A 127,899-nucleotide genomic window follows, 5' to 3' on the forward strand; every position below is an offset into this window, starting at 1 on the left:
AGTCAAGCCAAAATTAGATAAGACTGCTGGGTGGTTTAAGAATCGGTGGCTGAATTTAAGGAATGGAGAAGAAACAAACTATGACCCCAGATCTGGAACTAAATATGTCACATCTGAAACTGAAGTCGACGGCACTGCTAAGTCATGTTACAATGGAGAATGGAGAACTGAAACTGTGCAATAGGAATTTCCTTTAGGACAATAAAGACATATCTTATCTTACCTTATCTTAATCCAGTATTGGATCAGAAACAGGACATTGCTCGTGAACAAGCTATCTGCAAGTTGAGTACCTGGTGAGGTGAGGTGAAATTGGGTTTTACGTCGTGCTTGAGAATATTTCGCTCATATGACGACATGCATGCGTGTGTATGTGTAGGTGCGGCTGCTTGTACTAGCCCAGACTGAAGCTGGTTTTATAGTGCTAGCCCACTGAGATACCATGCCGCAGTGAAGCATGAATACCCCACTCAGACACAGTATACTGACTCCGAGCCGACCAGTCCTTGTTGTACCCATTAATGCCGAGCGCCAGGCAGAGACCAACAAGTACCATATGTTAACGTCTTTTGGTATGACGCGGCCGGGGATCGAACCCGCGACCTTCCGCTCTCCGGGCGAACGCTCTAACCACTACACCACGGAGGCACCACGGAGGCGGTCTTGAGTACCTGGAACCTTGACACGAACTCAGAAGATTTCCCGACACTCAAGGGATGTAACCAGGAGAATCGGATTCCCAATACTTGTTTCATGTGAAGTGTAACTTACAGAGCCAAAGGAGTGGAAACATTTGGTCTTAGATCTACCACAGAAGTACAAACCAGAGTGGTTAGTTGGCAAAGTTGGCAAAAACATGGCCAGGTTTTATTCGTCCCAGAAATACAATTCTCTGAAAATATATAGCTACAAATACTCTTACAAAATATATAATACATCTACAAAACAAGTGATTATGGAGCTCAGAACAAGGCTTGATTTCAGATAAACTTCAGGCCATGATCTGAGGCAAACTATAGCTGAGTTGGACTCAGTTTCTAATATATATTGTCTGTGGTCTTGGAGACTAGATAACCGTGTCTGAATGTCTGCCACGAGGTCAGACTATCAGTAGGCGATACTGTGCCGCACATCTTCAGGTGAAACATGTTATGGAGGAAAGTATCGAGGAATGCTACATCCCGGCGTGCTGCTTGTTTCAGGACACTGCTCCTAGATGTACACGTGCCAAGCGGCTGCAGCTGCAGCTCCAAATTGGGGATCTGAGTTTCCTCCCCCTGTCCCTAACTGGCCTCACACAGCGCTCTCTGACATATACTGAACTCAGATCATACTTACATGATAAGAGTTGTTTTTTCCAAAAGAACGACGGGGTGAATGCTATTGTCGAGACAGTTTGGGGGGATGAAGATGAAGACCTAACCCTGATTTACCCTTGCAATCACGTATATTACATATACATGTATCCCGATTTGTCTCCTCAGCTGCTATTTAAAAACAAAACAATCACTGGTCTGTCTGGCACAGATTGGATTATATATAGACTGGCCTAAAATCACATGCAGTCACATGTAGGTGAATGTTAACCATGCCTTGTATCTTGGTTAACACATTCTCCACGTTATTTTAAATTTCTTCTTGTTAGTTTTAATAAAGCATTGCTTACTTGGGTTTAATGCTACTTCCCCTAAATGATATAACCAGTTAAACGACATATGTTATCTAACGTTTACATGACCATTGAAATATTTTTCACAAAACACTATGCATAAATACATTTGTCCAGTGACATTGTAACATGTCAAACACGCTTGGTGTCATTGTCATGAGGAGAATCATGGCCAACCACTGCAATATATGAGATCTGTACCCCTTGATGGTCAGCAATGATATATGTGAGGGGTTAAACTGGGTTTCCCGCCACTTGAACACTATCGAGTTTCAGTGCCAACAGGAATGATATGGGAGACGCTATTACTTGTGCCCCTGGTGATGATGGAATGTTGCAAGAAGCCGTGTAAAACATACACTCTCACTGAGTTACTCATGAATGGAGTTTTGCTGACCCAAGAATCGTAATCAGGGATTATCTGGGATTCGAGCTGATAACCGGTAGATCCTTGTACTGCTGAATGCTCAACAGTATTGTACTCACAGGAAAAAGTAACAAAGCACTCGGCCACGAGAAACATTGAATGTTTTTTCTAAAAGAACTCAAGACAATGTTCGAGGACCTCTAGTTCTATGTTGACCGCAGTCACTAAGAGAAATATGTAAGAACGCTCTCCTGGTTTCCGCGAAGTAGTAGTGTGGGAGGCAGGTTGCTGGTCAGGATCTCCAGCCAAGCCATGTACAACCCCGCTGGGCACGACGTCTTCCGTAGCACTGGCAGCGTCCTGGAAACAGTCAAACATCAATCTTTAACAGAATCACAATTCACGGAATGTGGTAACATTGTATGTTATGTTATTTTTTAATCTGCTTTCATTGATAACCTCCGAGAAAGGCTGATCATAAGAGGTGAAAGGGTGAGTGTATATTACACCACCAGTCGTTATAAGCATATGCAATGGTTAGTCAATTGTTCACCTAAAGAAATTCGACAATGTATTGGATAAGATAAAACAGGGAATTGCATCAGACATTAGTTTGGTTACTGATGCGTCTATTTCAAAATTCCTTCCAAAAGTCTGCTATAACATTTTCTGGCAGCTTTGCTGGGGCATGGAATGTTGTAACTTTGATCAAACGAAGAGTCGAAGAGTCGTAAGAAATCTGGGTAAAAAACAAATGACTCGGTGCTACAGAGAAAGTAGACAAGTACTTCTAAAGGAGAACAATACTTACATGACGATGAGCGCTGCCTCAGAGGAGTTTTCCAACAACAGCTCTCGGAGACGGAGTTTCATGTAGGTCTGGAATAAAGACAAGTGGCCAGTCTCTGAACAAGTTTCATTGTCCGGTGATATGAAGGAAAAATAACGCAAAAGATTGTGTCACACAGTCAAGTTTTCGTGATATAGATGTAACCAATTGCCTATATGCACAGACCAGATTTAATCTGTAAACATCCACCTGAATACTATCCTTGTCATGAGTGAGTGAGTTTAGGTTTACGCCGCTTTTAGCAATATTCCAGCAATATCACGACTGGGAACACCAGGAATGGGCTTCACACATTGTACCAATGAGGATAAGCGAACCCGGGTCTTCCATGTGACGAGCGAACGCTTTAACCACTCGGCTACCCCACCGCTACAACTTGTCGTGGATTCAACATTTAAGTGATTAAGTTGAAAGTCATACTATGACTAAACATAAATACCTACTCTGTGCAGCTGATGCTTATAATAATTTATGCATTATAAACACGATCAGTCGCTTGTGCTGAAAAGAAACATTACGTACATGAGAGTGGACGTGGTTTGCCGATGCGACCTAGTGTTGAATTGCACCGTCAATTCCTGTGACTACGATGAAGAAGTCTATTTATTTTTGAAGTCCCCTGAATTAGGAGGGGCGTTATTCTTGTCAAATTAAATGTTTTGGGGCGGTGGGGTAGCCTAGTGGTTAAAGCGTTCGCTCGTCTAGCTGAAGACCCGGGTTCGATTCCCTACATGGGTACAATGTGTGAAGCCCATTTCTGGTGTCCCCCGCCATGATATTGCTGGAATATTGCTAAAAGCGGCGTAAAACTAAACTCACTCACTCATTAAATGTTTAATTAAACTTGTTTCAAATGCATCTCCTCGATGTATCAAGAGTTGTCAAGAAGCAGGCATAGTATCATGACGTAGGTGAAGGCGGGTGAGTATTCAAGGATGTTACCTTATGTTTTTGTGCTCTGAGATCTGAGTCAGTTATTTTCCAGGGCAGGTCTGTTTGAGATTCTCCCGGGCGCAGCCGCCACCTGTAGATCATGGACTCGAATTCTTTGTAGCTGAAACAAAGCATGTGCACCCTTTTCACACATTATCTTTTCAAATAATACTGAGATGTGTTCAAGTCTTTGTAGCTGAAAGCATTGGTTCACAGGAAGTCAGGTGTACGAAGTTTTAAGCCACAGTAACCAATATTCAAGCTAAAATGACGTCAACCTGTAAATAAATAATCAAGTGCGGTCCAGACTTTATTGTTAACACAAACTCTTCTTACCTGGACTTTTACCCAGTGCAGCGTTAAAACAAACAAACACACGATGTTCCTACTTTCAATATTAGACTCAAGATCCTGATGGTCTTTTGTCAGATCTTACAGCAAAGTGGAGTCCATGTTTTCCAGTCAACAATGAAGGTACCATCTGTGCTTACCTCGCCCTCTTTGGTTTTTTCTTTATGTCTGGTATCACAGTGATCTGGGAGTAGTCGATGCGGAATTTACTGAGTAAAGTCGCCATCCTGCAAAACAGTGATAGATGGGATCAAACAACCATAAATGTAAATCAGTTTGGTTACGCCACGACATCGTGTCAGTGTTGTTGGTCGATGACGTTAACCTATGGAGTTAATACTGATGGACTAAGGATAATCAGCTGGAGTTCAACCGCACCGAAAGTATCCTGGTCTAAATCTGCCTAAAACCACTGGACCACTCGTGCCTTTCTAAATCACCCTCAGTACACTCAATTCACGTGTGTGCCTTTTCATATTGCAACTATTTCAAAATTGTATTCATATTTCCCACCATAACAGTCAGCAAGTCTTTAAAACCCTATTCAGGCGCGGAGCAAGCCAATATTTTTCGTGTAAGCCCCATAGGTTGCAAAACTTCATATTTAGATAGTATTGAGGGCTTGCCCAACATATTAGCAACAATCATGTGTAAGCCCGGGCTTTTTTTTATAATGGTAGCTACGGCCCTGCTATTTTTCTTCATTGTCTTGTTCATTTCAAACATGCCGTGTTCACGTGATTACGTTTACGAAAATCAATGTTTGTTTTGTCCGTTTACAAATCTGTTTTTCAGATATCATTTCTCTGAATGACTACATTTGGATGGTTTTCACGCAAGCGTTTAATTCGTTCCGTCCATTTTTTCTAACGTAAACTGCCCGGTAGAAGAAAGTATACTTCCGTGTTTGATGGTGGCCAAAGATGAAAGGAACAAGAAATGCTTAACCGATGTTAATGTACTTGATCGTATAGCAAAGCTTTATTGGATTAGTTTTAGTCTTAAAACAACTATTTTCAGCCAATCAACGTTTTGGCAACTCTGTAAATGTTCTGGTCTAAATTTCAACTTTATAATTTCTTTGACAGAAACATTTTTCAGTCTGCTGATAAGAAGGGAAGAAATAATCTGCAGATGATAAACATTTCCAAATCTGAGGCTAGAAAACTGGATCGAATACCTGCGATGGTCTTCTTCCATGTTGTCTCGCTTGGTTCCGGCACAGAACACCCGGAGTTTGCATCCCCGCCACTGTTTCCGGGTAGACAGGATCTGGGGCAGGAGCAGCGTGAGGCCTGGGGACAGAGGAAAACATACTTACGTACATTACACCTTCTTTAAAGTTATATTTTCAACGCTATTTTACACATACTGGAAGCTGTTTCGACATGTAAACCAGAGTGGTATCCTCTGGTATGGACGTTTATATCTAGTAACTATTCAGAGACTGATTTTTCCTGATAACTTCTTTGAGTGGTATTTGGGAAGTACACAACAGACAAACGTTCTGCTTGCCAACGGTACAAGAATCTGTACGAAACCAAGAAAGCTTTATTCATATTGATTATACGATGAAATAGCATGTATGACGTCACATGAATTCGCGAATAGCATCGAGTCTGTGAAGGATGCTACTTGCATGATTTCGATAGAGAAAAAGTATTAGACCAAGAAGGAAACTATATACAAGCATAACGCCTACTAAATACATACTAAATGTATCGCAAAAGCAGGAATCATCAAAATTACCTCCGTCATCAAAGAGCCACCAGACATCAATTGTCCCGACCTGACGCCGACGGAATCTGTTCCCAAGACGTTCGTCGTCGACAGATATACCTTTAATGAGCATGGCACGTTTCCGGTCGTATACGCTCTGTTCTACCCTTCCATCGGAAATGGACTCCTCGTCCTCGTGTTTAAATCCTACGTTTATTTCTCCGTCTAATTTCTTGGCGAGTTTGTCCAGTGGGATGCCGTTAGATAATTCGTCAACGACGACGGTTGGTACTGGTGTGACGTTGGACCTAGTTGTGAGTTTCTCATCCTCATCACTTTCTTCATCATCTGATTTATCGACATGAATTTCTGAAATTAGAACAAGTCCTTGAACGTGTTTCCAACGTTTACGTCAGCTATCAAATGCAAATGTATCGCATTTTGTCACCGTCAAAACCTGGAAATGTCGCATATTACTAACCAGATAAAGTTTAACATGAAGCAAGAAAACACCTGAACGTAGACCCCACGATAACTCACAACACGTTAACGTTATTTCCACAGCAAATGTAAAGAAATGAGTTTCATCCAACCCACCGTCATCAGAAAAGTCTGCAGTCGTCCATTCGCTGATATCCTCGTCCGTGGCGGAGAGAAGTTCGTCGGGAACTTTGTGGATGTCAAATCCTTCCACTGACCGCAGTATCCCCACCCCGTATCGCAGGTCACAGGCGTCGCTGTGAAAATAGTACACCTATGTTCACACAATATCAGGTGGAAAGAAATCACAAAATTCATGTAGACTGATCTGGGAACATTGATAGCCTTGTGGTCCAAGACTACGTTATTGTCGTGGTGAGTTGCTTCTCTATGGTGAGCTAACTTTTTGGACCTGAATCACATCGGCCTTTCTTCCCACTCTAAGTTAACACACGTGACAGAACTGAAATAATGTTAAAAGGGTTAACTTCACAGTACATTTAATGCTGGTTAGACAGAAACAATATTGTAGTTACTTAAAGCATGATACATCAACTTTGACATCAACTTTGGTATAAAAGTGCTACAGAGGGGATACTATCTTGTGAGACGTAACAGCATCCGGACAATGGCTCCGCATTTAGCAGTATTTCAGAAATATCAAAACAGAGTTCATCTGACATGGGCTTCACACATTGTACACGGGAATCCACCCCGAGCTTTCTGAACCAACATAACATACTTACATCTACCACAATCTATAACAAAAGAGACACATAAGATGGAGCATAAAGCAGCTTTTCAGTGAGCTGTCATATTATATTCACAGTTGTTCCTCGTGGTCAGTTTTCGGGTGGATTGTCATGCTTTTGTTGTCTGAAATTATAACGACTCTAACGTTCTTCGCGGACCTTCTATTGTATTGCAAGGTGTTGGTTACAGTGAGTGTTCCACTAAATGGATTCATGCCTGGTCTCATGATCTTTGGGCATGTAATGAACATCTTCTGGTTTGCTGTTTGCATCTGGTCAGCAGGGCATTGCAGTCTTCATTTCATCATTGTAGTTGTTTTTGTACATAAAAAGAGTTTTCTACCACTGACCCATACGAAAAGTGTGTGGTCAGTTCCTTGAGTGTAATGTGCATGTTGTTTAGTATCAGGTTATGTCATTGTTTGTACTGATGATGGGCCGTTCACAGCAGGTGCCCTTCATCCAATGTTTCACTGTGGCATGTGACGGGACAGCCTCCCCTTAAATAGCATGCAACCGTTCTTTTAGTTCTATTAATCCTCTGGGATAAATTTGATGCCGGCATAAACTCAGTTTTGTCTGCTACCTGGCAACTGAGTCGAAGTCAACTAACAGCTAGCCAGTGGATTGCCAAACTGGGATAAGTATAGCAATAATATGAATATATCGGGATCAAAACGTTCAGATACTAAGCTGGAAGAGAATAATAGACATACAGATCAGCATGTTGTCAACCTACTGTAGAACACAGAAGTAGTTGAAGACTACCCGAGGATCGTCCACCTGCCAGTCCCCCTTGTACCCGAGGACGATGGTGTTCGGTCGCAGCTTGCCTACACCCGATGTCTGGAAATGCAGTTTTTGAAATCACTTAATACATGATATGATCTTTGTTGGTTAGAGCCGCATTCGACAACCTTCAAGCTATGTGGCGGCGGGTTTAAACACTCGAGTCGACAACCTTCAAGCTATGTGGCGGCGGGTTTAAACACTCGAGTCGACAACCTTCAAGCTATGTGGCGGCGGGTTTAAACACTCGAGTCGACAACCTTCAAGCTATGTGGCGGCGGGTTTAAACACTCGAGTCGACAACCTTCAAGCTATGTGGCGGCGGGTTTAAACACTCGAGTCTAGACTAACGATGAAGTAATTGACATTATGACATTATCTACGCAGTTTGGGTTCGATGACATGCATCAACCACATTAGTGAACCCAGGAACCATATAATAGATATGTTACATGGTCTCTGGTAAACCTTATTACCCGATGCCGTTATTTCCCTTTCATCAATTGTAACGCCTTAATATGTCAACTATAATAGCTTCATAGACTGATAATTTCATCATCACCACACAGACGATAATGCGAAAACGTTAATCACAAAAAAGCACACGAAACGTTTGCCCGCCCATTCAATTATCAGCCTATCAGTAAAATCGTAACACATGTTATATTTGGGATTACTTTTCATTCTAAGATGCTTCGGTGAAAGATCAAAGGTGCCGACAGTACTTTTTCAGACGATAATGTGCAATTTTTGCATTACGTCAAGATGGCGTCACTGCGCCATTCTAGTTTGCCCCCTCGTAATTGAACACTTTTGCATTACGTCACAACGTAACCGACGTCGCGATGCATATCAGTTGTCATCGCCTCGTACAGCCTCCTACACTAAACTACTCCGTAGCCCCCGTTTCTTTGTTTGCATATGCTTCACTCGGCGAGCATCCCTGGTGGTAACGTTACGTTTATGTTTTTCGACGGATAAAATGTCTCAGTTCGACTCAAAATTAAACAGCGACACGGCAACGTTCGCAATATTTACATGCCCACAATGCATCCGTGGAATGTCGCGTGACTAGTCAGCTTCATCTGGATGTACTGATCTAAACTTACGTTGGTAGTAGAAATGCGACGTTCATATTGCCCCATATGGTTTACGTTAATCACAGATATAATTAAACTAATTTAGAGAAGATATTTAACCCGAACGTAAACCGTCATCAAACTGTTTATCACTTGTTTTTCTGGTAACGTGCGCCTTTACGTAGGGGGACATACACATCAATAGAACAGCGCGTCAGTTTGCCCTGAAAGAGGATTGTTAATTTAGGTCACCGACTCTTTACTGTTTGTTTTCTGCCTTAGATTTATCGTCGGTAAGTATTAAATTTGGCATCTTAGAAAAGAAATACAATTCGCTCTACCACCGTGTATAGTGTAATAACGTGCTTAGTTAAGTAATGTACAAATTCTGCTACTTTTTATTGGGTTGAGTCCCATCCGGATTCGAACCCACATTCTCAGAGTTAGGCACCTAATCGCCAGCACATAAAGTCAGCCGTCTAACCCACTGAGCTACCGCGGCTTCCACCAAAATCAGTAAAACCGTAGTCCGTTAGTGGGCGTGGCCCATAGTAAAAGTCCGTAGTCCGTTAGTGGGCGTGGCCCATAGTAAAACCGTAGTCCGTTAGTGGGCGTGGCCCATAGTTACGTCCATGATCCTGTACACAGGACCGTTGAACCGGACTGATTAACCAAACTCCACAAGGTATAAATAAACATGAATGAGAGCGAGGAGACTGCATTTTCAGTTACTTCCTTTGAATGTGATTGAATGAATATAAATGACGGAAAAAGTACCTGTAATATCGCCTGGACGCCGATCCTGAGATTGGGGGCAGCGATGTTTGTGTAGAAGGCACGAAGGTTTCTGTTATTGAACCACTTGTAGGCAGCCGTGGATCGTATGTGGGTCACATGATCACACAAATCACCCTGAGAAAGAAATAGTGATCTCCGTAATAACTGAATCCAATATCTTCGTCTCGTAAGAGTTTATTAACTATGCTTATCTCACAGATTACAGATACTTTATCATTAAATAATTGTATTGTCAAAGATAGGCATTGTAACAGAATGTAACGGCCCGGTATGCATGTCTATTTTCTATAAGAGTAAGTAAGGGATCAAAGAAATGCCGGTCTTACAAAACAAAGACGTTACTACTCCAGTGAAACTCGCGGATGTGGGCGTGGTGAAAAGGTCTTAATCTGGATGATTATTTTCAACCCAAATGAGATGGATGCTAGCGTGGCAGAGTCACGACTCACGGTGTTCCAGCCAACTGAATTACCCTAGCCATATTTGACAGATGAAATGAAATTACGTCTTCTTTCTGAACAGAACACCTTTAAAATCGAACTTGAGTTTCCTTCATATCAGCCTGTCATATCTATAGTCGATGCCTATATGGGTATATGTAATCGTTGTCAGGGGTCAGCACTGACCAGTAGCACGTGCGCACAGACCAGGAGGGACTGTTTCTGTGTGATGGTGGACACAAAGTCGACCAGGGCTGGTCTGTTCCTGGGATAACCGCTGAGTACCAGGATCTGAGGGCTGAAGTACAGGTGAGCATCAACCATTATATGTTAATTATACATACAGGTTATAGCATGTTAGTTTGTTTTCATATGTGCATATTATACCTCTTTTAAACCCTTTGGGTTGTTTTGATGTGTAATATGAAAAATGCCATGTAACCTTATATACAATAAATTCAAGTTTATGTTATCCGATGTTTAATGTGTTAATGTGAACTTGTCACTATGACATATAAGCAAGCATCTTAACTGTTGTAAATTCATTTAACGATTTAACTTACCGGTAGTTTTTAACATGTTCGTCAGTATCAGCTAGTTTCAGTGTGCCCTGCAAAGCATCCTTGTACGCATGCGCTTGTGTTGAAGAGCCCCAGTTCACATCTGTAGCAAGAAAGAATAGTACACCGTAAGGGGTATGAAACTAGACCTTAGCCGCTATCATCACGGGTTGTCGTGGGTGGGCCAGTCGTCTACAGTGCCGCAATTTGCTGTGCAGAGTTGTGTCCCTTGCACGCGTCAGAAACCTGTTAGATTAGTTCGAATCCTTATTCGCCCCGGTTATGTTTCCAGGATTGCCAACACCATACCTGTTGTGAAAGTGTGAGACGTGTTTTACTTCGGACTTTCCTCCCACATTTAAACTTACACTCCACTACTGGCATACTGGACTACCACACGTGTATCAACTATTGGTTTGCACTGTTTGGTATTTAAAGGTCTATAGGATACAATTTGACGTTTGCTGACAACAGAACAATCAGCATTCACTCATTCACTAATTAGGGTAATAATACGTCACCTGGTTTTCTGTGCTTGAGAAACAGGTACAGCGCTGTGATGACGACGAATGTAACGAGAGCTGCCCACCAGTTGATGAGGAACATGACAGCTAGACAGAGCAGGGCTCCCACAAGGCTCACCCACTTGTTGTACAGCTTGTAGCCAGGTCGGAACCCTGCAGGAGAAACAGGGGCATGAACAGGCATGAACATGATGAACTAACACTGTAACTAGGGTCTTCTTTTTAATTGTATATTAATCCATCTCAAGTAACACCACGGTAGATTTGTGTTTCATTAAACCGAAACAAAAACAATATTTGGTCGTAACGTCTGGCTGGCTGAGAAGTCTGTATAACCTATCAGGGGAGTAGACGAAAAGACTTCAAAACAAGAGACGTTGCTAGAACTTATCAGGGACGTTGACGAATAAGGCTTCAAAACGAGAGAAGTTGCTCCAACGTACACGGGGTGATGGTTAATAAAGCTTCGAATCAAGAGAAGTTGATATAACTTACCAGGAGAGTAGACGTTTTGACTTCGAAACAAGACCAGTTGTTGTAAACTTACTCGGGGGAGTAGACGAATAAGGTTTCAAAACAAGAAACGTTGCTATAACTTACCTGGGGAGTTGATTAAAAAGGCTTCGAAACGAGAGAAGTTGCTATAACCTACCAGGGGAGTTGGCAAAGGAGGCATCAAAACAGGAGAAGTTGATGAGAGCATACGCCATGAGGAAGAAGTTGGATATGATTGGAGCAATGATGTCCAGGGCGCCTGAAACATATATGCAGCATTCCAATCAGGGATGGAAAACCAGCTTCAGTGCATCGCGACATCCTCATTGGATCTCGCTCCCACATTGATGTCAGGCAACTGATGGTTGTCGTAAGAGTCCACTACAATCGATGTGCCCGCTGACTGCGTCAGTACAACGAAGATACGTTAGAGAACTCTGACAATATCTATCTATCTTCTCAACCCTGACACTACGTTCCCTCCAGTTTCGAGTATCAGCATATTGTATTGCAACAAAATTACCGTTACCCTCTCTTCGGTTTGGATAATATTCAAAATAATAGTTTTAATCAAGTTTGAATCATGAGACTATGCGTCAGTGTTACTATTAATCTAACACTCCGTTTACAACATTCAATGTCAAATGTTACATACCCACGCATGTCATAGCTACACAGATGCCAAAGGTCAAGAAGTAGCCTCGCTTTGGTTCTCCTGATTTGCCGAAGCCTTTGGCAAAATAACCAATGAACGGAAACAGACCATCTTTGCCCAGCGCCTGCAAGATCGGTACAGAGACATAAGACAATGGGGTCTGATACAGCAAAATACTATTGAAAGGACCAAGATCAGACATCAAAGTCTTTAGAATCTTTTATTTGAGTTTTAGTTGATGTATGGTTATACCTCCTCATACACTGACATACTTTAAAGAATATAAAAATATATATTAAATAACTTGAAAGGTAATTACATGTATACATGTATATTGTATCACAAAAATGAACACTGAAATATCCTTTTTGTAATACTGTAAGAGCCGGTCTGTTATAACGACAAGGCCCTCGAAAAGGGTTATGACACTAAGAAGGGTCCAGGGGGTAACAGATCATACTACAGATCCCAAATGAAATTAATGGTGGACAGGGTGACGTTCCACAAAGCGATCGTAACGGCTACAATATCTGTGTGGGACAGGCCTCTGGTCTTTACTATTGGCCTGATCTCAAAGTAACTGACGTTAATAAGGACCCCTGTTAGTACAAGAAGAAACAGCGAATATCTAGATTAAATGTAGCATTGACGTGGGCGACACGCACCTGGAAAACCTTGGGGGCACTGACGATGCTTGCTAGCGCTGATGACAGGGTGGCAGAGAAGATACCGGCCAGGATCAACGGTTTGAAGGCAGATGCGATACCCACTGCCTGAAAGAAATGGTAACACTTAGCAAACGTAACGCTTTTAACTGCATACACTACATGTAACACTCGGCCTGGAGATGATATCTTCAGCTATCGGTGAATGACTTTCTCCAGAGAGTTGGGATTGCAACGGACACTGATAAACTGACCGTTTGGAACGTTTCTTCTGCAAACCATGCTTGTCGAAAGAGGCGACTAACGGGATCGGTGGTCATCCTCGATGACTTGTCATGTCATCGCATTCCAAATGCGCAGATCGATGACCATGGTGTTAATCACTGGATCGTCTGGTCCAGCCACGACATTTTACAGAACGCCGCCATATAGCTGGAATACTACTGCATGTGGAGATAAGACAGGCGTAGCAAGCCAATGTTAGGTAGGTTGCAAAGCGATAGATGTAGATAGTATTGAGGCCTTGCCCAACCTTTATAGCAACAATCATGTGTAAGCCCGGGCTTTTTTGTATAATGGTAGCTACGAACCTGTAAAGAACAAATGAACCAAAACGGGTTCTATAAGCTGTTCGTGGGGTTTTATCACCAGCAACAGCGCTATCATAACACACGGCACTCGTGTGGCCACATCGTCCATATTTCAATCTGTGTTCTTTAAAACTGTTTTCTAACAATGAGCGTTCCTGAAACCTTGTCATACCCCGTTGTCGTTTTGGAGTCCATATTTGCACGTGGTGTTTCCACACTGAGTGAAGTTGGCGATGGTGAGAGCCACTTCGCTGAAGTTGCCGGATGCAGCTTCCAGCACGGAGAAGCCAACCGCATCCCTCAGAAGACAGCTGCCACACGCCCACACGATACCCAGGTAGATGACAGTTGTCAGGAATATAGCCAGAAAGGTTCCGCGAGGGATCGCAGCGGAGGGGTTCTGTATGGGTGATACATGTGGTTTTAACAACCTTGAAATGAACAGTACACCCTCATTGTTTTCTGGACGACGATACCTTTACCATAGAAAGTACTCTTAGAGGATCCTTCATCCCAACCAACACTCGTCTTCAAAAGATTGTTAAAACGTGTCTTCCTTTTCAACCTTTACTTTTCTTGATATTGTGTATGTCAAATCCAGTATGTTTAATGGGCTTCACATTGTGCCCATGATAACACTCTACTCATGTGCAGGAAAATTTACCTTTATATAATACAGTATTGCAATGCCTGTTATTCTAAAAGCAAGCAAGCATGTTTTAAAGGCAGTGTTCAACCAACCTTCAGGTCGCCGGATATGTTGGCCCCAGCCAGTATCCCAGTAGCAGCTGGGAAGAAGATGGAAAATACTTGAAAGAAACTCGTCTCCCGGAAGTCAGGTCCAAAGTTCTCCATCAATAACTCGCCTACAAATGTACAAAATGTCCACATTTAACCCAGCAGTTAAAGGGTGTTATGATGAAAGGAATCACAATTGAATAGATTAACGTGTAACATTGTAATTAGATAACTATAAGATGAATGATGTTAACGTATCATCATGTTCCACAGACATTACAGACACTTCAACATGGAGCGACGACGATACTATCACCATGATGTTTAGACCTGGGTCAAGTTTTGTTTTGGGTTTTTGGTTTTGTTTTTTGTTTGTTGGTTTTTTTTGTTTTGGGGGCAAGTTACCTGAGTAGCCGACGAAACCCTTGGCCTGTCTCTCTGGTGTGGCGGGGAGGAAGGTGCCCACGAAGAAGTTGACAATGGCTGCCATCAGCACCACCAGGAGCACCATCTGAGCCTGTAAGGAAAGCAGTCATTCAGATCCACTCGGTATATTCCGTTCTGTCATACCGAGAGCAAATATAGATAGTGTGATGGATAAATTAATACTGTACTAACGGCGACGATGTTTTAGTGTTTCACAAAATATGCCCTCCTTCAGCTTTGAGATGGTGACAGTTTGACAATGATGCGGGTTGTACATTATAACAGTACCTTCGATTCGAAGTCCAGCCCAATCAGCACGATACCTAGGATAAGGAACGACGTAGCCACGCCGATGATGCGGACCTCGTTGATGGAGTCACCAGTTATGAACGTTCCGTACTCCTGCAAAAAGTCATTGAGTGAAGCGTGCCTCTATACACCGTGTCCATTAAAAATACATGCATACATATGGACAGGTCCCTGCTACGTGATCCCCGATTTAAGACACAATTTAGTCTTAAGTCCAAGTTTTAAGAGTTAAGACAAAATATGGACACTTTAACAGGACATCGGTATACAGAAACAGTCAGTGTTATAAGTCATTTAGAGACACGGTGGGGTTATGCAAGAATAGGGACCCCTAGTTATGCAAGAATACGGTGATAGTTGGATCGAATCAAAGATTTGCCATGATCGAACATCTATGCTCGTACGTTTCAAAGTGTTAAAAGTTTAAGATCTTCAACACGTTTGGTTTGTTTCCCACAATGTCCTCATATGTCGTGCTATAACAGAGATAATGACGTTCATAACGTGACGGTAAACTAACCACACTCGCCCATCGCAGCATATACTGTCAGAATGACCCAACTCACCCACATCAGGTCACGGACAGTTTCAGCGAATCCCACCACGTACATTGCGGCAGCCACGGCGTTGGCCAGAGAGAAGACTATCCCTATAGCTCCCCCGAACTCCGGCCCCAGACTGCGGGAGATCATGTAGTAGGCGCCCCCTGGGACACGGCAAACAAAACAAAAATATACCCAACTCTGATATGTCTCATCTAAATCTCTGGTAGATGAAAGACACGGGATACGAGACATATTATAACAAGTCCTACATAGAAACGTTTGTCTGAACTGACAGTTTTGCAAACTCTATCTGAATCACAGAAGGGACGTTCAACATATTCTAAACTAATCTTATAACGAACACGGTTATAACGAACAAATCCTTTTTTCGTCCCGGTTACTTGCTGTATTTTTAGGCGAAATGCATATGACGAACAACGGTTGTAACGATCTAAAACTAATGGGGCTGTCGAGTTATTACCATAGTTTACTCTATTATATCGAGGATAATTGAGGAATACAAACAATACAATTTAATTATTTCAATAGCTTAAAATCAAACAAAGAGTTGCGTATTACCTGAAACACAACTCGCACAAACATAGATGTTACCTATGGCCGCGTCTGTCAGCTATTACCTTGAATAAGGTCTGATATAATATCAAATAGTACTTGCAAGAACGTTTGACAAATTGTCAGGACGTGAAACAGTTGGTGAACATTTGTCCATTGCGCGTGTATGATTATAACAACCCTGACCAAGCCTTCTAATCTGTGTGCCAAGGATTATGTTGCATAAGGCAAGGGCAACTAACGAGTGTTAACATTGGCATATTTGTGAGTTACCTCCCCTGACCTCTCCATTGGTGCAGATGGCGGCCATGGACATGGTGGTGATGGAAGTGACGAACGCCGACAGAAGGATGATGACGGATGCGAACCCGATCCCAGACCTCCCTGTGATCCACGTCAGGCGGAGGAACAACATCACCCCGAAGATGTTCAGCAGGCACCTCACCTACATCAACACGGCAATACGTATTCAAACTGGCTTTGCATCTGAATGTGTTCGCGAACAATTATAGTATTATCAGAATTGGTAGTGGTTCCTAAACACATACATATGACCAAGTCTGAAGCGTGAGATAAATTCCTAAAATCGGATGATTTTTGTCGCATTTTTTGTAAACGTAAATGGTGAGCGAGTGAATTTGGTTTTACGCTGCTTTCGGCAATATTTCAGCATTATCACGGCGGGGTTACACCAGAAATGTTCTTTAAACATTGTACCCATGTTGGGAATCGAACCCGGGTAGGCGTGACGAGCGAACGCTTTAACCACTAGGCTACCCCCGTAAAAGGTCAGTGGGTATACGTATAAGTTGGTTACAGGGAGTTTTACTACTATGTGAGCAGTACGCCCACCGCTCCAGGTCGATTGGAGAAGATATTTCCCCTGAAAGTTGCTTTCAAAAGTTAATTATTCTTCAGGTGAAATTGATTTGGATATTGTTGACTTTAATGGTCGTTTTGAGTTGACTGTACACAAAGAATGGACTGTACAACGCAGCATTGTGTTTCCCTTTACAATTTATATGTTGTCAATGTAATGTCATGTTAAATGTTAAGCAAAATACCATAATACATTGACCGCCTCAGATATTGTTTGAAATTGATCACATCATTCAGTGCTTTCCATCGTCAACATACCAAGACCCCCTGGATCCATCCTAACTTGGCGGCTGGGCGTGACTTGACTTCCGCCTTCTTCCTGGTACCCCCCGAGTCATCATCATCACTGTCAGGGAGGTCCTCGCCCAAGGGGATGGGTGACTGGAAGTAGAATATATTTGAATATCTGAACTCACTTTGTGAGCGTTTTAGGAATACACTGGTTGTACAGTAGATGTTGAATCAATTTCCACGTCCAAACCAGCGGTTGATTGCATGAACAGAATTCCACGCCGTCGGGCGCCGATGAGTGAACTCGGTCTGTGGTATATCTTCAGTGACGTGTGTAACAGGCAACAGAAAGCAGTCAGATTGGTGATGGCTAATACAAACAAGCAAAAGTTATTGGAATGTGATACATTTGATACTGGTATCATCATTTGCAGTGTTGGCCTCGTTTGCAGTGTTTAGGAAATGTTTAATAACGTTTTGAGAAAGTTTGATGCGTATAAGTCAAATCCAACTTATAGTGTATAGTTAATGTATCAAACAGGGCGCCATTAATAAAATCGTATATTTGCTTTTTGAGAGAACCCGGTCCGCCAGCTCAGATTTTAGCCGGACCGATGATACCCCCAAAGCACACATACCGTCTTGGACTTCACATGCAAGCAGCCTGGCTAAGCAGTTAATCTGGACAAACGACATTTCATTTCAAATGACGCAATCATCTGGTGACAAGTCTATGGCAGACAGTTGGCCTGTATCCAGTCTTTCAGACAGTCCGATTACTCGCCTTGTATATATATATATACTGTTGGTTTGGTTGTTACAACAACTGTTCTAACAAACCCAGGAACAGTATCCATATTTCCAAGAAAGGGTTTTGCCACATTTTCTACGTTAATTCTTTATAAACAAACTGTCATGATTCGATATCAGGATTTTACGTCACATTAATTGTATCAGGATGTCACATTAATTGTATGGGTTTCCATGATTGTTCAAACTGCCAATGACTTTTATTAACTGCATGGCTGCTCATCTCCTTCATACCACAAGACACTGTAGCTCACCTTTTTCAAATAATGAAACAGATAGCAAAGAAATAATTTGCAGTCATGTATATAATATAAATTTACTAACAACAGATATGTTTAGGTCATAACACATAGTGTGTTGGTATCATGTGCAGTAACTGTAATTTTTTTATAATTAATCTGTTACATTAGTAGCCTATAGAATCTTGTTACTGTTTATGCATGGAACCTTGCAGAGTAATTACCTTACATCTGCTATTTTGTATCTAAGGTTCGGAATTAATTACCAGTGTGGTAAATGTAAACAATCGGAACTGCATAGTATTCGCCCGGGATAACAGTCTACAGGTAAATATACATGTACTTTAGCATTGAGTGGGCTTTGTGTAAACTCGTCTAAATGGGTTCAGTTTGGTGCAAGTGTACTTACGGTATACAGAAATGGTTGTTGATTAGCGGGGACAGACAATAGCTGTAAACATCCAGCATGGCGGAAGGTATTAATTCACCAACCGTGTCCCAAAGAACATGTTAGGGGTCAAGGCAACACACAATGGGAGAACTGTTTCCGTCGATTGTCCCTTGTCTTGACAACTATATAGATGTGATCTACAATATATTACTCCCGGGAAATATACAAGTTATTGCATCCCTAATCAATAAAGAGACTATGTAAGCTTATGCAGTAGGCATATTCACTTGCTGATGTGCAACAGGTAGAAAAACTTATTTGTTTGAACGTATAATCAACTGATCGCATCATACAATTGTTTGCGTTACCTGTTTCTTGGAGATAAAATATGATATACGGATGAGTTTGACGATGCATGTAATTGTTAGATAAAAAGTATTATGAGTTTATCCACCTGATGATAAGATGGGATAAAAGAGTTTCTGGAATTCAATATAACATCCCAACGAGTAGAAAAAGACCGCCCAAATCAAGCTACCTAACAGAACGTAACACGTGCATACGACCCCAAAATGCTAGATTTTACAAAGCTTGTTATGCAATTGCATTAATTAAATATCTTGAATCCAAAGATCTTGTGTACAGCAACAACACGGCTTTCACATCTTGTTCATCTGTCTATCTGTTAGTGTTTTTGTCTGTTATGAGAAGACTTGAACTTGAATGATCCCAGCGACACGCTACATGTGTGAGGAAGAGTTATGATGGCGAGCCTGGGCTTAACAGTAGAACCGGTTTGTCGTTTTCATGACTTTATTATTTCACTCCCTGAAAATTCCAGGTCTTCTGGTTACACGCACATGTCAACCACTGTCATCACACAGCTCGGCAGGTTTGTACCTGTACAGGGGTTGAATATTCATATACAATGTATGTGACTCGCCCACCAACCTCATACATACCTAATGACCTATCTGTAGTAGTAGTAGTAGTAGTAGTAGTAGTAGTAGTAGTAGTAGTAGTAGTAGTAGTAGTAGTAGTAGTAGTTGTTGTAGTAGTAGTAGCAGTATTTAGTTTTGGTTTGGTTGTTGTTTAACGCCGCACTCAGCGATATTCCAGCTATATGGCGGCGGTCTGTAACTATTCGAGTCTGGACCAGACAATCCAGTGATCAACAGCATGGACATCGATCTACGCAGTTGGGATACGATGACATGTGTCAACCAAGTCAGCGAGTCTGACCACCCGATCCCGTTAGTCGGCTCTTACGACAAGCGTGGGTTACTGAAGACCAGTTCTAACCCGGATCTTCACCGGATTCTGGCATATGTGAATGACGAATATCATCATAGTGACTCGTGCCGCACTTATATCTATATTATAATTAGTAGGTAAATTAGAATACGGGATATTCGACAAAGTATCAGCTGGAATCGTCAAAAACAAAATTTCTCAAAGCAAAACTATTCCCCATACAGTGAGGGAGTATGTTTAACGTTGCTTTGGCAATTATTCAAGGAATGTCATGGCGGGATACACCAGAAACAAGCTTCTCACATTAAAACGTGTATGGAAAAGAACCAGGAATCCGGAGACCACTTTAACCTTTAAGCTACACCTCATTTCTTAATATATTCTTTTAACCTTAACACATACCTGTTCTTCGCGAAGCTGTTGGAGTGTTGGTCGTTGTCGGAAGTTGTCGAACGCGCTCGTGACATTCTTGTAATGGTCCGCATGGGGGAGAACCTCGTATGGGTCCCGGAAGGTCCTGTCTGACTGGAAACTGCCCCTGCTGGCTTGGCTGTACATGGAAAACACAGACATTCTCGGGGACATCAGGTAGTTGTTGTCGGGGCCGTTGGGGAACGCTCTGTCATCGGGGGCAGACAGGTAATTTGAAGGCATACTGATTATTTCCGGCTGTTCGTCGATAAGAACCGTTGAACCTTTCCGACTCGGAACAATGGAAGGTGCATGTCCGCTGTGGTCCGACCCTTGAGAATACACCGAAATCTTTCTGGGATTTGTACGCCCTGTTCGTAGGTTTTTCTCATAGATTAGATGAACCGGGTTACGTTCATGGTTTGTATGTTGGTCCATGGTGGCGTTGTCTTTGACGACATCCCGCTCCTCGTCTTTGTTATCCTCATCCTCAATTACTTCCCCAGCTTCTGAATCCGGTCCTATGATGTTGATGGTAACTGAGTTTTCTTCCCGTCCTGCTTTAACGGATGGTTTCGGGACATTAACATAGTCATGATCTTCACTATTCTCATACTCGTCATTCTTCAAATTCATGAGGACAGTTGCATCCATCTCCACCTGCCCCTTCCTCCGTGTTGGACTTGAAGGTGAAGAGGGTGCTGGCATATCTGTCACAGGGTTGGCCTTGTCTGTCTCGCATTCCTTTTCTTGACTTGCATCATGGCTTAAGTTTAAAACCGTTCTACACAGTCCGCCTTTTTCCAGCTCCATGTCAAGTGGTTGTTACCCAAGGATGAAATACTATTTCAACGGGATAAAGCCAAGGCGAATACCTTGCACATCCACAGAATGTACGACGTCCTATTGTCTCGTATTCTTGTAATTATGCCCCTAGCATCTAGAGTGACAGCCAGGCTCTCTTATATAGCCGTCTTGACGTCACGCCTACATGCATTGGAATCCCTATCTCCAGGAGGTGATAAAAATCGCCATTAAGACTCGGTGAATAATTATCTTCATATGCAAAACAGAGGACTTTTCTAACGTAAGCAATGTTCCTTGCGCATTTAGATACGAGTGTTATTTGTATGGCAGGGGTCCGGGAGGCGGCGCTAATTCATTCCTTCAGTATGGGCATCATTAATTTCTTATGTGTCACTTAGCTTTTTCACCGTGACAGATCTAGAACACTAGAGAAGCCGGTGGTCCTGTATGAATCACCTACAGGGATCTATGCATACATGTCTGATGTTATTCAACAAGTGGACGGGAGATAACACCCATGTATGATGGTGGCATAATAGGAAACAAACAATAAATGGTAATTCGATAGTCTTTACTTGATACGGATATTAGATTTGTGTTTTAGTTGATGTATTCAGCCTAGTAACGTTTCGACAACGTTTGTGAAGAAGTTGTGGTCAATCCAATCTTAACGTGTTTTCTTCCTTTCACAAAGCAGGTTTTGTCGAGGCTCCTTAGCATTTGTTATTGCATTTTTTGTACTTGTAGTACCAACTTGGGATATTAATGCTATTGATATAGTGTAATCTGAAGAAAGAGATGTGTTGCTACTGGGATTCGAACCTGCGAATCTGTACCACAGACTTCTGAATGTAGTCTTCTGCCACGGCGTCATGGACGAGACTCTGTGAAATCAACAACAATATTTACTGAAACCGTTATAAATGTGGTGCTTTCGTTGAGTTATTCTGTATATTAATGATATTGTATTCATTTATCGTGCGTGTAATGTGGTAGACTTTCGTTATCAGATCAGGACCGTGAGATAGAAGAAAAAAACACTCCATTTTTATAAGCACTATGTTTGCTCATTATAGATGGGCAAGTAATCTAAAATGATTAATAGATGGTACAAAAGCAGGTCCTGTATGGATGGCGTACTTGCACCAGGCGTGCACTTCAAAGTCGAATCGCCAAAATGGAGAAGAACGCGTGTTAAAGACACCGGAAACTCCATGTGCTTTATGTGAAGACAACCATCTCAGTGTTCTCACGGTCCGTCCACAATGCTTGAATATATACTACCGACAAGAAGACAAGGCAACTGATGAAATGATAAGTGAAGGGGAAATGACTATAAATGTCTGTAAAATTAATTTCGGTCGTGTAGATCAATATCGGATTTGTCAACCGTTTTGGGGCGATACATTTAAACGACACTTTGTGGTATACAGTTGATAAACATGGGAATTGGTGCCTGGGGTATTGCCCATCATTTCGCCGGAAGAGTAACCCTAAGTTGGGCCACGTTGGTGGGTGCTTCCACTCTTGCATACACTCTCCATCCAGCAGGGGACATAGAGAGAATCCAATGTCCATATACCTTTTCGACGAAAATAATCGGTTATTATCTGGAGACGATGTGGTCTGACGTTTTCATCTCGCAGGTCAACATTTCTGGCGATATTTCCAGCGAATGATAGAACATTAAGCAAAGTTTCGTCATTATATCTCGGGCCAGATAAATGTTCATTCACAATAACCAACATTAGTTAGCCTGTTATGTGCGATATCGCCAAAATATATATTCATGGTCAGGAATTGTTGCCCTGGCACACGTTCAGGTTTTGCTAACAGTGAATCGGAGGCAAAACCTTACAAGGTAAAGTTCCTTGTTAGAATTGATCTTCAGTAACCCATGCTTGTCGTAAGAGGCGACTAACGGGATGGGGTGGTCAGGCTCGCTGGCTTGGTTGACACATGACATCGTTTACAAATGCGTAGATCGATGCTCATGTTGTTGATCACTGGATTGTCTGGTCCAGACTCGATTATTTACAGACAGCCGCCATATATCTGGAATATTGCTGAGTGCGGCGTAAAACTAAACTCACTCACGCAATGTATACATGGTGTAACGCCACTGGTGCACAGCCTATCCATGGTGGTGCACAGCCCATCCCTGGTGGTGTACAGCCCATCCCTGGTGGTGCCTCGCCCATCTCTGGTGGTGCCTCGCCCATCCCTGGTGGTGCACAGCTGGTGGTGTACAGCCCATCCCTGGTGGTGCACATCCCTGATGGTGCACGGCCCATCCCTTGCCCATCCCTGGTGGTGCATCTGGTGGTGCTGGTGCACAGCCCGCCCATCCCCTGGTGGTGCACAGCCCATCCCTGGTGGTGCCTAGCCCATCCCTGGTGGTGCCTCGCCCATCTCTGGTGGTGCCTCGCCCATCCCTGATGGTGCACAGCCCATCCCTGGTGGTGTACAGCCCATCCCTGGTGGTGCCTCGCCCATCTCTGGTGGTGCCTCGCCCATCCCTGGTGGTGCCTAGCCCATCCCTGGTGGTGCCTGGTGGTGCCAGCCCATCCCTGGTGCTGCCTCGTCTCTGGTGTTGCCTCGCCCATCCCTGGTGGTGCCTCGCTCACCCGAGTCTTTCCTTCCGCTGATAAATCTGTTAGGGGTGACACTGTTCTCCCTGGGGCCCCCCATTGCTTTGGCGGGTGTTTTCGCGTGGAACGGACGGCCCATTTGGTAACCATAGATGTTGAAATTCGCCTTCCCATCCCTGTCATTGCACAGTTCAAATCTCTATAGAAAACAGGACCAGATTTGAATGTGTTGCTTAGTGCAGACAATGATAAGATATTGTCCAGATGTCGTATTTAAGCCCGCCACTCCCACGTCACAACACAAACCCCAGTGGTATTAAACCCATAGTCGAGAAATATACACTTTTTCACGGTACAAGTCCCACAGTCTAGAAATGTACACTTTTGATTGGCCTAATATACGTACGCAGCTTGGGACATCGTACCCACAAATTTACATATTGTAAATATTGTCTCGGAGATGTTTTCAAACGTGCGCTCAGCTCGACTGTACAGTGCGTTCATGTTACCCCCGTGCATGACGTGCATGATGTGAAATTTCATCGGGATTGTATGTTGTGTTTAAATGCAACGACATTTTTCACACAACAAAGACATCAGTATATTTGTTTAACCAATTGTGTTTGAACATTATGATTTCATCTATTAGATTCTGACTTTAGTCATGTTTTCAACAGGTTTCACGATACTGACCCCGGTGTCTGTCGCCTCAGGATCTAATTGTACTAACCAACATAAAAATAGCAATTCCAATAATCACAATGATTAATTTCTGAAACCGGGCTAGGTTCGCGCTCACAACGTGATACGACAACGCGCCTCTGGGCCCAACTGACCATTTAGAAGACAACACGCCTGTGGGGGTAACTCATTATTTCCACGATAAGCCACCTTAGACGATCCTATACATACGGCATTATGTAACTTTATAATATTCAACATGGAGGGACACATGATCAGTTATTTGTTATATTTTATTTTTCAATAGTTAGTTACACTGCTGGGACAGCATGGTAGTTACATCACGGCGTGTCCGCTATATGTGGGAGGAAAGCCCGGAGTAATGCAGGCCTTAGACGTAACCACTTTGGTGGAATCAAGGAATATGAGTGAGTGAGTGAGTTTAGTTTTACGCCGCACTCCGCAATATCCCAGCTATATGGCGGCGGTCTGTAAATAATCGAGTCTGGACCCAGACAATCCAGTGATCAACAGCATGAGCATCGATCTGCGCAATTGGGAACCGATGACATGTGTCAACCAAGTCAGCGAAACTGACCACCCGATCCCGTTAGTCGCCTCTTACGACAAGCATAGTCGCCTTTTATGGCAAGCACATGGGTTCCTGAAGACCTATTATCCCGGATCTTCACGGGTCATCAAGGAATATGGGTATGGTGCGCACTAACCATGGCACAGGGAATCTGAGATTCGCTTCCACGATCAAAGGTTTCTTGCAAACTTTAGGGATACAATTCAGTTAGAAGAATTTCTGCACCTAAGACAAGTCGTCCCTCAATGGACATACCGCATTTGTTCTGGCATCATGATAGTTGTGTATTTTTATAGACACTATTTGTATACATTTCCATTCTGTTCGAACATGTTTTTAATTCACATTATATTACGACACAACCCCCGTTTATATTGAGTCCATGTGATCGCGTAGTAGTTAAGGCGTTACCTCGTCAAAGTAAGACCCGGGTTCCTTTTCCCTTCACAAAGCCCTTTTCAATTATTACATAGCTTTAACATTGGTGCATCATTCTCCCTGTCTCCATTTCTCTTGTCTTTGCCTCGACGTGAGACTAAACGGTATAATGTCATTGAAACTTAAGGGCGGGTAGTTTGAGTTGGCAAGAACCAGGGAATGGATCCGGGGTGAGTGTATGTGTACCGAACTACGAGCCCTGGAGATATGGAGGACAGTCATTCATTAATGGGCGGCACTTTATCTCATGGTACATTACACAGTGCGTTTGATTCACGTTACGACCCGGGCAGACTATATGGTTCTGCCGTGTGAAGGAGACACATGCTTACAAAGGCATCGCGACATAATCTCTATATCCAGGGCGCCCTGTGAAATTGAGAAGCGTTCACCTCGCTTGTAGAATACCATTTTGTCCCGGAAATAACTTTAGCTATCATATCCATATACATTTATAAAGCCCTTTTCAATGCTTCTTTGAGCCGGGTAATCTGGACTTGGTAGATAATTCTCAGTCTTGAGATGGATGTATCTTTTCTCTTATTCTCTGGGAGACCGACTACCGTCGACACTGCGTAAGTACGTTCGTATTGGAACGCGGTAATGTCGTATTAAAACAATTAAATGAAGTGTGAGGTTTCTTTCCATAGATTGTCGCAAGAGGCGACTTACGTAAGCAGGTGGTCAGGCTCGCTGACTTGGTTGACACATGTCTTCGTGCCTCAATGTGCGTAGAACGATGCTCATGATATTGATCACTGATTTGTCTAGCCCAGGGAGGATTATTTACAGACCGCCGCCATATAGCTGGAATATTGCTTAGTGCGGCTTAAACAACAAACCAACCATATCTTTCCTTAGATTATGGCGTGTTCGCACACTAAGGTCTGTCTTTCTTGGTTTTCAAGCCGGTTTAGATGTAATGTTTTGCCGGGTTTTGTACCACAGGGTGTCACTCTTCTCGCTAACCTTTATATATATAAATCTTATGAACTATAATTTCTGGATTAGCGTAGACTTTCCCAAGCTGTTATCTGTGTTAACCAGGATACGATTGTGTCATTGTCCAATACAACCATCTATTAGTAACACCGTGTCATGTATAGCCCTAATCATGTCTCCCGTGGGCAGTGTTCATAATCACCTCGTTATCTCTCCGGCTGTCCTTTGAAGTTCACTCCTAAAATTTTGTTAACGTGTAAACTGTTACAATCAGACAGTCTGGTATTCCGACAACACCTGTAGATACAGCCCCAGGTTTATGTACGTCTGTTTGCCGTAGTTCTGTACTAGAGCCCTAATCATCATATTTCTCTTTGCTCACTTGTCTCATTGAATGTTACGAACGATTAAAATTTGGAAGTTCGAACTGCTTATTAGATACTGATTTCATTTGAAATACGAATGTTTCTCTGTGGCGAATAAAACCAAGGACATTTAATTTGAAATTAACTTTTCCTGAGATAAAACTAAATTCTATAAGACTGTTACTGTACAAGGCCAGTTTGTATTTCATTCACATTTTCTCATTCTATCAAGTGCAATCTCTGGACAGCTGGTGGACCAAGTCTGGCAAGAGCGTAGGTTTAGGTGGTAAGGTGCAGTAAATGACAATGGTTTGAATCTCTGTAAACCAACACCAAGCGAACTATTTAACTCGATGGAGACCGACAACTAAAATGTCAGTAAAGCAAGAATGTTTGACTACTCAAATGTGAAAAAACAAGAACGTTGGACTACTCAAATGTAAAAACCAAGAATTATTGACAACTCAAATGTAATTTATTTTTGTCCAAATATACCACTCAAATGTTGTACGGTTATATTGTTGGACTATTCAAATGTCATTAAAGCCAAAACGTCAGACACCTAAATGTGGATTAAAACTAAAATGTCTTTAAGCTCAAATGTAAATTAAGAAAGAATGTCCAACCACTCAAATGTCAATAAAATGTCGACATGTCAGAATGCCAGAACATAGGACTGCTCAGATGTCAGAATGCCAGAATATAGGACTGCTCAAATGCCAAAAATATGGACGACCAAAATGTAAGTGGGCACATTAGAAGTTTTATTGTCATTATCACATTCTTATCATCATCGGGGCGGTGGGATAGCTTAGTGGTTGAAGCGTTCGCTCGTCACGCCGAAGGCCCGGGTTCGATTCCCCACATGGGTACAATGTGTGAAGTCCATTTCTGGTGTCCCCGCCATGATATTGCTGAAATATTGCTAAAAGCGGCGTAAAACTAAACTCGTTCACTCCCTCTTATCATCGTCATCATCATCATGCTTATCAGAAGTGTCATGCACATCCTCACCACCGCCATCGCAGTGCTTGTCACATTAAAGATTATCCCTGTGCTATCGGGAGACATCTTCTGTGTGTAATTCACGTCATGAAATGGGCATCGGACTTTGATTTATCATCATCTTGTTATGAAAAAACAACACGTTTTCTGCTCAACAGCTGCAGGGCAAGTCGAACAGGACGGGTAACAATGCCCATCTGGTAAAGGACGTCAGAGGCACAAGGGGCCGCGTCTTCGCACTGTTAATTTATTTTGTGTATTTTCTTTCTTTTTTTACGTTACATCAGGCGTTTCTCGTGACGTCAGTCCACCCTACCCCTAGTTCTTACGTCATTGTGCCTACTAATAAGGTCACGGTGACCTAGTGTTAAGAAGGTCGTGTACACCACGTACAAGGACGTATGAGATACATGTATACCGTTCAAGCGTGTTGCAAAACATATCTCCAGAAGTCTGAAGTACAGAATTCCGTGTCACTCACGAACATTTGAAAAAAGAAACGATACACGAATTCCCCATAATCAAGTAACACATTGACCACAGGCTGGTTGGCTGGTTGGTTTGTCGTTTAACGCCTCACGTAGCAATATTCCGGCTATTTGGCGGCGATGTGTAAATAATCGAGTCTGGACCAGACAAATCAGTGATCAACAGCATGAACATCAATCTACGCAAACTGGCAGCTGGGAACTGAGAAATCAAATTGATTTTGGTGAAGTTGTAACTGACTTTTTTGACTGCCGTGGTGGCTTACGTCAGGGATGTCCAACACATTTATCCCTTGTTATAAACAAGTTATACCTTGATGTTAGGAATTATAGAAAACATAGAATTCAGCTTTGTCTAATATAACTTTTCATGCTACCTTTTGCTGATGATGTGATTCTGGTGTCCAGTACTGTAATTGGTCTTCGAAACCAACTTGATATACGCTCAGATTATTCAGACGAATACTGTTATATATAGTTCGCAAGTGGTCGTCCTATGGCTATTAGAGAGAAATGGTGTTTCAAAGGTTAACGTATGAATGTTGTACATCAATATAAATACCTCAGTATATTGTTCACACATACGGTGAATTTATCATTCAATTGTTTTTATTCCAGCATAGTAGACAGTAGGTACAGTCACATGGGCATGTACAGTTGTACAGGCTTCAAGAGATGGACAATGAAAGCAAAGGGAAGTAGCTCATTTGGCTGTACCAAGGCTCACCAGCATACAAAATATCTCTCTCTCTCTCTCTCTCTAGTCTAGGGAGGGAGAGATAAACTGTATTTCCGACATTCAAGTAGGCTATTCCATATAACAACAGTATTAAAAATCGCTATAAGCACATGCGCAAATGCATGGGCGGATCAAGGAATTTTCAAAGGAGGGGTTTCAGGGGTTGGAACATTTTTACCTCTCTCTCTCTCTCTCTCTCTCTCTCTCTCTCTCTCTCTCTCTCTCTCTCTCTCTCTCTCTCTCTCTCTCTCTCTCTCTCTCTCTCTCTCTCTCTCTCTCTCTCTCTCTCTCTCTCTCTCTCTCTCTCTCTCTCTCTCTCTCCCCGTGAAAGAACAAGCCCCGTGAGGTAATCCTGCGTTGTCTGTGATGTGGATTCGGATGTAATGTATCTGATTAAAGTTGTGCAGGTTTGTTTGAAATATAAAGTTCCAGGCACAATGACTGCAAAGGGAAGTAGCTGTGGCAGTAGGCCAATACTATATAAAGTCAGATGTAATTTATCTGACTAGAGTTGTATAAGCATATTTGGGCTACAAAGGTTCAAGAGTGGCACAATGTTTGCAAAGGGTGGTAAGTCTATGGCTGTTTGCCAATAGTATACACCATCAGATAGACAATAGAGAAAAAACATTCTTAATGATGGGATCTAAACACCAAGTTCTATGGTTTTATCTTACTCTCGTTGTTTGAAATAGTGGCGTGAAATAATTAATATGTCTGCACATCGTTTGCCTAAAAATGGCCTAAACCATGCTTGTACGTCTTGATATTCTTGGTCAGAACACTTGGGCATCATATACTAGTATCCGCTCATTACTGTTTAGATATGGCTTTGGCTTTATTGGTTATTATCGCAGACAAACATAATGGCACGGTATATATTTTCAGACAGTTTCCTATGCATGCCATCGACATGTTCAACCAGGAATGACATTCATCTATTTATGAAAATTCAAGACATGATTCCTATCGTCAGTTTATATCGCTGCTTGAACCTAGATCTTACTCAGCTAACTTACGCTACTGGAATGTTCGTAATGATTGTGTACGTTTTAAACAAGGCCTTACGGATTAAGTAAATTAATCGAGGAAAACATTAGCTCTTGAAAAATGTGTTACGTTATGGAGTATATGGTTATTTTGCCCAACATATGGCAACCTACAAAACTGGTATCTGTGACAATAGCAGCCAATGGTAAAATACTCTCTTCCTTAATGTCCGGTAAAGAACCTTCAACACCGAGTAGCACTATTTATCCAACATACATTATTGTTAAGAAATGATTTGAGGCCCTATATTGGATAATGGTATATATACTATTCCAAAAAAGAAACGCATAACCCAGAAATCTGTTGTATTTTCAACACAAATAGACTTTAAAAATGATTTTTTACATCAGTTTAGAAGAAGGTAATGTCTACACAACCAAGTGGATAATTTTAGATAACGGAGACGTTGAGCGCGATGGTGACCACGTAGCATGGTCCTGACGTCGGGTCTCCTGTCTCTCAGTCCAATCTCTCTCAACCTGTTCCCTACAGTTTCACCGGATATCCTCCGCAGTCCAGGCCGCACTCTGGCTGCTGTGCTCTCACGATCACGGAAATGTAGTACCCGGATGTACGGATCTTGGGCTGCAGTGGTGACTCGAGGTCTGCCTGTACGGGGACGGTCATTTGTTATACCTGTTTGGTTGTAACGAGCTGCACGCAGTGATATCCTGCTCAGACTAACATTCAGACGCCTGGCAACAGAAAGTTGGTAATCTCCAGCGTGCATTCGTTCAATGGTGATGTTCCGTGTCGCAGCGTCAAGACTTAGCGTAGTGATTTGACCTTGAAGCTCCTTCAAAACGGATGCCGATTTCCGAAAGTAATCTGGATTTTTATAGCCAGACAGTGCATGCTCTTCGCTGCACAATTTCAACTGGAAGGTGATTTCTGTTGCGTTGTGGTGATGCTTTTTTAATTCTTGTAAGAAATTTCATCAAAATCAACATTTTCAGGCAAAGTCGGCTTTTCACTTGTGTAATTGTGTAAATTCATGTTATCAACACTTTTGTTACATATTTTGACGATTGTTTGAACACAATAGGTAATTAGTAGATTTTAAAATTCAAAACGCCCATGCGTTTCTTTTTTGGGATAGTATGTATGTTAATGGTACGATGTAACTCCTCTGTATATGGGCCTATGGCATTTCATGCAAATAAGGAATTGAACTGACAACACATTTTCACATTGACTCATGCCGGTATTTCAGTGCTACACCCCGACGTTCCATGCCGCATGGGTGCGTGAATGAATTTACGTCGTTTTTAGCAATATCACTGCGTAGGATCCAGAAATGGGCTTCACACATTGTACCTATGTGAGGAATCGAACCGGGTCTTCGGCTGGACGAGCGAACGCTTTAACCACTAGGCTACCGCACCAGACTATGCCGCATGGAAACCCTACTCAGAAATACTATACGACTCCGACCCAGCCAGTCTTTGTTTTATCCACTCAATACCAAGCGTGGTAACAAGCTTCATCTTTTGACGTCTCTTGTTAAGACTGGGGTAGCCTAGTGGTTAAAGCATTGGCTCGTCACGCCATAGACCCGGGTTCGAATCCCTTCATGGGTACAATGTGTGAAGCCCATTTCTGGTGTCCCCTGCCGTGATGTTGCTGGAATATTACTAAAAGCGGCGTAAAACCAAACTCAGTCAGTCTTGTTAAGACATTCGGCTCTACGCTTTATCGACTCAAAAACGGAGGCGTAACCATGTATAAGGTCGTTGACCTCGCACCACTTCGTTTTTGTAATATACCTCTGATTTGACAGACTGTGCCTTCCTGACCTGAATATAAAGTCCTAAATACCACAATATTTACATGACCAGTCGTTGTAATCATGAATGAGGTTAAGACATATACTTACACGCATTCCGTCATCTAGTTGTGAACGTTATTTCATCGCTGGTGTGAGTGATTTGGGTTTCACAACGTTTACGTGCCAGTATTTCAGTTATATCCCCATTTGGTATTGGATAAGGAAACTCACGGGGATGTAGGTCGTAGACGTGTACCTTTGTGATGCCATTGACGGTGGAAACTAAATGACTAATTATGGGACTAAAGATCGTGATCGGGACGAAGGTAGGATTCGAACCAGTGATTCTGACACGGCCATAAGGCACATTACCTCTAGACTACTTTGTTTGTAACTAGAACAGACAAACAGGGGATTTCATATCCCGATTGTGTTGGTAAAGATCGTGATCGGGACGAAGGTAGGATTCGAACCAGTGATCCTGACACGGCCATAAGGCACATTACCTCTAGACTACTTTGTTTGTAACTAGAACAGACAAACAGGGGATTTCATATCCCGATTGTGTTGGTGGCCGGTTTGACAGGCCAAGACTCTATGTATTCAGGCCGTCCTGGTACAGCTTGAAGGTGTGAGTTTGTTTTAACTTCGTTTTGCGAATATGGGATTCAAACCCAGTATCATAGGTTTCTGGTAATGTCTAAGACAGTTGGGCCACCCGACTCTTTCAATCTCTTCGTTTTACATCAAGTATAGGTTGCAGGGAATCAATTGTGCCACTGTGTAAAATCTCACTGATAACCTTGTCGGTAACAATTGAACATGTGCGTCTAGCTCAAGAAAGTACTACAACGGCACATAACTTAAAGCCTGGTTTGTTTATACTGGTCTGACATTTCTGCACTGTAATGTAATCTGTGACGTGTGCAATACTTTTTGTTGATCTGTTTTCATTTACAAAATATTCACGCGCACGTACTCACATTTCCATATGCGTGTGGAATGAATATTACGTATTACGACGTTTTCCCATCAGAATGCAATGTGCTTATAATATTTCAACACGTGCACTTACGTCAACTGAGATTAGTTGCATGATTCTTTGCATGTACTAACCTCTGTAGCATGTTGACGTGAATTCCTCAGTATCACTGCTCTGACATAAATGCAAATTAAAAATACGATCACACCAAATTTGCATGACATGAACATTTTTTAAAAGAAGGGAATACAGAAAAGCTTTACTTTGACTGACACAACATAACATCGCATAAAAATTACCCAAAACCTGATTAATAAAACCAGCAACTTCTTTCAGCTTGTATTTTTTTTGGGACAAAACAACTTTTTAAAGAATATTTTGTTGTGAAATTGTTGTGTGTGGTCTGTTGTACAAATTTATTCTGTCGGTATTTACGACCGTTGGGCGACATGGCCAGCATATTAAGTGTTAGAGAAACACGTCGGTCTCTCTGCTTGGCTGGTTTCTTAATACATGACTTTTTATGGCGAATATGTGTGACATTTGTTTCAGCTGAAAATTTCCGAGAAATGAGGTCAGAAGAAGAAACTGGACATTTGCCCCTTAAACCTAAGGTTGTACTTATGGGCGAACTTCGAGATCTACTCGGAATGCTTTAAGCCTACTTACCAGTTATTACATTCATATACTGGACAAAAATAGTTAGGGATATATGCAAATTTTGAAATTATGAATAATGATCTATTTATTAATTGACACACTGATAAAATATCAATCATAAAAATACCAATATCCCTAACTTATTTTGTCCAGTATATGATCAGGTTTTACATGAAATTCGCTGGAAAATAATTAGATCGAAATAATATAAAAAACAACGCTGAGAGGACAAACATCAAAACATTGTTTGTTTTATTTTACAACTGAACTTGGAAGATCTCTGTAAATTTAATATGCTGCAGTACCACTACTATTTTAATACTAAAACGCCAATAAGTGTGTTTGGACATATTACACGTGATTTGATATATTTGCCATGTTTATTATTGCTATTCGATTAATAAAAATGTGATAATACGAATTGTATTAGAATTCCCTTGTAGTAATGAACACAAAACAATACTTAGTTATATTTTCAAAAGTCCTACTTGTTTCCATCGCTGTAACAGATGGTGCTATACTGGAGGATTAAGGTTTGGAATACATTAAGTAAACGTCTTCGGGCGTTAAACTGTCTCCTTTTACAAGAAACGATACGAAGTGAAACGGCGTCATCTGGTGCGTGAGTGAGTGAGCAAGGCTAAACACCGCTTTGAACTCTCTGACAACTACTGCATTACTTACGATGTTCGTTTAGCATAAATGAATCAACAATTGGTTTCTTGTTGCCAACATTTAGCCATACCGCAAAGACAGAAGGATTCGCTCACACAAACTGAATGAATATGCATAAATATTGCGTAAATGTGCCAGGAATCAATAGAAGCACATAACGTATTTGTCAAAAGCAAAGCCGAGTGTGCGATTTCAACTGCATCATATATTCCACCAGCGCGACCCGTCAAAAACACATGCAAAGGCAAGTAAATTGTGCACCCGAAAAAACATGGGAAGATAAGGTACAAGTTCAAAACGGGAATTGAATCTGATATTACATAGTAACTGATGCGTCAGTTATTTGAATGTCCTCCATATGCCAACCATAACTAGCGTAGAAACGTCAACTTCAATTTCGTAAGCTTGATAAGCAGCCTCGGACCAAAAGCCGTATCGCCCATGCAGATGTATATGTCTTACCTAAATTTTTCACTCCAAACATTCAATCGATGCTATCAATTAGGACTTTCATCATTTCACATGCCGTCGTTGCAGTATATTTTAGATGGCATGTGCATCCATCTTTTACAAATTTACCTGAATCCCTGAAGACATCTAGACATTTAATAGTACACCAACTTGACCAAGCCATTCAAACAACGCAATGATTGTCTGTTAGCTCAGATTTGATAGCTATTCGTCTACCTATGATTACACTTTTCATGAAAAAACAATGTGTCAGTTTCACACTCATTATATCCGTGAATGTGGAGCCTGCATGGCTGTGTATTTTAAAACAAGAGTTCTGGGAATAAGTCTTTAATTACAGAGTTACCTCCCCTCGCCTTGGGGACACGATGGCGGTCTCCATACGACAAGCCAAAGTTTTACTGAGAAAAGACATGAAGACAAAATTGTCAGCTATACCAGATCGCATCAAGGCTATCCAGTCGCAGATTGTCACAAGGAAGGTAAATCATGTACCGCATTCTTGTTTCTGATTAACGTGCTGAGCAACACGACATCCTTTTGTCAGGTCGAATTGTGTTTGTGTTCACGTGGGATATACGAATTAACTCCCCTTGACCACAGAAAGCCAACAAGAGATTATTTTACGAGTGCTTCAACTATATTCAGTTTCGGAGTGAGTGAATGAGCATGGTTTTACGCCGCTTTTAGCCATATTCCAGCAATATCGCGGCAGGGGACACCAGACATTGGCTTCACACATAGTGACCATGTAGGGAATCGAACCCGGGTCTATGGCGTGACGAGCGAACGCTTCAACCACAAGGCTATCCCGACGCCCCCCAGTTTCGGAAATGCTAGGTTGAGCTTGTTATGTAATATTATAATATATATACTGTAAAATGATTGTATACAGAATAGACTTTTGTTTGTTAGTCTTCAAATTGGTTGTGTTACTGTTCATTCCCAAGTTGAAACTAAAAACGTAACCGAGAATCTGTCCATGAATGAACAAACGATGCTAAAATATGTAACTTGTTGTTACCCTGCCCTGCACTTGGCGTTAAGGGATTTCAATGTACTGATCATCTGTGAGCCAATATTCACGTTATGGTATCTCATTTTGATAGAACTGTAAGGTGGGCATTTGTCTTGAATAGTGCGATTTGCTTCACACACACAAACCTAAACAACCACACGCCTGAGAGAGATAAGATAACACAAAATTGATTGTCTAGCATTCAAACAGCCAATGCAATGCATATAACAACAAATTATTTAAGGTACATGTACATGTACACGTACACACACGCACGCACGCACGCACACACACACGTCAAGCTGATCACAATATAAGGATCAATTATAATCAAAGTACATAATATAATAATCACTCGTGCCACATCATTGATTTCAGTATTTCAATTTGGAGGAAGATTTAGAAGTTTTATGCTGTATGGGACAAATGGTTTTGAAGTTCTACTAGTTTTGTAGTACATGAATTTGAAAGGACGGCCAGTATGCAGAAATTCATAACATTCATTTTAAAAATGTGATGGATCCGATTGAATGGCCAGAGCTTTCTTTTAACTCTTGACTCTTGAAAAGGAAGACTGACTGACTGAGTGTAGTTTTACGCCGCTTTTAGCAATATTCCAGCAATATCACGGCGGGGGACACCAGAAATGGGCTTAACACATTGTGCCCATGTGGGGAATCGAACCCGGGCCTTCGGCGTGACGAGCCAACGCTTTAACCACTAGGCTACCCCACCGCCCCTTGAAAAGGAAGAGGTTCAAAAGAGAATTTTGCTGGATATAAGAGGAAGATTGCCATACCATGCGTGAAAGCAGAAAGTTGAAATACTATTGATGAATGTTTGGTAGAATAATTTCAAGAGCAGAAAACACTTCTTAAGAAAACACATCTCCTACACAGAGTATTTCGCAATCAAAACAACTCACCACTTCCTAATTAACATTCACAACAAATCACCGTCTACGAACCAGTCTAACTAATATATACTATTATTCAATTATTAATACACGTCTACGAAATCACCGTCTACGAACCAGTCTGGGTTACGAATCCACCGCGTCTACGAACTGGTTCAGTCTACGAAATCACCGTATCCCGTCTCTGTGACGTCATATGAGGAATAGATATGAGGGCTGATGCAGAATTCATCTACATTTCAGGGGGTAAATTATCTTGTTTACAGGTTTGTATAAACCTGAAATCGTGACAACTGTTGTGGAAAATGAAAGCTATATTTTCTCACAATCTACTGTCATATAATTTTGTCTCCTGCTTTGCCAAGTTTCCGAGTTACAACTTGTTTTCATAGACGATTCTGTCAAAATCGCTTGGTGTCGTTAGGCCTTATTTGTATAATGACTGATCCAAATTGATCCCATTTCTGTGCTTTTTTACCTCGATATTTAATCATGTCATGTAAAACTATGACGTCTATTACGTATGATATTAAAAATTGACATTTGATTTATTTGAATCGGTAAACTAAACAACCCTATTTTGCCATTGCTAGAAGAATCTGAAATTTTACTTAGGTACATTGTAACTAGGTACATAGAGTTTTAGCACACAGCAAATGCTTATATGTATTTCTTATGCAACAATGAAGTTCTGTTTGTATTCTCAAAACAGTTTCGGCCCATAAGTTCCCACAATACAGTAATTGTACTTCCTCGTTGTAACGAATGAATGGTTTATTCTCATGAAGATCACGCGATAGTGACAGAGAAAAATACAAATGTACAGATTTGTTTCATGGGAGCATACGTCGTCCGGTTTTCACATAGTTGCTTATTTTTAACAATAGTGCTTTATGCGTACAAGACATGAGGGATATAAATTTATCTAATGATGGATAATTACAATAATAGTTAGGCAGGAATGAATTTCTTACATTACTTAAACATGGACAATATAACATGAAGTGAAGTTCATCTCCTATTGTGTTCTTACACAATGTACATAATCTTTCTTCTTTAATAATATTATACCATCTACCTGTTTCTACTGAAAGTTTATGGTTACAAGTTATAATATAGGTAAGCCAAATGCGTACATTTAATGGGAGGTGTAATAGATAACTTTCAAGGTAACCCGTGTTAGGAGGTATAAACGTACACATGTTATTTGTCATCATTCACTTGATGGCCAGTTAATGAATTTATAACAGGTATAATTAGTGGTAACACCACTTAGATTACCCGACAAAGGTTCCCATTTGGCATTTCTTTTGTCTGGAGTAAATATTCAACATTATAAACATCGATCAAAGGATTAACCGATAACACGCTGATTGATTAATTACTATTGTCTTACACAGCGGATTTGTCAAAATGTAGTGTTTATGTATGTAGATTTACTAATCTATACTGAATACACTCTTTCGTGTCTGTGTCTGCGTAAAAACAACGTCCTTCTTTCAAAGGATTAACCGCCAATACAGTGATTGATTGCTCATTATTGACAAACTAAATTACCATTTTTAAAGAATGGCGGACATTATGCAGTCAGTTGCCAGGTGTGCTATCCTGGGTGACCAATGTGACATACCTGAAACGATATATCACTTTTTCGTATACTAGACTGTTAAAAGACACATTACTTGGAACAGCTGCAGATGAATGGCATATCACTCGTTTTTTGTGGATATTGATGGATACATTCCTCGAACAAGGTAATGGCCTGACATTGTTCCTATAAATTTAATCTGTTTTAATTTTAATATTTGCATTTTGTTTTTTTATTCATTTGTCGTAGCATTCAACAGAATCGTTGTTTTCGCCGTGAAGTGTAATGAGACATACACTAGGGCGTGTGTGCGAATTATGATTCACATTGGCAAACTATAAACTGTCTAGATATTACAGTCCTGTTATAAATGCACTATAAGTATCAGCAGATCGTCTGCTTTTTATTTAGTTTCAAAATGCATACAAGTATGATAATAAACTAATTACGATTATAAGACCAAATATAAAGACGTACATGGACTAGTATCTACATACTGGTGAGTGGACGTTAACCACGTGAATGTAGCAAGAAATTTATCGCGCAGTATTGTCACTTCGACCCCCCACCTCGCTTCCGTGGAAGAAATCGTTATGTTATAAGTTGTGTCATGCAAAATGCTTTTGGTTATGATTCAAATACATATTTAACTACGAGTAGAAAGTAGTTTTGATTTTCGAACTTGATGAAAACAAACCATAATCTCATGAATTCTAACAGACTTTAGCCCGTGACTTCACGATTTTCAAAAATGGCGGCGCCCTGTCGAGAACATCCGCCAGTCTGAGTATAAATGCTATTTAGGTTTGTTTTCACCGAGTTACAAAATCAAAACTACTTTCTACTGGTAGTAAAATATGTATTTGATTGATGGCCAATAGGACTTTGCATGACATAGCGTATAACATAACAACTTCTCTCGTGGAAGCGAGGTGGGTGTCAATATAATACTACTTACAGTATTACTGTTACTTCGACCACAACCTCGCTTCTGAGGCAGAAATCGTTATGTTACAAGTTGTGTCATGGAAAATCTTTATGGTCATCAATCATATATATATTTTACTACGACTAGTAAGTAGTTTTGATTCTTTAACTTCCGTGAAGCGATCTGAACACAAGTAAGATATCGTTTCAGGCTTCCACAACGCTCGCTTCGCACTCACAAACATAACCCATTTTGCACGAACTGCGGGGTCCTGTGGAAATCTGTGCATGGCGACACCATCGCCCGACATCTAGGAGCAATTGACGACAACGCAACGATTTGGCATGTCTTCGTTGATGTCGAGAAATCATCAAAATGACGAGCTTGCTACACACTTTCTATACAACTATAGTTTGGCATGAAATGCATGTGGACCCGGTTTTTTGTAAATATCTCTTCATCCAATGACCCAATCGATCTCAAACTGTGCAAGTGGAGGTTTTGTCAGACAACCTAATCACATTGTAAATCACCGATTTTATGCATTTGTATTAAAGAATCTGTCTATGTCACTGTCAACAAAATAAACAACAGAACGCAGAATGCTTGCAGAGGGAGGGAGCCAATAACCTGTAACAGGTTCATGTAATCCGACACCTTATAAATCGGTTTGCTACGTTTGCTCTCTTTTTTTGCTCTCTTTTATTAAAAAATTCAACACATTTCTAATTAAACGTTTATCATCATCTGAATAGGCTTTCATGATGACAGCTAGAAGTAGTAAATGTGAATGATCCAAACGGTCTGTCACTGTGCAGTGCACAGGTAACTATCATGAACTGCACGTGCATTGACCTTTATGACCCAACACTGCCGCTGTTACAGGTCATTGGCTCCCTCCCTCTGCAAGCATTCTGCGTTCTGCTGTTTATTTTGTTGACAGTTACATAGACAGATTCTTTAATACAAATGCATAAAATCGGTGATTTACAATGTGATTAGGTTGTCTGACAAAACCTCCACTTGCACAGTTTGAGATCGATTGGGTCATTGGATGAAGAGATATTTACAAAAAACCGAGTCCACATGCATTTCATGCCAAACCATAACTGAAAATCCTTCCTCATATGACGTCACTGCAGTGCTCTAGACACAGAGTTACGTAACCTGTCTGTGGTTTCGTTGGCGGGCGAGAGTGAAGCTGGCGACTTTTTGGCAACTTTTAATCGCTCGGTACTAATTAACCACAAGTTTTTAAAGAATGAAATTGGTGTTCCGCATAAGACTGACCACAAATCTTTCATATGTAATGGTTAAAAGAGTAAAAAAAACAAAGTTTATTTGTTCTTGAAGGACTTGAACCTCTGTTTACCTCCTCACCTTTTCGGCAGGTGCTTGCATTGCCAGTCTTCCAGACCAGCAGGCGAGTGTCAGTGTACCTGAGCATGAAGAGTGAGGTTAGTACAGATGCACTTGTACAGCACATCCTCAACGCCAACAAGGCGTGCTTCATCCCACGTTACGATGGCGTGGGGATGTCCATGGTGCGACTGGCGTCATGGCAGGACTATCAAGACCTTCCGGAGACAAAATGGAAGATTAAACAGCCCCCAGTTGATGAACAGCGAGAAGACGCTCTGGACACAGGTATGGTGCAGATCTGTATTAAAAATGGTGGGGTGAGTGAGGTGATGATCGATGCCAATAAACAATATTCCTCCTGTGTCAAGGCAACCTGGAAAATATTGCTCCTTAGAAGGCAGATGAAGTGGTTCATAGTTCTGGCAATCTACCAGCCATGTGAGAATACACAATCAGATCTATGTCAGTATCAAGGCGACCTCAAAAGATCGCTTCTCATGAGGAAGAGCTGGGGTTCATAGTTCTGGCAATGACTTGCCAGGTGAGAATACACAATCATTATTTGCATCACACATTGTCACTACCTGACACTGATGGAAGCAAGCTCTTGGGACTAGCGTGGGTTTCTTGAATTCTGTTCTGTTTAGTAGCCTAAGTGAGCACTTGCCCATTTACTCACCCACATTAAAAATCGCACACACACTCACACATTCCCCAAACATATAAACACCCAGTTAAGTGTCAACTCACTTAACCAACCACCCAAATACTTGTCTACTCACTCTCTCACTACTTCACTTGCTCACTCAATACCGCACACACACACGCACACACTCACACATTCACAAAATATATAAGCACCCAGATACCTGTAAACTCACTCAACCAACCAGCCACCTACCTGTACCTACCTGTACCTGTCAGCTCACACTCCCTACTACATTGACTCAATAAAATGCCCCTGTCTCCAATGATACCAACCAACCAACCAGCCACACTCACCACCCCACCTCTAATGACAGATACAAACTCTTGTCCTTTGCAGGTGGATTGGATGTAATTTTGACCCCGGGTGTTGCCTTCACCCCTCAAGGAGTTCGGTGCGGGCATGGCAAGGGTTACTATGACAACTACCTACATCAGTGTGAGGAGAGAGGTAAAAAACCTGTCACAGTTGCCCTGGCCTTCCGAGAACAGATCTGTGCAGATATCCCAACTACTGAAGCAGACCACAACATAGACTACGTCATCTACCCCACCGATAGGGAAATACAAGATGCTCTCAAGGATGTAACTTGAGTTTCCAAAATATGCCTTTTTTCGAGTCTCAACAAGAATATTTTTCTATCATCATAGAAATTTGTTAAACTGCTGATATTAATGGTCAGTATTTTAATACTAATGAAGTACACTTGTGTGAAATTATTGTAATAGTTTTGGTTATTAATAACAAATAGAGATTATTATATGAACATGTTTCTTATACTGATTTTATAATATTTCATCAAGTATCAGAATGTATGTATTTTCCAAGGTTGTATGATGCATACATTAATTTATAAAAGATTAATAAATCAGTATGACACGTAGTTTTGATATTTACAAATCTACCTAATAGTTATAAACCTTTTGAGCTCCCATTTAGAAACTGCAGCGATCACAGCCACTATCTGAGAAAAACACAATCGTCAGTAGTGTAACCAATCCTCAGTGTGACAATGAATCCAACCTTATGTCAGGATAGGTTTTGAATTACATGAACAATGCTGTCTACACTAATCCACATGAAGTGATATTTGCACAAGAGCACATATGATGTTTATGAAGTCTGTTGTATCTGAAACAGGGAAATAAATACATATGTTTTTTTTCAAACAGGATTTGGAGTATCATTCGACAAGGCTTTCTGGGAAGTCGTTTTTGTCTTTTTGTTATCAGTATGATTCTTCTAGATGTTTTAGTTATGTTTGTGTAGGTCTCCATCCCCTGGAAGATTGACAACTGTCTGTTCAGACAAGAAACACCTGTCCCCATTGTCCTGTGGTTGAGTCACAGCCACGTCAGTTTGTGTACACACATCCATGTTGACAGTGTGTGAGTTAGTTTACACCACACTCAGCAGTTTGTAGATAATCGAGTTGGGACCAGACAATCCAGTGATCAGCAGCATGAGCATCAATCTACGTAATTGGGATACGATGACATGTGTCAACCAAGTCAACGAGCCTGACCACCCAATCCCGTTAGTGGCCTCTTACGACAAGCATGAAGGTCATTTCTAACCCGGATCTTCACGGGTTATTTTGACAGACATAGTGTATTCATCCATGTATGTGGTATCATGATACACCTTTGATATTCCAGTCACTTCAGTATGTGGCACACATCTATATTGACAGTGTTCAGAACAATGTATCCAGGTTTATCCTATAAACTATTTATTAAGCACAATCAAACGCTCTGTTCATTTTCAGGATTACCATAAACCGAAACTCTTGACTTTGAGGTATTTTTCATAAAGACTCCTATATATGTTTTTCACCACTGCTAACTCATTTATCATTTTTGGTACACCTCTGAACGAATGGTCAATTTAAAAATAATTGCTTAGAGTGTGTAAGGGACCGTTCATAATTTATGGCTAGGGTGTGTGTGTGTGTGTGTGTGTGTGTGTGATGATGATTTTTCTGGAGAAGCATGTACAATGTGAATGACACACCCCCAACCCCCCCTAAAATGTATGTACAAAATAAGTGACCCCCCTGCATGTCATGTACAAAATCAATGACCCCCTCACCTTCCCATACTTTCTAACCATAATTTTGAAAAATATTTATATGTTCAAAATTGCTGACCCCCTAGTACGTGTGTACAAAATTGCTGACCCCCTAGCTCCACAGAACAAAATGGGTGACCCCCTTAAAATCATGTTTAACCCACCCCACCCCACCCCATCCCAAGCCATAAATTATGAACGGTCCCTAAATACAGTAAGCTACTTTTAGAAAATCTGTTACAGTCCTGGATTTGTTATGACACATGTATATGATGTAAGGCACCATCAAGGGAGTATAACCACTGTGTACAGGTAATGTATTTGATGTGATTGCAATCAGCAGTATTCCAGGTGTGTGGCAAGTTTTGATAAATATTCCTGTCTGAACCAGATAATCCAGTGATAGCAGCATTCGTGGCTGGAGACTTGTCCTAAACCAGATTCCCTATGGGGTTATAAATATTATTTTAAGTTTGCAGAGATTTATCCCAGATAGTGAACTAGGTGCCCCCAACAGCCAAAAATAGGGAGGGAACTTTATTTAAAATATTGGAACTTTGTAAAAAAACATTCTGAGGCTTTTGAAAAATTATATGCTGAGAGTGTATCCAATGCAATAACTGTTAATATACAACTGAGCATTAAGACCTCTTCAAGTTTATTAGCTTATCATTGAAAAACAAGTTATCTCTACAAATCAATAATTATATTTTTTAACATAGAGTCGAAAATTTGCGATTTCAATTCAGGAAATTGACGAAGTTAGTCATTTGCTGCAAAGACATATATTTCTTGGGCTTAGTGTATTAGTGCTCTGTTTGTTTTTACAAAACTACTGATCGTTTAATGTGCTGCAGTATAAAGTGGTTCTCATATGTTGTGAAAAGGTAACTTTTCCAACTGGATGAAATACATTGTCACCTTGTGTCAAGATACACAATACATTGCCAGGCTGGGAGACAAGCAGACGAATAATTAAACCCACGTAACTCTAATTTCTTACCACAGGCTGACAAGTCATATCAGCCAGAAAGGGGTGTAATACGGGTCAGGTAAATATACCCAGCGTGCGAAATAGCCTCTGGCCCGCTAGCCCGTTGCTAGTAAAAACCAGTCGGGCTAGTAAATCTCCACAGTCAATGGCCGTCATGTCATTAATAGTTATCTATGAGAAGGATAAAACACTTTTGTAGGGCACCCGTCTGATACTGCATGTAAAGAATTATTGACTTATTAATATGGGCATAGATAGGGAGTACTTCCTGGTGACATAGCCTTGCTTGGAAAATCGCTATTCTGTCGGTGTATCTGGGTGTTCGAAGCTATGTTCTGTGAGGAGCAGGTAACTGTATGTTGGACATTAGCCGACTGCAAACACTTGGGACATGACAGCTTTCTTCCTGTTTGTACTTGTTCAGTTTTAAAGAGACTCAGAGGTTAAACTTTGAGCTGAGTTGAGATAATGTTTACCATTACCATGACATGATACCTGTGTTCTAATTTGGCGAAACACCAGAGGTTTATTTACATGGACAAATCTAATGGTCAAAACGGAATTCAATAACAGTAGTTTGAGAATACGTGAAGCATTGTAATGAATTTGGGATTCCCAGTATCATTGATTGGGTGAGTGAGTTTAGTTTTACGCCACACTTAGCAATATTCCAGCTATATGGCGGCTGTCTGTACATAATGGAGTCAGGACCAGACAATCCAGTGATCAACAGTATGAGCATCGATCTACGCAATTGGGATGCGATGACATGTGTGAAGCAAGTCAGCGATTCTGCCCAGTATCTGTCTGTAACTTGGGCTTAACGCCACCTTTAACAGTATTCCATGCAGTTACTCCACGAAATGTCAGCTGGAAGTGATGCTCTTTCTCCCACGTACACCACTGTGCTTAACCCACGAGCACGGGGATGGAGTGACAGATCTTGAAACATCGTCATTGTGAACCGGGATTCGAACCAGATCTCTGGATTTGTAGATATTTGTGTTCTCCAGCGTAATCATAGCCAATTTATGAAAAGTATTGAAATTCAGATTGAAATTGTAGTTATGGTAAGGTAGATATAGTTTCGTCTTGGAAACACACACACACACACACACCGTTCCTACGCCCCTGTACGATGACTATGAGTCAGCGAATGTGGCCACCTGACCACCCCTACTATATGCATGGGTTGCTGACGATCTAGTACAGATTACTGTGGAAACAGGGCTCTGCTGTTGCAGGCCTATTGGTGCCTGACTCTACGAGATATTTGTGTAATCGGTTATATTAGAAATGAGGGTTCCGTGCATTTGATGATGCTTCAATTTCAGTACTTGAATAAACATTTGAACATGCGTCGTGGGCTAAAGCTTTAATTACAAATTACAAACCGTCAAACTAAACAACAGTTCATAATGCATCCTTGCTGTTACTTTTAAAAAAAAGTATTAACACTTCCTGAATTATATAGTGTATCGATTTTACCAATTTTGCTGCTTTCAGTTAGAAGAAGTTCATGGTCAGTTACGACTAACTGAAAGTTCATGAAGGTTGCAGTCGGTCTTAGATTATCACTTCACTTGGAAGAGGAGCTCTAGAGTCATAGAGTAGTGTAATTATTGTTAGCAAGACTATTTTCGTCATTTTCAGTTGAACGAATCTCTGTTTACATAGAACCTTAATACTCGTTCGATTATGATCAGTCACAAAGCTGGTCTTCATTGAGCGCAACTCGACATGAACATGACGCTGGTTTAATCTTTAATGGCTCGACGAAACGTTGAATGCAGTCCGTCAACAATAGCCGCGTGTATGGTAACGGAACATATCGCGCGTTGAATAATATGAAGTCACGCCACTAATGCAATATTGTCTCCCTTGTCACTGTCTTCATACACTTCCCGCTCATCAAGATATATAATAAATACATCTAGATCAGGGGCGTAGCTACCATTATAAAAATAAAAGCCCGGACTTACACATGATTTTTGCAAGCCCTCAATACGTTCTAAATATAAAGCTTTGCAACCTATTGGGCTTACACGAAAAAATTGGCTTGCTACGCGCCTGTAGATTGTTATTTGTGTGAAACATAGAACTGGTTAAATGGCTAGCTTAATTTCCACAAAGTATTATATAACTCTTGCAATTCTTTCGACTCAAGGTCATTAGCTTGGACTGAAATCCCACGATCTATCTTTCTGCAGGTACAGCATAGACCCATAAAGCTTTCTTAGCACTTTGATGTTCGGAATTCTGGTACACAGACTTATGTGAGTACGATAAACGGGTGTCTGACACGTTTCTTGTTATTGTATGCAACCAATCCAATGAATCAACATTCTTCAAACATGTCCAGCACAACCAGTTTCGACCTGCCCCCAATGAGGACACGACCCGATGGATCTACACACACACACCGGATGTTTTCCAAACCTGTGATATCCGAGAAGGAGACGAACCTTCTTAACCTACCCCCAGCTGTCAAAACATGAAGTCCGTTCATTATATTGTCCACTACAAGAATCTGACCACTGCTGTCCGTGCATATCGCCTGCAGATCGTGTCGACCATCCACCGCATAGCTTTCCTTCTTTTCACCAACGGGAGATAGGATCTCGATGGAACGATGGTCATCACAGACAATCACGTCGTTGTTGACGTTAGTGGCAACGAAGATGGGGCCTTGGAAGAGGTAGGTTTCGTTCCAGGACTTCAGTTGACCGATGGTGTTACCTTCCAAGGACATTATCTTAACACACGTCTCGTGTTCATCACAAACGTACAAGCGACCAGAATGGTCAGTGGTGACCCCTGCTGGCGATTTGACGTTAGCAGCGATGACCTTTATCAGAGTTCCCGCCGGACTGAACAGCTTGACTGAACCGTGACCGATGTTGTCGCCGCAGTCGGTGATGACGAATGTGTTGTCATCTGTGAACGCAACATCCCAAGGTCTAACCACCTGTGAGCTGAGATCACGGATAAGTCTTCCAGCCATGTCGTACATAACACACTTTCCTTCGTGATAGGACGTGCACACCACCTCTCCGTAAACATTTGCTGCCAGCCCCGACACGTTTTCAAGAACATTGAACGAGCTTAGGACCTGTGGTGTTTTGAAGGCTGGATAGTTCCCTATCTCTCGAACCTCGCCAATGTTTGAGGAGGTGAGTATTTGACTAAGCCGTGGTGATGGCAAGAAAACTATATCCGAGTCAAAGGTCTTCTGCCCAGAACCTCTCTGCCGGAAGTCTTCATAACTCTGTTCACAGTACGACAGGAACGTGAGGGCGTCAAGATCATTGGACTCCTTGGTAACCGACAGCAGCATTCGACGGAGATGTTGAGAAGACTGGAGTCTTTCTTCAGCCTCCCCCATTACCTCCTTAATCTTCACCTCTTCTCGTCCCCTTTGTTGACTCAACTGTGCCTTCATCGACGTTGCTGCTTGACGTACACATCGTTCGGTTTCGTTGGCAACTGTATCAATTTTTGACTCTATAGCTTCGAATTTCTCGTTCAGTCTTTCTTTTCGACAGCGGGCTAAGGTTTCTGCTGATTTGGAAGACAATATACTCTGTTTTACCTTCCGCTCTAGTTCAGCTGCGTTGCGTTTCATTCTGTGCCTCACTTCAGCCACTGTTTCGATCTCGTGATCAGCGTGGAACTGCGACAAATCGGTGTGACACAGGAACAGACCGCAGGGGACGCAGCGGTAGGCTATAGGCTCATCATGCTCTTTGCAGATCACCTGTCTCTTGCCGGCATAGATGGACAATGGTGTTTCATTGGCCAGGCTTAATGGCAACACGGTATGCTTCTTGGTGATTTTTAAGTTCGCATGTGCCACTTGACAAGGCTTGCAAATCACCACGTTGCATGTTGTGCAGAGGAATTGTGGGTCATCGTTTTTCTCGCATGCCTGACACAGAGACGGTTGGCTCTCCGGTCTGTTTGTTATCTCAAGCAGGTCCTCGTGTGTGTAGCTGGGCGTCAAACCCTTCGACCCGTTCCAAGGTTTTGGTTGACATGTGCGACAGTAGCCGCAGATGACGAAGTCCGTGTCAACTTCCCTGTAAGTCTGTATACACTTTTCACAGAAGGTATGAAGACATACCAACAGCTTGGGTTCAGAAAATGTGTCGTTACAGGCTGAGCACGTCAGGAGCTTCTTTACGTCTTCGATGTTCGGGGTCACATCGGTCTTTGACATGTTTCGGAGTGTACCGAATCCTTCATTATCGGATAGTAACGTAGTGTCGGTGTCCGTAGCTGGGCTGGTGATGTTGCTGATGTTGTCGCAGGACATCTGGCCGCTGCTGCCGCATGAGGAAAGGCTGATGTTGTCTGGCGTTGGAACGGCCCCAATTGTATCCGAAACACTGGACATACTGTCCCGGGTTGATGTTTCACTCATCACGTCACCTGGCAACGGAAAACATATTTTTGTTAATGTCATTTATTAAAATAAACCCATCTCTGAGTAAAATCCAATTCGTAAATGCGTTTTCAAGAAATTAAGTAACCTCAGAAAAGAAAAAAATATTTTTATCATCAGAATTACGTGAATTTGAAAGTGACCCGATATTCACATACTCTCTGTTCCTTGCTACTGTTGGAACAGTTCTGGAACTGGAGTCCATGATTGTGACAGCTGCCATTACAGGGCAAGTTATTATGACTGGCAACGTTCCGTTCGGGTTTGCCCAGTTTTATTTGTCGCCATCGGATATGATTACTGCGCAATACAGCTTGGAAAAACCCAACCACTTCACAGCAGTTAAGTGCGACTCTGGCGAACTAGTTTACATCTCCGTGATGACAAGAATAAATGGGAAACTTTGTCTCGCATGATGCTGATTACAAAAAAAGACACTGATTGGGGATGTGACGATTTCCCGCATATCATTGTGGACACTTTCAGAAGAACGTTTATGAAAATACTATCGGATTTTATGTTATGATTCAATATGTTAGTTTATAACTGGCCATACACTTGACGCAGCTTCCTGGTGTTATATGGGATGAATATGAACACTGGTTTCATTCTAAATAATGCCCCTAGCCAGTCGCATCGTTACATCAGAGTGAAAGAGTCAGAGATTTCGTGAAATCGCTGTGACCCAAGGGATTATTCCCTAAAATTTCAAGGGATTTCATGAAATTACTGATTTTTATGTTGTTCCATTACACACATTCCCTGTTTGGATAAGTGTGAAATTAAAACTTTCCTGTTGAGTCTCATTTCATCCCTCAGTTCTTAGGAGTTGAAAACTTTGACTATTTACTGATGACACTAAGTCAAGCTAAGAGAGGGAAATCACCGATAATATTCCAGTTGATGTTTTGACAAATGACATCTGTATAGATTATCTTCATAAACTGTTTTCTACATGTTATGAGACTGGTCATGAACCCTCCAACTGGGCCCAGGGATCATTACCCCTATCCCTAAGTCTGGAGCTGACAACCCGAGAGACCCAATGTCTTATCGTAGCATCACACTTGCTAGCGCATCTTATATTGTTACGATTAATTATTTGTTGTTGGGTGTTGATATAAGGATATCAAAGTTGTGTATCAATATTCCTTTTGTAGTTTCAAAAGTTACAGAGGTTGTTTTTAGCGATTTCGTTTATAAATGGAAACAGGACCTTTTACAAGTTGGTAGTTTAACTGGAAGGGGAGGTAATAAGTTACGCGTACAGGCGAGAGGGTATTCAAATTCATTTTCGTGGAATTCATTTTCAGAACTACTGGGTTTTGTGTGACGTTAAAAGTAAAATATATTAACGATTGGAATCGTACTATACAATGGTGTAATTTTGTTACTGGCGTATTCCGCCAAGCAGGTCACGTATCCACATGCAGTCACCTTCAAGTATCACAAACTGGCTATATCGGATCCAATTCAATGCGGGAAAGTCTGCATTCGGGAAAGTAAAATACCCCATGATTATTGCAATAAATTCACATCAACTGGTGGAACGGGAGGACCAGTTGTCTGAGACGCAGCAGTTAGCTGTGCAGTATCGCCAGGAACCTAGGACTGTGGGTTCGAAACCCGGTTCGCTCGTGTCATGGATTTGGTTCCAGCCCTATACCCGCGCTGTTGGGTTCGCCAAAGTGATAAACGTTTAAGACCTGCATCACTTCTGGCGTTTATCACACATCAGGTTGACAAGCCGTGATAACACTTGGATAATGTTCACACACTCATTCGCTCTCTATAAAATTGTTGAATACACAATACCATTGTAGATAGTGGTCAAATGTAACATATATTATCAATATTCCATCATATGTTACATTTGGGATTACACTTTCTCAGTAAAATACGGATTCTAGTACTTTTGTTGGAAACCGCGGTGGCTGAGCGGGTTAGACTAAAGGTCACATGCAACCAAAAAATCAAACATAATTAAAACACAATTATCACTTCTTCATGACATATAATATGCATTGCTGATTATGAAAAAACAAATAAACAAAATTATAAGCGTATAATCGCAAATCAAAAGTGCAATATTGTGTACTTGGGTTTACCTCCCTCGAAACAAAGCAGCCGGGATACCGAACCCAGTCAGAGCGGGTGGGTGTGCACTCAAGTGTAACGGCTGGTTCATTAGCAGATGCCGCCTTCACGGCTGGCTCATGGTGTGTGTGTAGAGATGTTGGGTTTTGTAAATACATGCTCATTTTTTGTGTATAACATTTTGCAATCAACAGACATCATAACATGTCATGTGTTCAAGTATCACACCTGCCTGTCTGTGTAATTACATAATGTGACAGAGACCGAACTCGGGCCATAAATCAATGCGTTTTGTTTATGGTGTATAGCCTGATTGGTGTTAAGTTCAAATTGCATGTGGTCAGTGATCGCAGTTGTGTATTGAATATTGTCATTAGCAGACAGGCAGGCAGACACACAGGTGTCAATAAAACAAGACATTGAGTTTTGTCTGTGACAACGACATATCTATATCACAGTTAGAAATTGTGTCAACGCTAAATAATGACATTGCTTTTAAGTATCGAACTGAGAAAGTGACGCGGTAAGAAGAACGTGTGGTGAAATAGACAATTGAAATTATATAAACAGTTTATTTACTGTCATAACATATAAAAAGCTAGCGCCTGTGAGATATCAACAAAACATTAGAAAAATAGCTCACACCAAAGCCTTCACCGAGTATTCACCCGACAACCCGCTTCCAAGCTGCGCGAACCTATTTACTTGCGCACGTGCTATGAGCGCAGCCCAGCTGTTGAAACCCGTATTCCCCAGAAAAGTCTGGGGAAAATTAGTGAAACGTTTGAACTCCGATTTCGCGCGTTTTTTTTCATTGCGTTATTTTTCAACTTTATAAGTTGAATTTGCATTTTTGACGATTTGTTTCGCTATGTCCATACCGAAAGGTATCAGAATCTGCAAAGTTGTGTTTTACGTTGCATGTGACCTTTAAATAACACAGTCTCCACTGCTAGAGGCATGTTGTCATTCGGCATATTGACGGGAAAACTTTCTACATCTCAGTTCCGCACGGTCAATCCCGGAAGTTGAACGTGTTGTTCGTGGCTGACCGCACGTAGGAAGCTGACAATCCAGAAGAAGTGAGTGAGTTGGGTTTAACGTCACGTTGAACAGTATCCAGGTGTGACACGGTCAGGAAGGGATGGGAGGATATCCCGAAGTAACTCAAATATAAGCTCTTTGCCACCTTGGTGGAACCCGCAAGCATGGTGCAGTTAATCCTAGAAATATGGGATTCGAACTATCTTGAAATACTCCAGTGAGTGAGTGAGTTTAGTTTTACGCCGCATTTAGCAATATTCCAGCAATATCACGGCGGGGGACACCAGGTATGGGCTTCACACATTGTACCCATGTGGAGAATCGAACCCGGGTCTTCGGCGTGTGAAATACTCCACATGGCTTGTATGAATATATGTGCATAAATAGAGTATCTCACCCAAGTGTCAATTAATATCAATTTTATCAACACGAGTTGATAAAGTCACAAATATCAGAGGCTTGCCGGGAGACGAGGGTGAGATTCTATTTATCATTCTAGCACGACAATTTGTGATATTCGATTCTGGACGGTTTAGTTTCACTGAGAAAATATCCTAAAACATGTAACACTATTTCGATTTGCGTAGCGATCCTTTGTTTACATAGCTATAGGTTGTACGGCTCCACGTGCTGTCATCGAAGCTGGTGGAGAGCAAACGATGCAGCCAGTTTGATATCTAAGTATGTACTGTCATAGGCCTTACTGTCGCAGTTGTGGAAAGAATATATATGTAACAATGTAAAACATTATGAAGAGAGCGCCGAAAAGCTTTCGTGAGTCCAGTCTCTTCTTATTATGAATATGCGCGTTTGATTACAAACAAGAGAAAAGTCCGGTCACGTGATATGAAAAATTTGCCCTAATGTACATGGCAGTGATGTTATGTAAGTCAAAAACCGTACTTACATGACAGTTTAAGGAAGGTGACCGATTTCACCGCGTATGAATACAACGAACACGTTGACCCTTTTGTTTGTAAACAAACATGTCGGACATCGGCAATTTCTATCTCGGCAGCATCTTTGGTGTTTTTGAAGTAGAAAGCGAATGGTTTGAAGAAGAATTTCTTGACCCTAATCCCAGTGAAGAAACTACGAAGCTGGAAAATCCGTCAGCAGCGCAAAAGCGGCAGTATATTCAAAGCGGGTCCAGATCTACTTGTGTGTCTTTTCCAAATTGGGAATAGGAGAGTGGTTATCAACAATTATTTCCGTGAATAAAGTTAGCGAGTTCACGGCTTGCATGTGGGCGAGTCGATTGTCATACAGTATGGGAGATCAATAATTCGCTTGAAAAAAATCAAATAATTGTACTTGCTCACAGTATATACTGTATTTTTTGTTTATTTATGTATGCTACTTGTTACAAATACAAGCATACTGGTTCCTGAAATATAGCATTTATGTTGTTGAAAATGTCTTATTTTGTTCATTACACAACCTGTCCCTCAACGGGACGATTCGAAGCGAATTCCAGGGAAAAGGCCTCTTTGCGTCTTGTGTTCTTGCGCGCCAAACAGTTCGGTTTTAAAACGCTTATCAATCGTGCTAGAATGAAGATAAAGCTACTCTGTTTTCAATTTACGCGTTCGGTTTTTAAATTACATTTAGCGGTCTTAAATCAACGATAAAGGACCGCAAAATTGAAAACAGAGTAGCTTTATCTTCTAAATGAAAAATATACATCTCTGAACATAGTATTGCCATTAGACCGGCAGTACAGCGATGTCATAGCATTGTGACGTCATCGAGTTTAGTACGTCATAGCAGATATCCTAGGAGACATCGTTTGATATCACACAAGTACAATATCTCCTGTGGAACACAGTTTTGGATGATAAACGTTATTCCCTTTCATATAAATGGAGAACATATCCATTCGCTGGGCCGTGGTCGATCACGTGCCAGCGGTCAAGTGTGACCGGACGATTGTTACGTAATAACCGTTGCATTTAGAAGCACATGGCCGGAATACATCCCTTTGCCGAGTGTAGTTTGGTGTCCGAGGGTTCATGAGAAGTTCTATAACTACGTCTACAAAGCGTAAAGTCCTGGGCCCTGTTCCTCAAAGCGATCGTAGCGCTACGACAGTCGTAAGTCAATGTTAAAGTATGGGAGTTACGATCATTTTAGCGCTACGATCGCTTTGAGGAACGGGGCCCTGCAACTGACTGGCCACACGGGTCAAGCTGACATGAAACGTTCTTGTGTAATACGCTTGACAAATATCGTATCCGCTCTCGACGTGTGACAATGCGTTCCTCGGCAACTGGCGTATGTGAAAGATGGCTTCTCCAACATGAACTTCCTTGCCCTGTACGATGCAATGTGCATTGCTCAGATCAGTACCAAATAACGATTAGGTAATGAAGTAGGCATGTACCCCGGATACCCGTACTCGTCGTACTCACTAACGTATACTTAGGGCGTGGCCTTAAGTTGAAAAAGAAAATTCGAGATGGAGGAGTTCATACCCGCTGACTCAAATTCGTTACTAAAATGGATTCCCAAGTTGAGGTATATGAGAATTTGTTATATAGGTAGTATTTTTCGTGTACCACTATTGGTCAAATACCGTCACATGATTGACTACAAAACACGATATTGACTTGAGTTTTCTGATAAATTACGATATTGACTTGGGTTACTAAAAATAGACAAGGAATCCCGTACGAAGGGGCTTACCCCGCTTTTCAGCCAATCAGATCACTCTGCCAATAAAACCCGTTTCTCTTTCATTATATAATAAAACAATAATAGATTCTTGTAGAGGTCGATATCGGTTTTTATTGACCTGAGAAAAACAATATCGGCCTCGCAAGCTCGGTCGATATTGTTTTACTCAGGTCAATAAAAACCGATATCGACCTCTACAAGAGTCTATAATTGTATAATAGCTGATGAGCAATTTGTCAAGATGGCGAGGGGGCTTACCTTTTCCCGGAGATTTATTTGTCTGTCCCAGATTAACGAAACGTACATCCTGTTTCCAACTGTCAGTCAACAGCCTGAGATGCTATAATTGTAGACAACGTGAAAACCCCAATAAGTGCATTACTTGTCAACCACTGCGTTAACGTATTCGTGAATAAACAACTGCAGTTTAGTGCCACCCATATACACATTATATAGAGTATTCTTTTTCATTCACACTGCGCGGTGTATAAAGAGTGACGATGCTTCAGATTCAAAGGTAGACTATACATGTGACGTCTATACGGGCGTGGTTAAACTAGTGATATGAGCCGTGAACATATTTCAACACTCACCTAATAGGTATTTCTATGCAATGCAATTAGACGAAATGATCGAACCAGGGCGGACCCAGAGGTAGGTGTGTGTGTGTGTGTGTGTGTGTGTGTGTGTGTGTGTGCGTGCGTGCGTGCGTGTCCTCCTTCCCCCGAAAATAATTCCTGAGCATTTTTTTATGCCTGTTGACAGAGTCCACCGGAAATGGGCTTCACTCTTTCAGTCCATTTGGGAAAACGAACCCGATACTCCGTCGCGACGAGCCAACACTTCAACTACTAGCCTACCCCATCGCCCCACTGCGAATGCCTAAACCACCATGCCCGATATGAAATGACGGGTATGTCAGTCAAACAAACTGATAATGAAAGTTACGTCAACTGGCGCAACCCTTTACCCATGCATGGACTTTACTAAACTTCACACCTCTACCAACCCGTAGGCAACATTGCTTGTCACAAACAGACTTAGGGGATAGCGTGTAAAGGATCGCTGATACATGTCATGGTACACTGAGTAGTGAGTGAGTTTAGTTTTACGCCGCTTTTAGCATCACACATTGTACCCTTGTGGGGAATCGAACCCGGGTCCTCGGCGTGACGAGCGAACACTTTTACCACTAGACTACCCCAGCCGCCCCCGGTACACTGAGTTCATTCATGCTCATGATGGAATTCGTTGGTCTGGTGCAGGCTCGATTGTTAAGACATCGTCTGTATATAGCTGCAACGTTGCTTAGTAAACCATCAAACAAACACATTATCCTACTCCAACATGCGACCATAAGAAAACGTATTCTTGTTGATGCAAATGGCTACTATAACATCAGCTATAGGTCGGTCACGTGTCATGATATGTGCTACTCACAGGCACTGGAGTGCTTACCCGATAATGTCTATTTTCAACAGTATCTACAAGTCTCATTTTAACAATGTCGTCGTCGAGAGGTAATCCAGAGTAACATGTGTTATTTCCATGAATGAATGAACGCAGCCGAACATTCTGAAAACTGATTTCAAGATAGAACCTAGACATTTTTACAGCTGACCTACCTGAACGTGTAAGTATCCCTTCAAAGCGCAGTCACTTGCATATACTGCTGCATACATGCATATCTAGAGCAGAGCTGCATTGTCAGGGTGCTGGGACTACTTCCTGTGGGTGTTGTAACTGACATACCATACCAACCAGGAAGTATGACAAGAAATACTTAACGCAAGTAGAATTAGTAAACCAATGAGAATAGAATGGTTGTCACTTTCCTGTAGACTAGTCACGTCGCTCGATCCTACGTTTGTAGTAACGAGTGTGGTCCCAGATTGTTTAGTATAGGTTTGGTTCGTAGTGACGAGTGTGGACCCAGATTGTTTAGTATAGGTTTGGTTTGTAGTAACGAGTGTGGTCCCAGATTGTTTAGTATAGGTTTGGTGTGTTGTTAAACGCCGCAGTCAGCAAATAGTCCAGCTATATGGCGGTTTAGTATAAGGGATGTTGAAAATAACTCTCTACTGGACCTTCATCTCTAGAGATAGACTAACAACTAGTTTCTGAAATTAACATATTTTACAGAAAAACAGTTCATAATAGAAAAACACACATAAAATATAATGAAAAGGAGCCCTGAGACTTTACTGTGGAAATCTAGACTTGCCGCATAATCTAGACTTGCATGGGCTTTCTTGGATATGTTTGTTTCAGGGTCTGTATGACAGACAACTCTGGAGATGAAGACGGGATGAAGCTGAGTAGTTTATTAAGGGTAGGATGTGACATTTGTACGAGACGCTAATGTAACTGTTATTGTCAGTTAAACACAGAGGAGCAATAGTTATCGATTTTACAATATGTTTTCAATTTAAATTTGAAGTCAGAATTTAATACACATACACATTGATGTGTGATGTTTGTTGCAACCAAGATATCTCTCTCATATCAGATCTTAAGCGAATGTTGTTTTCCACCGCGGTGAGCAGTAGTGCTGCTATACCATGCCCCAATGTGTACATACTCCAGTCTGATATGTTTAAAGGCATGACGACACACACGCATACAGATGATACAATCTTTATCCCCATTCTAGTGTTGACTCGTGACGTAACGAGGGCGTATTCCCCCTTAACACCCCGTTATAAGACATGATCTAGCCGATGAGAACTTGTTGTAATGGGTATTGGGAGTCTCAGTCTGAGTAGCAATAAAATATCCCGAGGCTCTAGACCCGCAACTCACCCTCCTTGTCTGTGTCTTCCATGTCGTAGCTGTACAAGGGGACGACGCCGAGGAAAGAACAGGTCCACTTCAACCCTGCAGGGAAAACACAACTTGAACCAGCTATCAACTAACTTGTCAACAATTTGGTTTTTCCGGGATCTTGCAGAACATTTGAATGAAACTTTTAGTTTCGTCTTCCCGGTGTGACCGGCGTGAATGGCTAACATTCTGCCCAATTATAGTGCTGTTGTTGACTGCACACCCTACGTGGCATATACATACAGTTGGGGCGATCTAGGACGGCTAGTGTGGCGTGAGATTATAAGATTTTCCATAAAATGTATTTGTTTGTTGTACAGAACGGCATTGGGTTTGACAATGGACAGGTAGTACACAATAAGGGATTTGGTTTGACTGTGGACAAGTGCAGTACGAGATTTGAATTTGACAGTGGACGGGTAAAGTAAAGGGCTGAATTTGGTAGCAGACGGGTACAGAACAGCATTGCGTTTGACAATGGACGGGTACAGAACGGCGTTGGGTTTGGCAGTGGACAGGTACAGAAGGGCGTTGGATTTGACAATGGACAGGTACAGTAAAGGTTGGGTTTGACTGTGGACGAGTGCAGTACGAGATCTGAATTTGACAGTGGACGGGTAAAGGGCTGTATTTGGTAGTAGACGGGTACAGAACAGCGTTGGATTTGACAATGGACGGGTACAGAACGGCGTTGGGTTTGACAATGGACGGGTACAGAACGGCGTTGGGTTTGGCAGTGGACAGGTACAGAAGGGCGTTGGATTTGACAAAGGACAGGTACAGTAAAGGTTGGGTTTGACTGTGGACGAGTGCAGTACGAGATCTGAATTTGACAGTGGACGGCACACTCCGGCGCAGTGATGACTTAGCATAACATCACTGCCACAGGCTAATTTGCATATCACGTGACCGGACTTTTCTCTTGTTTGTAAACAAACGCGCATAGTCATAATAAGGAGAGACTGGCCTTACGCAAGCTTTTCGGCGCGCTCTTTACAATGTTTTACATTGTTACATATATTTCTTCCACAACTGCGACAGTAACATTTATGACAGTACATATTTAGATATCAATCTGGTTGCATCGTTTGCTCCCTGTCGGCTTCGATGACAGCACGTGGAGCCGTACAACGTACGTAAACAAAGGATCGCTACGCAAATCGAAATAGTGTTACATGTTTTAGGATATTATCTCAGTGAAACTAAACCATTCTATCAAAGATGTTTAATTAGATGTTTAGGCTCGTCAAAAATAAAAGAGTTAAGAAATATGTACATTATATTGAATGGACTATGCAAGATGTGACGAATCGTCACATATTTCTGGCCTGTGGCAGAGGTACTATGCTGGCTGGCCGCGTGGAACTCTGGGTAGGAGATTGAGTGGACGGGTAAAGTAAAGGGCTGTATTTGGTAGTAGACGGGTACAGAACAGCGTTGGATTTGACAATGGACGGGTACAGAACGGCGTTGGGTTTGACAATGGACGGGTACAGAACGGCGTTGGGTTTGGTAGTGGACAGGTACGGAACGGCGTTAGATTTGCCAATGGACGGGTACAGAACGGCGTTAGATTTGACAATGGACAGGTACAGAACGGCGTTGGGATTGACAATGGACAGATACAGAACGGCGTTGGATTTAACAATGGACAGGTACAGAACGGCTTTGGGATTGACAATGGACAGGTACAGAACGGCGTTGGATTTAACAATGGACGGGTACAGAACGGCGTTAGATTTGACAATGGACAGGTACAGAACGGCGTTGGGATTGACAATGGACAGATGCAGAATGGCGTTGGATTTGACAATGGACAGGTACAGAACGGCGTTGGATTTAACAATGGACAGGTACAGAACGGAGTTGGGTTTGACAGTGGACAGGTACAGAACGGCGTTGGATTTGACAATGGACAGGTACAGTAAAGGTTGGGTTTGACAGTGGACAGGTACAGAACGGCGTTGGATTTAACAATGGACAGGTACAGAACGGCGTCAGATTTGACAATGGACAGGTACAGAACGGCGTTGGATTTAACAATGGACGGGTACAGAACGGCGTTAGATTTAACAATGGACGGGTACAGAACGGCATTGCGTTTGATAATGGACGGGTACAGAACGGCGTTGGGTTTGATAATGGACGGGTACAGAACGGCGTTGGGATTGACAATGGACAGGTACAGAACGGCGTTGGGTTTGACAGTGGACAGGTACAGAACGGCGTTGGATTTAACAATGGACAGGTACAGAACGGCGTTGGGATTGACAATGGACAGGTACAGAACGGCGTTGGGATTGACAATGGACAGGTACAGAACGGCGTTGGGATTGACAATGGACAGGTACAGAACGGCGTTGGATTTAACAATGGACACGTACAGAACGGCGTTGGATTTAACAATGGACAGGTACAGAACGGCGTTGGGTTTGGCAGTGGACAGGTAAAGTACGGGATTGGATTGCGCCATGCTTTATACACTTGACAGTGAATCTCCACGTACAGACGAGGTAATGTCTACATGAATATATATGCATTAGAAGATTAAGAATTATTTTCCGAAAACATGTATTTTTCAACTTTATATGAAATGCAGTTACTGTTTTCAGCAACCTTTTTTATACAATGCATACATTTGACATGTGTGTTTTCTTTATAACGAAACAGTACATACACATACACGCATATTGTCGATATAACGAAACAATGCATAAATGTGTTTTTTAACAGTCACGCCAAACGTAAACGAAAGAGCATGGCCGGGCTAATATTTATATAAGCAAGACAATGGACATCACCTTATTCAATGTACATGTCCAGAGACAAACACATTTTGTTTTTTAGATGAATCTATATCAACATAATCGTCCCACGTACATATGATCCGAACAAAAACGTTCAGGGATCGTGAATATTTATGATCATGACACATGACACAGCGTGCTCAGTCCAAAATTAATATTGATTCTCATGATCCTAAACTTTTTTATTCAGTATACGTAATGGTTCAGTTGCAAGGTACACAAAAGGCAGTGGTTAGATCGAGATAAACATTATTGACATGGTCTGAGTAGGCATCAACACCTGCTCGGTCAGTCCGCTCGTACGGCGTATAAACTGAAATTCACCTTGGGAGCCGATAAACTACAAGAGAACAATAGTCTAACTGTATTACAACTGTCAGTGTTGGACAGGTAAATACATGACTGAAGGCATGAGCTGTCGGTATACAATGACACACAATAAGTCAAACATCTTCGATGATCAAGGGTATTTGGCCCCGATACAGTAACCTTCCACTTACATCAGTACCAAAGACGAGAGGAGATCTGTGTGAAATAAAGTTAGGAAAGGATACCATGCAGGGACTTTACATGATTTTACATGCATGTACAAAATGGAGCAACATGTAGAATTGAAATGTAAAGGGTATTTTGCAATCTGTATATCTATTTTTCATATGGTATTGCTTTCTTCCACGCGACAGAGGTGTAGCAAATTCTGCATGACCAAGACGATGTCAACTTCAACATAACTACATTTTCTGCCACAATTCCTGCAAATATGTCCATAATATCAGCCCTCAAATACAACTTGTTCTAATGAACCAATATCATTGGAATTTTACTAGGACTAGGGTGATTTTCGAAGGCTGCGAAAAGAGAATGAGTAGTTATGTGTTGTACCTGGCCCTGGAGGATATGGATTTAACAGATAAGGATGTCTTTGTTGTCATTCGTGTTTGACCATATACCCTAGAGAACCTTTAAACAGCTTACCGAAACACTGAATCAACCAGTTGAACTTCCTTAAAGGAGGGACTGATCTGCAGGTCGGGGTCAAGGTTTTAGTCGTTTTGTGGGCACCTCCAACTATGTCAGCTTCGGATAACATATATTACCGGGGGAAGTATAGATAACCACAATGCACTTGCTTACAAAGGCTGTACTGTTACCTGCCGTTTGCAATTGCATCCGGTTCGGGGCATTTCAAAGTGACTGAAAGATGATTAAATCCAAACAGATGAAGGCGGGACTTGTTTTCACCATGATAATACACAGAATGTACTTGACGGCTGTACAACATTTGAAATCAGATTTAAACCTCACTATACAACTGTATATTTATGTTTGTAAGTTCAGCCACAAGTCACATAGCCTACAATTATGGAAGTTATGTGGAAAGTGAAACTGCTGTTTATCATGTAGGTCGCCAGGCACACGTATGTTTAAATTTATATTCGTTACTTATGGAAACATCAAAACAGACAAACGACGCCCTCGAACCAGATACTCGTCCGATAACATCAGTATACATATTTGCAACAGCAGGTGGACACTATGTGTTCATCTCTGTAATGTCTATCACAGCAATGGAGTATAGCATGCCATGGATGCCGTACCTGAAAAATAGTGCTGCTGAATATCAGACATCGGAAACTTCTACTCAGGAGGGTATGTGATCCGTTATCCTAGGTACTGCGGGAGTCTCCTAAACACATCCACATCCACCTGCATATATGCATATATCCCAGAATAGTGGGAATAACTTACTGATGCTTCAAATGTTTCCTCAATTCCCCGAAACTCGTCTTTCCGGAAATAACCTCTAGCTTGCCCTGGCCGTGAGGATGTTCTCGGTCGTCGCACTCAATGATCATATGTTTGTAAGCAGATTGTGTTCTATAGGTTGCTATGATACAGACATAATTGAGAATTTTATTTCTTAAAGAAATGTCTCCAATATTTTCAGGATCCACTCTCTGTGCCTACGTTTAATTTCTTGAAATTCTAAATACTACTGATAACTATAAATGTTAGTTTATTTTAGAAAAAACAACAAAACATTTTGCTACATAAACATGTCATACATATATACAAACATTCTAACCGTGTGTTGGTATCAGTGATAGGAATTCGTTATCCATGGAAATTGTTTTCACCCAACTGCAAGCCAATAATAATAAATTCACATGTTTTAATGCGCTAAACACCATTATTACCCCGGATAACCCAAGCTGCCTGTGGGGCGCTAGAAGGTTTACTGTCTGACATGACTTATCCCACCGGGTACCCATTTCTTCTGCTGGATGAACAGAAGTATTTGTGAACAAACCAAACAACCAGTGGAGCGCCACTACCTCATATGTCGACAGTCTGATTCATTGGCGATAATTATTAAGTGGTTATTATTTACACAAGTTTGATATGACTGTGCAATTGTCTAAGATATTGTTGAATACATTTAAACACTTAAATACTTCGGTAATATGGGCGTATAAAGCAGTTGAACCAACCAGACACTGAATTAATATGAACTGACGAGCAAAGGAAACCTTTGAGGGAACGAACAATTGGAATCGCTGAGCAAACCCCGATATGATTACGAAATGTTTGAGAACAATCGTCAGAACTCGACTTAAACAATTCGCCGACTTATGGACGTGAACTGTACCCATGTGAGTGGAAACTGAGTTTGAAGTGAAAATGTTGAAATATGTACGTATACGACATGCTAACTGTGTTAAGGTATAAAATGATATACTCGTTGTTTATTCTCACCCAAACCGTTAGTCAGTGACAGTAACACACCGATATTAAATTCTAATTCAAGCCGTTGGTGTGATACGTGAAGGATCAACGAAAGCCTGTGGCGAAGGAGAGTGACAGTTACGGGGCATATGTCAGGTTACAGGCGGACTGGACAGACCAGATAAAAGCCTTGTAGTGGCAAAGGTCTGTCACAACCCCTCTTGAATCATCAGTCCAATATTGTCAGTCGCTGATGAGGGTCATGAAGACTACGTCGGTACAATATAAAATGCTTAGAGTCTACTACGAGGCGTAACGTTGACGCCGGAACACCGACGTCGGAGACATCAATGAGGTCGGACACTGTGACACTGGCAGAACAGAAGCTGGCAAGGAGTCGTGTTCACAGACGAGAACAGCTTCCAGCTTTTGAGAACACACAGAACTGAAGAGTTCTGTGTATGCTGTAGATTATGATAACGAACGTCACGTTGATGTGTTCAAGACGTCCAACCGATTGGATGCTTGTAAACGCTTAAGGGGCAAGTTAGTTTCTTGAGTTTGGAATGTTTGGTTTATTGTTCTGTAAACAATAATAATCAAATCTGGACCAGACAATCCAGTGATCAGCATCATGAGCACCGATCTACGCAAATGGGATACGATGGCATGTGTCAGCCAGGTCAGCGAGTCTGACCACCCGATCCCATCTGTCGCCTCTTACTTACATGATTTGCTGAATACTATTCTAACCAGGTTTTGAATAAAGGCAGATTGTTTCCAGGTTAAAATAGCCTGAATTCCTGGTTACTGGGCAGAAATTCACAGCTCTCGTTACATCAAGACTGCACTATTGCCCCTGCATCCACAGTAACATCAGCGACGACCAGATTCAGCATTTACTACAGATATGGAATACTACAACCAGCAAAATCACCAAGACCAGAAAGTATGACAAAATCACTCCAGTTCTAAAACGAATTCATATCTTGCCTGTCCGATCATGATCCAGCTTAAAGCTGCTCTCTTGTCTACACATTATATAACAAAGAAACCCAACCAATGTCTCATAGTTTTACCTCCCTACCAACTAACACATTCCGACTTAAAGACTAAAGTCTCATCTCAACAACACAGGAAGTACCTGACGACTTATGTACAATGATCCTCCTTCAAACCTAGCGGCAACCTCACAGTTAAATAATCTACCACTGCAAATACAAAGTCAGCATCTCTAAGCCAGACTTTAACATTGCTTTCAAGGCGGGTTCGCTCCGGTGAAACATTCTTCGAATGAAGGAGTTGCCCGTAACCCCTAGAATCGTATTTGGCCAATCTGTGTTCAGAAGGCCGGCACTGACGTGGTTAGGGGACGCAACTCTACATCGCATTCTGTGTTTCCACTGGATAGCGCCCTCTTGCTGCTAACTATTCTGCAGTGGAATGCACAGAGTTTAGTTGCACACGGTCCTCATCTTAAGGCGTTTCTTGGAAAACTAGAATTCAAACCGGATGTAATATGCATTCAAGAAACATTCCTCTGGCCTGAGTGTCTGTTTAAAATTAATGGTTATGTTAGCATGCGAAAAGATCGCATTGAATATGACCCTACGACCAGAAATCCTAAACGTGGCGGTTGTGCTATTTTTGTCAAATCAGATTTAACCTATAATAGTCATACCTTGCCGAAACTTAATTTTGAGGCAAATGCGGTGGAAATTGTCTCAGACGAGAAACAATTCCGAACCATTGTTAATATATACAGCAATGGTTCGCCTTCTCTTATAAAATGCTGACAAATTCTGTAGATACACCAGTTTTGATATGTGGTGATTTCAATAGTCATAATGCACTGTGGGGGAGCAGGCATACAAATCATGCTGGTCAAGTTGTAGAAAATCTTTTGGATGACACAGGTTTAATATTGCTAAACTCTGGCCAAATGACCCGTATAAATACTGGTAACTTTACTTTCTCAGCATTGGATCTTACCCTTGTTTCGCCGATTTTATCACACAAATGCCAATGGGTTGTTTATCAACACGACAGCCTGGGGAGTGATCACTTTCCAGTTTTCACTGAAACATCGTTTACACCTCTTCGAACACCTGTACATGGACTTTCTAGATGGAGATTAAATCTGCAAATTGGCATAAATTTGTTGAACTTTGTTCAAATGAAATAACGTGTGATCTGCTTACAGATGACATTGAAAGATCAACTTGTAATCTAACTTTATCTCTGACTAAAATCTCAGAAAAAGCTATTGGTAAAACTTCCGGAAAGCCAACTACTCGAAATTCTCAGTATTGGTGGAATAAGGATTGTGACAAAGCCGATAAAGCTCGGCAAAAGGCTTATAACCGACTTCGCAGGACATCCTTACCAGTTGATTTAGACGACTTTCGGAAAAAACGGGCTGAATTCCAACGTCTTGTACGGTCATTAAAACGCAGCAGTTGGCGTTCTTACATATCTACAATAAACAGGCATACTTCCTTGTCTTCAATTTGGGCCAAGGTAAAAAGGATTAGTGGGAACCGTAATAGATCCCCTATTCCTGTTTTGGATCAAAGCGCTATATCCCGTGAAGAGAAAGCAAATCTTTTAGCAGATCAGTTTGAGGCTGTTAGCAGCTATGAAAACTTTTCAACTAAATTTAAAAACGAAATCACAAATTTGGAGAATGAGATTATTCCAATAATTGCAGATTCTTTATTACAACCTTTTCCTGAATATGATTTATCCTTCCACCTGGGAGAATTAAAATCGGCAATATCAAAAGGCAAGAATACATCTCCTGGTGCCGATGAATTGTGTTACGAACACTTTAAACATATGCCAGATTCAGCTCTAGAAGTCATACTTAATATCATAAATCAAAGCTGGATATCTGGGAAGTTACCCAAAAGCTGGAGACACGCTGTTGTTATCCCTGTACCCAAACCTGGTAAAGATCCATCTCGCCCTGTTTCGTACAGACCAATAGCCTTAACGTCTAACCTGTGTAAAATCATGGAAAGGTTGGTCACAAATCGTTTGAGTTTCTACTTAGAATCAAATGAATTCTACAGTGTGGGTTTAGGAAAACTCGTTCTTGCATGGATCAAGTTCGACTACAAAATGAAGCACAAAAAGCACTAGGAAACCAAGAGTATATGCTGTGTGTATTTTTAGACATTGAAAAGGCATATGATATGCTATGGAGAAATGGACTTTTATTTAAACTGCAAAGGTTGGGGGTAAAGGGACGTATGCTACAGTGGATAAAGTCCTTCCTAACTGATCGAACCATACAAGTTCGTATTGGACAACACGTGTCTGACATGCGAATTATTGTAAATGGCACTCCACAGGGCAGTGTTATAAGCCCTTTGCTCTTTAATATAATGATCAATGATTTCTTTTCTGAACTTCCTTTAAACATTGATGCATCACAATTTGCAGATGACGGTGCTTGTTGGAGACGTTTTGGAAACATTGAGTTTGTTCATAAATCTATCCAATTAGCTCTTAATTCTATAGATCTTTGGTGTTCAAAGTGGGTGTTCAAGGTTTCAACTTCTAAATCAGTTGCTATGTTCTTCACAAGACGTAAAGTTCCTCCAAATCTGAAGCTCCACATTGGTGGTCAGGACATAAAATTTGTGTCTGAATTTAAATTTTTGGGTGTAATCTTTGATCAAAACTCACTTGGTCAAACCACATCAACTACATTTCATCAAAATGTACTAAAGCTCTCAATTTACTGAAAAGCGTGTCTGCCACAAAGTGGGGTGCTGATAAATCATCCTTGCTTCTGTTGTACAAAGCCCTAATTTTGTCTAGATTAGAATATGGCTGTCAAGTTTTTATGAATGCTGCAAAATGTCATTTGGCTAAACTTGATCGTGTTCAAGCCAAAGCTCTTCGGATATGCACTGGTGCTTTTCCTACTACTCCAGTTTCTTCCCTGCAGGTGGAATGCTCAGAACCTCCTTTGCAATATCATCGTCTTAAAGTTGCCCTTAAGTACTATTTATCCTTAAAAGCTTCATCTAGGTATCAACCAGCAACTGATATATTGTGTGATTGTGTGGAATATGTCATGTGTGATTGGAATCATGGAAAACCACCGTTTGGATTACTTGTACAACAATTTGCATTACAGTACAAGTTGAACAATCTTCAGTTGAATGCTGCTCGATCTCTCCCTAAAACGGTTCCATGGACTTTAACACAACCTTCGATTTCACAGGATTTATCGGAGCTTGTAAACAAACAAATGTCATCAAGTGTTATTAAAATCCTAACCCAAGATTACATTCACACCAAATATAGCAATTTTACTCATATTTACACTGATGCTTCAAAGGATCCCAGAACCGGTCATGTTGGTGGAGCTTTTTATATTCCCGATATTGGTTTATCCAAAAGATTTAGATTGACTGATCATCTGTCTGTATTTGCAGCAGAACTGACATCCATACTTCAAGCTTTAAAATGGGTAAAAGATAATGAACACGAAGCAATAATTTTTACTGATTCGTTGTCAGCTGTACAAGCAATTCAATCAGGCGTACAAGGTCCACGCAGTGACATACTATACGACGTCTTGTATCTTGATACTGTTTTAAACTCCATGTACATCAGCTGTGATATTGTTTGGATTCCTGCACATGTTGGTGTAGCTGGAAACGAAGTAGTTGACACAATTGCTAAGATGGCTTGCAATAGACCACAGCCAGATATTCATTCAATTAAGCCCATTCCAAGAGATTACTGGTTTGTCATTTCATCTTCAATAACTGCATCTTGGCAAAATAAATGGGATAATGAAACTACAGGTAGACACATGTACTCTACTTGTCCTGTAGTAAACAAACATTTTAAAATTCGTCGGCGTTGTCGCAGAGATGAAGTTGTTTTAACTCGTCTCAGGCTGGGACATTGTGGATTAAAGGCATATAGAAGTATTTTAGATAAAGACCTATCTCCTCTGTGTGAAAGCTGTAACTTACACTGCCCAGAAACAGTTCAGCACTACCTCATTGAATGTCCAGCTCATGAAAACCCACGTAAGGCTCTTAAAGAAACTGTGCTTAACAAAACCCAAAATACTTTTTCAATGAACGCAATACTTGGCGATAATTTAATGTATGGTTGCATACAAAGAGCTGTTTTAGACTTCCTCGTTAAAACGGGTAAGTACGATGTAATTTAACTGAACAAAAATATAACAGTTTGTTAAGTGTTGGGCGCATATAGGCCTTTTAAGGCCCAAGGTCGCCCTAAAACCTTATATACCTACCTACTTACCTTTGTTTCCACTTGATAGCCGCTAATGAGTGATTTTGGTCTGAACAATATTTCAGTATGAATGGTGTAGGGTGAAAGCAGACGACCCAGTTTCTAGGACGTAACCTCTTTGGTAAAATCCATGAGAAAGAGTCAGATATGATGGTTAATCTGGGGCTGCGGCCCATGAGCATCTGGTTCCGGCAACACGTAGACCTACCATCGTTAAAGTATGAAACTGCAACGTGGGGATCGTTTTGTGGGTTGGGGGGACCGGGGTCTAGGACAATTCCCACCTGGACAATTCCCACCCCAAAATAAAAATAACATATTTCAGTTTCAACAATAATTTCATTATTTCATTTTGACATAAATACCATACCCGGCATTTGTCCGGGTGGCAATTGCCCTGCTCCCGGGGGACCGAATGGGGACTAATTACACCCATGCTCACTAGCAGAATGTTCATCATTTGTATCGTGGATATAGTAGATATATGTTGATAACACAACCTGGGAGATATCTACACGTTTCAACGCACGCACCATATGGCTGCCTGACATGGACAGTAAATATTGACAGGCTGCAGGGTAGTTTTTTTTCTGTCACTGATTTGTGGAATACTTCCCTCTTCCGTCATGGTGTTTACAACACTGTCACAAGTCAACAATACTGAACATTACGTAGTAATGGAGAAGCATTTACATAGGCTGATGCAGCCTGTTTGCTTTAAGTTACAAAAAGGAAACAGGATCTCCTTTTTGTAACTTAATAATGTTTAATGTATATTACATTTCGGGAAAAAAATACTGTTTAAATCAACATTACGTAGTTATGTTTTGTGTAAACTCACCCTATGATAACGATTTGAAATTATCTGCTTTAGTTGGTTGTTCCCGAGAATATTTATCATTTTGCAGCTGCCATCTCCATATCCCGAAAGGAATAGTTTCATATTTCTTTGTGATATGGCTAATTAAACACAACTTGATTCATAATCCGATTCCGAAATAGAACAACATTGATCTGAACCCAAATTGAATATACATGAAATCTACTTTTTGTTTTGTTTTCTTTCATAGTGATATGTGATGATATGCCCTGGTCGGATGTCTCGAAGTTCGGATAACTCGATATTTGTTCTTGGTCCTATCATAGAGTAATAATTCTTACCAAAATTAGTTATCAATTATTACCACTACAAGCGATATATTAAAATTCAGATACTAGGAATATATAAACATAGAATATTAGTTTCATCATGATCAGTAATAGCTTAGAGAAAGACTCCAGTGAAAAGTAATAAAACTCATCTCACAGACATACTATTGAAAAAGGTATAAGTTCCGATTACACAATTTCACAGATGTTCTAGATAAATCCTAGCCTAAGGTATTACGGACTCAACTGTTAGACAAACCTTTCAGTAAGACAAAAAGCTATGTCCACACTGTTGAATAATTTATATTATAAGGTAAACATGTCATCACCTATATTAGAATGACATTAAGCAAACACCAATTTAGGGTGATTAAGACATGGCCCAGAGTAAGCGCATTTATTGTAATCCAAGCATCCTATTGTAAGCATCCAAGCATCCAGTAAATGTACCAACAAGATTAGTGCCAGTTAGCAGGATTAGCAGGATTAAGAATCCCCTCTGTCTGGTCATTTCAGTGGTTATTGTAGGACACTCCTCATTCTGATTTCAGTGGTTATTGTAGGACACACCCCATTCTGTATTTCAGTGGTTATTGTAGGACACACCCCATTCTGTATTTCAGTGGTTATTGTAGGACACACCCCATTCTGTATTTCAGTGGTTATTGTAGGACACACCCCATTCTGTATTTCAGTGGTTATTGTAGGACACACCTCATTCTGTATTTCAGTGGTTATTGTAGGACACACCCCATTCTGTATTTCAGTGGTTATTGTAGGACACACCCCATTCTGTATTTCAGTGGTTATTGTGTATTTCAGTGGTTATTGACACACCCCATTCTGTATTTCAGTGGTTATTGTAGGACACACCCCATTCTGTATTTCAGTGGTTATTGTAGGACACACCCCATTCTGTATTTCAGTGGTTATTGTAGGACACACCCCATTCTGTATTTCAGTGGTTATTGTAGGACACACCCCATTCTGTATTTCATTGGTTATTGTAGGACACACCCCATTCTGTATTTCAGTGGTTATTAGACACACACCCCATTCTGTATTTCATTGGTTATTGTAGGACACACCCCATTCTGTATTTCATTGGTTATTGTAGGACACACCCCATTCTGTATTTCAGTGGTTATTGTAGGACACACCCCATTCTGTATTTCAGTGGTTATTGTAGGACACACCCCATTCTGTATTTCATTGGTTATTGTAGGACACACCCCATTCTGTATTTCAGTGGTTATTGTAGGACACACCCCATTCTGTATTTCAGTGGTTATTGTAGGACACATCCCATTCTGTATTTCAGTGGTTATTGTAGGACACACCCCATTCTGTATTTCAGTGGTTATTGTAGGACACACCCCATTCTGTATTTCAGTGGTTATTGTAGGACACACCCCATTCTGTATTTCATTGGTTATTGTAGGACACACCCCATTCTGTATTTCATTGGTTATTGTAGGACACACCCATTCTGTATTTCATTGGTTATTGTAGGACACACCCCATTCTGTATTTCATTGGTTATTGTAGGACACACCCCATTCTGTATTTCAGTGGTTATTGTAGGACACACCCCATTCTGTATTTCAGTGGTTATTGTAGGACACACCCCATTCTGTATTTCATTGGTTATTGTAGGACACACCCCATTCTGTATTTCAGTGGTTATTGTAGGACACACCCCATTCTGTATTTCAGTGGTTATTGTAGGACACACCCCATTCTGTATTTCAGTGGTTATTGTAGGACACACCCCATTCTGTATTTCATTGGTTATTGTAGGACACACCCCATTCTGTATTTCATTGGTTATTGTAGGACACACCCCATTCTGTATTTCAGTGGTTATTGTAGGACACACCCCATTCTGTATTTCATTGGTTATTGTAGGACACACCCCATTCTGTATTTCAGTGGTTATTGTAGGACACATCCCATTCTGTATTTCAGTGGTTATTGTAGGACACACCCCATTCTGTATTTCAGTGGTTATTGTAGGACACACCCCATTCTGTATTTCATTGGTTATTGTAGGACACACCCCATTCTGTATTTCATTGGTTATTGTAGGACACACCCCATTCTGTATTTCATTGGTTATTGTAGGACACACCCCATTCTGTATTTCATTGGTTATTGTAGGACACACCCCATTCTGTATTTCATTGGTTATTGTAGGACACACCCCATTCTGTATTTCAGTGGTTATTGTAGGACACACCCCATTCTGTATTTCAGTGGTTATTGTAGGACACACCCCATTCTGTATTTCAGTGGTTATTGTAGGACACATCCCATTCTGTATTTCATTGGTTATTGTAGGACACACCCCATTCTGTATTTCATTGGTTATTGTAGGACACACCCCATTCTGTATTTCATTGGTTATTGTAGGACACACCCCATTCTGTATTTCAGTGGTTATTGTAGGACACACCCCATTCTGTATTTCATTGGTTATTGTAGGACACACCCCATTCTGTATTTCATTGGTTATTGTAGGACACACCCCATCTGTATTTCAGTGGTTATTGTAGGACACATCCCATTCTGTATTTCAGTGGTTATTGTAGGACACACCCCATTCTGTATTTCATTGGTTATTGTAGGACACACCCCATTCTGTATTTCATTGGTTATTGTAGGACACACATTCTGTATTTCATTGGTTATTGTAGGACACACCCCATTCTGTATTTCATTGGTTATTGTAGGACACACCCCATTCTGTATTTCAGTGGTTATTGTAGGACACACCCCATTCTGTATTTCATTGGTTATTGTAGGACACACCCCATTCTGTATTTCAGTGGTTATTGTAGGACACACCCCATTCTGTATTTCAGTGGTTATTGTAGGACACACCCCATTCTGTATTTCAGTGGTTATTGTAGGACACATCCCATTCTGTATTTCATTGGTTATTGTAGGACACACCCCATTCTGTATTTCAGTGGTTATTGTAGGACACACCCCCATTCTGTAGGACACACCCCATTCTGTATTTCATTGGTTATTGTAGGACACACCCCATTCTGTATTTCAGTGGTTATTGTAGGACACACCACATTCTGTATTTCATTGGTAATTGTAGGACACATCCCATTCTGTATTTCAGTGGTAATTGTAGGACACACCCCATTCTGTATTTCAGTGGTTATTGTAGGACACACCCCATTCAGTATTTCAGTGGTTATTGTAGGACACACCCCATTCTGTACTTCAGAGGCTATTGTAGGACACATCCCATTCTGTATTTCAGTGGTTATTGTAGGACACATCCCATTCTGTATTTCAGTGGTTATTGTAGGACACACCACATTCTGTATTTCATTGGTTATTGTAGGACACACCCCATTCTGTATTTCAGTGGTTATTGTAGGACACATCCCATTCTGTATTTCAGTGGTTATTGTAGGACACACCACATTCTGTATTTCATTGGTTATTGTAGGACACACCCCATTCTGTATTTCAGTGGTTGTAGGACACACCCCATTCTGTATTTCAGTAGTAGACACACCCCCATTCTGTATTTCAGTGGTTATTGTAGGACACCCCCATTCTGTATTTCAGTGGTTATTGTAGGACACATCCCATTCTGTATTTCAGTGGTTATTGTAGGACACACCCCATTCTGTATTTCAGTGGTTATTGTAGGACACACCCCATTCTGTATTTCAGTGGTTATTGTAGGACACACCCCATTCTGTATTTCAGTGGTTATTGTAGGACACATCCCATTCTGTATTTCAGTGGTTATTGTAGGACACACCACATTCTGTATTTCATTGGTTATTGTAGGACACACCACATTCTGTATTTCAGTGGTTATTGTAAGACACACCCCATTCTGTATTTCAGTGGTAATTGTAGGACACACCCCATTCTGTATTTCAGTGGTTATTGTAGGACACACCACATTCTGTATTTCAGTGGTTATTGTAGGACACACCCAATTCTGTATTTCATTGGTTATTGTAGGACACATCCCATTCTGTATTTCAGTGGTTATTGTAGGACACACCACATTCTGTATTTCATTGGTTATTGTAGGACACACCCCATTCTGTATTTCAGTGGTTATTGTAGGACATACCACATTCTGTATTTCAGTGGTTATTGTAGGACACGCCCCATTCTGTATTTCAGTGGTTCTTGTAGGACACACCCCATTCTGTATTTCAGTGGTTATTGTAGGACACATCCCATTCTGTATTTCAGTGGTTATTGTAGGACACACCCCATTCTGTATTTCATTGGTTATTGTAGGACACATCCCATTCTGTATTTCAGTGGTTATTGTAGGACACACCCCATTCTGTATCGTTCAACGAATCGTAATCTTTTTATTGTTTCAATTTGAAATAAATAGTTAGGAATTCCAAATGTTTGTCAGTAGAGTTTATGTGGCAGATTCAACTGTGTATTGTATATAGTTGTAAATATAATAAACATGTGAATCTTTTAAAGTTGTGTGTCATTATGATGAGATATACAATCTCATTAAATAACCTAAGTTTAATCATTTTATATTCAACATTTTATATCACACCCTTAGCCCTTCTAAACGTCAAGCTAATCTTAAATGTAATCTTTTTCAGCAATACTCATTTGCACTGCATGCTTTTCTCCCTGCAATCCCTTCTAAAGCATGTCCCTTCCTCAGACTAGTGTGTAAGTTCTATTGTTCTCTGTTCAGCCAAGCGTATAAGGTATTAGGTATTTAAAAGTTAATTTCATCTAGTCTCTTGGTCAGTATCTTATGTGGTTGTCATCGCGCATGTTGCGGTTTAATCTCTAGGATCGAGATCATGGTGATCTGGACTGTTTTTGGCTATAGTTTAAAGTATGTTTAATCTCAGTATCCGCTTTCTACTATGTGTAAATATTTTATGTAGTGGTAACTCACAGTATAGTGAGTTATGACATTGCTATTAGTGTAGGTTATAACTCGCATTAGAGTGAGTTATCATACTGTTTTTATAGTTTAAGTTTAGCTCACAGTACAGTGAGTTAGGTTAATGTTACGTTTTGACTCACAGAACAGTGAGTTGTGTAAGTGTTATATTATATATTTATAACATTACATATAATCATTAATTATATTTCATCTAAGTATAATATTTAGCAATAATCTTATTTTCCATATTCCTATCACATTAAAGCATTATTACTATTAGCATTATTATAGCTACCATAAATGGAGTGCGTGTGTGGATGTATGTGCGTATGTGTGGTTAGATGTGGTTGTATGTAGCTTTTAGCGTAGTTACTCTTTTAATCATTTGTTGTAAATATCATCTGCACATGGTATTTATTCATCCTGCAGATGACGTAAACACCAGCACGTGTACGTGTGTGTTTAATTAAGCATTTGGATAAGTTAATTCACTTGTTATGTAGTAATGTGATTCTTGTCAATTATTGATTGTAAACTTATATTGTCATTTTAACATGTTTCAGGCTAAAGCTTTTGTTTATTACATTCGTTGTAATAAAAGTCCATCCGCCTCACACCCCAGTGGCTTTGTGGTTCTTGTCATTACAATAACTACATCCTGACGCTGCTTACAAATTTTGAGCCCCCAGTGAGGAATCATGGACAGGACACCGCCATAGAAGATCGGCTTACGTCAGCCACAGCAGATACAGTTACGACTACGATAGCCATGGACAAAGACGACAATGCCCACAACGTATTATCATCGGTCGGGGAATAGACTCTGTTGGAGATTGTTTTCATGTTGACGTGTGTGTGTACGCATCATAGTGTGTGACCTCAACATATGGACACTTGTGTAACCTTAACATATGGACGCTTGTGTGACCTTGACCTCCCTGTGAAGTTCGGCCAGCTGCAGTTAATGTGATTTCATGCTATCCATGTATTGAATATTATTTCTGCATTTGTATATGATGATGCCTTAATTTAATTAACTTGTGGGTACCCCTTTAGTTTATTGCTCCGGAGCTAGTATATTATGTAATTTAAGTGTTTATATTCTACTGTGAATTTGTTTCTGTTAGTTAAGATTAGTTACTTTATTTAGTTGCATATATTAATTATTAGTATCAGTTACACATCTGCTCTATACAACCACGATGTGTTTGTGTGTGTGAGTGTGTATTAGTTAGTGTTAGGTAATTAGTAATATCAAGTATTTACTTTAGTAATCGGTAATTAGTTTAGTTAGTTTACTTTACTTTAAGTTCCATATCTTAATAAACCTGTAGGTTTAGTTTGTTTTAGTTGGTTGTGTTCATAGTTTAGTGTTTTAGTATGTAGGTTCTCTTTGAAGTTTAGTTGTAGGGTTTTCTTTGCGTTCATTTATCCCTTTGGTTATTTCGTTCAGGTTGTATTTCATTGTTCGCTTCTCATATCTTCATTTCATATTGCTTGGTGTTATTCTCTCTTTATGTAGCGTATCATATTTATAAGCCCCTGCGCGCGTACACCTGCACTTTACCTACCTGCATTAGTTTATTATCTAAACATAAATTAAAGGTAACTCTAAACATGTAATTATTTAAACTTATATTCGTTAAGGGAAACTCTCCCATACCATTTACGTAAATCAATGTAAACATTCATTAAATCCTACATCTAACGTATTCTCGCGTGCTTCACTGTGTGCTTTGAAATCTGTTTTGTTACAAATTCTTCACGGATTTACAGTCATCAAGTGTCGCGTGTTGTGTATTTTTCGCGGATTTCGTGTTTCATCTACTCATCAAGTTTTCTAGGTCGTGTATTACTCAGTTGTTTGTCATTTGTGTATTCATATTTATTCTCCAACATGGCTGAAGCAGAAATGTCAGAAGAGGAGGTGAAACAACTTGTTTTGTCACTGAAGAAGTTGGATTTGAAACCCAAAGCTGATACACCTCAGGATCTTACAGCGTGGATCACATCAGTTAGCTAGTGGACTCAGGAACATAAACCCTCTATTCCACCCACAGTTAGGCTAGCTAAGAGGCCACAGCTTCCATACTTCTCGGGAGACAGGAAAGGGGACGTCGACTTCGACTAGTGGAAACATGAATACACATGTCTCTGTACAAGATATTCGGAGCAAGATGTCATGGACGCCGTAAACATCACTTCGTGGGAAGGCAGCAAGAGTCGCCATGCACATTGATAAGGATGCTCCATTGGATTCTCTCATCACCAAGCTGGACAGTGTCTTCGGGATGGTGCATACAGAACATAACATCATGGTCGAGTTCTATACTGCTAGGCAAGGAGAGGAGGAATCAGTTGCCGAATGGGAATGTAGACTTGAGGACATCTTGGATCAAGCAATCATGTTAGGAAAGGTGAAGCCAGGAGAAAGGGATGTCTTACTTCACGACACTTTGTGGACTGGGCTTCGCTTGGACCTGAAAGACATGTCAAGTCATAGATATGATCAGGGAGGATCACTGGAAGTTTTTCTCAAGTACCTACGACAACTGGAACAGGATCTGCTACAGCGGCAACCAACAGCCAGGAGGTCTGCAACTAGTAAGTCGTCTGTAACCAAGGAGCAGTCGGAACTACAAGAGATCAAGGGCATGCTCAAGTCAATGTCAACTGAGATTAACAAGCTCAAGGAACAAGTCAAGAACGAGATACCACAAGTCACAGAACAAGGTCAAGGTAACCAATGGAGTCATGGCCATAATCAATGTCAAGGTCAGGCGTATGGGTACTTGCCACCCAGGAACTGGACACGCCCACCAAGGCCAAGAAGGAACAAGCCTTTCTGTCAAGGTCAAGGACGAGGCAACCCTACAGGTCGTGGAGATCCGGGATGGTTCCAAGGAAATCAGACCATGGATGACATTCCTAGATGTTTCCGATGTGGACAGCCAGGTCACATTCAGCGTGGATGCCGTGCACCACTACCGGGCCAGGGAAACTTGCAGGGGCCTATGGGGAGGGGCGGACCATGGGCCTAGGATACAAGGTCAACACCCATCAACGGTTAGTGTCCGAGTTGGTAGGCAAACCAACTGAAACCAACATTATTGTTAATGGAATCAAGACCAAGGCTTTGCTTGACACTGGAGCTACGATCTCATCGATAGCTGAGGCCTATTATCGACAGAACTTTCCTGATGTTCCCCTAGAACCACTGAAGCAGCTTCTTCATGTCGAGTGCGCGGATTACAGTGGCGTCATTGTTGTTGATATAGAGGGATCTGGGAGTGCATCTACCAAGATACAGAGTATGCTACTCGTTGTGCCAGACAGCCAGTACAACAAGACAGTACCTATCACACTTGGGACCAACATCTTATCCATATACCTTAACCAGTGTCAGGACAAATTTGGACCAAGTTTTCTCCAGCAAGCAAATCTCCATACACCGTATTTAACCTTCAGGAGTATAGTACTAAGGGAAAAAGAATTAGCCAAAAGGAACTACTCTATCGGTAAAGTTAGGAGCCAAGAGTCTGCTCGCAAGATAATCCCTGCCAACTCGGAGATTCATATCTCAGGTTATGTTGACCAGCCCCTACCATATCATGCTACTCATGTCATAGTTCATCCCACTACTGGATCACAGATACCAGATGACCTTGACATCACGCCCACACTTGTCTCATATGATGGAAGTGGTCAGAAGCTTCATGTCGACGTACATGTATCTAACCTCAATACAAGAGCTATCAGCATTCCTTGCCACGCAATACTCTGTGAATTGCAAGTTGTCAAGTTGGAGGATGTACCAAGCTCTGCTTCCACTCAGGACTCTAGTGTACTTGACCTCATGGACTTCAACGAGTCTGCCGTCTCAAGTGAGGAACTAGCACAAGGGAGACAAGTCATCACTGACTACTTGGATATCTTCTCTACTGGCGACACAGACCTAGGCCACACAGAAGCAGTCAGACACAGGATTGACCTCAAGGATGACATCCCATTCAAGCAACGTTATCGGTGCATACCACCTGCAATGTACGAAGAAGTCAAGGAGCACCTTAACCAACTTCTACTCTGTGGCGTCATCAGGCGTTCACGTTCCCCATGGTCATCCAACGTTGTCCTAGTTAGAAAGAAGACAGGGAAACTGCGTCTATGTGTGGACTTTCGCCAGCTCAACCAGCAAACTATTAAGGACAACTACGCAATTTCAAGGATTGAGGAGATGTTTGAGGCACTCTCTGGATCTCGGTATTACACTACGTTGGATATGAAGTCCGGGTATCACCAAGTGGAAATCGAAGTGACTCATAAGGAAAGAACCGCTTTTACAGTTGGACCCCTAGGCTTCTATGAGTACAACAGAATGCCCTTTGGACTTTGTAACAGCCCAGCCACGTATCAACGGCTCATGAACGAGTGTTTCGAGGGACTTCACCTGAAAATCTGCCTCATCTACCTAGACGATATTATCATCTTCTCATCATCATTTGAAGAGCAGCTGGATAGACTGAAGCAGGTATTTCAGCGAATTAAAGAAACTGGCCTCAAGCTCTCACCTGACAAGTGTTCGTTCTTCAAGAAGAAAATCAAGTTCCTGGGCCACATCGTTTCAGAGGAAGGTATTATGGCGGATCCAGACAAGGTCGAGAGAGTACTGAATTGGCCACGACCATCAAGTCCGACAGAAGTACGACAGTTCCTTGGTTTTGCGGGCTACTACCGAAAATTTGTAAAAGACTTCGCCAAGATAGCCAAGCCACTCTCAGCACTGATGCCTCATGGGAAATCCAAGAAATCATAGAAACCATTAGGGGAACCATGGCATTGGGGGGAGGAACAGGAACAAGCTTTCAACTATCTGAAAGAAATGCTAACTTCACCGCCAGTCCTAGCGTACCCTAACTACGGGACACCATTTGAACTTCACACAGATGCCAGTGGAAAGGGAATCGGCGCTGTACTGTATCAGGAACAGAATGGTGTCAAGAAGGTAATCAGTTATGACAGTCGAGGACTAGGGAAGTCTGAAAGAAACCACTCGGCACATCGTCTGGAATTCCTTGCACTCAAGTGGGCCGTATGTGAGAAGTTCCACGACTACCTGTATGGAGCGAAGATTACAGTTCTAACAGACAACAACCCTCTGACTTACGTCCTTACAAGTGCCAAGTTGGATGCCACAGGCCACAGATGGCTAGCAGCGCTTGGAGCCTATGACTTCAACATATTCTACAGACCGGGATTGAAGAACACGGATGCGGATACTTTGTCAAGGCTCCCAGAATACCAGAAGCTTTCCTCGGAACAGCTATCGATGGACTCAGTCAAGGCAATCTGTGGAGTTGTTCATGCCCAGCCCTACGTGGAATCCCTCTGCCTCTCAGCAGCATCGATTGACGAAGAGATGTCCACCAAGTCAACAGATCTGAAAGGAATGACTGAGAGGGATTGGCACATGGCCCAAGCCGAAGACTCTACTCTTAAGCCATGGATCCAAGCTGTCAGGATGAAGAGGAAGCCACACAGACAGGAATTTCCGAGCACGATGGCCAACACATCACTATTCAGGTCCTTCAACTCACTTGTACTCGAAAGAGGAATCCTACATCGGCGAATCAACATGGATGGAGAGACAAAATTACAACTCGTACGTCCATCAAGGTTCATCCATGATGCATTGCAAGGCCTTCATAACGACGTGGGACACCCAGGACGTGACAGAACTCTCTCACTGCTCAGGGACCGTTTCTACTGGCCAGGAATGCAAGCGGACACTGAAAACTGGATAAGAACCTGCAACAGATGCTTGAGGAGGAAGACAAAAACCAACATCCGAGCTCCGTTAGTGTCCATCACTACCTCACAGCCTTTGGAATTAGTCTGCATGGACTTCCTTACGTTGGAGACTTCCAAGGGTGGATTCCAGCACATCCTAGTGATCACAGACCACTTTACAAGATATGCTTTGGCTGTCCCCACTAAAAATACAACTGCCAAGACCACAGCCGACGCATTTTACAAGCACTTCGTGATGCACTATGGTATGCCCATGAGGATCCACAGTGACCAAGGAGCCAACTTCATGAGCAGGATGATGAAAGAGCTCTGTTCTACACTCGGAATCGCCCAATCAAGGACTACTCCCTACCATCCTATGGGGAACGGCATGACCGAGTGTTACAACAGAACCTTGCTCAACATGTTGGGAACCCTCAAGCCAGAACAGAAACAAGACTGGAAAACATGTGTTGCACCTCTCGTCCATGTCTACAATGCCACAAGACATGAGTCCACGGGCTACTCCCCTTTCTATCTCATATTCGGAAGGGAACCCAGACTACCAATTGATCTAGCCTTCGGAATAGAGCTAAACAAGGAACATAACAGTTTGACCTCCTACGTTCAGGCTCTAAGGACAAGACTGGAGGAGTCCTACAAAATTGCAACTAGAGCATCTAAGGATTCCCAGGAGCATCAGAGGGCAGGTTATGATGTCAAGGTTAGGGGAGCTACATTACAGCCTGGAGAGCGTGTTCTGGTGAAGATCCTAGCTTTCGATGGCAAGCACAAACTTTCTGATAAGTGGGAAGAGGACCCGTACATCGTTGTTTCTCAGCCTAACACGGACATCCCGGTGTTTGTTGTGAAGAAAGAACGAGGGAAAGGAAGGTCTCGGACCCTACATCGGAACCTGCTTCTACCCATCGGATCTTTGCCAGACGACTCTCAGAAGACCAAGCCTGTACCACCTAAACCAAAGCCAAGAAAAAGGTCGGCCAGGACAGTCACAGAACCAACAGAAACTAATGTGTCGGAGGAGGACGAAATAAGGTCAATTTCAAGCCTTCAAGTAGAACTTCCTACAGAGCCTGATGATTCCGCAGTTGTCAGCGCAGAATCTATGGAAGAGGATTCCATCTCCCAGTTGGATGGTGACGATCTGAAGACTGAGGAGATGGGCAGCGCATCTTCTGATGGTGACGGCCATCAGCCGGGGACTAGTGAGGATCCCAGCACAGAGGATGTATCTGTCAAGGAAGAAATGCTTGAGGATAAAGCAGAACCTCAGTTAGAGCCGAATCCAGAGGACCTAGCAGGAAAAGCCAGAACTCCTGACTCGCCTCCAGTCCGAACCAGACCTACACCTAAACCACCACCAAGGACTTCACGTCGTGAGAGGAGACCACCGGAATGGCAGCGCTCGGGGGATTACGTCATGAGCCAGACGACAATCAACGACTGGGACGATAGATCCGACCTAGTAGAGCGCTTGGCCTCAGCAGGTGTGTTCGAGCAATTTGGAATGTGCTATGTCACAGTTTGTTGTGAACCTTCTTCACTCAAGTAAATGACGAGGACGTCATTTGTGTGGAGGGGGAAGTATGTGGCAGATTCAACTTTGTATTGTTTATAGTTGTAAATATTATAAACATGTGAATCTTTTAAAGTTGTGTGTCATTATGATGAGATATACAATCTCATTAAATAACCTAAGTCTAATCATTTTATCAATAATTTTATATTCAACATTTTATATCACACCCTTAGCCCTTCTAAACATCAAGCTAATCTTAAATGTAATCTATTTCAGCAATACTCATTTGCACTGCATGCTTTTCTCCCTGCAATCCCTTCTAAAGCATGTCCCTTCCTCAGACTAGTGTGTAAGTTCTATTGTTCTCTGTTCAGCCAAGCGTATAAGGTATTAGGTATTTAAAAGTTAATTTCATCTAGTCTCTTGGTCAGTATCTTATGTGGTTGTCATCGCGCATGTTGCGGTTTAGTCTCTAGGATCGAGATCATGGTGATCTGGACTGTTTTCCCCATGTATATAAGGTTAGTTATCTCTTGTCTTGTGTATATTTTATTGTGGTTTTGTGTGTGATAGTTGATGGTTATATTGGCTATAGTTTAAAGTATGTTTAATCTCAGTATCCACTTTCTACTATGTGTAAATATTTTATGTGGTGGTAACTCACAGTATAGTGAGTTATGACATTGCTATTAGTGTAGGTTATAACTCGCATTAGAGTGAGTTATCATACTGTTTTTATAGTTTAAGTTTAGCTCACAGTACAGTGAGTTAGGTTAATGTTACGTTTTGACTCACAGAACAGTGAGTTGTGTAAGTGTTATATTACATGTATATATTTATAACATTACATATAATCATTAATTATATTTCATCTAAGTATAATATTTAGCAATAATCTTATTTTCCATATTCCTATCACATTAAAACATTATTACTATTAGCATTATTATAGCTACCATAAATGGAGTGCGTGTGTGGATGTATGTGCGTATGTGTGTTTAGATGTGGTTGTATGTAGCTTTTAGCGTAGTTACTCTTTTAATCATTTGTTGTAATTATCATCTGCACATGGTATTTATTCATCCTGCAGATGACGTAAACACCAGCAGTGTTACCTATGCATTGAATGCAGGAGCTCAGGTCATACCAACCTGGTATGTTGTTATCATTGTTGTCACGGTAACATTTTGGCAGTAGTTATGATTAGTTATATATATATGTGTGTACGTGTGTGTTTAATTAAGTATTTGGATAAGTTAATTCACTTGTTATGTAGTAATGTGATTCTTGTCAATTATTGATTGTAAACTTATATTGTCATTTTAACACGTTTCAGGCTAAAGCTTTTGTTTATTACATTCGTTGTAATAAAAGTCCATTCGCCTCACACCCCAGTGGCTTTGTGGTTCATGTCACTACAATAACTACATCCTCACGCTGCTACATTATTCTACTGTGAATTTGTTTTTGTGTTGTCTTCAGTTAAGCATTAGTTAAGATTAGTTACTTTATTTAGTTGCATAAATTAATTATTAGTATCAGTTACACATCTGCTCTATACAACCACGATGTGTTTGTGATCAATGAGTGTGTATTAGTTAGTGTAAAAGGTAATTAGTAATACTTTAGTAATCGGTAATTAGTTTAGTTTAGTTTAGTTTAGTTTACTTTAAGTTCCATATCTTAATAAACCTGTAGGTTTAGTTTGTTTTAGTTGGTTGTGTTCATAGTTTAGTGTTTTAGTATGTAGGTTCTCTTTGTGGTTTAGTTGTAGGGTTTTCTTTGCGTTCATTTATCCCTTTGGTTATTTCGTTCAGGTAATTAAGGGTTGTATTTCATTGTTCGCTTCTCATATCTTCATTTCATATTGCTTGGTGCTATTCTCTCTTTATGTAGCGTATCATATTTATAAGCCCCTGCGCGCGTACACCTGCAGTTTACTTACCTGCATTAGTTTATTATCTAAACACAAATTAAAGGTAACTCTAAACATGTAATTTATTTAAACTTATATTCGTTAAGGGTAAACTCCCATACCATTTAAGTAAATCAATGTAAACATTCATTAAATCCTACATCTAACGTATTCTCGCGTGCTTCACTGTGTGCTTTGAAATCTGTTTTGTTACAAATTCTTCACGGATTTACAGTTGCTCAATTAATATGTTGTGTATTTTTGCGCGGATTTCGTGTTTCATCTACTCATCAAGTTTTTCTAGGTTGTGTATTACTCAGTTGTTTGTCATTTGTATATTCATATTTATTCTCCAACATGGCTGAAGCGGAAATGTCAGAAGAGAGGTTAAACAACTTGTTTTGTCACTGAAGAAGTTGGATTTGAAACCCAAAGCTTTGATACACCTCAGGATCTCTTAGCGTGGATCCTCATCAGTTAGCAAGTCGACTCAGGAACATAAACCCTCTATTCCACCCACAGTTACAAAGCTATTAGCTAAGACGCCACAGCTTCCATGTACTCTCGGGGAGACAGGAAAGGAGACGTCGACTTCGACCAGTGGAAACATGAATACATCTGTCTCTGTACAAGATATTCGAGCAAGATGTCATGGACGCCGTACACAAATCACTTCTCTGTGGAAGGCAGCAAGAGTCGCCATGCACATTGATAAAGGATGCTCCACTGGACTCTCTCATCGCCAAGCTGGACAGTGTCTTCAGGGATGAATGCACACAGAACACAACATCATGGCCGAGTTCTATACTGCCAGGCAAGGAGAGGAGGGAATCAGTTGCTGATTGTAGACTTGAGGTCATCTTGGATCAAGCCATCATGTTAGAAAGGTGAAGCCAGGAGAAAGGGATGTCCTTACTTCACGACACTTTGTGGACTGGCTTCTGCTTGACCTTGAAGGACACATGTCAAGTCATAGATATGATCAGGGAGGATCACTGAAGTTTTCTCAAGCACCACGGCAACTGAACAGGATCTCTACAGCGGCAACCAACAGCCAGGAGGTCTGCAACTAGTAAGTCGTCTGTAACCAAGGGCAGTCGGAACTACAGAGATCAAAGCATGTCTCAAGAGTCAATGTCAATAGAGATTAACAAGCTCAGGAACAAGTCAGAGCGAGATACCACAAGTCTGGGAGCAGTTAGAGTGACCAATGGGTGGTTGTGCCAATCAGTATCCAAGGTCAGTAGGTATGGGTACTTGCCACCCAGAACTGGACCGCCCACTTGGAGCCAGAAGGAACAAGCCTTTCTGTCAAGGTCAGGACAGAGGCAACCCTACGGGTCATTGAGATCCAGGATGGTTGAGGAAATCAGACCATGGATGACATTCCTAGATGTTCCGATGTGGACAGCCAGGTCACATTCAGCGTGGATGCGTGCACCACTGCCGGGCCAAGGAAACTTGCAGAGGGGGCCTATGGGAGGACCATGGACCCCTGGGATACAAGGTCAACACCCATCAGCGGTTAGTGTCGAGTTGACAAAACTAAACTGAAACCAACATTATTGTTAATGGAATCAAGACCAAGGCTTTGCTTGACACTGGAGCTACGATCTCATCGATAGCTGAGGCCTATTATCGACAGAACTTTCCTGATGTTCCCTAGAACCTGAAGCAGCTTCTTCATGTCAGTCTTGTAGGATTACAGTGGCGTCATTGTTGTTGATATAAGAGGATCTGGGAGTGCATCTACAAGATACAGTATGCTACTCGTTGTGCCAGACAGCCAATTGCAACAAGACGTGCCTATCACACTTGGGACCAACATCTTATCCATATACCTTAGCCAGTGTCAGGACAAATTTGGATGAGTTTTTCTCCAGCAAGCAAATCTCCATACACGTATTTAACGCCCCTGAATTATAGTACTAAGGAAAAATTAGCCAAAGGAACTACTCTATCGAGGTAAAGTTAGGAGCCAAGAGTCTGCTCATAAGATAATCCCTGCCAACTCGAAGATTCATATCTCAGGTTAATGTTGACCAGCCCTACCATATCATGCTACTCATGTCATAATTCATCCCACTACTGGATCACAGGTGGGCCAGGCACTTGGGCATGCCCCTTGTATCTCCTTGTCAGAGAGTGGTCAAGCTTCATGTCGACTGTACATGTATCTAACCTCAATACTAGAGCTATCAACATTCCTTGCCATAGCCTCTGTGAGTGCAAGTTGTCAAGTTGGAGGATGCTGCCAAGCTCTGCTTCCACTCAGGACTCTAGTGTACTTGACCTCTATGGACTTCATGAGTCTGCCGTCTCAAAGTGAGGAACTAGCACAAGGAGACAAGTCATCACTATTTCTTGGATATATCTCTACTGACACAGACCTATGACCACACAGAAGCAGTCCAGACCCAGGATTGACCTCAGGATGGCATCCCATTTCAAACAACGTTATGGGATTGCATACCACCTACAATGTCTGAAGAACCAAGGAGCACCTTAACCAACTTCTACTCTGTGGCGTCATCCAGGCGTTCCACGTTCCCACTTCAGGTCTTAAGACAGCCTAGTTAGAAAGAAGACAGGGAAACTGCGTCAAACAGTGGACTTTCGCCAGCTCAACCAGCAAACTATTGAGGGACCTTCCATTTTAAGGGTTAGAATGTTTGAGGCACTCTCTGGATCTAATTATTACCACTAGGTTGGATATAGTCGGGTATACCAAGTGGAAATGAAGTATTCATAAAAGGGAAAAGGCAGCTTTAGTTGGACCCTAAACCTATGAAATTGCCAACAGAATGCCTTTGGACTTTGTAACAGCCAGCCATATCAACGGCTCATGAACAGTGTTTCGAGGGACTTCTGAAAATCTGCTCTCCACCTAGACGATATTATGTCTTCTCATGTCATTTGAAAGAAGCAGCTGGATAGGCTAAAATAGATATTCAACAGGTAAAAACTGGCCTCAAGCTCTCCACTGTTGGTGTTTAGTTACTTCAAGAAGAAAATCAAGTTCATAGACACATCGTTCAGAGGAAGGTATTATGGCGGATCAGACAGGAGTCGAGGAAATTATGAATTGTACGACCATCAAGTCCGACCAAAGTACGACAGTTCTTGGTTTTGCGAATACTACCGAAATTTAGAGCTTCTTGAGATAGCCAAAGCCACTCTCAGCACTGATGCCTCATAGAATCCAAGAAATCATAGAAACCATTAGGAACCATGGCATTGGGGAACAGGAACAAGCTTTCCAACTATCTGAAAGAAGTGTCACAACTTCACCGCCAGTTCTGCGTGCCTAACTCACAGGACACCATTTGAACTTCACACAGATGCCGGTGGAAAGGGAATGCGGCGCTGTACTGTATCAGGAACAGAATGGTGTCCAAAGAAGGTAATCAGTTATGACAGTCGAGGACTAGGGAAGTCTGAGAAAAACCACACTCGGCACATCGTCTAGATTCCCTTGCACTCAGAAGTGGGCGTGTGTGAGAAGTTCCACGACTACCTGTATGGGCGAAGATTACAGTTCTAACGGACAACCAACCCTCTGACTTACGTCCTTACAAGTACGGTTGGTGCCACAGGCCACAGATGGCTAGCTTGGCTTGGAGCCTATGACTTCAACATATTCTACAGACCCGGGATTGAAGAACAGGATCGCAGGATACTTTGTCAAGGCTCCCAGAATACCAGAAGCTTTCCTCCCTGAACAGCTATGATGAAAAAGGACTCAGTCAAGGCAATCTGTGGGTTGTTTTGTGCCCAGCCTACGTGGGGGAATCCCTCTGCCTCTCAGCAGCATCGATTATTGAAGAGATCTCCACCAAAGTCAACAGATCTGAAAGGAATGGCTGAGAGGGATTGGCACATGGCCCAGAAGCGAAGAAGACTCTACTCTTAAGCCATGGATCAAGCTGTCGGGATGAAAGGAAGCCACACAGGAATTTCCGGCATGATGGCCAACACATCACTATTCAGGTCCTTCCAACTCACTTGTACTCGAAAGAGGAATCCTACATCAGCGAATCAGCATGGATGGAAGGGCAGAGCTACCTTCGACGTCCTCAAAGGTTCATCATGATGCATTACCAGGCCTTCTAGCGACGTGGGACACAGGACGTGACAGAACTCTCTCACTGCTCAGGGACCGTTTCTACTGGCCAGGGAATGTGGACACTGAGAAGCTGGATAGAACCTGCGAAGCTAAGATGCTTGGGGAGGAAGACAAAAGCCAACATCCAGGCTCCGTTGGTGTCCATCACTACCTCACAGCCTTGCGATTAGTCTGCATGGACTTCCTTACGTTGGAGACTTCAGGGTGGATTCCAGCACATCTAGTGATCTAGACCACTTTACAAGATATGCTTTGGCTGTCCCCACTAAAAATACAACTGCAAGACCACAGCCGACGCATTTTACAAGCACTTCGTGATGCACTATAGGTATGCCATGAGGATCCACAGTGACCAAAGACCAACTTCATGAGCAGAGGATGATGAAGAGCTCTGTTCTACCTCAAGGATCGCTATCAAGGCTACTCCTACCATCCTGGGGAGCGGCATGACCAGGTGTTACAACAGAACCTTACTCAGCATGTTTGGAACCCTCAAAGCCAGTGAAACAAGGCTACCTGGAAACATGTGGTGCACCTCTCGTCCATGTCTACAATGCCACAAGACATGAGTCCTGGGCTACTCCTTTCTATCTCATATTCGGAGGGAACCCAGACTACCAATTGATCTAGCCTTCGGAATAGAGGCAAACAAGGAACATAACAGTTTGACCTCCGTTCAGGCTCTAAGGACAAGACTGGAGGAGTCCACACAAAATTGCAACTAGAGCATCTAAGGATTCCAGGAGCATCAGAAGGCTGGTTATGATGTCAAGAATTGAACATTACAGCCTGTATAGAGCATGTTCTGGTGAAGATCATAGCTTTCGATGGCAAGCACAAACTTTCTGATAAGTGGAAAGAAGACCCGTACATCGTTGTTTCTCAGCCTAACACGCGGACATCCGGTGTTTGTTGTGAAGAAAGAACGAGAAGGAAGATCTCGGACCCTACATCGGAACCTACTTCCTACCCATAGGATCTTTGCCAGACGACTCTCAGAAGACCGAAGCCTGTACCACCTAAAGCCAAAGCCAAGAAAAGGTCAGCCAGGACAGTCACCAGAACCAACAAGAACTACGTAATGTGTAAGGAGGAGGACGAAAAGAAGAAGTCAAATTTCAAACCTTCTAGTAGAACTTCCTACAGAGCCTGATGAGTTCCACAGTTGTCAGCGCAGAATCTATGGGAGAGGATTCCATCTCCCCAGTTGGATGAGTGACGATCACAGAAGACTGAGGAGATGGGCACAGCGCAGCGATGTACATCATGCCGGTGACGGCCATCAGCCGAGGGACTAGCGAAAGGATCCCAGCACAGAGGATGTATCTGTCAAGGGAAGAAATGCTTGAGGATGAAGCAGGGCTTCAGTTAGAGAGCCGAGTCAGAGGACCCTAGCAGGAGAAGCCAGATGTGGCAGATTCAACTTTGTATTGTATATAGTTGTAAATATAATAAACATGTGAATCTTTTAAAGTTGTGTGTCATTATGATGAGATATACAATCTCATTAAATAACCTAAGTCTAATCATTTTATCAATAATTTTATATTCAACATTTTATATCACACCTTTAGCCCTTCTAAACATCAATCTAATCTTAAATGTAATCTATTTCAGCAATACTCATTTGCACTGCATGCTTTTCTCCCTGCAATCCCTTCTAAAGCTTGTCCCTTGCTCAGGCTAGTGTTTAATTTCTATTGTTCTCTGTTCAGCCAAGCGTATAAGGTATTAGGTATTTAAAGGTTAATTTCATCTAGTCTCTTGGTCAGTATCTTATGTGGTTGTCATCACGCATGTTGCGGTTTAGTCTCTAGGATCGAGATCATGGTGATCTGGACTGTGTTTTTCCCATGTATATAAGGTTAGTAATCTCTAATCTTGTGTATATATTTATTGTGATTTTGTGTGTGATAGTTGATGGTTATATTGGCTATAGTTTAAAGTATGTTCAATCTCAGTATCCACTTTCTACTATGTGTAAATATTTTATGTGGTGGTAACTCACAGTATAGTGAGTTATGACATTGTTATTAGTGTAGGTTGTAACTCGCATTAGAGTGAGTTATCATACTGTTTTCATAGTTTAAGTTTAGCTCACAGTACAGTGAGTTAGGTTAATGTTACGTTTTGACTCACAGAACAGTGAGTTGTGTAAGTGTTATATTATATATTTATAGCATTACATATAATCATTAATTATATTTCATCTAAGTATAATATTTAGCAATAATCTTATTTTCCATATTCCTATCACATTAAAGCATTATTACTATTAGCATTATTATAGCTACCATAAATAGGGTGCATGTGTGGATGTATGTGCGTATGTGTGGTTAGATGTGGTTGTATGTAGCTTTTACCGTAGTTACTCTTTTAATCATTTGTTGTAAATATCATCTGCACATGGTATTTCTTCATCCTGCAGATGACGTAAACACCAGCAGTATCACCTATGCATTGAATGCAGGAGCTCAGGTCATACCAACCTGGTATGTTGTTATCATTGTTATTTCAATTATATTTATTATTGTATATTATGTAACATCCATCATATTTGTAAATGTTTATAGTATTCATTTATATATCTGTGGAGTTGTCACGGTAACGTGTTGGCAACAGTAGTTATGATTAGTAATTATGTATTTGGATAAGTTAATTCACTTGTTATGTAGTAATGTGATTCCTGTCAATTGATTGTAAACTTATACTGCATTTTAACATGTTTCAGGCTAAAGCTTTTGTTTATTACATTCTTGTAATAAAAGTCCATCCGCCTCACACCCCAGTGGCTTTGTGGTTCTTGTCACAACAATAACTACATTCTGACGCTGCTACATTTTGGAGCCCCCAGTGAGGAACATGGACAGGACACCGCCATAGAAGTTCGGCCTACGTCAGCCACAGCAGATACAGTTACGACTACGATAGCCACGGACAAAGACGACAACGCCCACAACGTATTATCATCGTTCGGTGAATAGACTGAGATTGTTTTCATGTTGACGTGTGTGTATACGCATCATGGTGTGTGACCTCAACATATGGACACTTGTGTGACCTCAACATATGGACACTTGTGTGACCTTAACATATGGACACTTGTGTGACCTTGACCTCCCTGTGAAGTTCGGTCAGCTGCAGTTAATGTGATTTCATGCTATCCATGTATTGAATATTATTTCTGCATTTGTATATGACGATGCCTTAATTTCATTAACTTGTGGGTACCCCTTTAGTTTATTGCTCCGGAGCTAGTATATTATGTAATTTAAGTGTTTATATTCTACTGTGAATTTGTTTGTGTTGTCTTCAGTTAAGCATTAGTTAAGATTAGTTACTTTATTTAGTTGCATAAATTAATTATTAGTATCAGTTACACATCTGCTCTATACAACCACGATGTGTTTGTGTGTGTGAGTGTGTATTAGTTAGTGTTAGGTAATTAGTAATACTTTAGTAATCGGTAATTAGTAATTAGTTTAGTTTAGTTTAGTTTACTTTAAGTTCCATATCTTAATAAACCTGTAGGTTTAGTTTGTTTTAGTTGGTTGTGTTCATAGTTTAGTGTTTTAGTATGTAGGTTCTCTTTGTGGTTTAGTTGTAGGGTTTTCTTTGCGTTCATTTATCCCTTTGGTTATTTCGTTCAGGTAATTAAGGGTTGTATTTCATTGTTCGCTTCTCATATCTTCATTTCATATTGCTTGGTGCTATTCTCTCTTTATGTAGCGTATCATATTTATAAGCCCCTGCGCGCGTACACCTGCACTTTACTTACCTGCATTAGTTTATTATCTAAACACAAATTAAAGGTAACTCTAAACATGTAATTTATTTAAACTTATATTCGTTAAGGGTAAACTCCCATACCATTTACGTAAATCAATGTAAACATTCATTAAATCCTACATCTAACGTATTCTCGCGTGCTTCACTGTGTGCTTTGAAATCTGTTTTGTTACAAATTCTTCACGGATTTACAGTCATCAAGTGTCGCGTGTTGTGTATTTTTCGCGGATTTCGTGTTTCATCTACTCATCAAGTTTTCTAGGTCGTGTATTACTCAGTTGTTTGTCATTTGTATATTCATATTTATTCTCCAACATGGCTGAAGCGGAAATGTCAGAAGAGGAGGTTAAACAACTTGTTTTGTCACTGAAGAAGTTGGATTTGAAACCCAAAGCTGATACACCTCAGGATCTCTTAGCGTGGATCTCATCAGTTAGCAAGTCGACTCAGGAACATAAACCCTCTATTCCACCCACAGTTACGCTAGCTAAGACGCCACAGCTTCCATACTTCTCGGGAGACAGGAAAGGAGACGTCGACTTCGACCAGTGGAAACATGAATACACATGTCTCTGTACAAGATATTCGGAGCAAGATGTCATGGACGCCGTACACAAATCACTTCGTGGGAAGGCAGCAAGAGTCGCCATGCACATTGATAAGGATGCTCCATTGGACTCTCTCATCACCAAGCTGGACAGTGTCTTCGGGATGGTGCACACAGAACACAACATCATGGCCGAGTTCTATACTGCCAGGCAAGGAGAGGAGGAATCAGTTGCCGATTGGGAATGTAGACTTGAGGACATCTTGGATCAAGCCATCATGTTAGGAAAGGTGAAGCCAGGAGAAAGGGATGTCTTACTTCGCGACACTTTGTGGACTGGGCTTCGCTTGGACCTGAAGGACATGTCAAGTCATAGATATGATCAGGGAGGATCACTGGAAGTTTTTCTCAAGTACCTACGACAACTGGAACAGGATCTGCTACAGAGGCAACCAACAGCCAGGAGGTCTCCAACTAGTAAGTCGTCTGTAACCAAGGAGCAGTCGGAACTACAAGAGATCAAGGGCATGCTCAAGTCAATGTCAACTGAGATTAACAAGCTCAAGGAACAAGTCAAAAACGAGAGACCACAAGTCACAGAACAAGGTCAATATAACCAATGGAGTCAAGGCCACAATCAAGGTCAAGGTCAGGAGTATGGTTACTTGCCACCCAGGAACTGGACACGCCCATCAAGGCCAAGAGGGAACAAGCCTTTCTGTCAAGGTCGAGGACGAGGCAACCCTACAGGTCGTGGAGATCCGGGATGGTTCCAAGGAGTTCAGGCCATGGATGACATTCCTAGATGTTTCCGATGTGGACAGCCAGGTCACATTCAGCGTGGATGTCGTGCACCACTTCCGGGCCAGGGAAACTTGCAGGGGCCTATGGGGAGGGGCGGACCATGGGCCTAGGATACAAGGTCAACACCCATCAACAGTTAGTGTCCGAGTTGGTAGGCGAACCAACTGAAACCAACATTATTGTTAATGGAATCAAGACCAAGGCTTTGCTTGACACTGGAGCTACGATCTCATCTATAGCTGAGGCATATTATCGACAGAACTTTCCTGATGTTCACCTAGAACCACTGAAGCAGCTTCTTCATGTCGAGTGCGCGGATGGAGAACTTCTACATTACAGTGGCGTCATTGTTGTTGATATAGAGGGATCTGGGAGTGCATCTACCAAGATACAGAGTATGCTACTTGTTGTGCCAGACAGCCAGTACAACAAGACAGTACCAATCACACTTGGGACCAACATCTTATCCATATACCTTAACCAGTGTCAGGACAAATTTGGATCAAGGTTTCTCCAGCAAGCAAATCTCCATACACTTTGGTATTTAGCCTACAGGAGTATAGTGCTAAGAGAGAAAGAATTAGCCAAGAGGAACTACTCTATCGGTAAAGATAGGAGCCAAGAGTCTGCTCGCAAGATAATCCCTGCCAACTCGGAGATTCATATCTCAGGTTATGTTGACCAGCCCCTACCATATCATGCTACTCATGTCATAGTTCATCCCACTACTGGATCACAGATACCAGATGACCTTGACATCACACCCACACTTGTCTCATATGATGGAAGTGGTCAGAAGCTTCATGTCGACGTACATGTATCTAACCTCACTACAAGAGCTATCAGCATTCCTTGCCACGCAATACTCTGTGAATTGCAAGTTGTCAAGTTGGAGGATGTACCAAGCTCTGCTTCTACTCAGGACTCTAGTGTACTTGACCTCATGGACTTCAACGAGTCTGCCGTCTCAAGTGAGGAACTAGCACAAGGGAGACAAGTCATCACTGACTACTTGGATATCTTCTCTACCGGCGACACAGACCTAGGCCACACAGAAGCAGTCAGACACAGGATTGACCTCAAGGATGACATCCCATTCAAGCAACGTTATCGGCGCATACCACCTGCCATGTACGAAGAAGTCAAGGAGCACCTTAACCAACTTCTACTCTGTGGTGTCATCAGGCGTTCACGTTCCCCATGGTCATCCAACGTTGTCCTAGTTAGAAAGAAAACAGGGAAACTGCGTCTATGTGTGGACTTTCGCCAGCTCAACCAGCAAACTATTAAGGACAACTACGCAATTCCAAGGATTGAGGAGATGTTTGAGGCACTCTCTGGATCTCGGTATTACACTACGCTGGATATGAAGTCCGGGTATCACCAAGTGGAAATCGAAGAGACTCATAAGGAAAGAACCGCTTTTACAGTTGGACCCCTAGGCTTCTATGAGTACAACAGAATGCCCTTTGGACTTTGTAACAGCCCAGCCACGTATCAACGGCTCATGAACGAGTGTTTTGAGGGACTTCACCTGAAAATCTGCCTCATCTACCTAGACGATATTATCATCTTCTCATCATCATTTGAAGAGCAGCTGGATAGACTGAAGCAGGTATTTCAGCGAATTAGAGAAACTGGCCTCAAGCTCTCTCCTGACAAGTGTTCCTTCTTCAAGAAGAAAATCAAGTTCCTTGGCCACATCATTACAGAGGAAGGTATTATGGCGGATCCAGACAAGGTCGAGAGAGTACTGAATTGGCCACGACCATCAAGTCCAACAGAAGTACGACAGTTCCTTGGTTTTGCGGGCTACTTCCGAAAATTTGTAAAAGACTTCACCAAGATAGCCAAGCCACTCTCAGCACTGATGCCTCATGGGAAATCCAAGAAATCAAAGAAACCATCAGGGGAACCATGGCACTGGGGGGAGGAACAGGAACAAGCTTTCAACCATCTGAAAGAAATGCTAACTTCACCGCCAGTCCTAGCATACCCTAACTACGGGACACCATTTGAACTTCACACAGATGCCAGTGGAAAGGGAATCGGCGCTGTACTGTATCAGGAACAGAATGGTGTCAAGAAGGTAATCAGCTATGCAAGTCGAGGACTAGGGAAGTCTGAAAGAAACTACTCGGCACATCGTCTTGAATTCCTTGCACTCAAGTGGGCCGTATGTGAGAAGTTCCACGACTACCTGTATGGAGCGAAGTTTACTGTTCTAACAGACAACAACCCGCTGACTTACGTCCTTACAAGTGCCAAGTTGGATGCCACAGGCCACAGATGGCTAGCAGCGCTTGGAGCCTATGACTTCAACATATTCTACAGACCGGGATTGAAGAACACGGATGCGGATACTTTGTCAAGGCTCCCAGAATACCAGCAGCTTTCCTCGGAACAGCTATCCATGGACTCAGTCAAGGCAATCTGTGGAGTTATTCATGCCCAGCCCTACGTGGAATCCCTCTGCCTCTCAGCAGCATCGGTTGATGAAGAGATGTCCACCAAGTCAACAGATCTGAAAGGAATGACTGAGAGGGATTGGCGCATGGCCCAAGCCGAAGACTCTACTCTTAAGCCATGGATCCAAGCTGTCAGGATGAAGAGGAAGCCACACAGACAGGAATTTCCGAGCACGATGGCCAACACATCACTATTCAGGTCCTTCAACTCACTTGTACTCGAAAAAGGAATCCTACATCGGCGAATCAACATGGATGGAGAGACAAAACTACAACTTGTACTTCCATCAAGGTTCATCCATGATGCACTGCAAGGCCTTCATAACGACGTGGGACACCCAGGACGTGACAGAACTCTCTCACTGCTCAGGGACCGTTTCTACTGGCCAGGAATGCAAGCGGACACTGAAAACTGGATAAGAACCTGCAACAGATGCTTGAGGAGGAAGACACCAACCAACATCCGAGCTCCGTTAGTCTCCATCACTACCTCACAGCCTTTGGAATTAGTCTGCATGGACTTCCTTACGTTGGAGACTTCCAAGGGTCACAGACCACTTTACAAGATATGCTTTGGCTGTCCCCACTAAGAATACAACTGCCAAGACCACAGCCGACGCATTTTACAAGCACTTCGTGATGCACTATGGTATGCCCATGAGGATCCACAGTGACCAAGGAGCCAACTTCATGAGCAGGATGATGAAAGAGCTCTGTGCTACACTCGGAATCGCCCAATCAAGGACTACTCCCTACCATCCTATGGGGAACGGCATGACCGAGCGTTACAACAGAACCTTGCTCAACATGTTGGGAACCCTCAAGCCAGAACAGAAACAAGACTGGAAATCATTTGTTGCACCTCTCGTCCATGCCTACAATGCCACAAGACATGAGTCCACGGGCTACTCCCCTTTCTATCTCATGTTCGGAAGGGAACCCAGACTACCAATTGATCTTGCCTTCGGAATAGAGCTAAACAAGGAACATAACAGTTTGACCTCCTACGTTCAGGCTCTAAGGACAAGACTGGAGGAGTCCTACAAAATTGCAACCAGAGCATCTAAGGATTCCCAGGAGCATCAGAAGGCAGGTTATGATGTCAAGGTCAGGGGAGCTACATTACAGCCTGGAGAGCGTGTTCTGGTGAAGATCCTAGCTTTCGATGGCAAGCACAAACTTTCTGATAAGTGGGAAGAGGACCCGTACATCGTTGTTTCTCAGCCTAACATGGACATCCCGGTGTTTGTTGTGAAGAAAGAACGAGGGGAAGGAAGATCTCGGACCCTACATCGGAACCTGCTTCTACCCATCGGATCTTTGCCAGACGACTCTCAGAAGACCAAGCCTGTACCACCTAAACCAAAGCCAAGAAAAAGGTCGGCCAGGACAGTCACAGAACCAACAGAAACTAATGTGTCGGAGGAGGACGAAATAAGGTCAATTTCAAGCCTTCTAGTAGAACTTCCTACAGAGCCTGATGATTCCACAGTTGTCAGCGCACAATCTATGGAAGAGGATTCCATCTCCCAGTTGGATGGTGACGATCTGAAGACTGAGGAGATGGGCAGCGCATCTTCTGATGGTGACGGCCATCAGCCGGGGACTAGTGACGATCCCAGCACAGAGGATGTATCTGTCAAGGAAGAAATGCCTGAGGATGAAGCAGAACTTCAGTTAGAGCCGAATCCAGAGGACCTAGCAGGAGAAGCCAGAACTCCTGACTCGCCTCCAGTCCGAACCAGACCTACACCTAAACCACCACCAAGGACTTCACGTCGTGAGAGGAGACCACCGGAATGGCAGCGCTCAGGGGATTACGTCATGAGCCAGACGACAATCAACGACTGGGACGATAGATCCGACCTAGTAGAGCGCTTGGCCTCAGCAGGTGTGTTCGAGCAATTTGGTGGTGCTATGTCACAGTTTGTTGTGAACCTTCTTCACTCAAGTAAATGACGAGGACGTCATTTGTGTGGAGGGGGAAGTATGTGGCAGATTCAACTTTGTATTGTATATAGTTGTAAATATAATAAACATGTGAATCTTTTAAAGTTGTGTGTCATTATGATGAGATATACAATCTCATTAAATAACCTAAGTCTAATCATTTTATCAATAATTTTATATTCAACATTTTATATCACACCCTTAGCCCTTCTAAACATCAATCTAATCTTAAATGTAATCTATTTCAGCAATACTCATTTGCACTGCATGCTTTTCTCCCTGCAATCCCTTCTAAAGCTTGTCCCTTGCTCAGGCTAGTGTGTAATTTCTATTGTTCTCTGTTCAGCCAAGCGTATAAGGTATTAGGTATTTAAAGGTTAATTTCATCTAGTCTCTTGGTCAGTATCTTATGTGGTTGTCATCGCGCATGTTGCGGTTTAGTCTCTAGGATCGAGATCATGGTGATCTGGACTGTGTTTTTCCCATGTATATAAGGTTAGTAATCTCTAGTCTTGTGTATATATTTATTGTGGTTTTGTGTGTGATAGTTGATGGTTATATTGGCTATAGTTTAAAGTATGTTTAATCTCAGTATCCACTTTCTACTATGTGTAAATATTTTATGTGGTGGTAACTCACAGTATAGTGAGTTATGACATTGTTATTAGTGTAGGTTATAACTCGCATTAGAGTGAGTTATCATACTGTTTTTATAGTTTAAGTTTAGCTCACAGTACAGTGAGTTAGGTTAATGTTTTTTGACTCACAGAACAGTGAGTTGTGTAAGTAAGTGTTATATTATATATTTATAACATTACATATAATCATTAATTATATTTCATCTAAGTATAATATTTAGCAATAATCTTATTTTCCATATTCCTATCACATTAAAGCATTATTACTATTAGCATTATTATAGCTACCATAAATGGGTGCGTGTGTGGATGTATGTGCGTATGTGTGGTTAGATGTGGTTGTATGTAGCTTTTACCGTAGTTACTCTTTTAATCATTTGTTGTAAATATCATCTGCACATGGTATTTATTCATCCTGCAGATGACGTAAACACCAGCAGTATCACCTTTGCATTGAATGCAGGAGCTCAGGTCATACCAACCTGGTATGTTGTTATCATTGTTATTTCAATTATATTTATCATTGTATATTATGTAACATTCATCATATTTGTAAATGTTTATAGTATTCATTTATATATCTGTGGAGTTGTCACGGTAACGTGTTGGCAACAGTAGGTATGATTAGTTATGTATATACATGTACGTGTGTGTTTAATTAAGTATTTGGATAAGTTAATTCACTTGTTATGTAGTAATGTGATTCCTGTCAATTATTGATTGTAAACTTATATTGTCATTTTAACATGTTTCAGGCTAAAGCTTTTGTTTATTACATTCTTGTAATAAAAGTCCATCCGCCTCACACCCCAGTGGCTTTGTGGTTCTTGTCACTACAATAACTACATCCTGACGCTGCTACATGGCCGAAACAAAGTGAAATTATTTGCTTAAATTGAAAGTTGCAGACAGACAATTTTTCAGGTCCATGAGTCCATATATGTTAGACATATACAGTGAACAACTTAGATGCCAACATAGCAGGGCAAGTTCGGTACAACTTTACTGAAAGCCAAAATTGGTGTGGTTGGCCTTCAACATGAACAAGAACTGGGATCTCAAATCGTGAAATCAGTGCTTTCTTTTGAAACTATTCGTCTGGGTGTTTGTTCCAAGACCACCCATTCACACATCAAGATAAGCACCATTATATCTGAAAACACACCAGACTAATCTGTAATTTATACATTGTTTATTTCCACATGCCTATTACCAGGGAGTTTATAGGGGTTTGACTCGCTGGTATTATAAACAGTAGGTAAACATGGTAAATACAAGTGACAAAGAGTATGGTTTCATGCTGTTTTTCGCCATATTTCAGTATCATCATGACAGGGAACTGGAGAAATTGGGTTCACGCTTTGTTCCCATGGGTGGAGTCGAACCCCGATCTTTGGCATGATGAGCAAACACATTAGCTGATGGGCCACCCACCCCAACACCCAAACAATAAAGAGACTATATGTATAACAATCTCTGAATGACAGATAATGTTAGAACCCACAGTGCATCCAGAGGGATGAACGTTGGGCTCCAAATCTGTAACTGAAAACATCACAGGTACACCTGTCATTTTGAAGGAATAAATAAAATTGAAATGACTCGATGCTCTACCCTTGGAAACTTAATTATCCTGAATCTTGTTGGAACATGCTGCAAGTTCTGGTATGCTCAGCATAGATTCTGTTTTCAAAATGGTACAAATAAAGCACACAACACATATATATGTTACAGCTGACAAGGAAGAATGTATATTACAATGACAAAGTGCACTGTACAATATAAAATAACCAAATTCAATGAAATGAATATATCATAATACCTTATTACAAATCTGAAGAAACTTTTACATATAAATGTGTTTACATAGTTTACTTTTAATTAATGGACATATTTGATATGGTGATGTTTCCTGACTGGATGAAAAACATGCACTTGAAAAACCCAACATCACTGTAGCACCTGCTTTTCTACAAAATCTGCAGTGGATCAGCTGAATTTTTCCAAATGAAACTTTTAACAAGGTTTACATCTAATTCTGCAGCAGATGAACATTCTTTCTAGAGAATAACTACAAAATGAGGAGACACGATGGAAACTGACATGAAATCAGCCGTGAAATGAACATCCATACAGTCTCCTTAGTTTTGAAAATTTCGTCATCAAAACATTTACATTTACACATCATGCAGTTCACATATTGGGCCCACATCTTTGTATTTACAGCACATCAATCACTGTCCTGACATGCTTCACAATCCAACATTTACTTATATGTTCACCTCATGTCAGTATTACAAGCATGGAGGAATAACTATATTTGCCCAGGTATTTCTTCCAATGTATCTTGAACCATATATTGCATTCAGTATTTTCTGAACAATTAGTACATTTTTCTGTGAAATTAAAGAGTTTCAGAATATGCTTGGATTTTTTACATGAAATGGAACTTGCCATTACTTTGCAAGAGATACTTATTTTCAAATCTCAGCAATGAACAAACTGAACCCTTTTACTTGGCACAAAAGAGAACATAACTTTCTGAATTTTAAAATGATGCCACTAGTTTCCTTTCAATGAAAACAATACATCTTTGACATGTTGAAATAATAATGTTGATGAAAATGGCATATTAAATCAATATAGGAAAGCTGCATAACAAAGAAAAAGCACTATCCTATATGGCTCGATTATTTTTCTCCAGTACTGATCAATTCTTCTTGCCAGTCTATTTGCATTCTAACCCAACATTTCTTTATTTTATCCTTGCAGTGTTTCTTCAGCATTTCTGTTTTTCAGAAAAGGCATTCATCAACATGATCAAGATAATACTATCTTTACTTTCTAATGGATTCACCTAAAATCACAAAAAGAAAAGGGATAATTTTATTTGTCATCACAGTCATATGAAAGATGACATGATTTCCGTAAAGGCACACTGATGAACATTCTCATCCAGTACTTGCTGGATATGTGCAAACCAATAGTCACACGTCACCAATGTAACATTCTTCTGTTATCCAAACACAAGCTTTAGTAATATCACAGCTACGTTGATTCCTATTAAAGGTACTGAAAAAAGAGAAAAATACAGACATTCAATGTACTGAAATAACAAGGACTGACATTCTATCTGTTCTAGACTAATCTCTGCACAGGTGTGGGAGACTAAGATTTGCTTACAGCTGTGTTTACAATTTAAGGCAATTTCGGAAACATAATAAAAGAATATTTAAAAAGATTCCTGTAAAACAAGATACTTGGTTGATGTTGTACTATTTGTGTGTCTTACACTTCATGAAACATGACATATCGCAAAGAACCTAAAATAACTTTTAATTATGCATATTTAGTATGTCGTTGTACTCCTTGTTAACCTTTAAAAGCAAGCATATGTATGGTGGTAACCAAAACTAACCCAGAATCATATTAGGGGCTCAATCAATGAATCAGTCTAGCACATGAACTAGCACCATTCAAGCTGTATCATTGCAGCCTGTATGCTGACCCGGCAACCCAATGTTAGGTAGCATGTGCATCGATCAACAAACCTCGGAACAATAACATATCAAGTGAACAACCCAATCCCCATCTTGGCCAAGTCCTGGGACAAACATGACGTACCACATGTACCTGAGTCCTCGGGACACCAGAAATGGGACACACACATTGTAGCCATGTAGGGAATCAAACCCGTATTTTGGCGTGATGAGCGAACACGTTAACCAATAGGCTACCCCACTGCCCCCATTAAGGTAAAAATAAATATTAGTTTGGTAAATTCATGCAAAAGCCTAGTTGCCACTAGCTTTTATCAAACTTGCCCATTTAAAAAAACAACTGTTTTTGGACTTACTCCTCATAACAGTTCTAATTGATCTAATAAGGTTGAGCATTTGTGTCTTCATTCCAGGCTCCTCTCCAAATCCTCGCTGGTCAGCACCCCATCCAACTGGAACATATAAATATTTTAACACTTGTGATTAATTCATATTGACCTTATGAAGTGAATGTTTACCATACTATCTACTTGCCTATCCTCTCATAAACTGTCTTAGAACAGTTAAGATGACATTGGTGATCTATCGAGGGATAGCTGATTGGGTGGTACTTAAGCTGGGTGTCCATGAAAGAACTACAGTCGTAATATTTTAGAGTGTTCTAGAGATGTGTACAAACAGCTTTACTCTTCCTTTCCATCATAACCATGAGAAAAACACCCTTGTAATATCTAAATACGCCACAATTCATTCTAGTGGTTTACGTAATATAATTAGATTCGGGGCGAAAACAACTTGTCCCGCTTATCTTGAACTTACATACTGGTGGCTATGTGTATTCCTGATGGCAGCTAAAACTGCACAATCAATATAGCTGAACCAAACCTGGGTACTCGACGATATTGTCGTAGTTGCTACGAGATTGCTGATGCTGTGTTAATCAATACGCGGCAATTTTTTTTTTACTTTTTGCTGGGGAAATGCATGACACTGTCACAGTTCATTGACTCATATTGGCGACTAAAGGGTAAGACTTCTGCCCGTATCCCCCTAAGTCTTAAGGATGAGGAAGAATTTCTTTGAGAGGCAGTTTCAGAAGTTGGACATGTCTTTCAGTATGTTCAGATACAGTTGAAGAAACATCCTTATCAGATGAGGAATACATATTCAGGTGATATGATTTGACTAGAATGAAATTTAAGGGGGGATACGGGCGGAAGTCTTTCCATACATATTATATTTTGACAAAATGTCACGTTGACATGTTTCAGCTATGATAGCGTTATAATCTGTTGAATATGCAAACTAAACAGATGTCCAGTCGCCAGTTGCTGTTTGTCGTTTTCACTCTTTTTGTTTCACTCCATAAACATACCGACTGACGTGTATTGTACGGCTTTTATGACATTTGTAAAGTACTTTACAACTCACAGATAACGTGAAAAATATACCTTTGGCAAGAAATCGTTCCTCGTGTAAAACACACACTGCATTTAAACATAAAATCACAGCCTCTATCAAACTGTACAACGTGAACGCCATGTTGGCAGCGGAAGTATTCGTCTGCAATGGAGAAATTATTTTGTATTTTGTTTACATTATATTTACAATACATTGTGTATCATTTTAAAGATGTAGATCACATAAATAGTTATTAACGATTATATTTTGTAATAAAAGTTGTACAAATGAGTTTTCTCCGCGTAAATCTAGCAAAAACTCACCGTTTGTATTTATTGTAACGAAGGGCTCCCTCATGTGGCCGTGTTTACGCGCCGTGTTTACGCGTGTCGAGTACATGTTTTGCCTATCGTTTTGCCATGCAACGAGTGTACAACGAAGAAAATGTGTGAAATAGGAGCATTAACGCGATTCAAATTATTTATTAGTGAAATGATTTAGGCGCATAGGCGGATCCAGAGGGGAGTGCAGGGATGCGCACCCCACCTTTTGCCCTGAACGTTTATTAAATGACCATTGAAACTCGGGTGAAAATGAAGTGTGCACCCATCCTTTTCTCAATAATGTGCACCCCACCTTTCTCAAAAAGCTGTATCCGCCCCTGATGCGGGCACTAACCCTGGCGATTGTAACGTTGCTTTACTGCATTGAGTAACGAGTTTTCAAGTATTGTCGATATTAATAATGTACAGCTTCAAATTACGTACACACTTAGAACATCGGATATCTTTACACACTTTAAAGGTAATTTGCAACGCACGATCATTAGCAAATGCATACCTTTACGTCATAAATGTGATAAAGGCGTTAATGAAGATAGATTCAGTGTATTTACTGTTCGTAAAGGTATAAATTAGTGAAGTATTGTAATGCGAATCAGAAACTTATGTACAATGTCCAATACCATGTTTTACAAAACGATCATGTTAATGTGCTCATTGCTTTGTATGTCCAAATTCATTTCCACACTGAAACGCATACAATCAGTGGCGGATCTAGAAGGGGGGGGGGGGGGGAAGGAGGTGTGGGTGTGTGTGTGTCAGCCCCCTGAAAGTGACTAAAAACCACATTGAAGTTAATGTTTTGCAATGGCGGAGCCAAGGTGGGGTTCAGGGGGGTTAACACCCCCCACCCCCCTTGATAATTTCTGGATCCGCCTATGTATAAAGAACATAAACGTATGCTAATGTGAAACACAACACCTTCAGGTTGAAATCAGCTTGTTTTCTGTGGTAATACGAAGACAGATTATACTGCCAGTGACGTTGTATCAGGTTGCATCGAGTCGAATTGTGTTTTATCAGGAGTATGTCGCCACCCAACACAATGACGTTGATCGGTACAATTGTTTGTCAGAAAACACATAGCTCACTGTGCAAATATCTACACCCCGTGTGGAAATCGGTCACGAAGAAACTATTTTGATTACATTAACGGGGTGATCGGTAGAGCTTGTGAAAATTGATGAGATCTTTGAGATAGATACAGACGTCATTGCCATAAAATGCAGTCAGACGAATAATTCTGTATTCAATGCGCTGTTTTATGGGTAACCAGTGGAGGGATTGCAGAGTTGGGGATATGTGGTCAGAGCGTCGAGAACGAGTAATGGGGCGTTTTGAATTCTCTGAAGGTTAGTTAGCAGACATACTGGGATATTGAAGCAGTGAGAGAGTGAGCGAGTTTAGTTTTACGCCGCACTCAGCAATATTCCAGCTATATGGCGGCGGTCTGTAAATAATCGAGTCTGGACCAGACAATCCAGTGATCAACAGCATGAACATCGTACTGCGCATTTGGGATACGATGAAGTGTGTCAACCGAGTCAGCGAGTCTGACCACCCAATCCCGTTAGTCGCCTCTTACGACAAGCATAGTCGCCTTTTGTGGCAAGCATGGGTTGCTGAAGGACTTTTCTACCCCGGATCTTCACGGGCCGGATATTGAAGCAGAGATTATTGCAGTAGTGTAGTCGTGATGTAACAAGAGTTTGCAACAAGAGCTTGATTGTTTCTGTGTTATTGAGAAGATATCATGTCCGACTTATGTCTTGCTTTTGGAGAACAAACCCTAAGCATTTGACATTTGACTGACGTGTTAAAAAATTGCTCCACGGAAATGTAACTACTAGATTTCGGAACTCACCCGTGTATATGACGAATGCCTGTATAACTAAACGAGACAGGAACCAACCAAATAATGGATATCATTGGCAACTTAACACGCTGTAGGGATACGGTTAAGTGGACCAGCTCATCCTGTCTCCTCTACTGCAAAACAGGCACTGGGAACAGAGCTTACTCTTCAGCAACTCTCCACCTCTGGAACAATCTTCCCCTATCTCTCAGATCACCAATGTCAACAACAAACTTCAAATCAGCTCTAAAGACACATCTCTTTCTTGAAGCTTTACCAAAACTGACTTTCTACTTGAGATTTAGAAGTTGATGAATATATAAGACGAGTATATGGATGACAACTTCTTCTTTATTGTATAACACGACGCTTCTGGGCTACTTCTTGCCCCTTCTTCAGGTGATATGAAGAAGCGTGGTGTTATACAATAAAGGAGAAGTTGTCATCCATATACTCGTCTTATATGACTATCTACTTGTGTATTATCTTTCTAACATGTTTATAGCTTTGTACAGCTCCACTGAGTATCTGACACGTGGGTTTTAGGCGCTATAGAAACTACAGAAATGCATTAGTATTATTTTCATCATTATATTGTTCACAGCGGCGAGAATTACCGAGACCGAAACTCGCAAATGTTACATGTCGGTGGGCATAGGTTCGGGACCTTGACTATCGATAATTTTGCGGAAATATAAAACTAAGAGAGAAACAAAGAGCCCCATTTAAAGTGGAAAGGGGCGAGATTCAGAACATGAACCTGGGGAAATGTAGGCTTGCTCCATTTAGAGCGTTGGCAATGCAGGTAGTGCTGGGTTGAAGAGAAAATGGTATGGATTGGTCCCGTTAGTGTGAGTGAGTGAGTGAGTTTAGTTTTACGCCGCACTCAGCAATATTCCAGCTATATGGCGGCGGTCTGTAAATAATCGAGTCTGGACCAGACAATCCAGTGATCAACAGCATGAGCATAGATCTGCGCAATTGGGAACCGATGACATGTGTCAACCAAGTCAGCGAAACTGACCACCCGATCCCGTTAGTCGCCTCTTACGACAAGATAGTCGCCTTTTTTATGGCAAGCACATGGGTTGCTGAAGACCTATTCTACCCCGGATCTTCACGGGTCCGTTAGTGTGAGACACATTATGCGGGACCTATGTCGGCCTGAATGTACTGCATGCATTCAAATCATGCACTCATGTATTCCCTTGTATCCTTCTACATTTGTATTCGGCGTCGTGAGAACAGACCCGTGAAGGTCCGTGTTAGAAGTGGCCTTCAGCAACCCATGCTTGTCATAAGAGGCGACTAACGGGATCGGGTGGTCAGGCTCGCTGACTCGGTTGACACATGTCATCGTATCCCAAATGCGTAGATCGATGCTCATGCTGTTGATCACTGGATTGGCTGGTCCAGACTGGATTATTTACAGACTGCCGCTATATAGCTGGAATATTGCTGAGTGTGGCGTTAAATAACAAACAAACCAGCATGAGAACAGACGCACAAATGTGTTGTTTTAAACAATACAACGCTGGTGGAGATATTTCCTTCTTCCGAACTATTGAGCATGTTTTGTACCATTCACCAGCTGTCATGATAACGAATGAATATACGACTACGGAAACGAATGAAAACGAAAACGGAACTAACAGAATATGATTATAACTATAATACTATCAATGTTAAACTAAATCTTAGTATGTACATGGAGATGAACCGATCGATGAGGTATGGTTGTGTTCGATGGGATTTACTTTGATTACGCTGTCTGACAGTTTCAAATATAAAAAACCCAGGCAGATGTAAAAACCCAGGCAAGGAGTGAGTTTTCCCGAGGAATCGAAAGCGGGCGATACAACCGCCAGCCGCATTGTTATGACATAGTATTGGGTTCATCACTGACAGTACAATGTTGTATTTGTTTGTTGTTTAATGCTGAACAGCGAGCTATGAAAATAATCGAGTCGTGGACCATACAGTTCAGTGATCAACAACATGAGCATCGATCTACGCATTGGGCTATGATGACATGCATGACCCAAACCACCGGAGTCCGTTAGTTATCATGTTGTCCGATCCAGACTCGATTACATCAGACCGCCGCCACATAGCTGGAACAGCGTTAAACAAAAATAAAGAAACAAACAAAATATCAGGCGCTGTCGATGCTCGTGATGTCAATCACAAGAATGGCCTGCTGCCAATCACCAGCCTTGATTATTTAGACCGCTGCTATATGATATCGCCAGAACATTGCAATGTGAGTCGTTTAAAGCAAACGATGGTGAAATGATAGGGCACGGGCATAGTGAACAAACATCCATGGAATGAATCGACTTTCTCATATACAGGACGCAATCACGCCTTTGAAATAAACATCTTTTGGATATTCCTTTCCGCAGAACTGACTGACTGAGTTTGGTTTTACTCCGCTTTTAGCAATATTCCAGCAACATCACGGCGGGGACACCAGACATGGGCTTCACACATTGTACCCATGTGGGGATTCGAACCCGGGTTTTCGGCGTGACGAGCCAACGCTTTAACCACTAGGCTAACCCCAGAGAATATATTCCGAACGTTTAGATAAACAGCAAATTTGGGTGAGTATTGTTTTCCGCTGCTTTTAGCAATATTCCGGTTATTGTCGTAAGAGTTCTATTATACATGTGTTTCACAGCTCTCACTAGTGACAAAAGCATTACAACAAGTTCGGAGGTGTTTTTATTCCATGAAGGTCTGTTATCTTATAAATTATAATGTTTATAATCTTCTGTCATTATTCAGATCTATGGTAGGAGGTAAAGAGTTAACTTTATGAAACGTGCTGATTCACGGTGTTTGGAATGTGTATTCAAATAAATGAATGAGGCACTGCTTTGAAAACTTGAAATGCTCGCTACAGCCTATACATAGGGAATCAATGATGTTCCCGTACGCTCCCGAAATTGAACGCCAAAACGCAGAAAGAGGAGAGGTAACAAAATCAGGTTTTGCTTGACAATTCCTTAGCAGTTGCGTTCGAGCGAATGTTTCCGGTTCATTCTCGATGCAATCGAAGTGTAAAAGTTAATGCATGAATAACATCGAATGTTAGCAAAGTTCATCACCTTTAAGTGTGATGACAAACTCTGTCCTCACATGTAAGACATATTTTATATATTTTATAATATTACTCAAATATAATTTAAGACTTACCTAAATTAGAACAAAACAGAGTTTGCATACAGACTCCGCTGTTGTCATCACATCATGCTTTCTCATTTTAATAATTCCAGTGTTAGTCTTTTCAGTTTCACTGAACATTTGGTCTTTAAACACAATGTTTTCAGTCCTTCACGTTCGCTTTCTTCGCCTTCTCTTCCTTTCTCGCAAGCAGAGATGTCTTTCTGAAACTCTTTTGGTCTATGATGGCAATGAAACTGATTTGAAATGACTTATACTAGAAGGTGCATGATGGGATTGTGTAGAGCATGAGCGCACTGATTGGAAATAGAGTGGTACACATACAGTTTGGTTGGTTAACAATCTACATGGGTGGAATGCTTTTATTCTAACTGTGGAATGATTGTTCACCTGGACTAGATTGAATAGTTTGGTGCTTTTCAGGAGCTTTAAGGAGCACTCCCGTGGAATGTTTATTGTTTTCCTCAGGAATTTTATTGTATTCTATTGAATGCTTTTATTCTACCTGTGGAATGTTTGTTCACCGCGACTTAAATAGTTTGAATAGTTTGAGGAGCTTTAAGGAGCGCTCCTGTGAAATGCTATTGCATGACTTAAATAGTTTGAATAGTTTCAGGAGCTTTAAGGAGCGCTCCTGTGGAATGTCTGTTGTTGTGCTTAGGAATGCTATTGTTGTCCTCTGGAATGCTATTGTTCTCTTAGGAATGCATTTGTCTGGCCTATCTGGATTACTTTCTCCCTACTTACATGTACTATGTTTATGGACCAACAACACGATGTCACACTCTGATATTTGAAATAAAAGACATTTAACAAAAACAGTAGTGGAAATATATTGTTTATTAAAGATTAATACATAGTTAAGAAATCCTTTGTGGACATTATATTTCAAAGGTATTCAATGATCGTATTAGTATTTCAAGGGTCATATTTTAACCAGCTCTATTACGTGAACCTCTGGAGCATATACAAGAAATGAGTTTAGGAAACTATAGCTTTACGTCTCACGTACATGCGACATTAGGTAACGGTAAAGAGGTTAGGACACATTTCACAATATCTTGTATATCATGCGTTACACAATGCGTATACGCTCGTAAAAATAGGAGTAAAATCTTGCGTAGTTTGAAGTAAGTCGTTTCTACAGTGTACATTTGTGATGTAGTGACAGCTGAGGTAGGAAATGACGGACACATTCTCTCAAACATCTCCATGCGTCTGTGTTCAGATAATTTAAAATTCAAGCCTGTTTCATTGTCATATCGAACAGTTACAAAGCTTTAAACAATGCACAAACATGCCATGTGAAATGACTGTGAAATTGAAAATAATAATAAGAAGAACTTGCTGTGTTGACCGGATACGTTCTTTTAAATGGCAATTTAACAAGATAAGTCCCTCAGAAGGATGACCTAGTTATAATTTCAGTGTATATTAAATACAACATTGGTCCTTTCTAATATCAGACTCCCTGATATAATTTGAGCGTACTCTGCCTTCGATTGCAGAACCTGTCAGTAAATAGCCTTATCTTTACTTCGACCAAGGACATTACTTGGACTTTCTTGTTTTATGTTACCGTAATAACAATGACTACACCTTCAGTCTGTACAACGATAGTTGTATTCATTGTTCTGCCTTGGTCAGTTAGATGCAGGTTATCGGCAGAATGTGATGGTCGTGTAGTGAGCGAGTCTGTTTAACGCCTTTTAAACACTAAACGCAGCGTTCTAGTTATATCAAGGCGTGGCAACTCAATGTGGAGGGGTAATCCCAAAGTGATGCAGGTGTCTGAGGTTACCACTTTGGTAAAACCCACAAACACGGCCATAGCGTTGAAAAAAACAAAAACAAGGGTAAACCTGGATTCGAATAACAAAAACAAGGGTAAACCTGGATTCGAACCAGGTAAGAATTGATTCAAGATTAATGGCTTCACCAAGGTCGGGACATTTCACGTTGAATTTTTGCAACCTGGCCACCCGTTCACCAGCCATGGTTTTGCAGATGAAAGGAATACCCCGAGACACGGACTTCAATATGCATGTACACATTGCAACGGGTATATTGTATCAATATTTGTATTAAACGATGCAATACGACCTCGTCAAAATGCATATTGAGAAGGGTGGGGAAGTAGAAAAGCCTTATGTTTCAAGGATTGTCAACTCACTTCTAATGTCGTCTCAGTAGTAGGGTCATGTTTTACTGATACTGAGTTCAAAAGTGAAACTGGTACAGGGCGTAGAGCACGCTCCCTTTGCAGCTGGCCAGACTGTACAATGTTGACGCTGAAGTATACCACGAACAGCCCTGTGAGGTGTACAGAATTGTACACATGCATACTAAAACTGATTTCTGGAGAGGGCATATTTTTTCTGAAAAAAAGCATAAACTATATCTGCATGAAACCCACCCATACGTCTTCATAGGGAACTTGGTTATTTCTGTTCAGTTTCAGTATCGGTACAGCCAAAGGACATTGGGTGGGTTTGGCAGGATTCGAGTTTTCTTTAAACAACTTTCATTCATAAAATACAGAAACACATGGACGCTCCACAACACATATTCAAATTTGCTAAGCTCTAAATGCCCATGGTCAAACATATAGATTGATAAAAACATTAAAAGCACATACTCTTATGCCGAATATATATGACTAAAACATGACGTAAAACGATATATTAACAACAGTAATATGCAGAGATCGGGTCTCTTTAGCGTCTATAGCATGGTATTAGTAGTATACAGTGTCGCGGAACCAGGAATCACTCCAGATGGACACTGCCTGGTCCAAGTAATGGGATGTGAGGAAAACCATTGCTGTTGACGATGTCCGGGTCCTCCAGCTGAAGATCATGCAGGTCAAGGTCAAGGCTCTGAAATAAGAATATACTGCTTGTAGTAATTTTGAAACAAAATACATATTTATTGGTGAATTAGCTCAATCTATATCGAACACATGTAAAGACTGGTATAAGGAAGCGACTGACAAAACTTCCCGATTTACTCCACTTGTGGGGCGAAACCCTAGTTTCCACTTGACTGGTACAACGCACAGGGAAATCATTGGTTGCTGTTGTGACCAAAACCTCACAGGGAGTATGATGGCGACGCTGTGTCACTGTTATACCCATTGGAACATAAAACACAGTAATTAAATTCTAATGTCGTAAGGTGCGACTAACGGGATCGGGTGGCCAGACTCGCTGACTTGGTTGATGCATGTCATCGTATCCAAAGTATTAAAGTTGAAATCCATGTTCACTAGATTGTCAGGTCCAGACCCGATTACTTGCATACCGCTGTCAAATAGCTGAAAAAATTGGGCGTTATACAACACACAAAAGACAATGCGTTCTGTGAAAGAGGAATATTTCAAAATCTCGCACCATAACTAATGACATCAACTTACAACATCCCCCTTATCCGACCGAACTAATAGAATTCATGCCTGTCTCATTAAATCCAGATGTGATTGTCATGCGACTGAATCAATGCTAAAATATTTATCCTCTTTTATGCAATGAAATGATCTTTTTCTCCGTAACCAACTTTATACGTCAGCTCAAACCCCTTAAAGTGTGATCCAAGACTAGAACAAATAAAACATTTCGTCATTTGTAGCAATTGTACAAAAGACGGCCATGGCAACAGGTTCCATTTATTTTGTCTCCCTGATCTCCTACGGAGGTTTGTATATCATGTTACGGTCGTAGCTAAAACAATGGCAAACCCTCCTATTCAAAAGCATCGAGCATATTTTGTGACAAGACGAGAGAGCAGAATGAACAGAGATGTATATTGAGTGTCAACAATATCCTTACCCTGTCACGTCTATAAACAGTGTTAACCAAGACTCGTCTAAATATTGTGAAGACAGTAGGGGTTTGGTTTATTCAAATCTTAATTCCTCATCTTATGACAAATCGTAATAAATGAGCTTTTGTGAACGTGTACATGTAATTGAATAAGGTGACTTCAAACAGTTTATAGTGGTGTTTTAGCTTATGAGAGAAAATCCCCAAGTGATTCCGGTTGTACATATTCATAATAAACCAGTCCCGCGATCATTTCAGGACGTATCTCCAGGAACCTAGGCTGGTCGTATAGGCTGACCGGCGGTCAGGTTCAGTGAATTCGTTGGTCGCGAGGTTTCAGGGAACACCGATCCTGAATCGTGGACCATCATATCATTTGTTAGTTTGTCAAGTCCAGACTCGATTATTTACATACCTTCGTCATAATATAGCTCAAATATTGTTGAGTGCGGCGTTTAAAAGACAAACAAACAAACTAGTCGATCACTAACTAATTGGTATGGGACCTGCTTATTGTGGCCAGTGGCGGGGTCATTGTTGATTATCATACACTTTGGTGACACTCACTCACACCAGCAAGACTCAGGTTGTAATGCTGAAGGCAGAATTGTGATTTGTGAAATAAGATTTCTCATGGATTGAGTTGCGTTCTGTCACACATTAAATGGAGTTGTTTTCTTGTTATGACTGATGATGTACCACATCTATCCTGACCAATAGAGTTCCCGTGTCTTCAGAGTCCTCACTGTTTTCATCATGTGCTTCCCTCTAATTCTTGTTTCTAACTAAATTCTTATTGTTGCCAGATTAAATACATAGTGCTTTGATACTGGGTCTGTAATACACAAGGCACGGTTTCCCTGTCTGCAGATATCTGACCATCAATAAAAGCAACACAGCTACATAGAGAGTCTGTTAGTAGATGTATTTGCTATTATCTATACAGGGATTAGACAGTTAAAGGAACCAATGATCAAATACTGTGGGTGTAAGAAGGGTTCTGTTCAACATTCATGTCCTCAAGATGGTGAGGTGAAATGTGGATGCTATCATGTTGAAATTCGCTTTCCTGTCATTGTAGAGAAATCACTACAGAAAATAGGACCAGATTTGAATCTGTTGCATAGTGCAGTTAATGTAATGAAACGACTGAGTCACTGAGTAACTGTTTTACCCTGCATTTGGCAATATCCCAGCCATATCACAGCAGAGGACACCAGAAATTGGCTTCACACATTGTACCAATGTGGGAATCGAACCCTGATCCCCAGCATGAAGAGCAAACGCTTTACCCTCTAGGCTACCCCACTACCTTGAAATGGTTGTTATGGGGCGGTGGGGTAGCCTAATGGTTAAAGCGTTGGCTCGTCACGCCGAAGACCCGGGTTCGATCCCCACATGGGCACAATGTGTGAAGCCCATTTCTGGTGTCCCCTGCCGTGATGTTGCTGGAATATTGCTAAAAGCGGCCTAAAACCAAACTCAGTCAGGCAGTCAGTGAAATGGTTGTTCGTACTATTTCATACTTATTCCAGTCTTCAGGCAGTATCCAAACAGACAATGCCTTAGCTAAACATGGATAACCGACCGTACACGCCAGGCTGACCAGTCCTAGTTCTATCCTCGTAATGCTGAGCTCCAGGTTGGGTAATATCAAGTACCATCTCTGAATGTCTATTGGTTTGAAGAGGTTGGGGATTGAACCAGCAACCTTCCACTCTCTGGGCAGCAACACAACACTTTCAGTAAGAGATAATTTTATTCATTATATACGAATTACACTGTGAGTGTCTCACAAGCACAGCACAGCTTTCAATCACACAACCACCTCTGCACTGACAGTGCAGGAAGTACATTTTGAGTAGCATTGTTTTTGTGCAAGATCACTTTTGAATATGAAGACATTCTAACCATCAACAAAGATGTAGATATTTCTACAGCATACATGTCAGCTTATGACATTTGGATTATTATAACAGCAACATATCCTCAAACATAACTCTTGTCCAAACTATTAACCTAGGTACTCTTTTGAATCTATGAGTAGTAACAACATTCTTTCTGGTGAATTTTACCGACAACAGTCATTCCCTAACCAGTAAAAGTATACCAAAAAGATGCACGGAGGATTTGGCTGGTGCAGTTACCAGCGTTTTGCAGAAACTGAACTCCAATTAATGGAGAAATGTGAAAATCACAGAAAACCTTACTTCCATGCATCCGAAACATAAGGCCGAAACTGACTAGTACAAACCTCTTACTGGCATGTATTAGCCAAAACAATTGGACAATGGTCAGTTGTGAATTTATAATGATTCATTTGCTATGAAAAAGTGAGTAATACCTACAAGCTTAAAAAATAACGATAAAATTGTCTAAATGTACATGAAGTAAAGTCTGTAAATGCATCCTTGTCAAGAAGTACCTGTGTAAATTTCACATCGATTACAGACCATGATTAAAAAGTAGAAAAATGTCATCAAATGATCTTTCTCTATGTACATATCCATGGATGAAATGACGACATCATCTACACAGTGTAAGTGCTGTTTGTGTTGGATTACAACCAATTACACTCCATTCTGACAGTGTTAAACAAGGCAAACAGTTTGACAAAACATGTTTGTTTCAGACTTGATATCATACAAAACATGTTTGTTTCAGACTTGATATCATACACTAATTTTTCCTGGCGGACTTAAAAACATACCTTATACATTATATTGTACATGGTACATATTTTTCAAATATCAGGAACGTCCTTGAAAAAAGAGACTTTGAAAATTGCATTTAACCCTTGATGAATGTTGAGTCTTCTTGGTATTGTTCAGAAATTACCAATAGTTGTACACCCTGTCTATAAACAGCTACAGGAGACATTTATAAACAGTCACCATGACAACAACTGACAAATACTTTTGATCTTAATCCTTAAACCCTTATTTTAACTGTAAGCTGTGATAACAGATGTTTTCGCGACTTAAGTGCTTTTTGATTACTTGATGACTATAACAACATGGAAACCTGACTAAAGTCTAGGACAGTATGTTGCTTCGGAGGTCATAGGACACTACAATGCTTCGGAATTCATAGGACACTACGATGCTTCCAAGGCCAAGATGATGGAACTATTCTCTCCGATTACTGTCTGTATTCAAGTCATTCATTTCCATCTCTTCTGTAACTGCAGCCTTGGGACGAGCCACCTGTCGAGAAAAAACACATGCCATACTAGGTCCTCTAAACTCAGGACACGAAGCACCCACACAGAGTCCTTATCCTGGACAAACATGGAGACTGCAAAATGTCAGGAGCTGGAAACTAGACCTATACCAGTAACCTGGGATCACTCTTAGATAGGAATGTGTCCCCTACAGCTGATTAGGACTTATAAAAGGATAACAATATATAGATGAAACAACTTCTTTTTCTACAGTGGGAGCCATGTTTCAGTGTAGGTTCTAACATCACTATCACGCAACATCTAAAAGTCTTTCAAAGTAGAGATATGGACTTGCCAGATAACTGTGAACAAACAGTGGAGAGAGATATTGTTTCAGCTTTATAACTGTAAACTATGCCTGAAATACACACACACCTCTATACATAACTATGTATCTGCACTTTAAACTTACAACCATGCAGTGAGGAAAGGACAATCATCATCAGAAGCTTTCATCAAATGATCACGTTAAGTCAAGTCCATGTTAAACTTTAGGATGACATTCACCATGTACATGGATATATTGAAGGATGACATTCACCATGTACATGGATATATTGAAGGATGACATTCACCATGTACATGGATATATTGAAGGATGACATTCACCATGTAAGTGGATATATTGAAGGCATGTGGAAATAGATAACATTTAGCCCACACCTCGTCTTGGGAGAGACACATCCACTACTCTTCTAGTCCACGGCCAGTACCAGCTATATCAATAAGTTTTATTACCAAACTAGTTATTTTACATTAATTACCACTAGTATAAAATGTGCTCCAGATATGGTATCCATGTAGTCTCTCAACAAAATAAATGACACAATAGACATTGTGAGGATATTCCACACAGCAGCACTACAAACCATCAACATTTACTGGTCACACATCAACCACTGTAAAGGCACCACCACTACTAAGCAATTCAAACAATTAATCTCAACTCTGATGACCGGGCCTATTTTACCATCATGTCTGTGTGTTTGAAGTTTAATGCTGACACAGCAATATTCCAGCTGCATGACAGCAGTCTGAATAATTGATCCAGACAATGCAGTGATTGACAACATGAGCACATTACACACATGACATCATTAAACCAAGTCAGTGCACCTGACCACCCAATCCCGTAAGTCACCTCCTACAACGCATTGCTAAAGAGCAACTCTATCCTGGATGTTCAAGGGTTGGCCAGCATCATGCAATAACCCAGAAGACAGGAACACCTTGCATGATCTCTCACTCAGGACATTCCTCAATACAAGCAGTGACATACATCACATAATCTGAATCTAGATGCTGATTCATCTTTCTGCTTGTTAGGCAGTGCATGCATTCAGTGTCTTACTGGTTGAAACATAAACAATTTGTTGTATCAGCTAATAAAGGAAAGTCTGCAGCAAAGCAGAGGATATATTGATCATGTTTGCGAAACCCACAAACATGGCATGGAGCTGGCATAACAAAGTCCAACAAACATGGTATGGAGCTGACAATGCCTTGGACATTAATAAAGCTTTCAGTGGGACTGAAACCAGTGATTTGGAACACCTAGTAACTAAGCTGATAAGTTTGTATACTGTACACATATAAGGAGTATAAACAATGGGGCATATATGTACTTTGTCCCTGCAAGATATTTTCAACACCCCCAGCTTCAGTCCATTTACACTGCAGTGAAATTGGACAGATAATCAGAGCTTAGTTGTCAGAGTTATTCATTGTGCATTTGCATTGATTATCACAACAATGTCCTTTGATGTATTAGAGTTCAACCCTGAATCATGTATATATCCATGCAGCAGAAAATGTGTCCAACCTCACTGATGCATGACCAAATCTGTCCAACTTAGCTAAAAGACATCCAATGATGTACACTTATTGGAACCAAAAAGGTTCAAAAGTAAATCTGTTTTTCGCTCTACGATTCCAGTGTAATTAACGGTGGATAGATAGATTTATATATATGTGCACTGACATAATCAATGCAACTGCCCTTGTTACTAACTCAGTTCTGCTTTTAACATTCAGTTGAGCATGATCCTATAAAAGCTTGTAATACCTTAGTTAGTTAGTTTAATTGTTTACATTGGATCCAAATTTTGCATATAAAATCATTGGTTCGATTCGTAGATGCATCCAGTTTATAGTGGAGATGTATCGAACAAATACCCTGGAGATTATCGAGGATCGGCTAAATCTATCTTAATAGCTAATCATTGTATATCTAGCCAAATAGTAAATAATTGTTCCATCATATCAGCTTCAGTCTAGAGAGTGCAAAGTCAATGTTTCTATCTCAGGGCTCCAGATAATTTTTCATGATCAGGAGTACATACTCCTTATTGTTTCAATACAGGAGTACTGGAAAAACTAAGAGTACATTAAGAGTACTGAATGGAATTTAATGGTGTATCAGTAATCTTGTGTTTCGTTTCACATATGCACCACAACATTGCTACTCTTGTGTAAACAGGTCAGTAAACAATAAAACGATACGTTTTCAGATAAATACGTCTGTAACTGATTCTAAGACCGTACACCATTGCTGTGGTGCGTATCTGCTATGTTTTCTAAATGATTTCCTACTGTATCGTGCATATTTTTTATCCGTACATACGCCGATACAGCCCTTATCTGGTGCCCTGTACCTTAAGTGTCATCATACCAAAACATGTTATATGATGGTACTTCTTGTTACCCTGCCTGATAGGGATAAAATGAGCTGGTCAGCTGGGAGTACCGGTCAGTATGCTGTATGCGAGTGGGAATCCATGTTGAACTATTGCATTATTCAGACTAGTACACAATGTACAAGCAGTCACAAACAGATAGGTACATGCATGTATGTTTATGAGCAATGCGTATGCATTTATTCATGTATGAAAAATGCATGAGCAGAGGCTGGTACAGATGCAAAGAGGCCAATACAGATGAACAGAGGCCAGTACAGATGAACAGAGGCCAATACAGATGAACAGAGGCCAGTACAGATGAACAGAGGCCAGTACAGATGCAAAGAGGCCAGTACAAATGCAGAGGGGCCAGTACAGATGCAGAGAGGCACAGAGGTAGGTACAGATACCAGCAGATTCAGGTACTTACCAGCCAGTTGAGAGGGGTTGAGATGAGGAGGTCGGTGGCAAAGCCTAGTGTTTCCTGTACATAGCTCAATCTGTCCTTGGCCTGACTCAGGAACCAAAATGGGAGGTCTTCATATGATTTAGCCTGGAACAAACATGAGAAGTTCAATACACACCCAGAATATGTCATATAGGTAAACACCCTGCATGTGCTATATTGATAAACATGCAGCATATGTCACATCAATAAACATCCAGATCATATTGATAATGCCAAGGGTTAGTTAGTCATCATATCATTTGCACAAAGAACTTGCAATATTTAAAGTACATCTTAATCTAAAGAAAAGGTGATCAAACCAAACCATGAATGTGGACTGATTCACAGCTCTTTCTTGGGAGAAAATGGAAAAGTAACAATTATGAAAGACGAAAAACAAACCTTGGAGAAAGTTGAGTAGAGTTCTTCAATATATTTTGTAGCCTGAGCAATAGTTTCCCGAAGATGCTGAGGTTGAGAGGTGATGTACTGGGACACTGTGGCGGTGCTGTGACGTATCTGGCGGGTAAGGCGACGGGCAAGAAGAATGGTTCTCTCCTCCATGTTCTGGGGGTAAGTGTGCTTTATTATCATGATATTACTTAAAACTCAAACAAATCGCTTGCTTTTCATTCTCCCTAACAGTAATGGAACTTCCTCTGCTGTGTTCATTGAGGACACACAGACATCTCACACGCACATACCCCAGCCCTGTGCAGGCACATTGGAACCATTGTCTCTCTCCATTTTCGCCCAACGCAGAATAAGAGATAAGCAATTTAGTATGAGTCACGAAGAGGAGAAATAATGGACATTTGAATGAATCTCATCACATCAGATGCAAATCTGGTACTTTTATGTGTGAAGCTGCTGTTTCTAATTATCAACAAGGTAAAAGAGCATGAAAGAACTGTGCTGGAATATACCGGTATGGAACACAAATTAGAAGTCAAATTTTCATACAGTGTCAAAGAAGTTCATTATTGCCTCAGTATCAGGAAAGAAAAATCTGTGACATTTCCATCATTGGTAAAAAAATTCTGATGAGAAACTGTTCTTTTTTGTCCAAATTGCAAACGAGTCAGCCCCCAAGGTGCCTCCAGTCATGGAGATGTTTCCTCACCTGAGGGTTCTTCTCTTCCCCCTCCTCATCCTCGGTGGTGATGCGGCTCCAGGTGTTGGTGACCTTGTCATGCACAGCGGTCACACTATCGCCTACAATGGTGCGGGCCTGGTCCATATTGTTCTTGGCATAGTCGATCTGGGGGACACAATATTAAAATAGTCAGTACAGGATACGGAAAAGATACAGTGATTGTAACGGGATGGTGGGCAATTGTTCTGAGTGTGTTGTAGCACTCAGTAATAATCCAGTTCAATGATGGCGTTTGTTTATAATTGTGTTTGGACCAGACAAACCAGCAACCATCCTTGGGTTTGGGTAACAATCACATGTAAGTCACTGAGTCTCACCACAAAATTCAGTCAGTCACCAAGTACAAGTATAAGCTTGGACAGATATTCTCGCCTAGAATCTCTACAGGAACAGACCAGGATGAAAATGGCGTGCTGTAATTTCAGAAACATCACAATATCTTTTTCAATAATTGAAAGTTGTTTTATGCCATCTTTCGAATAGTTTTTCAAAGAAATCATGTGGTAAACATGTGGATGATCTATAATCCAATTGTGCTGTTTTCTCGCATGGATAAATAAAGTAGTATACCTCTTTAAAACCAAGGGAAAGTTACAACCATCTTTACATGCAACAAGCATAGAAGTAAGGTGACAATATTATTTCCGTTCCACTCGGCAGAAATGATGATGTATACTCAGCAAAGTCAGCCAGGTGTGTCAGTAAGGTACACAATAGGTCACTGAAAGTGGGAGGCACCAATGGTCAGTCAGGAAAGGTACCTACCAGGTTGACGGTAAAGTTGAGTTTGGACAGGGCATCCTGACCCTTCACCTGGACGCCACGCAGGTCTCGCATGGCCCTCTTGTACATGCGGCGTCGCACCTTGGACGTGAGTGACGTGGCACGGTACAGAGGATTCTTCTCTGGCTTGTCAACCTCACCTGATCGATGATTCACAGAAGTGAAATATGTCACATCTTGGGCTATCATAATAAACTGCAGATCCAGTACAGAGTGATAAATTGTGCTGTCATGGGAACATGTACTTTTAAGGAGTAAATATTTTGTCTGGAAATTCATTGCATCTGAAGTAAGATGACAAGTGTGATGTTTTCAGGCATCTTAATGTATAATCAATTTGTCAAAGTTTATTTAACATCATGAGAAATGTATTGCTTATGGCCGACGGTACCGTTCTGAAACACTATGAAAGTCAATGTTGGAACTATGGAACTTGATAAAAATAATAGTGACAGAATGCCTTGCAGAGCAAAATAACATGCTCAGTGTATATAACTTTCACTTTATCCTGGAACTATGAAACTCTCAACTATGTGACAGTAAGGTTCATGACAAAGGTCAAAGCTTCCACTCACCATCCTCGGGAGGCAGATATCTGTCCACCAAATGTTCGGACGTAGACAGCACACCGTCCAGTCCAGACACAGCCAGCTGGCCATACTTGGTACCGAGGGAGGCATCCAGCACACCTTGACCAAGACTTTGGACACGTGCAATCTGACTGGTGCTGTAGTTCTTCACACCATTGACCGTTGCAGTACCAAACTGACCCACACGAGTCACCTGCAAGTCAGTATTTGAAAGTAACATATGTCCACTAGTCTGATAAAATACACTTCAAGAAGGGCTTGTGATATTTCACTGTACCTTACCATGTTTGGACAATAGGTAGATCGCAACTCTGAATAATGTATTTTGGAAAAGTGAAAAAATAGTCATGTCTAAACCTGATAAGAAGGTTATTGTATATCACATACATAACAATATTTCCCTCTTATGATTATATACAGAGAGTATTCACTTCTGAATTGTGCAAGAATGTCCTCATCTAATATTAAATGCATCACAATTTCACAAATTTCAAACATAATTCAATCAACAACTGAAAATTCCAATTCTTGCTTTCAGCAGGTTAATAACTAACCCATTGCTATAGCATAAAACCAGCACGGGATTTGCATAAACAGAGTTCAATGTATTAACATTGCAGTTTTTCTAGTTGTCTGATCACAGAAATGACAAATGCTGTATTGCTGGGACTGACCTGCTGCTTGCCGACGTTGTAGACGCCACTGACGGTGCTGGTGACAGGTTTAAGGTATTCCTCACAGGCTTTCTTGCTGTTGGCATACACCTGTAATTAAACAACATGCGGTCAGGTCCATTCAAGAATTCACTTTAACACATTTCATGTCTAATGCCTGTCCTATCTATTATCTGCCTATCATTAAAGTCCTGAAGTGGATATGGCCTAATTGGACTTTGGTTTATGGTATCATAGTTGCAAAAAGAAAGGCTTGGTTAGCCAATCAAATGACGCAGATTCACTTTCAACTTAATCATATCTTGTTGGCATACCCAAGTTTTACATATGCACATTAATGTGTGCATTTTCTACGAGCAACAGCAATACTTATCCATTGAGTGTAATTATGTATGTTGAGTAGGGCGAGTGATTGTGTTCAGTTTTATGCCACACTCAGCAATATTCCAGCTATATGGGGGCGGTATGTAAAGTCTGGACCAGACAATCCAGTGACCAACAGCATGAGCATCGATCTACGCAGTTGGGATACGATAACATGTGTCAACAAACAAACCATCTCTCTTACATGTCCTAGCAATAATTACACAACGAGCTTGAGCAACACACACCTCATCAGCAGGCTGGGTGATGACTGGGTACTTGGTCTCCAGGGTGTTCAGCTTCTCACAGGCATAATGATTCACCACAGCAACTGGAAACAAAAAATTGTAACCTACATGAAAAATCTACACATTTGACAATCCCTTCCTTAATAATATTTACACTGTCACTAGTCATAATTGATTCAGCACATCCAAACGGAAAAGCAGAATCACAGACATTTTTCAAGCAAGCATATATGCAGCTGTGTTATTCTGAGGACAAGTGAAATGAGACTTACATATTCCTCTGCATTTGTCTGTAAGAATATCTCCAGAATTTGAAAGACTGCCTTAATCAAAGCTGCAGGGGTGGAAATAACCTATTGCCCGACGCCCGAGCCCAGCGTTTTATTCTGTCGGGCAAGCAAATTTGTATATCACACTGTACCGGTGTCCAGTTGACTTTCCAATATTAATTATGTTGTTAATTTAAAGAATCAACAAGAAAAAATCCGGTACCGGTATAGTGGAAAAATCATCAGGGTGATTTTACATGTGTCACTGTACCGGAGTACACTAGCAATTTTAAAGGTATTTCCACCCCTGAGCTGGTATTTAAGATAGATACCACAGTAATCCCATACCATTAACAGTAAAATCTGTTTGGAAGTGTCAGGTTTTCTCACTTGGTGCTGTCCCTTCACTACTTGGAAAAAGAATATACTTACTCTGAGGCTGGACTTTGTCCACAAGTGGCTTAGCAGTTTGAGCCACTGTGGTGACACTGCTCTCGGCCAAGTTGAGGGCTGTCCTCAACAGGGCATGCCTTTCTTTTGTCTTCTCATAGGCACTGAAGGCAGTGGTCCATGCCAGGTTCACCATCGGTAGGTTCCCCAGCTTATTTATGAACTGTTCCTCTTCCATTCTTGCTTGTTGTGCCTGCAGACTTTGTCGTACATATAATTACTGCTGTAAGGAAAAAGAACTCAAAATAATACTTGATGATGAGTCATCAGGACGACAATGAGTTCATAACTTTGCACCTCCTGGTTAGATACAAACACGGAATAGTTTTAAATAAAGATAAGCGTAATCCTGACATGGGAAGGGGAAATGTCATAACGTGATAGATGTGAGTAATATGGGAGTGGGGGACTGCAACATGATGATGATATAGGGTAAGGAATGCAAACATTACACAATGCATACAATCACAAGTCAGCAGTTGATGGTATAATCATCCTCCTAATATTATGGGTTTTCGGACCCTTAAAGACATCCATTGTTGTCTTGATCATCACACAAACAAATGAAAAACATCTTGTTTTCATCAATAACTCCCAAATTCACAATAATTCCCCAAAACACTCATTTTTAAAAAAAGATTCATGAAATTTGATTCTAGTGATTGTCAAATTGTGTGTATGTTTTGGAGGAAGGAGGGGGAGTGGTGTACCTGCTTTTTGTGTCTATGTTGGACATAAACTCCTGAAGGGTAAATGAAGGGCAGGGACGACCACTGTGATTCTAGATCTAGCTACAGTGATAGTTTAGTGTCTGCTATCTTTTAAGTTTAGGACTTTGTCATAAAACTCCAAACCTCTGCACATGACAAAATAATAACATTTCACGAAAAAAGCCCCATTGGCATTGTAGCATTCTCTAAAGTTATCACTGTACAAAGGCAGTATGCTGTGACTACTCAAAGCGAGAGGTTGGCCACCCACCCCAGGGATTCCACTGGTCAGTCTGCTCCCCTGCCAGTTCATGGATAATGTGTAGCTACCATGTACACAACAAAGGGCCAGTCGGGGACCACCATGTGGACATACTGGCAGTTGGATAACCAAACTGACCCACCTAACCATGGTGACTGGACCAGGAACAAATCCATCGATCATCCATTAATCATCCATTAAACCATTAAACCAAAATGATTTTTCTCAGAACAAATCAAAGTAGACATTGTTGCTGTTAACATTTATAAAACAGTGTGAATAACCTCCAAATAGATCACACACATGTAGCCGTACATATACATTTTCATAGTTGTCTAGGAACCACTGAAGTAATGAACTCTAAAGACAGAAATCGCACATATTTGATTAAATCACTGACATTTCACAAGTTTCAGGCCTTGATTTGATTTCTAAACTTGTACCTCTCCTGAAGTCGACGATCTGCTGATTATAGGTAAACGTTTTGAATCCAGAAAACTGTACTTACCTCAGTATAATGTGTGAGAGTTCCAGCATTTAGCGAGCTGTGAATGTTCCTCGGTGGTCGAGGTTTTCTTTATATATACCCCAGCCAAATTACATCAACGTACGGTTCAAAGTCCACTTGCTGGTCTGCGCGTGACCCTCCTTGACGTGTTTCCTAAAATAACTCTCGAACATGCAGAGCCGCCTGGCGGTCAAAGATCGTGTACTAGGTCAACGTGACCTAACCTTTACTCTCCCACTTTGCCCCACCGTGGTTTGAATTTTGTCCGAAAACTTTGGCCACATACGTACAGTTGACAAGATATACTTCAAGTTCGGTTGTCATACAGCGTGTTTTATTAATTGAGCAACGTTTCATTATTCTCCACGCAATTATTTTGTAAACGTTATATTCAATTAATACTTCTATAATTCGGTTTATACAATGTCAAAATGTTAATAATGAAATCTATTAACTATTTTAACAGAGTTGGGAACAGTTAGGCAGATCTAAAGACAGGGTTTGTTCAACATATACGTCCGTTGTACCCACCGTCCCAGAATTTAACCTCTTGACAAACCCACGAACAAGGATGTTGAAAGGCCCAAAGTAATAATCTGAATTATTACATACTGCGTTGCACCAGAATCAAATGTGTTGTAGTCACGTGGTCTGTGGTTAATTCAAAGCCTACTCTGGCGGTTACCAATTTGAGCATTTTCGCCGTTCGTTAAATATTACTGTGCTTGGGATGACAATGATAAAAATGTTCAGCACTCACAATGTTCAGAACGTGGGAGGGTCATTTTGTGATATACCTGTTTTAGATACACGTATTATCTTGTGCGATTCTGCATGTGTTTGGACTGTGTTTGACAAGCGTTGTAAGTTTAAAAAATCCATATCATATGCACTGTTTATAACTTCCCCTGGGATTCGAACCACTTGTGTAGTGGGTCCTGACATGGCTAAAGAGTAAATCAGTGTATAGTGTATTGAAACCACTGCTTCTCATGACGCCTCGACACGTTATAAAATCAGTTACATGGTTTGTTTTCACGGCATTAACGATTTACGTCGAAATCATTTCGCGGAAGGGCCTGCTGGAGCCCGTTTCACAAAGCCCTCTTACCGGTACGACCTCGTAAAGCAGGTCGTAGACCACCTCTTATTTTTATACCCCCTTTCACAAAGACCTCTTATATTTACACTGTGCCGTAAACAGCCCAAAATGTTAGGACCCCGATTGACCTGTCGTAAATGCTTTAGGAGGTCGTAAACACTACAAAGATGGCGTCAACGATTATGGCACTGCAAGTGATTAAAACGCGCTAACAAAGAAGACCTGAGAAATTTTGAGACAGGTCGAACGTGCTCGACACTCTGGATGATGTTGACATGATGTCGAGATATAGATTTCCTAGGCATGTTGTTTTCTAACTGTGCAGAAAGTTAGAGCCCCAACTGAACAAACCTACAACAAGGCGTTCACATGCTATTCCGACCTCCCTGCAAGTGTTGTGTACACTGAGGTATTTGGTAAAACGGGCTTTCCTCAATGAAATCGTGGATCTCCCATGGAGTTTCCAGAGCTAGTGTGTCAAGAATACTCCGCGACACCACTAGTGATCTGGCCGAGTCTCTGGACTTGATTAAAAACCCCAGGGTGCCACAGGGACATATACATATGTTTGCATTTAGGAATTAAGATACAGAGTCGTGCAAACGTATTCGGTCACTTGACGTAATTTCCATAGACTTACATGTTAATTTAGTGTAGCATAAATAATTTTCATGAATTTAATTAAGATCCAAGTCAAATTTTGCATACTTGTGAGGAATCATCTTACCTACAATTGCATAATTTCTGTTTAATTTTCCGTTGCTTATTTATCGAATGGCAACAATTTAATCAACATGCGTACAGTGCCGTGAACGCCTTGAACATAGCGGCCTACGGGATTGGGCATTGTGGAACCAGTTGATAAATGTGATGTCATAAGTTAAATAATGGGCGGAAAATAGAACTGAAACTATGTGCGCAGGGCAGAGATGATTTCAAACTTTACAAAGATCTATCTTAAACTCACTTCATGAAAATTATTTATGTTACACTGAAATAACATGTAAGTCTATGGAAATTACGTCATGTGTCCGAATACTTTTTGCGCGGGTCTGTATGTCCTTCCTCTTTAACCCTCACTTTGAAGTCCAATAAAATTCTAAATATATCACGTACACAAATATACTTCACAGTTTTGTATTCTGCGGGAAATTACCTGTTTCTTGATACCATCCACTATTATCTCAGACAAAGCTAAAGTGCTTAAAATAACCTTTCTAAATAGGCTTCAGCGTAAATATCGCCATGTTTGACACAATACGAAATCGCGATTCATAGCATTATTTGCTGTACAGTATGTTTTCAAATGTGAAAATCGGATAATTACTGGGAGTATTGAATTTCATAAATACCATATTAATGATAATTGAAATCAGTTTTTCATGATATCACTAATGCTAAATCTGAAAGCTGCCGATGAACCTTGAATCGGTTGGGATGTTTTCGAAAATATACTTACACGAACGCCGAAGTGCGCTTTCCGCTATATTGGATAGTGTTTACAAAATCACGTCTCGCGAAGGCCGGTATTGAGACGCCTATTACATCACGTATATTTCATAGTCAGCTGCGACAAATGCATCACTGAATTCCCCATTTTGTGTAAAACTGTCTGTTGAGGTATGAGGTTGATGTTCTAGACTGTGTACACTTTTCTACGTATACCTGAAAGACTGTAGTTTTTGATCCTAAATGTTAAAACCACCTCATGGTCATTATTTATACCACAGATTATTATGTAGCAGTGACATTCTTTGTGTAACAACGTTCCAAGTGTATAACATTGTAAATGTGGATAGTCCGTGAGGGGCAGAGTTTTAGAATGTACTACAACCCGTTATATTAGGTCTTTCAGTGTGTTCTAATGCTCAGAACATTATATAGAGATGTAGCATCTTTTCCTTTTGAGTATAATAGGGGGAGCTACCTCTTACCTCTCATCTCAAGCTGCAAGAAGACCAGCATTTTGTGCGATGATATTTGTACCCCGCCAGGCCTGGTTGCAACTTGGATTACTTTTGTTGATTAGCTTTCTGATTAATGCTACCATCTCATATTCTATTGCTGTAATCTCTGCTCTGGTATTAGGTTACCTTTGAATTTGTATTGCACCCTATTTTGTTCTGTCATAGCGAAACCTGTGTTGTAATTTGTACTGATTTTTTAACATAGTTAATTTTGGAATAAAATAGTTAATTACATCATACTGCTAACGTGTTTGTTGTTTCACACCTAGTGCTTCTATGGGGTGATTCCCGGTTAACTTTTTCGTTTCAACTTGGAAGTCAACAGGGAAGAAGATAAACTGATGAACTGTACTGGCCTTTTGTCTGTAGACTAATCATCTAGACCACTTGATGCTGTCATGCAAGGTATTATCTCAGTACTCCATAAAAGTGTTTGTGTAAGAGCTAAAGTGATAATGTCAT

At 41.1% G+C, this 127,899-nt stretch overlaps 5 protein-coding genes and 1 long non-coding RNA gene across 11 annotated transcripts; 2 read left to right on the forward strand and 4 right to left on the reverse strand.

Annotated features, from left to right (window-relative positions):
- Nucleotides 1-832: 832 nt before the first annotated feature.
- On the reverse strand, nucleotides 833-21,447 carry LOC124291054 (solute carrier family 12 member 3-like). The gene is made up of 23 exons (XM_046727957.1): nucleotides 20,514-21,447; nucleotides 17,445-17,567; nucleotides 16,581-16,752; nucleotides 15,756-15,895; nucleotides 15,169-15,282; nucleotides 14,860-14,971; nucleotides 14,458-14,582; nucleotides 13,889-14,116; nucleotides 13,127-13,234; nucleotides 12,462-12,585; nucleotides 11,964-12,065; nucleotides 11,309-11,464; nucleotides 10,791-10,890; nucleotides 10,414-10,525; nucleotides 9,767-9,901; nucleotides 7,861-7,967; nucleotides 6,487-6,626; nucleotides 5,920-6,258; nucleotides 5,351-5,465; nucleotides 4,311-4,397; nucleotides 3,829-3,940; nucleotides 2,848-2,915; nucleotides 833-2,396 (listed from the first exon to the last, which is right to left on the reverse strand). The coding sequence occupies exons 1-23, from the start codon at nucleotides 21,333-21,335 to the stop codon at nucleotides 2,261-2,263; spliced, it is 3,777 nt and encodes a 1,258-aa protein (XP_046583913.1). The 5' UTR covers nucleotides 21,336-21,447; the 3' UTR covers nucleotides 833-2,260.
- A 13,675-nt stretch (nucleotides 21,448-35,122) lies between these two features.
- LOC124291044 (5-formyltetrahydrofolate cyclo-ligase-like) lies at nucleotides 35,123-42,463 on the forward strand. 2 transcript variants are annotated; one of them, XM_046727944.1, is made up of 3 exons: nucleotides 35,123-35,258; nucleotides 40,618-40,873; nucleotides 41,634-42,463. In XM_046727944.1, exons 1-3 carry the CDS (start codon nucleotides 35,145-35,147, stop codon nucleotides 41,885-41,887), a joined length of 624 nt encoding a protein of 207 aa, XP_046583900.1. In that variant the 5' UTR covers nucleotides 35,123-35,144; the 3' UTR covers nucleotides 41,888-42,463. The 2 variants fall into 2 exon arrangements, with proteins under 2 accessions (XP_046583900.1, XP_046583901.1); XM_046727945.1 differs by lacking the exon at nucleotides 35,123-35,258 and adding an exon at nucleotides 36,915-36,956.
- A 3,257-nt stretch (nucleotides 42,464-45,720) lies between these two features.
- On the reverse strand, nucleotides 45,721-61,987 carry LOC124290999 (tripartite motif-containing protein 2-like). Of its 3 annotated transcripts, XM_046727861.1 has the most exons (3): nucleotides 61,848-61,987; nucleotides 57,422-57,496; nucleotides 45,721-48,789 (listed from the first exon to the last, which is right to left on the reverse strand). In XM_046727861.1, the coding sequence occupies exons 1-3, from the start codon at nucleotides 61,876-61,878 to the stop codon at nucleotides 46,697-46,699; spliced, it is 2,199 nt and encodes a 732-aa protein (XP_046583817.1). In that variant the 5' UTR covers nucleotides 61,879-61,987; the 3' UTR covers nucleotides 45,721-46,696. The 3 variants fall into 3 exon arrangements, with proteins under 3 accessions (XP_046583817.1, XP_046583818.1, XP_046583819.1); XM_046727862.1 differs by lacking the exons at nucleotides 57,422-57,496; nucleotides 61,848-61,987 and adding an exon at nucleotides 56,245-56,350; XM_046727863.1 differs by lacking the exons at nucleotides 57,422-57,496; nucleotides 61,848-61,987 and adding an exon at nucleotides 48,961-49,042.
- A 27,510-nt stretch (nucleotides 61,988-89,497) lies between these two features.
- Nucleotides 89,498-90,486, forward strand: LOC124291043. Its single transcript, XR_006902127.1, has 2 exons — nucleotides 89,498-89,567; nucleotides 90,132-90,486. It is a non-coding gene; the product is annotated as an uncharacterized LOC124291043 (long non-coding RNA).
- An 8,590-nt stretch (nucleotides 90,487-99,076) lies between these two features.
- LOC124291018 (immediate early response 3-interacting protein 1-like) lies at nucleotides 99,077-102,962 on the reverse strand. Its single transcript, XM_046727921.1, has 3 exons — nucleotides 102,851-102,962; nucleotides 101,756-101,851; nucleotides 99,077-100,971 (listed from the first exon to the last, which is right to left on the reverse strand). The coding sequence occupies exons 1-3, from the start codon at nucleotides 102,939-102,941 to the stop codon at nucleotides 100,916-100,918; spliced, it is 243 nt and encodes an 80-aa protein (XP_046583877.1). The 5' UTR covers nucleotides 102,942-102,962; the 3' UTR covers nucleotides 99,077-100,915.
- A 6,044-nt stretch (nucleotides 102,963-109,006) lies between these two features.
- Nucleotides 109,007-124,522, reverse strand: LOC124290970 (perilipin-2-like). Of its 3 annotated transcripts, none has more exons than XM_046727821.1 (10): nucleotides 124,369-124,522; nucleotides 122,871-123,111; nucleotides 122,170-122,252; nucleotides 121,559-121,648; nucleotides 120,870-121,077; nucleotides 120,277-120,434; nucleotides 119,479-119,616; nucleotides 118,758-118,922; nucleotides 118,338-118,460; nucleotides 109,007-111,064 (listed from the first exon to the last, which is right to left on the reverse strand). In XM_046727821.1, exons 2-10 carry the CDS (start codon nucleotides 123,064-123,066, stop codon nucleotides 110,954-110,956), a joined length of 1,272 nt encoding a protein of 423 aa, XP_046583777.1. In that variant the 5' UTR covers nucleotides 123,067-123,111; nucleotides 124,369-124,522; the 3' UTR covers nucleotides 109,007-110,953. The 3 variants fall into 3 exon arrangements, with proteins under 3 accessions (XP_046583777.1, XP_046583778.1, XP_046583779.1); XM_046727822.1 differs by having other exon boundaries at nucleotides 122,871-123,108; nucleotides 124,369-124,505; XM_046727823.1 differs by lacking the exon at nucleotides 109,007-111,064 and adding an exon at nucleotides 113,747-115,212.
- Nucleotides 124,523-127,899: the final 3,377 nt, after the last annotated feature.

The sequence above is a fragment of the Haliotis rubra genome, unplaced genomic scaffold (assembly GCF_003918875.1).
Source record: "Haliotis rubra isolate DU_JTF1 unplaced genomic scaffold, ASM391887v1 Scf48, whole genome shotgun sequence".
Lineage (NCBI taxonomy): Eukaryota > Metazoa > Mollusca > Gastropoda > Lepetellida > Haliotidae > Haliotis > Haliotis rubra.

What these genes read in the sequence shown, in the direction of transcription:
- LOC124290999 (XM_046727861.1), bottom strand. Translation starts at nt 61,878, where the DNA reads ATGTCTGATATTCAGCAGCACTATTTTTCAG. An exon ending in TCAGCAGCACTATTTTTCAG is followed by an intron (nt 57,497 to 61,847) that starts GTACGGCATCCA and finishes TTTTCCCTGCAG; the next exon opens with GGTTGAAGTGGACCTGTTCT. An exon ending in GGAAGACACAGACAAGGAGG is followed by an intron (nt 48,790 to 57,421) that starts GTGAGTTGCGGG and finishes TTCCGTTGCCAG; the next exon opens with GTGACGTGATGAGTGAAACA.
- LOC124291044 (XM_046727944.1), top strand. Translation starts at nt 35,145, where the DNA reads ATGGCGGTCTCCATACGACAAGCCAAAGTTTTACTGAGAAAAGACATG. An exon ending in CGCAGATTGTCACAAGGAAG is followed by an intron (nt 35,259 to 40,617) that starts GTAAATCATGTA and finishes CCTTTTCGGCAG; the next exon opens with GTGCTTGCATTGCCAGTCTT. An exon ending in AGAAGACGCTCTGGACACAG is followed by an intron (nt 40,874 to 41,633) that starts GTATGGTGCAGA and finishes TGTCCTTTGCAG; the next exon opens with GTGGATTGGATGTAATTTTG.
- LOC124291054 (XM_046727957.1), bottom strand. Translation starts at nt 21,335, where the DNA reads ATGGAGCTGGAAAAAGGCGGACTGTGTAGAACGGTTTTAAACTTAAGC. An exon ending in GTGCCCCCAAGGTTTTCCAG is followed by an intron (nt 12,586 to 13,126) that starts GTGCGTGTCGCC and finishes CCGATCTTGCAG; the next exon opens with GCGCTGGGCAAAGATGGTCT. An exon ending in AAAAAACCAAAGAGGGCGAG is followed by an intron (nt 3,941 to 4,310) that starts GTAAGCACAGAT and finishes GCTTTGTTTCAG; the next exon opens with CTACAAAGAATTCGAGTCCA.
- LOC124290970 (XM_046727821.1), bottom strand. Translation starts at nt 123,066, where the DNA reads ATGGAAGAGGAACAGTTCATAAATAAGCTGGGGAACCTACCGATGGTG. An exon ending in GGACAAAGTCCAGCCTCAGA is followed by an intron (nt 122,253 to 122,870) that starts GTAAGTATATTC and finishes TTTTGTTTCCAG; the next exon opens with TTGCTGTGGTGAATCATTAT. An exon ending in TCTACTCAACTTTCTCCAAG is followed by an intron (nt 118,461 to 118,757) that starts GTTTGTTTTTCG and finishes TGTTTGTTCCAG; the next exon opens with GCTAAATCATATGAAGACCT.
- LOC124291018 (XM_046727921.1), bottom strand. Translation starts at nt 102,941, where the DNA reads ATGGCGTTCACGTTGTACAGTTTGATAGAGGCTGTGATTTTATGTTTA. An exon ending in GGAACGATTTCTTGCCAAAG is followed by an intron (nt 101,852 to 102,850) that starts GTATATTTTTCA and finishes TATATGTTCCAG; the next exon opens with TTGGATGGGGTGCTGACCAG. An exon ending in AATTAGAACTGTTATGAGGA is followed by an intron (nt 100,972 to 101,755) that starts GTAAGTCCAAAA and finishes CTCTTTTTTCAG; the next exon opens with TACCTTTAATAGGAATCAAC.